Source organism: Astatotilapia calliptera, chromosome 6, assembly GCF_900246225.1.
Source record: "Astatotilapia calliptera chromosome 6, fAstCal1.2, whole genome shotgun sequence".
Lineage (NCBI taxonomy): Eukaryota > Metazoa > Chordata > Actinopteri > Cichliformes > Cichlidae > Astatotilapia > Astatotilapia calliptera.
In genome coordinates, this window is record NC_039307.1 from 22343508 (window position 1) to 22470747 (window position 127240).

General features: G+C 41.5%; 7 protein-coding genes and 10 long non-coding RNA genes across 17 annotated transcripts; 2 read left to right on the forward strand and 15 right to left on the reverse strand.

Moving 5' to 3' along the window:
- Window positions 1-4629: 4629 nt before the first annotated feature.
- cnga1a (cyclic nucleotide gated channel subunit alpha 1a) lies at window positions 4630-9603 on the reverse strand. The gene is made up of 10 exons (XM_026169424.1): window positions 9378-9603; window positions 8561-8662; window positions 8406-8468; window positions 8266-8319; window positions 8007-8168; window positions 7811-7915; window positions 7383-7489; window positions 6258-6868; window positions 5243-6156; window positions 4630-4642 (listed from the first exon to the last, which is right to left on the reverse strand). Exons 2-10 carry the CDS (start codon window positions 8638-8640, stop codon window positions 4630-4632), a joined length of 2109 nt encoding a protein of 702 aa, XP_026025209.1. The 5' UTR covers window positions 8641-8662; window positions 9378-9603.
- A 713-nt stretch (window positions 9604-10316) lies between these two features.
- Window positions 10317-12794, reverse strand: enam (enamelin). The gene is made up of 8 exons (XM_026169314.1): window positions 12738-12794; window positions 12471-12547; window positions 12341-12364; window positions 12105-12167; window positions 11948-11989; window positions 11789-11809; window positions 11602-11685; window positions 10317-11033 (listed from the first exon to the last, which is right to left on the reverse strand). Exons 2-8 carry the CDS (start codon window positions 12522-12524, stop codon window positions 10644-10646), a joined length of 678 nt encoding a protein of 225 aa, XP_026025099.1. The 5' UTR covers window positions 12525-12547; window positions 12738-12794; the 3' UTR covers window positions 10317-10643.
- Window positions 12795-20643: 7849 nt separating this feature from the next.
- Window positions 20644-22993, reverse strand: scpp7 (secretory calcium-binding phosphoprotein 7). The gene is made up of 9 exons (XM_026169315.1): window positions 22909-22993; window positions 22720-22784; window positions 22386-22430; window positions 22122-22169; window positions 21990-22031; window positions 21690-21749; window positions 21439-21606; window positions 21059-21134; window positions 20644-20925 (listed from the first exon to the last, which is right to left on the reverse strand). Exons 2-8 carry the CDS (start codon window positions 22771-22773, stop codon window positions 21102-21104), a joined length of 450 nt encoding a protein of 149 aa, XP_026025100.1. The 5' UTR covers window positions 22774-22784; window positions 22909-22993; the 3' UTR covers window positions 20644-20925; window positions 21059-21101.
- Window positions 22994-23728: 735 nt separating this feature from the next.
- LOC113023292 (uncharacterized) lies at window positions 23729-25890 on the reverse strand. Its single transcript, XM_026169316.1, has 7 exons — window positions 25559-25890; window positions 25032-25304; window positions 24881-24937; window positions 24522-24695; window positions 24403-24438; window positions 24256-24294; window positions 23729-24127 (listed from the first exon to the last, which is right to left on the reverse strand). The coding sequence occupies exons 1-7, from the start codon at window positions 25610-25612 to the stop codon at window positions 23831-23833; spliced, it is 930 nt and encodes a 309-aa protein (XP_026025101.1). The 5' UTR covers window positions 25613-25890; the 3' UTR covers window positions 23729-23830.
- Window positions 25891-27444: 1554 nt separating this feature from the next.
- Window positions 27445-28048, reverse strand: LOC113023446 (uncharacterized). The gene is made up of 3 exons (XR_003272576.1): window positions 27942-28048; window positions 27786-27827; window positions 27445-27713 (listed from the first exon to the last, which is right to left on the reverse strand). It is a non-coding gene; the product is annotated as an uncharacterized LOC113023446 (long non-coding RNA).
- Window positions 28049-44255: 16207 nt separating this feature from the next.
- Window positions 44256-45115, reverse strand: LOC113023358 (uncharacterized). Its single transcript, XR_003272555.1, has 4 exons — window positions 44937-45115; window positions 44752-44825; window positions 44551-44598; window positions 44256-44414 (listed from the first exon to the last, which is right to left on the reverse strand). It is a non-coding gene; the product is annotated as an uncharacterized LOC113023358 (long non-coding RNA).
- Window positions 45116-51261: 6146 nt separating this feature from the next.
- On the forward strand, window positions 51262-53804 carry LOC113023405 (uncharacterized). The gene is made up of 4 exons (XR_003272572.1): window positions 51262-51439; window positions 51551-51624; window positions 53462-53509; window positions 53646-53804. It is a non-coding gene; the product is annotated as an uncharacterized LOC113023405 (long non-coding RNA).
- A 2558-nt stretch (window positions 53805-56362) lies between these two features.
- LOC113023385 (uncharacterized) lies at window positions 56363-57213 on the reverse strand. Its single transcript, XR_003272565.1, has 4 exons — window positions 57005-57213; window positions 56820-56893; window positions 56644-56691; window positions 56363-56507 (listed from the first exon to the last, which is right to left on the reverse strand). It is a non-coding gene; the product is annotated as an uncharacterized LOC113023385 (long non-coding RNA).
- A 14491-nt stretch (window positions 57214-71704) lies between these two features.
- LOC113023293 (uncharacterized) lies at window positions 71705-72580 on the forward strand. Its single transcript, XR_003272535.1, has 4 exons — window positions 71705-71912; window positions 72024-72097; window positions 72252-72299; window positions 72436-72580. It is a non-coding gene; the product is annotated as an uncharacterized LOC113023293 (long non-coding RNA).
- A 4615-nt stretch (window positions 72581-77195) lies between these two features.
- On the reverse strand, window positions 77196-77917 carry LOC113023395 (uncharacterized). Its single transcript, XR_003272569.1, has 4 exons — window positions 77816-77917; window positions 77631-77704; window positions 77491-77538; window positions 77196-77354 (listed from the first exon to the last, which is right to left on the reverse strand). It is a non-coding gene; the product is annotated as an uncharacterized LOC113023395 (long non-coding RNA).
- A 1494-nt stretch (window positions 77918-79411) lies between these two features.
- LOC113023429 (piggyBac transposable element-derived protein 4-like) lies at window positions 79412-80366 on the reverse strand. The gene is made up of 2 exons (XM_026169425.1): window positions 80312-80366; window positions 79412-79797 (listed from the first exon to the last, which is right to left on the reverse strand). Exons 1-2 carry the CDS (start codon window positions 80364-80366, stop codon window positions 79412-79414), a joined length of 441 nt encoding a protein of 146 aa, XP_026025210.1.
- An 8105-nt stretch (window positions 80367-88471) lies between these two features.
- LOC113023357 (uncharacterized) lies at window positions 88472-89382 on the reverse strand. The gene is made up of 4 exons (XR_003272554.1): window positions 89193-89382; window positions 89009-89081; window positions 88798-88845; window positions 88472-88661 (listed from the first exon to the last, which is right to left on the reverse strand). It is a non-coding gene; the product is annotated as an uncharacterized LOC113023357 (long non-coding RNA).
- Window positions 89383-94533: 5151 nt separating this feature from the next.
- LOC113023409 (uncharacterized) lies at window positions 94534-95359 on the reverse strand. The gene is made up of 4 exons (XR_003272574.1): window positions 95255-95359; window positions 95071-95143; window positions 94860-94907; window positions 94534-94723 (listed from the first exon to the last, which is right to left on the reverse strand). It is a non-coding gene; the product is annotated as an uncharacterized LOC113023409 (long non-coding RNA).
- Window positions 95360-100594: 5235 nt separating this feature from the next.
- LOC113023397 (uncharacterized) lies at window positions 100595-101438 on the reverse strand. Its single transcript, XR_003272570.1, has 4 exons — window positions 101316-101438; window positions 101132-101204; window positions 100921-100968; window positions 100595-100784 (listed from the first exon to the last, which is right to left on the reverse strand). It is a non-coding gene; the product is annotated as an uncharacterized LOC113023397 (long non-coding RNA).
- Window positions 101439-114861: 13423 nt separating this feature from the next.
- On the reverse strand, window positions 114862-119273 carry LOC113023430 (uncharacterized). The gene is made up of 3 exons (XM_026169427.1): window positions 115970-119273; window positions 115285-115438; window positions 114862-114941 (listed from the first exon to the last, which is right to left on the reverse strand). The coding sequence occupies exons 1-3, from the start codon at window positions 119261-119263 to the stop codon at window positions 114862-114864; spliced, it is 3528 nt and encodes a 1175-aa protein (XP_026025212.1). The 5' UTR covers window positions 119264-119273.
- Window positions 119274-119298: 25 nt separating this feature from the next.
- LOC113024228 (uncharacterized) lies at window positions 119299-121684 on the reverse strand. The gene has a single exon (XM_026171109.1). The coding sequence runs from the start codon at window positions 121523-121525 to the stop codon at window positions 119312-119314; it is 2214 nt and encodes a 737-aa protein (XP_026026894.1). The 5' UTR covers window positions 121526-121684; the 3' UTR covers window positions 119299-119311.
- A 4031-nt stretch (window positions 121685-125715) lies between these two features.
- LOC113023449 (uncharacterized) lies at window positions 125716-126508 on the reverse strand. The gene is made up of 4 exons (XR_003272578.1): window positions 126465-126508; window positions 126267-126340; window positions 126087-126146; window positions 125716-125901 (listed from the first exon to the last, which is right to left on the reverse strand). It is a non-coding gene; the product is annotated as an uncharacterized LOC113023449 (long non-coding RNA).
- Between the last annotated feature and the right edge of the window lie 732 nt (window positions 126509-127240).

Below are 127240 nucleotides of genomic sequence, written 5' to 3' on the forward strand. Positions count from 1 at the left end.
TTGTAATGGTCAAGATGAAGGCCACAAGCCAAAACACGCTGTTCTGCTAATAAAGTTGTTTCCTAGTCTTTCAAGTGTTGCTGGAGTAATCACCTGACCAGATCCTTACAGAACAACACAAAAAAAACTGTCCCTTAACTTAACATTTTTGCTGTGTTCTGTAGATAAGCAAAAAAATATTTGCCTGGTTACCAGTTAAATTATCCGTTGTTCCTATGTGCAAGAAAACCCATCTGCTCAACAGTAACCCAAAACCCCCAGCCTCTCACCTTGCCATCCAGCACTTAGTATTTCTCAGCCTAGCCAATAATGTTCATTAGCTCTTCCAGATAAAAACAAAGACTTTCCTGTTATCTGCTTTTGCGTTCAACCTAAACCTTTCAAAATTTCATTTAGATCAAGACGATAAATATTAATAAATAATGTTACCACTGTCTTCATCAGTAGTTTTCTATCCAATTATGCTCATCTTCCCTCATTTTTAAACACAGGGATAAAATAAACACACTGTGCCATCTCTTCTTCTGACTGTCATTTAATTGGTGGTAATACCGCAGAAGCACTAGCTGGTAGTTGGGCCATACGCGTGTCTTTGTGCAGTTGAAAATAATCCGCTTGTAGTTGAAAAACAATCAGGCAAACATTTATTTCCACAGTCTTGAAATAATCCGTTTGAATGTTCCTGTACACTGCAAACACGGTAAGAAAACTGTTTGACTCCACAGCTAGTTAAAGCCCCGTTACTCCACACTGCCAGTCGCGAACGCTCCCCCCATGCACAGTTACCATGTATTAAAGGAACAGTACGTAAAAATGAAATAAGGAAAGAAAATACAATTTAACTGTAAATCTTATCCTAAACAAATTATAAAGTAAAAACTGAAATTCCCCATTATCTTACACTTATCCTTATCCAAAATTATTCAAATTATTAACAAATATACACTCTGTGCAATCTGAGTAAACTAACAGATGATTAGACCTTTATCTTATACAGTTGGAAGAAAAGAATAATCAATAAAAAAAGAATAAAGTTGAAACACATTAATTGGGTTTTGGTGCTTTTGACACATTATAGAATCCAAAAGTGAATCTGTATAACAATAGAGATAGGCTTGACTTCATAAACCTTTGAATGCATATCTGTTTATTCTGTCTTATTGAGAGACGATATTTAGAAAATGGACTTTTAATTAAACACTAAATTGCTACCATCTGAAGTACAGTGCAATGAACCTGCTGTCATCTCTTCATTAATCAGGACCAAGATGTTCTGCTCTCAGAATGCACCTTGTTAATTTTCCAAGCGCCAACAAATTACAGTCCTCTGTGTTACTCATTCATCCTTGTGAGTTATCTCAAATGAGTTGCTTTTCTTCTTGGTTTGGCTTTATCACTGATTTACATATGAGAGCTCACAAACTCTTTGCTAGTGCCATACGTTCAGCAGCACTGGGAGAACAGCACAAAGGATGATCAATAGTCACATGCCTGGCTGCTTTCACACTCTATTTGGGGACCCGAGTGTGTGGCATTTATTTTCGTTCTCTCAGATGTCTTACTTTGATCTAAAACGGTTCATTTATTTTCAGGTGAAGTGCAATAGTAATAAAGTGCTGATGAGTGAAAAAGAATTAGGTCCTTTTGATGTGAAACAAGAGATTTCTCTATGTTATTTTTGAAAAAAATCAGGGTTCACAAATGTCCCTTCACTCTTGAAGACAGCTATGTGATTTCATACAAAGTACCTTCATATGACTGAATGTTTTTGTTACATTTTAGATTTTTATTTCCAGCTCTTCCTGTTTCACTTGAGGAGAAAAACAGACTACTAGGAATATCAATTTAGTGACACCATAGGCTCCACTTTTTGCAGTAATCTTCACTGCAGTATTAATATTTGAACACAATGAAATGGAAAATAAGCTCAATTATTTACATAGTGTATGACTAACATGAAAATTTTCTTTAATTGTTAAATAATAACTGGCATTTATAATAAGAATTATAAAGAACACTGTTGAAACAACAGTATGTGAAACCAAAAAGGAGGCGACTCTCACCCTCCTTGACTTCAATTTGACTCCATTCTTTTAGACTTTATGTTCTCTTGCTTCATGTGCTGTTTGGTTAGATTTAAGAACCAACACTACTTGGTTAAGGCTATCCCACATACTTAAATTAACCACCGGTCCAATTCCTAGCAGCAGTGAATCCATACAAGAATTTCCATGTACCTATTCATAAAATACCTAAGGGTCTTTTATAATGAGCCGCTTATTGTTTACTTATATGACTGGCTGACACAGTAATCACTGTTTGCTATTGTTTTACTCGCTATGTGTATCTACATCACTCTGCATTCAATCATTGGTAAATTAATATTATATATATATGACTTTCTTCTACCTGTCTCTTGTCTTAACCCAGTATAACGGCCAAATATGTAATGTAACGTGCCAGTCCAATGTGTGTATGTATCGCTTTGCCTCTCCAAAGTGTGAAATGGACCTGCATGCAGAAGTTCCAGTAAGCTACAGTACCAAAAGAGGGAGATTTTTTATGTCGAAGAGACATTGCTAATACATTTACATGTAAATACATACCTATCTTAATCATTTGTAAGAGGACCCTGGAATGTACTTCATACCTTCCTTGGTCACTACTAACTTCTTGGATTTAAATATATTACCTCCTCCTGCTGGAAGTGCAACTTCTGCATGTATATTCATTTCAAGCTTTGGAAAGGCAAAGTGTGACATGTACACATTGAAGTGGCGTGTCTGATACACTCTTTGCCATGATATTGGGTTGTTTGTTCTGTTTCCCTCCCCACAAGAATCATTAAATAAAGAACTAAAAAAACTGAGCCATGTTGGCCATTATTAAACTATGATTCCTCTCTCTGCAAATAACATTTTCAATTATCATTCCTAGTGCTATTAGCAAAGTCATACACCATTTCAGGTCACTGAATGATAGTTTTAAATTAGCCTCAAATCATTTATATGAAAGAGATTTGACTTGAGGTTCCAGAATTTTTAAGTTTGTGACTCCATCAAAAAGGGCCAGTGCCTGGGCCTCTATTTATACACACTTATGTATGACAGCCTCTCAGTTTGAACTCATCAACCCATGCATGGGAACTAATGAGCTGAACTAGTGTGTCCAACTTGTGGGTTTGTCCAAAGCCAAATATGAAAAGCTTTCCTAATATTTGGATTAAAGGCTATATTGCATTTTTCAGATTGTTTTTTTTTTTGTTTGTTTGTTTGTTTGTTTTTTTAATGAAACAGTTCATAGATTTTTTTAATGCCTCTTAAAGTCAGTTTTCCCTTTTTGGTTGACCTACTTATGATTCATGTCGTCACTACTTGGAATTGTTAGACAGCTTGCCTATGGATTTTGCTTATTGCTTCCACTTGCACTTGTGCTACAACCAGCTGATTCCAGGTTATATGCTGGAGGAGGAAAATAGTGGCGTAGTCTGCACCCTGGATATGACAATTGCTTTTATTTTTATTGCACAACTGGACGAGAGCATGGTGGTTAAGTGGAAACTGCATCCATGACAGAAATAGCTGCATTATGCTGCAACTCCCCCCCCCAAAAAAAAAAATGTTAGCTTTGCAAGCATCTGCATAGAAAGCATGCCAACGCTAGCCAAAGTGATGTTAAAGCTGAGCCCAGCCCAGCAAGCAAGCAAGCAGACCCTGAACTTCAGCTTGTAAAGTTCAGGGTCTGGTTGTTGGACTGTTTCTACCTGTTCATGTTTCTAAAGTAATATGACATTGGTGATCACTTTAAAGTTTCTTTTTGGTGGTATTGATCTTTCGTTTGTGCTGTTGTCTTTTTTTTATTATCCCTAAATACTAAAGGAAAGATCATATGTGTGTCCACAGGATAGGGATTTGTGTTGGTGTATGAGAATGTAGCCTATGGGTTTTATATTGTTAAATGGTAAATATAAGACAATGTGTTTCATGTCAAGACAATCATTTACTAAATGTAACAAATTATTTTTGCCTGGAAGTAATTAAGTATGTAATTAAGTGTACTTTATTACAGAAAAATGTGTAATATGTTTTTTTGAGTAATGACCCCAACATCAATCACAGCAAAGAGGGGAAATACTTCCAACATTCACAAACATTTGACCACACAGCACACAAATAATTTGGATCAATGTAATACCTTTGACATATTGGCTTGTGATGATGGTGACTCTCAAGGCAGAGTCAATGAGAACCCAATGAGAATCAATAAGGAATTGAATCAGTGATGCAATCGGAATCGTTAAATTCTTATCAGTTACCATCCCCAGGCAAACAGATAATCATCAGTTGTTCTCTTGGGAAGAGCTGCTGAACAACTTGTTAAAGCAAATATCTCATCACCCATCAATGTGCCAAAAACACAAAACATTTAGGCATGTTGATATGGTCAAGATGACCAAAGATGAAGCTCAAAACGAGCTTTAGGATGGGGAAGAAAAAAAGAAAACACCTATGAGCCGCAGTTCTCTGGGTAAAAATATGTTGCCCCTGCTGCTTCAGGTTGATAGGAAGATAACAGTGACTAAAATAACCACTCATTACAGTGAAGGTATGCAGAGGAGCATCTGCTGTTTTAGCTCATCTGGCTAAAACAGCAGAAGACCGCAAAAAGGCGCAACTCATGTCTGCTAAGAACAGGAAACTGATGTTACAATTTACACAGCTCAACAAATTTTGACAATAGAAGATTGTAAAAATAATTCCTGATCTAATATGTCTCAATTTCTTATCCAACATTTAGATGGTAGGGTCAAAATTTGACACTTTGAGCCCCTTAGCACCAAACAAGTGTCTTTTAGTGCTACAGCCTACCCGAGTATTGCTGCTCATAGTGTGTTTGTCTGCCCAATGTTTAATTGAATGAGAATATAAAAATGGGAAAAGATTTTGTATAATATGTTAATTTTATTACACATATAGAATAGCAACACCTTTTAAGGACAACTTAGAGTAGGTATTTCAGTCCATCTATAGTGTTTCATATGTTGTCTTTTATATTATTACTGAATCATTAAAGTACAAAGTCCACTTCATTATGATAAGCATTCTATTGTAGCTACATAAAAAAAAGAGCTTGCTGCATTACATAAATTATTGTTTATTTTTTCTCTTCTTCCTTCTCTTCTTTGGTGTCTTCATCTTTTCTTTCTTCATCTCCTCCTTCATCTGTTTTTTCCTCTTCCTGCTTTTCTTCATCTTCTTTTGTCATCTCAATCTTTTCCTCTTCTTCCTTTTCCCCTTCTTCTACTTTTTCCCCTTCTTCCTTCTTCTCTTCTTCTACCTTTTCCTCTTCCCTTTTCTCCCCACCCCCCTCTTTCTCTTCCTTTTTATCTTCTCCTTCTTCCTCATCTTCTTCTACCTCCTCTCCAGTTAAGCGCTCAAGATCTATAATACGATGTTTTAGAGTTTTGTCTGCATTTTCGTTATTTCGTAAGATCTTCTTCAGCTTGACTTGCATCAGCTCCATGGTACCATACAATTTGTTTACCTTCTCCTCCAGCTCTTTTTGCTCAGGTTTGATATTAGCTGGATCCAAGTCTATAAGACCATCTTTCATCAGGATCTGCCGACCCTTATCCTCAAGCATGCCTTTGGCATCTGGATACTCTGACAATGATTCCATCAGGTCATCCTTGGAAAGGCAGAAGAGCTCTGAGTATCCAATGCTGCGAATGTTGGCGGTCCGCCTGTTACCCGCTTTGCTACCTTTAATATTAAGAATACTAATCTCACCAAAATAGCTGCCGCTTCCGAGTACAACAAATTGTGTCACACCATCATCGGCAACGACTGCCAGTTTTCCATCTTTGATAATATACATCTCACGACCAATGTCGCCTTTCTTACAGATGTAATCTCCAGGGCTGAACACCTGTGGCCGGAGTTTGAGCACCAGCTCAATCAGCAGGCCTGCCTCACAGTCTGCAAAAATCCGAACTTTCTTTAGCGTCTCCATGTGGACTTGGATGGCTATTTCTGCTTTTAGCTTGTCTGGGAGATATCTCAGCACTTCTCTTTCATCCTGTGCCTTGCCATTATTCCACAGATAGTCAAACCACTTGATGACTCGCAACTCTAGGTCCTTACTAACCTTTCGAACCTGCAAATGAAAAGAAAACAAGAGGATTAAAATAATATTTAAAGACTAGATTATTTTACTACGTCTTTTGATCTAGACTTTTTTGATCAATGTTTATTTACCTGCATGTACTGCTTAATGTTGTCAATGCGGGACTGGAACTGGGCTTGGGCTGCATTCATGTTGGAGATCATGGTGGCAATGTTTCCCACAATGGTGGCAAAGATGAGGACTCCAACTAAAAAGTCCACAACATGGAAGAGAAATTCTGAGTCCAAAGCTGGTGGTGGGGTTTCTCCAATAGTTGTCAGAGTCAGTGTGGACCAGTACAGGCTGAAAGCATACTTCCTCATGGGCTGTCCAAACTCAGGCTCCTCAGGATCATCCAGAGCAGGGTAAACCCAGTCATCAGCACCAAATCCAATAGATTTGGAAAAAGAGAAATACCAGCAGGCATTCCAGTGGATGATAATAAGGATGTACATGATAAGGTTTGCAATACGGAAGATGTTGGGGTAATTGGTTTTAGTCTCTGTTTTGGTAAAGAACTCCATCATGCGCCCAATCCTCAGAAGCTTGTTTATGCGGATCTCTGGGTAGTCGATGCCAAGGACGAAGTAGAAGATGTCAGTGGGCAGCATGGAGAGAACATCGAGACGAAACTGAAAGCTGCTGATGTATCGATCCAAAAGCAGCTTCTTATCTTTCACTAGTAGGCCTTGTTCAAGGTAACCTGCAGTTGAAAGACAGTGTTTACCATTTACAGGGACATTGTGTTTTTAAATACTATATGGAATTGAATGTTCCCTTCTACTGCAACAATCACCTTTTAATTGCACACAGGATCACCGTTCAAACTGTAATTATTAGCAGCTTTAAGATTTGTAGTTGGTGGTGTAAATAATGCTCTAGATATCTTATAGTAAAGCAGTTTCAACAAGTCTTTTTTTTTCTGTTGATCAGAGTACAAAAATTATATCCAGAAAGGGAATTCATGTTAGAAAGGGATGTTTTCTAACATGAATTCAGCAGTACAAATTTCCATTTTGAGTCTTGCTGGATGATAGTTGATTGCTGTGCTGCAGTAGAGAGACAGAACCACACCATCACTTACATATAACATGACCAGGAGAAACGATGACATCACTGGCCACTCATTTCATCTGTGTAAGTCTAATTAGTGCTTTGAGGAAAACTATATCACATTTTGAAAATATTTCTGCAGAATGGTAAGGTTAGTCTTTCACCTGTTCTGGCCCTGAAGAACATATCAGCCAGGTAGATAAGGTCTGAGGTGTAGTCCAGAATAACCCAGTAAATTATGTAGTCATGCTGCAACTCCTCAAAGCAAGCCCTGTTTGCAAGAGAAGACAACCACCAGCAGTGAGGGTGGTTTGTAAATTAACAATGTTGAATATCTCAGGACTATGTCCTGTTGTGCTACTGTCGCACCCCATTAACCCAGTAATCTGTACTAACAGAAAAAAAGACAATACAATGTTAAAAAACACAACTTCTCACTTTAAAAAAAAAAAAAAACTATTTCTGTGCATGAAACCAAACTGTAGCTAAAAGTAGTTTTAATGAAGTAGGATATTAAAAACAAACAACCAAATGAAATCATGTAAATATTTGACCTTTAGTGATGGAAGAATGACTGATTTATCAAGGTCACCTGGCTATGATCATGGTCCAATTATACATCACTGGTAGCGTAATGATAAACAGCCAGTTGTAATACAAATTTCCAGCAGGATTAATGACAAATATTTCTGCTGGCCTGTGGAGGAAAGAATGAAAGTGTAAAATAAATACTCAAAATCATACAACACATAAATTTATTTTGAAGTTTCTGTAAATTATGTACTTACTTATCTTTGTCCTTGCTCTTGTCTTTCTCTTTTTCTTTTTCTTTTTCTTTTTCTTTTTCTTTCTCCTTTTCTTTTTCTTTTTCTTTTTCTTTCTCTTTTTCTTTTTCTTTTTCTTTTTCTTTTTCTTTTTCTTCCTCCTCCTTCTTCTCCTTCTCCTTTTTTCTGTAATGTGCAATAATAAATTAGAGAATACTGAGCACCGGTTATCCTTAATAACATAGTAACATTTCCTAAAAGGTGAGGAGATAAAAATCAATACTCTTTCTTTTCCTTCTTTTCCTTCTTCTCCTTTTTCCTTTTTTTCTTTTTCTCTCTGAAAAAAACGATTAATGCAACATGTTTAACGTGATTACAGGAATCTAAGCCTTTACTTTTTTCATGACTCCAAATTGTACTTACTCTTCATTGTTGTTGTTATTGTTCGTGTTGCCTATATGAAGAGGCGTTGATTGAGGTGAACTTCTGAAACAAACACAGCACATTTTATTAACTGACAAATCTTTGCTTTTTTGTCATTATTATTCTTTGTGTATTTATATTTAAGTTTTGCTCACATGTCATCGTCACTGTCACTGGTAAAGTGAGGTGGAACATAAGGTGGCGAGGTGAGCAAGGCCTGGGTGGTAGTGGCCATTGCAGCAGAACTGTAGTATACTCTGCAGCAATAAAATATTTTTCAGGATGACAACTTCATTTAAGTAGTGTTGGGTTCTAAATTGGTTTACACATATTTTAAACTGAAACAGGACGTATTTTGGCAGTTGTTTGATCACCTAGCTTTAAAAGAAAAAAAACTGAAAAATATATCTGCTTTTTGATTTACCATAGGAACTTTTTGATTTGATTTGATGTTTTCTTTTTACAAACAAGAGCAACCCATGGAAGCAGAAATGTGTTGTGCTGTCAAAACTTGTTTACTGAGACAACAAATAAACATATAAATGATTAATGCCTGAATAAATAAATAACTAAATAAATACAATTCTTACATATGTAAAAAAAAATATTTATAAATATATAAAGTTTAATTCAGTTTTATTTATATAGCACCAAATCACAACAACAACAACAGTTGCCTCGAGGTCTAAATACATAAATAAATACACACACACACACACACACACACACACACACACACACACATATATATATATATATATATATATATATATGAATAAATCAATCCATTAAAAAAAAGATTTTACTGTCTTCATCTGCATCATGTGTCACTTATATCCAATGTTACTATTGCATTTGTAGTGTCAGTCTCAGCTGGTAAGCACATTGTTTTACAGGTCTAAATGAATTATTTAGCCATACACATAGATGATGCTACAAAAAGAACTTACAGTATCGTGTGACTAAACTTACCTTTTCCGATCCTTAATGTAATTTAAAGTCCATTTCCCTTTAGTTGTGTACTTTCCTGGAACTTAGACACTCACGGTATCCACAGATTTATTGTATCATCAATCACTGAATGCTATTTAATAATGTATAACAACATGTAACTAGGCAACTAACACCTGTAGGTACTGAGTCCATCTAACTGTGTCATAGAGTCTCAGTGACCCTGATGAGGATTTGGGGATTAGACTTGTCTGAGGAGAGTGGTGGCAAACTCAATCATCCTCCCTGCTTGTCCACTCCAGCGGGAGATGAGATACATTTAAGTGAAGTTTCGACAAGCCTCAGTTAACCTCCTACTCAGGATCCACAACACTGAAAACCATTATGTGTTGACATTGTTTTTAAAATTCAGCAACAAGCTATAATTTTCCTGATCATTTGCGGAACAGAGGATTTAGTCTGCTTGCACACACACACGCTTACACGCACTCTAACACACACACACACACTACTCCTGCTCAGTCAGCACTCTCCTCCATATCCTCCTTTAATCCTATTAGATCATGTCCAGTAAAACAGATTCCAGATCAGGCATAAAAGAACAATAATGTCTCGTGTGAAATCAAAGCAGAACCTCTATCGGTGAAAAACGTGTACAGGAGTATATGTAGAAATCCTGTGGTTCAGTGGCTCTCCCTGTTGGCTGATGTGGTGTTTGCAGTTTTATGACAGCAAATTTCACAGTTTGCATTTGAGCTGAAGCATCTTTGCAGGAGTTTAATGTCCTTTAATTTGTTTTGGTTTAGTGTTGAAATAAGTATAAATGGAGATGACAGTGTGTGATTTTGATGTGTTTATGTCACTGATGAAACTCAGGAGAACATTGACTAGAAGGAAACACTGTTGAGGTAACAGTGGCACACAACAAGATAAAGATCGTGTACACAAAATACTGATATGTTATTTTTTGGCACTTTAATGGTTTAATACTGTGGACAGTACAGCAAAACAATAAAACATAAGATAATCCTCAACCATTTATACAATGTGTTGATGACTAAGAATAAACTTTCAATTACAGAACTACAGAAAAAGAGAGAAACCACAAACAAAAAAACCCTTTTTAGATTAGGTCTGAAAACACATTTTGGTTATTCTCTTTACAAAGTGTTCAATTTTTTCCCAAATAATTTTTTTTGTCTCTTTTAACTACATCACCTGTATCTGTTTTCAGCTTTTGTTCTATTTGCTAACAGAGGAGTATTGTTGCTGGTGATGAGAGGCAGATTACAGTGCAGTGGGATCTGCTGGCCCTCCTGTCATGTTAGCCTCACCGACATCAGTGGCACGGGCGTCAACCTCAGCTGGGACATCAGCAGCAGCAAGTATATCGGCGGTGGCAGGGGCAGCTGGATCAACGGCCACCTCAGGGGCTGCTGGGGCACTGTCAACAGGAACTACATCAACAGGAGGTACATCCACAGCAGCAGCATCATCAACTGGAGCAACATCTATGGGGACGTCAACTACAGCTGGCTCTACCGCTGCAGGGTTTGCTGAAGGCTCTGCTTCAACCATGGCTGGGTCGGCCTCAGCTGCTTCCACCTCCTCGGCCTCCTCTACCTCATCAGAGTTCAGCAGGGCACGTCCTGCAGCTTTGGTGGCAGGGTTACCATCCTGTGCCAAAGAAATGGGAAAAAATCATGTCATATATATGTTGACAAAAAATGATGAATTTTTGAAGTTAGCTGCTTCATGTTCAGGGTTTATGCTTGTGACGCTGTCATATTTAAAGTTATTGTTTGAACTAATGCTCCAGCAAAATGTGTAACAGTCTATGTTTCTTTGCCTTGTTACACCCGTCAGAGTGTCGTCTGTCCTGAATGTGTCCTTTTCTTGTTCTAGCTCTGTTTTAACAGTGTTTGCACATAGCGTCTACCGCCGTTGTCAATTTAGCCTAAATTTATTTATTCAGGTCTCTGAGGAAAATTGAGAAAAGCCTCAATTTATTCTACAATGGAATGTGTTTGTTCTACATGCATTACAAGTTTTTCCCAGTTTGTTTTTAGCTCTACACTTAGGCTATTCTTAAACCAATCCATTGTGGACAGAGAAGTTGTTGTGAATAAACAAGATACGAGAAAATATTAGTAAATATTTCTCTAAACAGGGAAGAAAATGTACACATGAATTTCTCAATAACAATCAATATACAGTTCAGCATGAAACTATGATGCCTGAGCACCTCTGTCTCCTCCTCTGAAGCATCTCCAACAGGGACGGGAGCTGGAGGAGGGACATCAGCAGGTTGGGCTGGTGCTGCATCCACCTATATTAAATGTATATAGCCTATATTATTATTTGTAATAATAATATATATAACAGGAAATAAATGTGTATATGCAATGTCACAGTGCTGTGTGTATGCTCACAGTGGCCCCAGCTGAGACAGCCTAAAAGAACATAATTTTATGTCAGATTGCAAATAAGTAACGCACAAACTTCAGCAATCATGCCAAATATGCTTATTTTTAGTTTTCACAAAAATCCACCACTAAGCTCCTGTAAGAGGCTAACAAGAGTAAACTTACGGGAGAATTAGCAGAGGGAATGAAGGGATTTTGGACTATTCCCTGGAAAGAAACAACAATAATAGGAATTAAAACAGATTTATAATCATAAATGAGCATTCATGGAAGGTCTATCTGAAGTTCTTTTTTACTTCAAACATCAATGAACCCCCATTACCTGCTGCTGGTACAGCCTGTACATCTCCATCCACCTCAGGGCCTCATTAGCATGTGCTGCAATCTGCAAATAAATACCAGGCATCTTCAGACATGCGGTGCAATTAAGCCAATTATACCCTGTCTGTCAGACAACGATCATAGTGCCCAACTGATGGCATGACAAAAACATAGCATTACATGTCATAGCAGACGGATCCAACACTCAAAACAGAAAAGTTGAAAAGGCCATCTTACCTCACTGCTTTCGCTTGCTGGAAACTGCAATTTCAGAAATAGAAGTGAGCAAACAACAGTTAGATGTGGATAACTGTGTTTTAAAATGGTATCAGATGGCAGATTTAATAATACACAATATTAGACTTACAGGGGCAGCGAGAGTAGAGACCAAGAGGCACATGAAGAGAACAAGCTGCTTCATTTTGACAGGTTCAGTAGAAAAACCTGTATAATATAACATACAACCCAGACTTTTATCTCAATTTTTCTTAATTTTCTTTGGTGAATAGGGGGGGGCACTTTAAGAAAATCAAGAGAGAAATAGTTTAAAAAAAATTAGATTAAAAATATTTGTGAAAACAACAAGGTTGCCCCAAAAAATGAGAAATAGTTTCTGTTTGTAAAGTCACCTTACCTTGTTGTCCTGGAGAGAAACTGTGAAAAAGTACCTCAGTAGAAAGAAGTCTACTTCTTGTCCCTCATGGATGCAATTTATATACTGCTATATCACGTAGCAGCCAATCCCATCCAGTAGAACAGGCACACCTATGTGTTTGAAGAATTATCCTTACATGTCAAAGGTAAAAAAAAAGAGGTATCTAGGGTTGAGGCCCCTGTTGTTGTTAATTACATGCTATACAAATATGCTTAGCACATATGCCCACCTTTACTGCCCTAAAACCAAACTTTGAAAAAAAACAAAAAAAAAAAAAACAGAGAGAGACGCCATGAAGCAGACATAAGCATGTAATGATATGACAGAGAGTCCCTACTTAGTTTGACTTGAAAACAGTGAAAAGGAAACTTAAATTAACTTAAATATCTGCAATATCTTATTACTAAAAATAATGTAAGTACTGGTGATAGCTACAGAAACATGAAATACAGTGTTGATCCTCCTCGCTTGAACAGAGGTTATAAGAACATCTATTCAAGTATTGCACTTTTTCAGCTCTTTCTTTTAGCTTAGCATTTTAAAGGGTGGGGTATTTTAAAAAAAAGTTTTTTTGACTGACTACAGACATTATGTTTCATTATGCATACAGGAGATAATGTGTAGAAATGTATGTAAAGGCTGGTTAGCCTTTACATACATTTTTCTCATAATCTGTTTTAGTCTAAGAAAGAATTCTGACCCCATGTAAAATACCCTCTGCAATGGGGTATTTTACACTGTATGTATTACAACAATTGTGTGACTTAAGTTAAACAACTACATATTGTTTCTCAATTGAACACCACATTTCACACAAGTATTCCAAAGATTATTTTCATCTACTGAAACTTACAGTGGGTGTAAGTGCCAGTGGGAAGCACCACTTCTATAGTGTCTGAGTTTTAACTAAATGTGTTTCTTTAACTGGCGTGGCTGTTCATCACAGTGATTTTGAACATTATAGCTCACTTATGTTTATTTTTTCAGGTTCCAGATCAGATAATGAAGGAGTTGGTCTGTAATTTGCTGAACTCTATACTATTCTGACCTCAAATCCGCTGAGTTAATCAACTTTGTCAAAAGATAACAATCTCTCCATTAGTCATTTAAAAGTTAACAGTTGATATTGTGCCATGTAGTTAGATTATTCCTGTTTTCTCCTTTGAAGAAAAACTGCAGTTATAAAAATGTGGTTACAATGTGATCATCTGTTTCAACAGGAATATAGAACTTTTAACTCTCAAACTATGCTTTGTTTCAGAAGGCTACATTGTTGCTTTGACAAACAAATGCTTTAATTCTTTTTTGTTTCTTAGAACAACATCAAAAGCAACAGAACGAAATAAAGCTTTTTTTTTATTTTTAGGTTTTTACTTACTTTTAGTAAAAATCTAAAAGCGTGACTTGCATCAAAGCTCTACAAAGCCTCTACATAGCAGTGAACCTCATAACTGGGTGTGGCTCACTTAAGGTAAACCGTCATAAAGAACCTCGTTCAATTCACTGGAGTAAAGTGTTCTAAACATTTTTCAAGGACTAGCATGAAGCAGATCCTCTTCCAGCTTCATAAAAGTCTATAGAAATGCAACCCTTCAGCTCCCTTCAGTGAGCATTTTCCTGACAAGTGATTCAACCCTAGTTTCAAGTCTTAAGGTATACAAGCAGCAATGGTTGCTTTGCTTTGCCACTGCAACCTCATCTCACAGTCACTTGAATTTATAGTTAAGCCCTTGAAGCTGCTGCAGTATTCTCCTGAACGATAGTTGTCACCACTCAGACAATATCTTAAACATAAGTGCTGATAAAGGAGGAGAACTTAAAAAGGAAGCCAAGACTGTGCCTGTTGCAAAGTTTTTTCCACAAAATCGACAAAACAAGTTTTCAAAGTGTTCCAACATTTACGTCTGTATATCTGTGTGTCTTCTGAGTTTCTGTACACGATTGTACACTTGAGTTTTTAACCTATCTGTGGCAGCTCCAGCACAATGTGCCAGGTTACAAAAATCAAAAGTGCACGTTCGGCCACAAAGATTGTGTCATGCAATACATTTTGTGATGTTAAAATGGGTATGCAACACCTGTGACACAAGAAACATGGCGATCATAATGGGGCCATTAGATTCCGGTCACATTGGCCTAGAGACCAGTTGGTGACCCCCTGGCAACTACTAGTGTCCAGGGAAAAATGTGTATTCCCTAATTAGTTGGTCATCTGTTTATGCCTTTAGTTTCAGTACTTGGGGGGCCATCTGGGGGGGCATCACTGCAGCTTCCCAGTCTCATTATCAAACAACAAAGACACAGGCATTCTCACATTCCCTCACTCATACACTCTCTCTCTCTCTCTCTCTCTCTCTCTCTCTCTCTCTCTCTCTCTCTCTCACACACACACACGCACACACACACGCGCGCACACACTCACACTATAGGAAGATTGGTGATTCATGTATCTGTATATTTTTTGAGTGTTTCAGGTGCTGTATGTTTTTGTTTTGTTTTTTGTGTATTACAGGTACCAAAGCTGGCAATACATACAATGCAATACAATACTAGAGATTCTATGTAGCTGTTCTTGTTAAAGCAAAATGTGCTTGGTACCATCATGCATTCAGATTCTAATTGCAAAGCCAGCATAAAGAACAGCATTAAAAAAAACCTGTATTTTCAGAGGTCCAGTTGCAGGACAACAACAACAACAAACACGATGATCCTATAGAATATGGTGTATTGTTGTAGATTAAACTATGCACCAGTATATAAAGAATTTTAAAATGAGCTAAACCTCAAACATCTGCAGTGGTAAAACCCAACATGAACATTAAACTATCAGTAATGTGAATCCACATCATATATAACTGTAAAACACTAAAAAGGGGACTTTTTGGCTTGAATTACAGTTCCAGGAAAGAATCTTTTGAAGAAGAGACGGTAATAGCGTGAGAGGCCAATGTTTGCATTTCTGATGTGCCTCTGAAGAGGTAAGTGTTCAGTCATGTTGGGACAAGCTTTTGTCCCCAGGTGAGCCAAGATCAGGGAGATCGTTCTCTCTCCTGTAATGTTTTTTATTTTCTTATGACAATTACGTTTCACAGTGGGGAGATTTTGCCACCAACAGTGAAAATCCATGTCTTCTGTGTGATAAACTATAGTAGTGTCTTACATCACTTAGATGGTGTTTATAATGTATGTGCTATGTTGCAGAACTAAACAAGGATTTTTATACAAGCTGTGATCAAAACCTCTGGGAATTCCAAGTCTGCCAGAGATCAGACAAGTCTGCCAGAGATCAGTAATATCTTCCCCACTCGCTGTCTGAGGAGGGTGCACAGTATCCTGCGGGACCAACATCACCCTGCGCGCCACCTTTTCCATCTGCTGCCCTCAGGGAGAAGGTACAGGTCTATACAGGCCAGAACATCCAGACTGGCCAACAGCCTGTATCCACAGGCTGTGAGGCTCCTGAACTCTCTGCCCCCCTCTCACGGACAATAACCATATCCAACTTCTTAATAGCAATGAACTGGTCTGCATTGGTGCATCATATCTTTATTCTCTTCCCCCCCCTGCCCCCCCCCCCCTCTTTCTTAAATAGATAACTATCATATCTGATATCATATCTCACAGTACAATAATATTGAATGGGTTGCATTGTTGTATTTTGTCATGTTTCTCAGGTCTTTGTCTGAATTTCTACGAACATTATTGCTAAGGATTGTCTTATTGCATTGGAGTCACACTGGGTTAAATATGTACACTTGGGTTTTAAGGGGTATTTATTATTTTCTTCTTTTTTTTGGGTTGTATGGAAGCCCCAAACGCAATTTCATTGTTCTTGACAATGACAATAAATAAATAAATACTAAATACTAAATTGTGTTATAAAAGATCAAAATTCTGACTTTTAACCATGGCTGATCTCCTATTCGATAATCTTCACAGGCATGTGCAGAATTACTCTGGTGTAGGTGTTATACTTAAATTGCTCTTTGAACGCCGTGCTCTGCAGTTTAATTATGGAACTTAAAGGTAAGCAAAGAGCAAACATTATTTTCTGTTTCAAAGGGACCCGTGTGAAGATTCAAGTTTTCAGTCAAAGTGACCACAGTTTCCAAGCTCAAAGCCATTGCCAGAGGTGAGAAGCAAGACTGGGAGGCACATGCTGTTTTCTCAGCATTCATGCGGTTCTACACATTTTTGCCTACACTTATGTCCACAAGTACAAGAAAATGTAATGTGACTGAAGATCTAAAAATTATACCACCGATGCTGAAATCAGGTAAGGTTCTACATTTTTGTCGGTTAATTTTGAACAAATTTTAATTTTTTTTATTTATTTTTATATAAATTATACATATATAAGATTGCATATTTATATTTTTTTATAAACATAACTTAATTCATTAGAAAATATTATTTTTAGGCTGATAATGCTAGAGTATTTTCTGGTAAAATAGCTCATGTGATGCCAAGTAATATTAAGTCTTAAACATACCAAACATACCAAACTCAGCAAACTGAAATCAAGCAATAGTATTTATAGATGAATTTGGTTTATTCCATTCAGGAATACATCTAAACTCTAAAATAGACATATTTTTATGTCTTTAATCATTTATAATCATGCTTTTCTTATGACTTGTTGCATTTTTCTTCATTATTCATACATTCTGAGATTAGTTTTCAACACAAATTTCAATGTAAGAGTTCAGTTCAAATAATCAATTTCAAGTTTATTGTGTATGTTAGAAGTTTCTAGCAACACAGTTATAGAAATAGAGTTGCTGCTGATACCCAAACCTTTGGTATTTATTTAAGTGTACTGAAGAGATATGACTGTAAGTAAAAAAAAAAAATTCCAAGGTTTATAGAAGTCTTTGGGAAAGGAACCAAGTTTTGCTGTGTGGAGGCTGTTGTATGTGACAAGTGAGATATTTATTTTCTCACCTGACAGAAGACCTGAGGCACTAAGTAGGGCAAGGTCTTTATAGAGCAAGGTATGAAATGTACTTTTGAATGGCACCACAGTTAAAGTCAAACTGATACTTGATAATCCACCTAGCTTTGTAATAGTGTAATGTTAAATCACAAGTTAAATCCTAAAGGAAAAATAACATTATTTTTACTACATGTATATTTTAATAAAAAACAAAACAAAGCAGATCTACAAGTGTTTAAATAATGAGTAAAAGTATCAAAATTTGCTTCAAAAAGTAGACTTTATTTATTCAAAGAAAATGACATTTAAGGAAAAGTTAGAATGAAGTAATTAAAGTATGATGAAAATTCAGCATCACATTGCATCTGCAGTTCTAGAACAGGTTATTGTTAATGTGGGGAAATGACAAGGGGAATAAAAGAGTGCTTCAGGACTATGTCTTATTTTATGCAGATTATCCTATTACTCTTTAGTTTAATAATGTTGTGATTTCTTAATAAAGAAGTGTTATTTATAACATTTGTGGGTGGGGTTTTAACTCATGTTAGCACTTTCGGAAACAACATCACTGACAATTTCTTCCAATGCTGATTTCTGAACGTTCACATGTTTACACCTTTGCTGGCATCTGTAAAGACAAATGAGCAGTTTCATATCAGCATTGTTAAAATCATACACATTTCAAATAGTGTTCCCTTGTTTTTAAAGATGCTTTATAAGGACCAATCTGTTGATTGGTTACCTGGCTTGTCTGTATGGGCTGATCCTGCAGGTGCAATTTTGGGGGGTCCTGGGATGGAAGAGCATTAGCGTCAAATTGCGGAATCTGGAAAAAAAGAAAAGAAAAAAAAAACACCTACTTTACCAAAACATGGAGATACACAGTCAATACAATTAGCTTCTTCAAAACATAACGAGATTATATTATTTGCTACTGTATTTTCTCACGTTCATATTTTGCTGGGGAATGTTTTGTGGTGGATAGTCAAATGGGAGAACCTGTGGGGAAACAAATATAATGGTAAATAAACAAACATGTTTTTAAACATAAACAACAAAAATACGTTGGGGTAAATAGAATAACTAAAATCTTACTTCTGGCACTATGGGGCCTTTTGTCATTGGGGGGATGTTTGGGATTATCTGTAATAAAATTATATATTGTATTTAGTCCCATGATATATAGAAATATACAAACATAAATTCATATTTTCAAATTTTAAATTAATATCTAAGAGTTCAAAATTCTTACCCTTTGCTGAGCAAAGTCATATGCATAGAACTGGAATTGTAAAAACACAAGACACAAAAAAGTTCAAGAAAGCAGTTAAAACACTTCTATGAGCAGAAAGGTTTCCTGGGCCAAAAGTTTCCATAATCTGCAACAGGAAAGAGAAATGACTTACTACTTCAACACTCTGTCTGCCAGGTAGCTGAGGAATGGAGTACTTGATGAGACCAAAAGATGAAAAGGGCTGCAGAGAGAAAGAAGGCAAAAGTAAAATCAGGATCAACGAAAAGAAGTTAGGTGATTTCTATTTTATTTTATTTTTTTGTAGGTGGAAAAACTTCTCTCAAACTGATGTATGCATACCTGTGCTGGGTTTGAAACACCTGCACCTCCTGGAAATCTGTGGGGATAAATCTTGGAGAAAAAAAACATAAATGTTGTACTGTAATCATGATTCATAGCCACTGTTAGAGCCAAATGTAATAAATAATGGTGCTGATCTGAAAACGTGTATAAACCTGAGTAATAATAAGAGTCTGACATACCAGTTCCACACTGTAACCACCAGGTAGTCCAGTGTGTGGAAAACCAGCCGTAAAGGGATTGTTCATCTGAATACATGCAAATTGTGAAGACTTCAGTATACAGCAATATTTTGTGTAGGTGTTTGCAGTATTTTGAACCTGCATATAGAATATACACAGAAGATATAGAGAAGATAAACAGTATGCAGTATGCATAATTACCTGTAAAGTTGGCATCTGTTGCCTGGATCCAGTGTAATGAGGCAAGTACTGAAACTAAAGGCATAAACAGAAGTTAAACTTTAAGTATTGGACAGGTTTCAGCTCCATGAAATAAATGATTGGCTTTTACTTAACACTCACTGGTGCAGCACAGGCTGTGCTAGCCAAACAGAGGCACAAGAGAGCCAGCTTCATGTTTATCCTACAGACATAAAATAAATCATTCCAAGTTGTGAAACTTCCACCACAGTCACACTGGATGGTTGCTTCCTTCTGGAAAGGCATGTAGGAGCTAATGTTAAAATTTTGCTCAACTCACCGTCTGAAATTTTAAAAATCACCAGAAAAGGAGAAAATGATGAATGCTGATGTTGGAGATGATGCCAGCAGGTTGGACTGTGACTTCTGCAGAGTTACTTGGATATTTATACACTGCTTTCTCACCAAAGAGCCAGTCACAGGAGATAGGAGTGGTGTTGCCCAATGACTAGGTAGAGTTTAGGTGTCTAGTCTTCAGCTTTACTAAATGACCAGTGGTCATATCCACTTTCTGTGTAATAGCAGAGTCGTCTGTTTGATTATACCGTCTAGAGCAGAGCACACCTTCACTTTGCTTACTCCTCATTCTGCCATTAGTCTCACTACAATTGCATAAGGTGGCACAAATATCTGAAACTAAAAATTTATGTTAATACAGCATAGATAAATATAATACTATATCCTTTTTTGTTTGTTTGTTTGCTTGTTTTACTCTAAAAATAAATTTGTACTGAAGCAGCACATAGTAGTGAAATCAGAGAACAGCCTTTATTATTTATAATAAATATAATTGCCTGCTGTAGCTATTTGTGGATAGTCAAAAAAGCAAGTCAGTAATAATCTGCAAAATGCTGCATATAATTCATGGACTGAGTATCAGATATTTATTATTTGAAATATATCTTAAGCAAAGAACCAGAAACAATAGATGAATGAGCTGTTTCATTTATTATGAAGCACAGAAATGAAACATTTCATGTTGCATGTAGAGAGGAAACAATATACTGCTACATTTATTTTGATATTTTCTTTTGGTCATATTTAACTGCAAACCATCAATTTTTTTTTCATAAGAGGCATGTCATGCTTTTTGACTTTATTCTTCTTTTTCCAAACAAAGCACCGTTTCAAAAAATGCATAGCACCACAGAAAATAGCATTGCTGGCTGGCGATTTTTCACCACAGTAAGCAGATAGTCTTACACCTCTGGTCACCTACAGTGGGGACAAAAGCAAATGAAAGTTTGAGAGACTCAATCCCCTAGAAAAATAACATGTGATCCTTGCATATTTATTTATATGAACTACTACTGCTAAAACCTTTATATATGAATATGTGAATTGATACCTGAGTGTGCCAAGAGTGTTTTTTTCCTGCTGACTAAGTAGTTTTAGTCATCTTCATCTTCATCATCTTTGCCACGCTAAAATGACAGAGGACTTGGGTGAGCGAATCAGGACTGATGATAGTCTCCTACATGTGCATTTATGAGTCACGGTTTTTTCCACAACTCAGCAGAAATAGTTGGGAGGTTTGTCTGACGTGATCCTTTTTATTGGAATGAACCGGCTGCTCTCATAACAAATTTCAGTTCAATCCAACTCCACTTTATTGCCTGTCAAAGTCTATTGAAGCTATTACTGCACTAAACTGCATATTGCCAGCATCAAATCATGACAGAGGCTTATTGTTTGTTAAATACATTTAAATGCGATAGTCTTTCTTACTGGGGGAGGTGCAACGACGACAGGATTCAGAGGTTCCACAGGAATGGCAGGATCAGCAAGAGCAACAGGGGCAGCTGGGGCAGCTGGAGCAGCTGGAGCAGCTGGGGCAACTGGAGCAGCTGGGTCAGCTGCAGCTGGATTAGGCAGGTTGAAGCCAAAGGGGTAGAACTACAGAAAATAAAATAAATTGTGAATTCAATAAAATATCTGAAAAACCTTTGCCAGAGAAAATATGTTCTGCAGACACCTACCACCTCCTTGGTACCTATGCCATTCGGATTTGGAATCTCGTGCTTGATAAAGCCGTGGACCTTTCAATGAAAACAGACTTAGAAACTCATAATTGCACTGGAATCTGTAATACTTCTGATTTGTGGCTCTTCTTTGATTACATGTAGGCTCTAAAAACGTCAAAGTCTATAGAATTAACTCTTTTTATCAGATAGCATTTAGGTTTCTATTCCATTTCCATTCTTTGGATCAAAGTCTGCAAACTACACTCTCAATAGGTAAATATCTATATATATATATTTATGAACTGTGCTACTCACAGGTCCTCCAAGAGGGTGTCTTTGGGCATCAACAGGGAGCAACTGGAAGCATTAAAACAACATAGTAAAGAAATAATCACCAGATGCACAGAAAAGTTCTGAAAAGGTGCAAAACAATGATTGAACTCTTACAACTTCCAGATTGTCAAGTGGGACTCCAGCAGGGATAACCTGGGCCGCCTGAAATACAGTTTTAATCATATACACTTAACAGGGACACAATCTTATGAGAAAAGTCAGCCGGGTTGGAGAAAAGCAGTTCAGCTATGAAGACATCAGTGGTGAACAAATCATAACAGACCACCGTGCAGAGTTTGAAAATCTGGCTTTTACTGTGGTTAATGTGTGTGGGTGTCATGATATCCACCAGCTGATCCAAGCTGCTTCTTATTGTACCTGAGGTGGAGCGTAATGGATGTCAAACTCCTCAAATATCTGCAGCTGTAAAGAAGAGAATAAAATTCAGTGTAATGCAGGTCAGTGTAACATGTTCAGACAGTTATTGAATGTTGTTTTACTGATTAATGCTAAAGACAAAAACAGACACCATAAACGGATAACAATGACCGAAAAACTCCATCTGCTAAAAAAAACAAAGGTGAGTATTAAAGCTCTGTAGGTGATATTTCTCTAAAATACTGAAGATGAATGTTGTATGTTAATTGTTACATGTGAAAGAAAAAGAAAGGGAAAATAGATATTTTGGCAGAAATGTAAGTATTTTTCTTACAGGAGCAGAGATGGCCATCCCAAGGATGCAGGCAGCAAGCACGATAAATTTCATTTTGAAACTTGCTGTGACAGAAAGAGAATTTTGAGTTATTACATTTGGTAGTTTTTAGTGCACGTCTTTTAAAAAAGCATTCAAATTTAAAACGTCTTTTGCAGTTTCATGTGATATTAGCAGGATTTACATTACCTTTCTTTCCTGGCTGCACGTGAGCACTGGAGGATTGTTGAAGAGAGGTGTGATTAGAGGAGAGTGAGATCGCCTATTTATTTGCTGAGAGAAACAAAGGGCGAGCAAACTTTTGACAGGTATTGATGGTAAGCCAATCGTTTTTCTTTGTATGATCACAAACCTGGCAGCTGCATGTCTGGGAAATCTCTTAATAATTTTTTTGGCTTGAAAAGCACATATTTCACATTCCTCTGCAATGTGTCTTATCAGGTGCCTCCTTGCAACAGCTCAAACTCAAAAAGGGCAACAGGGTTATTCGGGAGTAGGAGTTGGAATTCAAAAGAGTGCTTCCTTACTTACTCCTGTGTGTTTTTCCTAATAGAAAATATGATGCTTTATACCTGATGATGTTTAGAGGATAAATGCTTTACCAACAGCAGTATTTCGAGGCCTGTTAAAACCTACAAATGATCATGTATACTTGTAAAACTGAATGTCTTTTTCAATGAATTGGGTAGAACTTTAAATTTACAACAGTTTTAGGGACATTCACTGCACATTGTATCTGAGCCTGCGTGGATACGTCAGAGGTGTGATGACAATCTATAATCTGGGATAAATATGCTTCAGGATGATGATTAGATAAATACTGTGCACACTCTCTTACATTATGGTTTTAAAATGTATTTAATTGAAGGTTATGAAAGACAGTAACATGGAAAGACAAAACAGTTCAGGCCCAGCCTTATTTGTTTTCCTTTTTTATTTGACATTTATTTTTATTTATTTATTTTTTTAAGTAAAATAATAATAAATGAAATTAAATAGCAACGGTTAGTAATATCCTTGAGAAGCTCCACTGAATAGTTGTTAGTACCCATCAATAATGCATTTTGTTTTCTCTGTATGTTGTGGGTTATCTCCACTGGTGACAACAGTCTCAGACAAGGGTTTCCCGCATGGGCTGAAGCTGGGGTTCAGCAGTTCTTTGGGCAGTGGCAGCATCCGACCCAGCTAAACCTGCAGAGAACCCGCTAGCATTTGGATGTGATCCAGAGCACGGCAGTGCCCTTATCGGTTGAGCTCCAGCAGCTGAGGTCCCCACAGCTGGCTGAACGCCTTGTTGTTCTGGGTGTGTGAGTCCTGCGGCCTGGCTCTCGGGCTGGACAGCTCCCGCAGGCTGGTTTGTAAGCACATTAGGCATGTACACCCCCAATTGGCCCATTGTAGCAGCCATCTGAAACAGTAAACAGAGATAAGATACTGTAAAGAGGCAAGGGAGGGGCAGTGTTAGTGGGATCACTGAGTTCACTAAACAGACTGTTTGAACAAGCTGGAAGAAGAAAAAAATCTTGGCTGTGTTACCTGAAGTTCCTCAGAGCTAAGACTGCCAAGAGGTGAGCTCTGGTAAGGAATTACAACATATGTCAAGTGAAATGTTCTCAGAAAGAAAATTGTGAAATTGCAAATAGCATTAATCATCTAAGTCTGCAGAGGGTGTTATATATTTACCATTGGTTGCTGTAGCATGTATACAATCTGGGGATTCTGTGGATGAGAATTCGGTTAGATAATTGTAACTCTTTTTTCTTTTTTTTGACTTATTCTGCATTATGTATATGCAGAGACACCTGTTGTTGCAGCTGCTGCTGTGGCTGCTGTATTCCCTGAGTTGCATCTATTGAAGGAGCAACTGCAACTCCTGCAGCATTTTCTGCAGGTAACACTGGACTGTTGGGAAGCTGATTTGCTGGAGTTTGTGGGAGAGCCGATTCCAGAATCATTGGGTAACCATATGGGCTGAACTGATGGAGAGAAGATAAAATAAAACAAAACAACACATATCAACAATTTCTGCACCGACACCACAAGTTACAACTCCAATATTAACTCCTTACTCCAAAAGCCAAAATACCAATGTCTTTATTTTCATAATACTGTGTCTTATGAAAGGGTTTCCTGTCTCCAGCAAGCGTGTCTCTTAGCTTACCAGCTGATTCCCATAGTGTGAGGAGAACAGCGGTAAGTATCCATAAGGTGGGAAAATCTGAAAAAAGCAGCAATACACATTTTTAAAGGGAGAAAATAATTTAAAATAAGAGTTAATATTCTGTTTTCTTAGCTCCCCCGCCTCCTCCTACTAGAGGCTGCTGTGGCAGTGTCAGCTGGTGGGGTCCATAGAAGAGTGGCTGCATGGGCATGCCCCCTTGTGGATACCAGGGGTACTGTTGCAGTGAAGGAATGGGCTGTGGATCAGGCTGCTGTAGACCTCCTGCCTGTGGCTGAACACTGGGAGAAATAGAGGCTGGCGTAGGAGATTCGGGTTTCTGGTTTGCGGCTACAACGTGCTGAGCACCCTGAGTTGCTGTTTCCCTTCCTTGTAACAGCAGGGGACGACGGACATTTGAATTGACCTGAAAAAGAAAGAAAGAAAGAAAGAAAGAAAGAAAGAAAGAAAGAAAGAAAGAAAGAAAGAAAGAAAGAAAGAAAGAAAGAAAGAAAGAAAGAAAGAAAGAAAGAAAGAAGATGGTAAAATTATCACTGAGTCACAGAGTTCATAGAATGTCAAATGTTAATTAAATGACAACCAGTATTAAATGAATAAACATAAAATTATATAATTATATCAAGTATTGTATTTTAAACCATATTCTATTAGTCTACTTACTGGTACTGCAGAGACTTCTATGGTAAAGCATAACAGCAGCGTTATGATAATCATTTCCAAAAAGAGAACAAAATCGATATGGTTTTTAATCAGTTCCACTGGATCAGTGGGTGCTTTAAGGACTATCTCCGTGGAGCACTCAGGAGTAAATTCATTGAAACTGTATGGAGGGGTCCTTCAACTTATGCACTTCTCACAAACTGGCTCAACCAATCACATGGCAGACTGAAGAAAGATAAATTCAACCTAATCGTCTGCTGAATGAAGCAGGGAGGTGGAAACCAAAGAAAATCTAATAAGTGTCCTAAACGGCATGTTTTTCTTCAATTATGATGGTGTAATGTCTCTTGAAATAATTAAACAAATGCATGAGAGTTGAGGCCTTGTGGTTTTCCTGCTACTACGGGCACCTACGGGTGTGGCTGATGTGGCTGATGTGTCAGTGTCTCGCTGTTGTAATTGCAGTATGGTCAAACCAAGAATGTGTGATGTGCAAAAAAAGAATCTTAAAAAGCAGACATGAAAAATAACTGAAGCTGCAACAGACATAAAAATGAACACTTGATAAGTTAATGTAAGACATAAAAAAATGACAAACTACACATTAATGACATATATGTTGATTCAAATATTAAAATTAATTTGCAGATGAGCTCAAATGCTTAACTTAGCACTAAATGTATTTGAAATGTGAGAGAAAATTGAAGAGCAAGTAATTATAATATGTATAAATTCTATCCAGCTTGACTTTTAGTTGTTCTGTTTAAAAGAAATTTCCTTTGTAGATCACCTTGAATCAACCTTCTTTAATCAAACACTCAATAACAAATAACAAAATAAAGGAAACACAGATAATACTTATGACCACACATTTTTTTCACATTTGATAAAGTAATATCTTTCCATCATTTTAAACTGACACAACATTTTGTTTGCAACATCATACGCTAAAACGGCATACATAAAAATTACTGACAAGTGGCAATTTGGGTACAGGATCCAAATAATAATAATAAATTGTTATTAGTAATAGCAGTATCTGTCTAACTATGTAGATAGATCGATAGATAGATCAATAGATAGATAGATTAAAAAGTGCAGTATCCCACAACAAGGTTCTCTTTTCAAATTATAATTTATTCTGAAAAAAAAATCATCAAAGCATCAAATACAGCTGGTTTACAAAATTAACCAAGTTTGCAAATTAGGCAGACATCCACAAAACAGGAGATTACATTTATAATGCACATTCATGCACACATCACATCAAAGAGAAAGTAAGAGACCATACTAGCTTTGTTAAAAGGGTGTATGCTAATGACAATCTTAATTACTTTTTTTTGTCAAATCAGCGGAGCAAGCAGTGCTGTGCAATCAGTGAAAATATTGCTGAAGAGGGTGTGTGAAGAAGAAATAAAGCAGTACTATGTGTTTAACTCATGAAGCACAGAGCCATGCATTAACAGCTCAGCAATCATCCCTCACTTAAGCTGTGTTGATCTAGGGTTGGTGTTGTGTGTACCCGCTGACTGGATATTACGCATGCATGTCGTCAGCATCCCTCCCACTAATGTCTGGAAGCCTAGTCTCTAACAAAACTCATCATTACCTTGCTGACTGAATGCCTCTCTAAATTTTAAATGTTTCAAATCACAGTGCAACATACAACCTCACTGGTTATATAAGTTTTGTTTTTTTTAAATTAAACAAAACATTCAAATAAGTAGGATCAACAAAACATATATAACATTGTAAAGGGAGGTTGAAGGATGCTGCAATACTGAAATGTGAAAATATGCAAACACGGTATGCAATATTTTTGAATGCCAATAAAATTTGGTTCATTTCTGGCTTCAAGGTAACAAAATGTAAAAAACAGACATCATTCTCACAGCATCAATTTCCCTATTATTATGCAGCTTTGTGCTGCTTATGCTGGAAAGTTCAAACCAAAGTAGTATAAGCTACTTTTTTTTTTCCAGATCCATGCTATTCAACTACTGTCTCCCCTCGGGGCTGTAGTGGTAGACATGATTGTGGTCCTGGAAGTCTGTGTTGTGGTTGATGTTGATGGCTGAATAGGTGGTTGCACACATAGAATCGGAAACAGAGTACAGATATTGAATGAAGGTCTAATCCAGCGGTGTTGGCCACTCTGCAAAAGCATTGAAAAAAATGTATATTACTGTGTTCTTTACAAACAATTATGGCATTATTTATGTCTTACCTCACTACTGTCAGACCCACTGCTGCATGAATGATGGCGCCTCTACAAAAACATAAATAATGTATTTGTTTTAAATATTAACAGAAAGGGTTTTGATAAGGGATAAAAATTGACAATAAATATCAAATAAAACTGTTTAGACATTTTTGTACTTACAGCAACAGAGCAATTGACCAAGTATAAAATCATGAGAAGAAAGACTTTCATCTTGCAGTTCAGAGTGTAATTCAGTTCCCTTGATAGTTAGAGCTCCCACACTAGAGTATGACAGTAAACAGCACAATAATGAATAAAATCAAGCTCCTGCAGTCTATCTCCAAGACAGTCCTTGGCTTTTAAATAGACTCTGTGCCCACACTGATCTCCCACGCTAAATGTTACTTCACCTCAGATGTGGTCAGTTCTCATGGCCGCCTCCTGAGGCAAAACCAAACTAGGTGTGAACACAATTTCATTAGCAGACTAGATTGTGTTTTCGCAACATTAAAGGCCCGCATCCTGTTTATCATGCTGAGAAGCTTTGAGTTTTTAATCCCATACACATACAGACACACACATACTGTAAGATTAAAATTTATATTCATATTTCCAATCTAAGTAAAATTCAGAGCATCACCATGTTAAAACATGTTCTAGTTATATGGATATATATGGAAGCAAATGTGTATATAACACAAATAAGCAGTTGCTGAATGCAGGGATGACTGATAAGTGGTTAGGCATTATATACTTGCAAAACTGTTGCCTAGAGCTGTATTTCCACCTGCAAAACAATACTTGCTCAATCTTTTCCAAATACTATAATCATCTTGTTGACATGTGGTGAACCTCGTTTTATTTCCTGTACTGTCATTAATGTTAGGTTGATTTTGATAATAGTGTTGGATGCTATAATGTTTAATTGCAGGCACATTCCATCTAAAGGTTCTGGTTTCCTTATCTGGTAAAGGATGTTCCCTCCGCTCCATTTAGGGGTTCGCCTATGCTTGTATATGGTGAACCATTAAAGTTAACCCATATACGGGTGTGGGGAGATGACCTGTGGATAACTAGGAAATGTGGTTAAACGGTTGTAAGCATATATTGTGTGGCAGGAAGTCACATATACAGAGACACAGACACACACACTTGCTCGCACATGCATGCACACACACACAGTGCCTTAGCTTTTATGGCACACTACATGGGTTTTACATTGTGTAACCAGTTTAAACCAGTTTGACCGTGTTTGTGTAACCCACGGTAGTCAATAAAAGAGCCTGCAAGGGGAGTCAGTTTGAAGTCGGCTGAACATCTTGCCGGACTTCCCTTGCTTGCAAGTGAGAACCGTACAGAGTGTCTTGCTTTTGTTTACAGTGACGAACCTCTTCAGCAGCAAGGTCTGACATTAGACCTAACAATTAAATTTTAAACCTTGCAAATGTCTGTGAGAGACTTTATTTTTGACAGTGATGTTAAAATATATGAGTGTTTCCTGGAGTTGGAAAACTAACTTGAAAGATCACTTAGGATGTGTTGCTTCATGTGTTACAATAAACTGTCATTACTCCAAAACAAAACAAGGTGCTAGCACTATCCTCCTGCTATATGTTTTCTTTTTTCTTTCTATATTTTTTCTTCTTGCAAAAAGCATTAGTCAGGCCATTTAGCCACATACCATTTATAATGCTGAAAGACTTAGATTTAGTTATCTTTTCAAATAAAGTGGTTTTCATTTCAAAGACCTACTTGTTACGAACACTGCAAATAGTAAGTTGATCTTCTTGTTTTTTAAATGTTTCTGATGGAAGAAAATATTACCAATATGCTGTGTGTCACATAACTAAAGGATGGACTTTCTCCTCCAATAAACTGCCATAGACCTTCTTTGGGAGACTGAGGAGTGTGATCCTTCCCTTGAAGCACACCCTAAAGTTCCCTTTCTTGAAGAGGGGAAACTTCACCCCAGTCTGCCAATCCAGAGGACTTACTTCAATGCAATATTAAAGAGGTGTGTCAAACTAGAAAGCCTCACAACATCCAGATCCTTGAGAAATTCATGAAAAAGCTCATCCACCAACCAAGTGTTTGACCTTCTAGAGTCAACAGACTGAAAGCAGAGGTGGTTTCTATTGAAATAATTAACAACTTCACAGTAAAGTGATGCTTTCTCTCTACTGATAATAGTCAGTGTAGCTCACTCAGCCATCTCTTTGTTTCACTCACTCCTTTTGGTAGAATCATCATGAGACTATATTTATTCAACTGCACTTTAGATCTCAATGTTTAAGTGAAAACATAGCCTATAATGGTTTTCATAATCCACAGTAAAAATAATAGTGAGGCATTAGGTATTTAGTTTTTTTATTTTTATACTTCTTTTATGTGCTTGCTTACAATAAAAAGACACTATTGTATTAAAAATATAAATTTAGTAATTGCAATATCCAGGCCAACTTACTGCTGCTACCGGTCAAACATTTTAGAACACCACAATTTTTCCAGCTATTTATTGCAATTCAAGTCATTCAAGTCAATGGATAGCTTGAAATGGTATAAAGGTAAGTGGTGAACTGTTAGAGGTTAAAAAAAGTTGAAGTTACCCAAAACTTAACAATAATGTACATTTCAGAATTATACAAAAAGGCCTTTTTCAGGGAACACAAAATGGGTTAACAATTTAAAGCTGTTCTGAGGCAATGGAGGTTGATCAAGCCTTGAAAGCTGTTGCTACTAATTCCTACAGGTGTTCCAACTTTTCTGGATTACTCACAACCCCCTCTGTCTGCATAAAAGTAGTGTTGGAACACACTAATGCACCATTCCCTTATGAGTATCAGTTGAATCGTATTGTACTGCAGAAAGTAGTGTGTTTGTACAAAAATGGCGAGAAAAAGTTAACTAACAATTTTAATAAAACTTAAAAATGTAGCTCTTTCCTACATGGAAATTACAACAGAAGTCAAGGTGTCAGTGAGTAGTTTCCTTTACAATCAAAAGGCACTCAGAAACTGATGTAAACTGGGGAAGAGGTCTGGCAGACACGAAGCCACAACTGAATCAGAGGACAAGTTTCTGAGAGTTAACAGCATGCGTGATAGGCAGCTCACAGGACAACAACTTCAAGCACAGCTTGCAGTAGTAGTTGTAGTAAGTAAGTCTCTGTTTCAACTGTGAAGAGAAGACTTCAAGCTGCAGGTTTGACAGTGGGGCTGCCACGATTAGTCACGATTACGTCGACTATCAAAATCGTCGACGACTGATTTAATAGTCGACGCGTCGTTTGAAGCTTTGTAAGATCCCAAAAGACGCAGGGAAAAGTAGTAGTATTTAAGAGTGTAATAACGGACTGAAACAGAAGATGGCAGCAATGCATGTACAAGGATGCCAGCTGCTGTTAAACCCCGAAGAAGAAGAAGACTGTGTCCCAGAATTCATAGCGCGGCCCTGCTCAGTTTTCAACAATGGCGGCAGCTAGTTAGTTTTAATATTACTCTTATTATTCTTTCTAGGTCACAAAATAAACGTTTAACATATTTTCAGGCGAGAATGTAGCTGTGTAAACCTCAAATATCTGCTCAGTTTATCAAGACACCACATATTTTCAAAAGCGTTCCGACGTTTTCGGAGACGTCTGTTACCCACTAGCTCAATAGCTAGCCGGGGGCAAGGCTCACTAGAGCCGGTGAGAACACCGGACTCCCGGCAAATCGTTTTCAAACCCACCGCTGCCTTTCCCTACTCAGGTTAAACATGATATATAAGTCACTTAGATAACTTAAAAATGTTATTGTTTGGCTTTTTTTTTTTGTATTTTATTTGTTCCTGAGTAAATCGGTTTGGCTGAGATTAAAGTTATAGTTTTTACACAGCTGAATAAACGTCAAGCAGCCAACTGATTAGAAGTGTGAGATGCTCGAGAATATACTCCGGTGTCCCGTTATATTTTAGATAGCAAGGAGCAGACGGCTGAGTTTATTAAACTTCACCGAAACAATCTGCAAATTTCATTAAAATTTAATTAACTACCATTTTGTCTTTATTTTTAGTTAGCACATACCTTAAACACTTAAAGCTGTAAGCTAATGATAGTTATATAAGAGCAGATGCGTGCTGGTGCAATAAGCTGTACGTTTTACATCCAATGGATGCATGATCTGATTAGTCGACTAATCATAAAAATAATTGGTGACTAGTCAACTATCAAAATAATCGTTTGTGGCAGCCCTATTTGACAGGACCAGTTGAAGCAAGAAAGCCATTGCTAAGACATCTGAATAAGACAAAGAAGCTTGCCTGGGCCATGAAACACCACCATTGGACTACTAAAGACTTGAAAAAGGTATTATGGACTGATGCATCAAAATTTGAAATCTTTGGTGCTGGATCCAGGGTCAGTGACTTGTGCAGAGTTAGAGGCACCCTGAACCAAAATGGCCAAGGCTGGACTGGGACAAAAAATCGGCCCGGGCATTTTGACTAGAGACCGGCCCACCAGGATAAAGATTGAAAATGTGACGTCATTCAGGGGTAAAACCGCAAAGGATTCTGGGAACTTGTGGCAAGAGGTACTAGCGCACGCAGGCTTTCAATTGAACTCAGTTACGCAGCGATAAAAAGAAACCCAAAAAATGTCAAGAAGCTGTTGTATTATTAACTGCAATAACCGGTCGCATGACAGCCACGGGAAGCTGACGGGTAAAGAGATCGGTTTTTTTATCGGATTACGTCGTTGAAGAGAAATTTTTTAAGCCATGTTTCCGAAGTAAGAGCCGACGGATGGTCTGGATATACCAAATATAACGTCTCAGAACACTCGAGCTCACATGTTAGTGTGAGAACAAACTTCTTTTGTGAAGTGCATGACAACATGTCACATGTTTTATGATGAAGGGAAAAAGGAAAACTGAATAAAATGGGTGTGTGGTTTAAATGAGTGAAAAGCACAGACCTGGGGATTAAACTCATAGCTAATAGGACATTAGGGTTATGTTGTGTGTTGTGCAGCTGATGGTTGGTTTGGAGTTAATCTAGCTGATGATTTTTCTTTTGTTGTGAAGTTGAGCCTGCCAATTAGTATGATGGTATGATGAACCATGCTAATGGTATGATTTACCCGCCTGAGATGAGGAGCTTGTGTCATGACTTAACAAGGCCTTTTTATTTTGATACTTTCACAGTGCACTGAAAGTTTTGTTCGATAATCTCTGTCGTTTGAGCAGATCTGCACGATTAGAACAGAAAGCGCTGTATGACACGTCGTCGAGGAAATTGTTACAAGTGAGTTTCTCCACATTAAAATGGGCTCTGGAGAAAGTCACTTAACTGGGACAATTAGAAAGTAAGTTCCTGTCCACGACTGTGAGAAGTTAACCCTCACCTGACAAAGGTGCAGATGAATCTATGTGTGTTTCCTTTTACAGGAGCAGAAAGATGACAGCAACATTCGAGGTTGCGTGATGATTTAACCTTTTAGGTGCCACTTTCTGTGTCTGTGCATCTACCAGGGGTGTTATTCACTACCTTGTGTTGCTCACAGAGGAAACTGTGAGAAAGTGTGTACACACCTGCGCAGCGCTAACATTTACATTTCTTTTCTACAGCATTACAGTTCTTCATGCGATTTATAACGGGACAACTGGTTAATGTTTTTCTACTACAGGATTTCTGGGTTTATGTGTGAAGAAAACCGTGTTTACAGGTCATGAGTGGTGATGCTGTTACACTGTGTTGATGGGGAAATGTGAAGGTTACTTTGATAATGTGAATAACAACAAATTTCCTGTGTTGAAAACTGGTGTTACTTCTTTCCACAGCTATGGATGGCTAACTTTATGGTCTTTTTATGGCACCTCTGGAGCCTGTCGACCTGCGTCTAACCACGGTCAATGTGTGTTGCTAATGTTTGTTTTTCTGAGAATGCATGTAGAAGATTCGGCAGAAGCGGACAAGTGACATGAGAAAAACAAATAAGAGATGCAGTGTTTATGGAATAGTTGAATATGGGCTCATTAGCTGGCCACTTTTAAGCCCATAGTAAGATATGAGTGGAGTGACTTTACTTAAGAGCAGTCACCGATTACATTAATGTTGACTGAGTACATGGGATTATCCATGTCTGAGGCGAATTATGGTAATAGTTGTAGTTTACTGATTTGAGAAAACCTGCACATGACACTTGTCTTGCTGATGTTGAATGCTTATTGTTCTTATGATACAATTGTTTACAAGTGTGAAGTTTGATTTCATTTCCAGATCTTCTTTTCCAGGCCATGATGGTGTGTATGCAGGCTCCTGGCAGAGCCAGGTGTTAAGCAAACTTAATATGCAAAACACGCTAACATCTTTTATTGCAGGGTTACGGAGCTACTCCAGCGGAGATGCCCTGATGTTGCCTGGGACATGATCTAGCTAACCTTTTTCTTTAAGACAGGAATCCAGGTTTGATGAGTTGACTCATGGGAGTGTCCATGCGTCAAGAGGGAGTGTCCAGGATTAACATTAAATAATGTTTTTTAACATTAAATAATGTTTTTCATTATTGTTGCAGTGATTTGTGTGATTAACAGTTTATTTACAGGTATTAAACCTATGCAAGTGGTGCATCCATGTTCAGATGAGGCTTTGATGGCCTATAAGTGAAGTTTACTGAACTAAAGAATGTGGTTTGATGATTGTTGACATGCTCTCCAAATAGAAGTTTTTCCTCCTAGCAAGGAAATACAGGTGCAGCAGTAATCTCCTGAGAAATCTTCAGAGGCCCAGTGAAGAAGCGAGAACCATTCCAGGCATAGTTGACAGCCCAGGCAGTGGTTGAGGTCAAAGGTCAAGCTGGTTGGGGCCCATCATGAGATCAGACTTTGGAGCCACAGCAAGGACCATGAAACTGCGTTGGAATGAGAGCTGTGCCAAGGGGGCCAACAGAGGCCAACAGAGGAGATTGTGGACAACAGACGGGCACCTGAAGGATGAGGGGAACGTGCCAAGCTCCATCGACAACACAGAGGGAGTCTAAGGATGGCATCATGATTCTGTGAAAAGCACAGGAACCAGAAGCTATGGTGGTGATGACAGCAGTTTCCTATGAACATCACCTAATGCTGTGTCACTATACTGTGCATACGATGACACTCTGAAGGCTGCTGGATCATAACAGCAGTAAGATAACTGAACCCAGCACCCTTTTTACAGAGGGGTTTTTCTGCAGAGCGTGGACAGTGGAGGAGTCATAAGTATCCCCCTCGCAGGACGAAGGCCTGAAGTGAGGTAATGGGGGTTGGTAGAGGCCATAAAACTTGAGTGCTGAGAGGTCTGCAGCTTTCACGATAAGCTGAGACCCATGTCGACAAACAACAAAACCAACTGGTATGTTTGAATGTTTATTCTACATACATTTGGACTCTGGTCCTATGGACAATGATGGAAACAACTGGAAGATACATTTATGACGCCGTGCAGAACTCAAACCACGCTGCAGAGAGACATGTGATTTGCACACCCGGAGGAAGCGCCACCAAGCTGAGATGTTTTTGAAAATGTTACTTTCTTATTCCAACTATTAAATTAACAATTCATTTGTTTGCTCGTAGGATGCAGGTTGCCATTGGATGAGATCAATGAGGAATGGGATAACTGCTAATACATTTGTTAAACTGTGTACTTTCACAGTAATTTAGGGTGATTTGACATATTGTGGCGTGTTGGGGGAGCGGCTAGTTCTCTCCCATCATGCCTTGGGACGTGTGCTGCTGTTTGGATGTTCTTGTTTTGTTGTTTATGTTTTCACTACTTTTAACTGTTATCCTGAATGTTGTGTTTGTACTGTGGTTCAAAGGCACTTACAGTTGTTGTTTTATAGAATGAATGAAACCATGGGTGAGTTCTGTTATGCTGTTGATGACCCTTGAAGCACAGTGTAGCATCAGTGTGTGTTGTAATAAAGAGCTCCCCCTACCAGCTTGGGGTTGAATAACAATCTCTCTCTGTGAGCTTCTTTGTAAAGTTTCCTCTGCATGCCACATTGGTGTCAGAAGTGGGATTCCAAGAGCATGGCCACTATGCTGAAAGAGGAAGAGGAGCTGAGGAAGATTGAGGAGCTTATTACTCACCTGGAAGCAGTGAATGGAGCACAATCGAAGAAGCGGGGAGATCCCCGGGCAGTAGCAAGCCAGCCAGGGGAAGACCTGTGGGGCTTACCAGATGGAGCCTCACACCCCCGCCCACTGGGGAGCTGTCGGAGCCGCCAAGGCATGCTGCAGGCTCCAAGACCACGAGCGACCAGCCAGCCTCCACTCATGGTGATGCCTGGGAGCAGCACACCCTCATTGTTGGCAGCCGAGGGGGACAACGCCAACTGTCTCCAGGACCAAGTGCAGCCGCCGCTGCCATCAGGGGCTCCTGTCCGGGGGAGCATGAAGCTGCCACGCTATAATGGGGAGGCACCTCCAGAGACCTACCTTATCCAGGTACAGCTGGCTGCTCAGCTAAACGGTTGGTCAACAGAGGAGACAGATGTCCAAGTTGCCCTCGCCTTGGAAGGCAGGGCCCTGCAGATCCTCACAGATCTTCAGCCAGAAGAGCGTTTAAGTTGGCCTGCTGTTGCCAGAGCAATGCAGAGCAGGTTTGGCCTCCGTACACATGCAGATGATGCCCGAGATAAACTTGCTAACCGCCCACGGAGACAAGAGGAGAGTCTGGGTGCCTATGCTGCTGAGCTACGTCTTTATGCACGTAGAGGGTACCCTGCTTTTGATGCTGCAGCACAAGAAGAGCTTGCTCTCCAGGCTTTTGTCCGGGGTCTCCAGCCAAAAAGACTACAAGAGCACATCCGTCTGCATGCACCAGAAACCCTGGCGGCAGCTCTAACTGAGGCCGAAAGAGTGGAGCATGTGCTCAGCCCAGGTGCACGCAGCCCTGGCATAAGTCACCAAGTGCGCCAAACGGACTACGAAAGGAGCGACCAGGCGGAGGAGGCCCGCCAAACCACCAACACACCACCCTGGCGATCTCGGCGAGGGAATAGGCGAGCAGCAGGCCAATCCAGGGGTAACTGCCATCGGTGCGGAGAACCAGGCCACATCGCACGCTACTGTCCAGCACCAAGCCCACAAAGCCTGGCACCCCAGCTGCCGTTAAACTAAGGCGGGGTGGCACAACGGAGGAACTGCCCCCTGCCACCACTCTGTCCTCCGAATCACACTTGCGGGTTGGCCGGCTCGGCCAGACACGGGGACTGTATCTGGACTGTGACCTTGCCGGCACCACCTGTAGAGCCCTGATAGACACTGGATCCACGCTCTCCTTAGTACAGGCTGGAGTCCTCCCTGGTTCTGATGGCCCAATACCGCAGGGTTGGCAGCCTACTCAGCTCCACATCACCACAGTCACGGGGGAGCGTGCCAAAGTTAAGGGGGAAAGATCCCTCCCGGTGACTGTTGCTAACTGCACCGTGGACCACCAGTTCTGGCTAGCCAGCATCCAGGACCAATGCATCATTGGCCTGGACCTGCTAGCCAAATGGGAGGCCACAGTGGACGTGTCCCGAGCAATCCTTTACCTGGGCACGGAGGCTGTGAAGCTCCACACCACAACGGAAGTCCCGCTGCCTGCCTCCACCTTTTCAGCCAGCGTCAGGAAGCCTGAGGACCTGTCGCCACTGGCGGGGGAAGGGGCCTCCCCTTCACCAGCAGTACCGCAACTGTCTGCAGAGACCAAGCAAGCTGTCGAGGACCTATACCAGAGGAGCTGCGAGGGTCTCCAGGCTGATCAGCGACGGCAGCTGCGAGAGATACTCGACTTGTTTGCCGACATCTTTGCAGCCAAGGATGAGGACTGCATGCAAACCAGCCTGGTACAACACGACATTGACACTGAGGCTGCACGGCCCATCCGCCTCCGCCCTCGTCGCCTTCCCCTTGCCAAGCGTGCCGCAGCAGAGCAGAAGATCAGGGAAATGGCAGAGGCGGGCATCATCGAACCCTCAAACAGCCCCTGGGCAGCCCCGGCTGTACTGGTTCGGAAAAAGGATGGTACCTGGCGGTTTTGTGTTGACTATCGTCTACTCAACAGCATCACACGCAAGGACTCCTACCCATTGCCCCGGATTGACGATGCCCTCGACGACATTGCTGGGTCCTGCTGGTTCAGTTCCCTCGATTTGCGCAGTGGCTACTGGCAGGTGGAGCTGACGCCAGAGGCCCGCCCAAAGACTGCTTTCTCCATTGGCCAGGGACTGTGGCAGTTTAAGGTGATGCCCTTCGGCCTCTGCAATGCCCCAGCCACATTCGAGCGCCTAATGGAGAGGGTTCTGGCTGACATCCCCCGCGACCGCTGTGTGGTCTACCTGGATGACCTCCTCGTCCACGCGACAGACTTCGAGAAAGCCTTGGCTAACCTGACTGCTGTTTTCCACGCTATCCGCCAGGCTGGCCTTCGCCTCCACCCCAAAAAGTGCCATCTCTTCCGAAAGGAGACGACCTTCTTGGGTCACGTTGTGAGCGGAGCAGGGGTTTCCACTGACCCTGCGAAGGTGGCCGCTGTGAAAGACTGGCCCATTCCGGGCAACATTGCTGAGTTGCGGAGTTTCCTTGGCCTGGCATCATACTACCGGCGTTTCGTCAAGGACTTTGCTACCATTGCAAGCCCCCTGCACTGGCTCACACAGAAGGGCCGGGAGTTCCATTGGAGTGAGGACAGTGCCGTGGCATTTGATCGGCTCCGATCTGCACTGGTTGAGGCACCGGTGCTAGCCTACCCAGACCTGCAGCTCCCTTTTGTCGTGGACACCGATGCCAGCAACACAGGGGTGGGGGCTGTACTGTCGCAGGAAGGCCCTGAGGGGGAGCGGGTCATCTCCTACTACAGCCATTCCCTCAGCAGACCGGAGAGGAACTATTGTGTCACCCGTCGAGAGCTGCTGGCCATCATCCTGGGTCTCCGCCATTTCAGACCCTACCTCTACGGGAAGAAGTTCCTCCTGTGCACAGACCATGCGTCCCTCACTTGGCTGCTCAGCTTTAAAGAACCAGAGGGACAGCTAGCCCGGTGGTTGGAGACATTGCAAGATTACCACTTTGAGGTCTGTCACCGGGCGGGACGTCTCCACAGCAATGCAGATGCCCTCTCCCGACGCCCTTGTGAGGAAAAACAGTGCAGGTACTGCCAACGCTTGGAGGACCGGGAGGGCATGACTTCAGTGATCGCGTCACCACAGGGCGGCCCTGAGAATGACTCTGTTCCAGGTGGGCATTGTAGCAGTCTTCAGGTCCAGTCCGCCGCGGGGGATACTGAGGGTCTGGAGGCCATGGATCCCCAACAGCTGCAACACAACCAGAACCAGGACCCTGCCCTTTCCCAGGTTCAGTGTTGGATTGGAGCCGGTCAGAGACCATCATGGCCAGAGGTATCTGCACTGGACCTCGAGACCAAGGCTCTCTACTCCCAATGGGCCAACCTCACAAACCGAAACGGCCTCCTCTATCGCCGCTGGCAGGCTCCCGGGGGTCACCGTGAGGTCTTCCAGCTCGTGGTACCTCAACAGTTGCGGTCCAGGGTGCTCCAGCTGGTTCATGGTGCAGCGGGGGCAGGACACTTTGGAGTTACCAAGACTCTGCGGCGACTCCGGTCTCGGTTCTACTGGCCCGGGTGTCGCCAGGACGTAGAGCTCCATGTCCATCGGTGTGATGCCTGCACGGCTCAGAAAGGGCCTTCCCAACGCTCTCATGCCCCCTTGCAGCAGTATCAGGTGGGGGCTCCCATGGAGCGGGTTGGTGTGGACATCCTGGGACCCTTCCCCACCACTGACCAGGGGAACCGCTATGTCCTGGTTGCCATGGACTACTTCACTGCTTGGCCTATGCAGTCCCTGACCAGAGTGCTGTTACCACTGCTGAGCGTCTGGTCAACGAGATGTTCTGCCGGTTCGGGGTACCAGAGGAACTGCACAGCGACCAGGGCCGGAATTTTGAGGCTGCGGTGTTCAAGGAGGTCTGTCAGCGGCTGGGTATCAGGAAGACCCGGACGACGCCACTGCACCCCCAAAGCGATGGGTTGGTGGAACGCTTCAACCGCACCCTGGCCACCCAGCTTGCTATCCTGACCTCCCACCAGCAGCGTGACTGGGATCAACACCTTCCCCTGGTCCTAATGGCCTACCGTTCTGCAGTCCAGGAGTCTACTAAGTGCACTCCAGCGGCCTTGATGTTCGGTCATGAGCTTCGTACCCCAGTGGACTTGGTGTTTGGATCTCCCCCCGGGCCGGAAGTGTGCGGGGACCCCGGGTTGGACTACCTCCACAACCTCCTCGCCGGCTCCGAGAGGTGCATCAGTTGACCAGGCAGGCTCTCCGAGATGCAGGTTCCTGGCAGAAGCGAGCTTATGATACCCGCTGCAAGGGGGAAGGACTTTCGCCCGGTCAGCATGTGTGGGTCTACAGCCCGGAGAGGAAGAAAGGGCTTTCTCCCAAACTGATGAGCCAGTGGGTTGGACCCTGCACTGTTCTTGAGAGGCTGTCCGACGTGGTCTACAGGGTGCGGCTGGTCAAACGGAACAGGGTGGTCGTACTCCATCGCGATCGCCTGGCACCCTATCAGCCCTTGAGTCCATCCAGGGAGACGTCAGGGTCCCAGCTTCAACTGCAGGCCCCCAACCTGGCCTCGGAGGCAGCTGGGGGACCCACGGAACGTCCTCAACGAAGCCGTCGCCTTCCCCAACACCTCAGAGACTTTGCTATGGACATGCCGGTTGCTGGGGACAGCTAACCACTCAGGTGGGGGCTGTGTGGCGTGTTGGGGGAGCGGCTAGTTCTCTCCCATCATGCCTTGGGACGTGTGCTGCTGTTTGGATGTTCTTGTTTTGTTGTTTATGTTTACACTACTTTTAACTGTTATCCTGAATGTTGTGTTTGTACTGTGGTTCAAAGGCACTTACAGTTGTTGTTTTATAGAATGAATGAAACCATGGGTGAGTTCTGTTATGCTGTTGATGACCCTCGAAGCACAGTGTAGCATCAGTGTGTGTTGTAATAAAGAGCTCCCCCTACCAGCTTGGGGTTGAATAACAATCTCTCTCTGTGAGCTTCTTTGTAAAGTTTCCTCTGCATGCCACAATATGCTGTGTATAAAAATGTTTGCATTGAAACTGTCAGACATGAAGTGATCATAACTGGGAGCTTTTCTAGCATAAAGGTCAAAAAGGGGGGGGATGTTAGGTTTTGTATTGTTGATTGTCATTTATGCTTAGAAATATTTAACCATATATGCTTAGAGGTGTATAATCAATTGTGTAGTGATAGGACTGTGATCTTTAGCAGGCTGCAAAGGCTTGGTGTGCATTCTAGAGTGGAATGCACACCCACATCCTAGGAGCATAAGAGAGGTCCTGTCTTCTCTTTGTTGATATAGCAAACACACGTATATCTCTTTAAGTATAAGAGCCTTTTGTTCAGATGGACCCGCTAGACTTCTGGCACCAGCTTTGGGGAGTCTTCACAGGGTCACATCTTGACCTCACACAAATCACATACACACACACACACATACACACACACACACATACACACACACACACAAAGGCAAGGTACTCTTTGTGTGTATGTAGACGTCATATGTTAATGAACCTATGCATATTCATGTAACCTCAATAAAAGAGCAGTGTTACGGGAGAACGGATGAGAGCAACTGGAGTCAAGCGAAGGAACGGCGTTTGTCCGGTTCTCTCCCGTGCACGAGAAACATGAAGAACGTTGCCTACTTCGTGTCTTGCTTGCTGTGTAATTATATTGTCCTCAACGTTCCAGCGAATAGGTTCAAGCTACAAACCTATCAGTTGTTGTATCTTGTTTACTGTATCACTGACAGATAATTTCAAAGTCAATTGAACGCTACATTATAGTAAGATATTGTGTAATGTGAAATACTGTAAGCAAATGAATAAACAGCCTAATTCTTGCTAAAACTTTGACTGTTTTGTTTGAATCCAACTGTTTTTTGCAGATGTACATAAAACATGTTGTTACTTTTGTTATTATTATTATTATTATTATTATTATTATTATTATTATTATCATCATCATCATCATTATTGCACTAAATACATTTTAAATAAAGGATACTTTGATATACATTCTACTTTAAGGTTGGAAATGTATTTTCTTCGACCTGAAATATCTTTTGAAATGTATTTTGGTTTGAAAAAAATATATTTTCAATTTCAAAAATATATTTTTTTGAGCATCACAAATGCAACATATATTTACCATATATTTGAAATATATTTTGGCCAGGAAAAATGTATTTTTTTACCGTATGGGCGGGATTGCGGTGTCGCTGTGCCTCGATCCGCACATGTCGTTGGCTGAAATCCCACAGCAAAAATTTTGACCTACAGCTCTACTATCACTTCCGACATAAATGAAGACAGAAAACTAAACAGCAGTGGCGTTTTTAGGCTTACTGAAGTTGGGCCAGCTGGTATTGTTGAAATCTCCCAATTCTTTTAATCTTTGGGCTGAAGGAAGGACAATACTCGGTGTATAAATGCTCAATCAACAATCATTTATTTCCATACAATCAACAATACAGAGCATTAGAACGTCCGGACGGGAGAGATGCTGCCAGAGGGTCAGGCACATGTCTCTCAAAGGGGTGGCGACATTCACAGACCTTTATAGCTTCTGGCAACCCCCCTTAGTCATAAAGCTACCTCTTCACATGTTTTTCTACTTCTTAGCGAGACTGGCTCCTGACCTTGCCTCCCTGTCTTTCTGCAAAGGTGGGGGTATAGAATGTGACTTATCTCTTCTAACCTAGACACAGAGTCTCCTCTCTCTTCATCCATCCATCCATCTTCATCCGCTTTATCCGGGGCCGGGTCGCGGGGGCAGTAGCCTAAGCAAAGAGGCCCAGACCTCCCTCTCCCCAGCCACCTCCTCCAGCTTATCCGGGGGAATACCAAGGCGTTCCCAGGCCAGCCGAGAGATATAATCTCTCCAGCGTGTCCTGGGTCTGCCCCGGGGCCTCCTCCCGGTGGGACATGCCTGGAACACCTCACCCAGGAGGCGCCCAGGGGGCATCCTTGTCAGATGCCCGAACCACCTCAGCTGGCTCCTTTCGATGTGGAGCAGCAGCTGCTCTACTCTGAGCCCCTCCCGGATGGCCGAACTTCTCACCCTATCTCTAAGGGAGAGGCCAGCCACCCTTCACGAGATCGCGGATACAAGCGGCAGAAATGAGCTTCCTCTCTCTTCATGATTCAGCAATAAAACATGTCAAGAACCCACAGTGTGAGACATTCTCAGCAGATCAAGGATACAGAGTAATGCACATTTAACTAATAAACTAATATCCATCCATCCATTCGCTTCTGCTTGTCCTTTTCAGGGTCGCGGGGGGCGCTGGAGCCTATCCCAGCTGTCATAGGGCGAGAGGCGGGGTACACCCTGGACAGGTCGCCAGTCTGTCGCAGGGCATAAACTAATATGTGAATATGTTATGTTAACTCAAGAATATAATGAGAACTAGACTACATACACAGCATACCATCTAAACTAAAGGATAATATATATTCTACAGCTGTTAACCTAATTCAACTAGATTGACTACTGGTCATAAAATAACATGTGTTTTTACTACTTGGTCTCAACAGTATATAATGATGTGCTGTGGGTGGCTAGCTACACAGCTATGGTTAGCCTAGCATAAACACAGTGAAGCTGGAGCATGAACGCTAACTTTTTTCTACTCAATAAAAATCAACGTGAGGGTTCCTGATGGTTAGGGACTAATGTAATTGCATGACAGGATGCTGTAAATGGGCCAAACTTCAGTGAGGAGAACAACTGCAATAAAAGGCTAGTCATTAAAAACACTGCTGCATGGGCTGGGCTGTAGTTACATCGTAACGTTTTAAAAACTGAGCTTTAAAATGAATAGTGATGAGAAAATCCGAGACAGGTCCACAGGGATCACTGACTTTTTTTAGGGGCTTCCTCAGATTAAACAAGATACAAGTGGCCACTTTCATGAGTAAATCATGTAAGCCTTATATGATTTACTCATGAAAGTGGCCACTTTCGCATTACTTTCATACATTGTTTTAGTAAGTATCCAAAACATACAAGTTTCATTATATAATGTTTCAAGGGATCTTATATCTGTTTTCACACATATATGCTTTTCATACCAGTTTCACACAAGACAGACAAACTTTATAAAATTTCTATATATCTTTTCCATATGGGTTAACAAACATAGGTATCTATAAATATGCGACATATTCTGTGATGATGCATACTGAATTATTTGGTTGATTTGTGAGAAACTGCATGAACAAGGAGATGTTGTTTATATTGACTAGAATAATCTGTTCTTTTTTTTTAAAACTCTTTTTAAGACCGAGTCACTCAGAAATAAGCGGGGATTTTCAATAATCGTGTAAATAAATAAAAAACTCCCAGTGCAATTTAACATAGGTTTTTATTCATTGATTGTTCGTTTTCAATTCATGCTTTCTCGCAGTAATAGCTGTTGGTTAAGGAGCAGCTTATCGTATAGCAGCAAGAAGCAAAGCAAGGAGCGTTGAATTCTGCAGAAGTGCTGGATTCTGTAGAAAAGGTAGTAGCAGGGTAAGACGATTTAGGGAAGGCCCAGTAATCTGCAAGAAAATCAGTAATATATATTATTACATGTGATAATGCATTCTCTGGTGAATAACTTCTTAGAGATATGTAAATATCAGAGAGTCAAGTGTGTCTAATGTTCAAACCTAGAAAGACAAACATGAGACTCACCCTCTCTCTAGATGAAGAACGTGCATCGCGCTCGTGTGCTGAGTCGTCCTGTTTAAAAAAACATGCAAATATATTGTTTGGATATGATAGGATAGGAGCACTGACACAGTCTCTGGTTACACAGTTACACACACAGTGCAAGATATATTCATATATTACAGATAACATCACTAGCACAGTCTTCAGGCATATTACACTTACAGGATTTGCCAGAGCAAGGCTCAGCAGGCATCCAAGCAGAAACACAACCTTGATCATGGTTTCAGTGATTTCACCTGTTAACAATATTTCAGATGAGATGTGGTCAAAACCATCTGCAATATCACCATTCAACCAACATTATACTGAAAACAGAGAAGCAATAAGAGATTGATGAGAAATGTTACCGTCAGGTCTTCACAACTTCAGCAGACTGTCTCAGAGATGTGGATGATTGTGGTAATGCTGTACTGACAGCAGAGCTTTTTATACACAGTTGCAAGAGATGATTTAATCTCATTTGCGTAACTGTTGGGAAACTCTAACTCTTAGAAAACATTCTCATCTTAACAAGGGTAAACACAATTAGGCAACAATCAGGGACACACCTGATTAATCCTTTTGCTGCAACACAGTGATGTGAGATTGACCAGGTATGAGTCACATACAAAACTAACTGTTGTTTGTATATGTTCCTTTAAGTATAATTGTCTACCCTTTAAAATGTAGGGGTAATGGTCACCAGGTTGTATCTATCTATATATCTATCTAATGAGATCTAATAACTGTCTGACGCCCTAAGAAAGAAGACTGTGGCCACTTATGAGTCTGGTAAGGGATTTAAAAAGATCTCAAAAGAATTTGACATCAGCCGTTCCACCATCTGGAAAAGTATTTACAAGTGGAGGACATTCAAAACAACTGTCACCATGCCCAGGTCTGGCCCTCCAAGCAAATTCACCCCCAGAGCAGACCGCAAGGTGCTCAAAGAAGTCATCAAAAAGCCTAAAATGTCATCACTGGAACTACAGGAGGCTCTGGCTGCTGTCGATGTGAAAGCGCATGACTCTACTATCAGAAAGACACTACACAAGTTTGACTTTCATGGGAGGTGTGCAAGGAGGAAACCTTTGCTCTCTAAGAGAAACATTAAGACCAGACTGAAGTTTGCCAGGACAAACGTAGACAAACGCCATGACTTCTGGAATAATGTTCTTTGGACAGATGAATCTAAAGTGGAATTATTTGGAACCAGAACAGTAGACATGTTTGGCATAAACCAAATACAGCCTTGCAAGAAAAGAGCTTCATACCAACTGTGAAGCATGGAGGTGGCAGTATCATAGTTTGGGGGTGCTTATCTGAGGCACCACCTGGCCAGCTCACCATCATAGAATCCATCATGAAGTCTGCTGTGTGTGAGGAGTGGGGCAAACTTTCTTCTGATCGATGTCAGAGACTGGTAAAAGGCCACAAAAGGTGTCTCACTGAAGTTATATCAGCCAAAGGTGGCAACACTAGTTATTAGGGGGGGTAGAATGTCCTAACTTTTTCCTCCATTAAAATACACAATTTTTGTTTTTTGTTTTTTTTGCTTTTTTGATGTGTAAATTATTATTATTATTATTATTATTATTATTATTATTATTATTATTATTATTATTATTATTATTATTATTATTTGGTTTTTATTTAATTGCAATTAAGTCACTTTTCCAGTAATACATGAAAACATGATTGGACAGTGATATGTGAACATTTCTTAATAAAGAGCTGATAATTTAATGCGGTGCCCTTATTTTCTCACATGACTGTTGTAAAAGTACCAGACATACACGATGATTGTGCTCACTATTATTGCGTTTTCTTGACAGTTGTGAACTCAAGGAAAACAGTCTGTTCCAGTCGAGCTCTTTCTCCCCGCTCAACTCTGGCTTCACTATATAGAGAAATAGAAAGAGACTCCATCATCAGTCAATCACCACCACCTGTGGCTCACCCTCCTCCCGGTACTGACTCCTTGAGTTCACTGCACCACTCCTCCCCTGCAGCTGCACAGGGACCACACCTCAGCCACAACTGTATTTCTTGTGTAACGATTTTAAAAGATCTTTTTTTTTTTTTGCTTGGATGAATCTGTCATTTCAGTACATCTTTATTGTCTTCATTATCTTTTTTTTTTCAACACTTATTGGTTCCACAATAATATGCAAATACAAGTAATACAATACTTGGGAATTTTCTACAGATTGTCAACGTGTATGAAAAGCATGATGGCTCTCACCACGGCTGGTATGAGGTGAGTACTTTCTTTATCCTCCACATTTAAATCACACATGAACATCACTTTCTGTAAAACATTTGGATTTTTTTTTCTCTCTACACATCACCACCAACCCCCATCCCCCAGCGATGTTAAAGACTCATTGCCTGCTATCACAAATGCTTGATTGAATTTCTTCAATCAAGCAAGGGGGTGGGGCTAGGAGGAGGAGTTGGCCGTCCGACTGCGGTCTGGAGTGTGGGGCCTCCCTGCTGCTGCGGAGTCGGGGCGGTCTGCTTCTCCCCACCGCAGGGAAAAGGGTAACACCACCTGGGTCTGGGTGCAGTTTCCCCCTCCAGGGGCAAGGGTACCTAGACCCGGTTCTTAGAGTATGCTTGGGGAGTGTGATTGTGTGTACAGCGTCTCTCTATGTCTGTTTCCACGTTGGTTGAGTATGGAGTAATTGCTTATGAGAGCATGAGGGTGGGAATGGATGTTTGTATCTGTGTGTGCCTGTATGTCTGTTTCTATATGTCAGGTTGGGTATCAGACACCACCTCTCTGGGGACATCTCAGGCCCTCCAAGGTTTGGAGGCCTATCTCCCCCCACCGCTTCCCCTGCCGGTGGCGGACGCCCTCAGACATCGGTGTGTTGGTGGTTCTTTGTGGCTGGGGATGGGCGTCCGGGGATGGGCGTCCGGGGATGGGCGTCCAGGTACACACCGGCTCACTCCTTGGTGGCTCCTTATCGGGGTCTGGAGCCTGGGGCTCGCTCGGGCCACTTCGGGGTTGGAGTGCCCTCGGCCTCTCGGCCTGGGGCTCGGTCACTCTGGCACAGCTGGCCGTCGGCGGAGCTCACAGGCACGTCACTGCAACCCCCCTGGCTTATGCTCCGCGGCTGCTGAGTGACCCCTCATCTGGGACTCTCCTCAGCTCTTTCTGGGACAGTGGCGCGGCTGCCCCTCTGTTGGTCTTCCTTGGTCTCTTGTGTTCTGGGGGTCTCTGGATGTCTGGCGTTTTGATCTCCTCCATACCTGCTTCATGCCCTGGTGGACGGGGCTGTGCCCCCCCACACCCTCTAGCAGATCATTACATGAAGGAACCTTTTAACAACAAGCGCGCTCATGCTCACAGGTGTACACACGGGGGATCACACACACAAACTACACCCTTTTTGGCTCCTACCTCAAAGCACACTGTGCGCTGTCAATCTTACGTGCTGCACATGTCATGATTCGTTGTGTGGCAGGCAGGAGAAGGACCCAAGATGCAGACTCACAGACACAGGGATAAACTTAAAGATCACAGTTTTAATGCTGGCTTAAAGGTGAAGCACAAAACAGTACTGAACTAAACTGGAAAAACTAAACATGAGATGTACCAGGAACCACGGGGAGAATAACACACAACATGAGGGAGAACGCGACGCCGAACAGAGGGAGACGCAGACAGAAATACACAGAGGGTTAACGAGGAAAGTGGGAACACACGGGGAACACAGCTGACACAGATAACCATAACGAGACAGGGCGGGGTGAACATAACACTGACGGGAGACGGGCAGAGTCAAACAGGAAGTACACAGAGGTTCAGACAGGAGGAGAGAGCACGGGGAGAACACAGACATAACAGGCTGAGGAAAACATGGAATAAAACACGAAAGGGGACAAGGGCTCATGAATACATAGAAGGGCACACAGGGGGTGAGAGTCACAAAGGGAAAGCACACAGGGAACAACATAACAGGGCAACTCCGGAAACAGAACCTAAACAGGGAACTGAATACAAAAATACAAGAGAACTAAGAATACTGGGCCAACCCGGCCCAGGACCATGACAGCACAATAATGTTTAATATTTAGTATTTACTGTCATATTCCCATATATCATTGTGATGTTGTTTATTCTATTACTCTCGTTTTCTTCTGCTTGTTTTCTTTTATCTTTCTCAGCAGGTGATCCAGGTGATCGATAGATGTATTTTTTTTCTGTTTATTCTGTTGGTTTTTGTTTTTTGCCTTTTTTCCCCGTCCCTCTTCTCAGCTGTTTTTCTTTCCCTCTTTCTTTCTCCCCTTTCTTTCCCCCAATCAAGTCTGTCCCGTATTCAGCAAGTGAAAATAAAATAAACAATAAAAGGTGAATCAAATAGACCATTACGGCAAGGCTGGGATGGTCAATTTGGTAAAGTAAATCCGTTGGGCATCTTTCTTCGCCTTTAGACAACAATTCTAATGGCAAAAGAGCCAAACGGGACAGGCAAAAAAAAAAACCTTAAAAAAAAAAAAAAAGAAAGAGACTCCATCATCAGTCAATCACCACCACCTGTGGCTCACCCTCGTCATGGTACTGACCCCTTGAGTTCACTGCACCACTCCTCCCCTGCAGCTGCACCAGGGACCACACCTCAGCCTAGAGCTGGGCGATAGAACGATAACGATATGTATTGCGAAATAACTTTTTCTCAATAGAAAAATTAAACTATTGCGTTTAATTTTAATTTATGTCCTCTTAAAAAAAAAAAAGAAGAACAGCCAATACAAATTAAGTAGTGCAGAGCCGAACCAATCACAGCCGCAGCGTCGCGTCACGTGACTTGTTACGTACAGCACAAGTGCCAAGCCGCACATGTGTATTTGTTTGAAGCAGTCAGCCGCCGTGCCGCCCAGGTAATGGAGGAAATGAGTGTGCCGACTAGAGAAAAATCAACCGAGAGCGTGACCAAAGGTTACCGAAGAGAAAACAGATGATGGTTCCAATGCCGGAGAGATTGTCGAACGGAAGAGCCATAGAAGTTCCGTAGTGTGAAGGTATTTCGACTATTTCAAGTCTGACAAAAAACAGAGTAGCGTGCACTGTAAATGTGCCGAAAGCAAGTCTGGAAATACAATAAACCGGTGCATGCTCAATCTCTGACTGGAAGCGCTAATTCGTCATTCGGCTTTTGTCAGACTAAAGTAACTGTTAAAACTGTTTGAAAAGCTCAGCTATACAACAAGGAGAGATTGAGAATTTCCTTTTAGTTCTCAGTTTATTTGATATTGACAAAAGTTAGTCAGTTTTGTCTGTTCTTCTGTAAAACAAACTAAGATTTATTTTTAGAATTAATATTTTGTTTCTAAGTGGAATTGACAATTTAGTAGTCTGTTTTGTTTGTTCTATTTTGAAACTTAAACGCTTTAGCGGCTGCTTTTTGTGTAGTTTGCAATATTTGCCTTTATTTATCTGAAAAAGTCTCATGTTTCTTTAGTACATCTACCCTGTTGAACTTATTATGGGAAATAAATATTTAAATCAAAAGAAGCTGCTGATTATTTCACATTTTACTTGTGAGCAACGGCATATTTAAATCTCACAAATATAGTTATTTGGCTTATATCGTGATATATATCGTTATCGCCTGAAATGAAAAAAACATTTCATGATTTGGAAAAATCTCATATCGCCCAGCTCTACCTCAGCTACAACTGTATTTCTTGTGCAACGATTGTAAAAGATCATTTTTTATTTGCTTGGCTGAATCTGTCATTTCAGTACATCTTTATTGTCTTCATTGTCTTTTTTTTTTTCAACACTTATTGGTTCCACAATAAGTGAAACCATGCTGAAGGTATTTCTGCTTGGATGCTTCCCATGCCTCACTCTAGTTCAACCTGTAAGTATTATTATAAGTGATTATATATGAAGATACTACTTGAATATGCAAATACAAGTAATACAATACTTAGAAATTTTCTACAGTTTGTCAATGTGTATGAAAAGTATGGTGGCTCTCACCACGGCTGATATGAGGTGAGTACTTTCTTTATCCTCCACATTTAAATCACACATGAACATCACTTTCTGTAAAATGTTTGGATTTTTTTTTCTCTCTACACATCACCACCAACCCCCATCCCCCAGCGATGTTAAAGACTCATTGCCTGCTATCACAAATGCTTGATTGAATTTCTTGGAGTCAAAAGTGGCACAACCAGTTATTAGGTTTAGGGTGTAATTACCTTTTCACACAGGACCACGTAGATTTGGATACATTTCTTCATTCTACTGTTTCCATGTCACGAAATACACCTTTTGAGATCTTTTTTTTTGTTTTAGCTCAGAATGTAGTAGCATAATTTTCAAACAATAAGTCAACTATACCATTACTTAAGGATAGCACATGACTTTAACAAAATAATAACATAAGAAATCAACAATATAAAATAACACAAAATGCTGGGTCACAGTTGTAATATACAACACCTGATTATTTTCTAGTTTCTTTACATTTTCTAAAAAGCCAGAAGATAGATATATAGATAGATAGGACCTGGTGATCATTACCCCTACATTTTAAAGGGTAAATATTTATACTTAAAGGAACATACACAAACAACAGTTAGTTTTGTATGTGACTCATACCTGGTCAATCTCACATCACTGTGTTGCAGCAAAAAGATTAATCAGGTGTGTCCCTGATTGTTGCCCAATTGTGTTTACCCTTGTTAAGATGAGAATGTTTTCTAAGAGTTAGAGTTTCCCAACAGTTACGCAAATGAGATTAAATCATCTCTTGCAACTGTGTATAAAAAGCTCTGCTGTCAGTACAACATTACCACAATCATCCACATCTCTGAGACAGTCTGCTGAAGTTGTGAAGGCCTGACGGTAACATTTCTCATCAATCTCTTATTGCTTCTCTGTTTTCAGTATAATGTTGGTTGAATGGTGATTTTGCAGATGGTTTTGACCACATCTCATCTGAAATATTGTTAACAGGTGAAATCACTGAAAACATGATCAAGGTTGTGTTTCTGCTTGGATGCCTGCTGAGCCTTGCTCTGGCAAATCCTGTAAGTGTAATATGACTAAAGACTGTGCTAGTGATGTTATCTGTAATATATGAATATATCTTGCACTGTGTGTGTGTAACTGTGTAACCAGAGACTGTGTCAGTGCTCCTATCTTGTCATATCCAAACAATACAGGGAGTGCAGAATTATTAGGCAAATGAGTATTTTGTCCACATTATCCTCTTCATGCATGTTGTCGTACTCCAAGCTGTATAGGCTCAAAGCCTACTACCAATTAAGCATATTAGGTGATGTGCATCTCTGTAATGAGAAGGGGTGTGGTCTAATGACATCAACACTCTATATCTGGTGTGCATAATTATTAGGCAACGTCCTTTCCTTTGGCAAAATGGGTCAAAAGAAGGACTTGACAGGCTTAGAAAAGTCAAAAATAGTGAGATATCTTGCAGAGGGATGCAGCAGCCTCAAAATTGCAAAGCCTCTGAAGCGTGATCATCGAACAATCAAGCGTTTCATTCAAAATAGTCAACAGGGTCGCAAGAAGCGTGTGGAAAAACCAAGGCGCAAAATAACTGCCCATGAACTGAGAAAAGTCAAGCGTGCAGCTGCCAAGATGCCACTTGCCATCAGTTTGGCCATATTTCAGAGCTGCAACATCACTGGAGTGCCCAAAAGCACAAGGTGTGCAATACTCAGAGACATGGCCTAGGTAAGAAAGGCTGAAAGACGACCACCACTGAACAAGACACACAAGCTGAAACGTCAAGACTGGGCCAAGAAATATCTCAAGACTGATTTTTCTAAGGTTTTATGGACTGATGAAATGAGAGTGAGTCTTGATGGGCCAGATGGATGGGCCCGTGGCTGGATTGGTAAAGGGCAGAGAGCTCCAGTCCAACTCAGACGCCAGCAAGGTGGAGGTGGAGTACTGGTTTGGGCTGGTATCATCAAAGATGAGCTTGTGGGGCCTTTTTGGGTTGAGGATGGAGTCAAGCTCAACTCCCAGTCCTACTGCCAGTTTCTGGAAGACACCTTCTTCAAGCAGTGGTACAGGAAGAAGTCTGCATCCTTCAAGAAAAACATGATTTTCATGCAGGACAATGCTCCATCACACGCGTCCAAGTACTCCACAGCGTGGCTGGCAAGAAAGGGTATAAAAGAAGAAAAACTAATGACATGGCCACCTTGTTCACCTGATCTGAACCCCATTGAGAACCTGTGGTCCATCATCAAATGTGAGATTTACAAGGAGGGAAAACAGTACACCTCTCTGAACAGTGTCTGGGAGGCTGTGGTTGCTGCTGCACGCAATGTTGATGGTGAACAGATCAAAACACTGACAGAATCCATGGGTGGCAGGCTTTTGAGTGTCCTTGCAAAGAAAGGTGGCTATATTGGTCGCTGATTTGTTTTTGTTTTGTTTTTGTATGTCAGAAATGTATATTTGTGAATGTGGAGATGTTATATTGGTTTCACTGGTAAAAATAAATAATTGAAATGGGTATATATTTGTTTTTTGTTAAGTTGCCTAATAATTATGCACAGTAATAGTCACTTGCACACACAGATATCCCCCTAAAATAGCTAAAACTAAAAACAAACTAAAAACTACTTCCAAAAACATTCAGCTTTGATATTAATGAGTTTTTTGGGTTCATTGAGAACATGGTTGTTGTTCAATAATAAAATTATTCCTCAAAAATACAACTTGCCTAATAATTCTGCACTCCCTTGCTCTGGCAAATCCTGTAAGTGTAATATGACTGTAGAATGATATATCTTGCACTGTGTGTGTGTAACTGTGTAACCAGAGACTGTGTCAGTGCTCCTATCTTGTCATATCCAAACAATACATTTGCATGTTTTTTTTAAACAGAATGACTCAGCACACGAGCGCGATGCACGTTCTTCATCTAGAGAGAGGGTGAGTCTCATGTTTGTCTTTCTAGGTTTGAACATTAGACACACTTGACTCTCTGATATTTACATATCTCTAAGAAGTTATTCACCAGAGAATGCATTATCACATGTAATAATATATATTACTGATTCTCTTGCAGATTACTGGGCCTTCCCTAAATCGTCTTACCCTGCTACTACCTTTTCTACAGAATCCAGCACTTCTGCAGAATTCAACGCTCCTTGCTTTGCTTCTTGCTGCTATACGATAAGCTGCTCCTTAACCAACAGCTATTACTGCCACAAAGGAGGAATTGAAAACGAACAAACAATGAATAAAAACCTATGTTAAATTGCACTGGGATTTTTTTATTTATTTACATACTTATTTCTGAGTGACTCTGTTTTAAAAAAAGTAAAAAAAAAAACAAAAAAAAAAACAAGAAAAGATTATTCTAGTCAATATAAACGACATCTCCTTGTTCATGCAGTTTCTCCCAAATCACACACTTTTGTCTGATCATTACCCAATAACACGAAGAAGACCGACCTGGAGCCAAGTGTCGTTCCACCCACTTGACCTCCGTCAGACTCTCAGCCAGGTTCCCCATAGCACTCCTTTTATTGTGGTTACATGAATATGCATAGGTTCATTAACATATGACGTTTCATACACACAAAGAGTACCGTGCGTTGTGTGTGTGTGCCAGGAGTCTAGTGGTCCATCTAAACAAAAGGCTCTTACACTCAAACAGATATACGTGTGTTTGCTATACCATATATCAGCAAGAGAAGATACGACCTCTCCTAGGAGGTGTGTGATCTATGCCAGAACACTCCGTAGAGGGGTGAACACCCCCCCCCCCCTCTTCATGCTACACAGAGTTGTTACAGACCTCCTAGGATGACACATTCTTTCAACAAATGATTATATACTTCTAAGCATATGAGTAAATATTTCTAAGCATAAATGATAATGAACAATACAAATCTAACAGTGCACCTTAAAGCTGATACAGTGGCCCCTCATTTATCGTGGGAGTTACGTTCTAAAAAATAACCTACGATAGCTGAAATCGCTGAAGTAGCCAACTGTATTCTCTCTTTTTTTTTTTTTTTACAATTGTTATAGATGTTTTAAGGCTGTAAAACCCTTCACTACACACTATACACTTTTCTCAGACAAGCATGAACATCTTTACGCTTTTCTCTCTTGTTTAAACACTCAAAGTTCAAATCTTTGTAGAAAAACAAGTCTAGTATTCCAGAATGAAATCAAGGCTAAAACACTGTTTTCAGGTCTAGAACATGGGAACAGAGCAGCTGCAAGATAATTCAACATTAATGCATCAATGGTAAAGAAGTAGAGGAAGCAAGAAGAATGAGTTGTGTAAAGTTTGACTTTTCGGACTGTTTTGTTTCGCTTAATGCGCCTTATAATCTGAAAAATATGGTAATTTCTACTTTCCGTTAGCATGTCCAGAAGTCCAACTTTTTGTGCGATTGTTAGCAGCCTCCTCTGTCTTTTGGGTGCTACCGCAGGTGCCTTTGACGGTGCAAAACATTTCGTCAACATTGTTGTGTTTGTTGGGGAGAAAACTTACAAACATGCAGTACAGCACTTCAGAGTCACACTGCTAGCGATCGAAGATTTTTGTAAATTTTTCAAGCTGAACGCATTCTGTACTGTACAGGAAACCCGGCACAAGATGACTGTGTGAATTTCTTCACGTGTAAAATTTTAAACATTGAAGAAAAAAATTGCCCATAATCATCTCACAGATGTAACATTATGTACAGCTACTTTCAGTAGGAAAAATGACAAAAGCTTTGTCCAAAAACTTGTGTGTCATGGCTGTGTGAAGGCAGGCAGGAAAGGTGGACCAAAAAGCAGGACTCACAGAGGCACAGGTGTACTCAAAACCCTCAGCTTTATTGTGGGAATGCAGACTGAACAAAGAACTAACTAGACTGGAATGCAAACAAACTAGCAGGCAGGCAAACAGAACACACAGGGTGGTATGAGGATGAACAGACGTTAACGATGCCACACTGACACAAAGACACACTGGGCTTAAACACACTGAAGGAGTCATCAAGGAATTAAAGACACAAGGGGAACAGCTGGGAGGGATAAGACCTAACAAGACAGGGGGAATAAAGCTAGAAACACTGACAAAGACAGGAACATGAACCTTCAAAGTAAAACAGGAAACAAGACACACTTTACAAGGACACGGACTCGACAAAGTAAGACAGACTAGACGCTGAATTAAACCGGCAATAATAACAAAATACAACCCGAACCTTAGTCATAATGCAAAAACATACCAGAATAACTGAAACACAGATTCATAATTCAAAAATAAACCAAAGCATAAGGAACTCAAAATGCTGGGTTGATCCGACCCAGGACCGTGACATTATGGGCCAAACTGTACAATAAAAAGGTGTTTGTGAAAAACCCAAAACAAATTTTGTGTCTGCCTGATTTTCACTGATGAACTTTATTTTGCAGCTACCAAACACAACAGTGAGCAGAAAGACTAAAGAAAAAGTCAAGATTCAGTTTAGAAAAGAGAAAAACTAAAGCAAAACAAGCAACATTATGTGCTTTAAGGTGCCAATTTGAGAGGTATACCAGGGAATCAGGTACTGGTTGAAGCCTTTCTTTTTCAGAAGAGCTACAGTATCCAGAGTTGTACATAGTGAAGAAGTAGCGTTCAGCTAGCTACACTGCACTGTTGGCACAACAACATTTTTAATCTTAGTTTAAGACAGAGTCACTCAAAAATAAGCACTGATTTTCAATAATCCTGTAAATAAATGACAAAAGAACCCCAGTGCAATTCAACATAGGTTTTTATTCATTGTTGGTTTGTGGCAGTAATAGCTGTTGGTTAAGGAGCAGCTTATCGTATAGCAGCAAGAAGCAAAGCAAGGAGCGTTGAATTCTGCAGAAGTGCTGGATTCTGTAGAAAAGGTAGTAGCAGGGTAAGACGATTTAGGGAAGGCCCAGTAATCTGCAAGAGAATCAGTAATATATATTATTACATGTGATAATGCATTCTCTGGTGAATAACTTCTTAGAGATATGTAAATATCAGAGAGTCAAGTGTGTCTAATGTTCAAACCTAGAAAGACAAACATGAGACTCACCCTCTCTCTAGATGAAGAACGTGCATCGCGCTCGTGTGCTGAGTCATTCTGTTTAAAAAAAACATGCAAATGTATTGTTTGGATATGACAAGATAGGAGCACTGACACAGTCTCTGGTTACACAGTTACACACACACAGTGCAAGATATATCATTCTACAGTCATATTACACTTACAGGATTTGCCAGAGCAAGGCTCAGCAGGCATCCAAGCAGAAACACAACCTTGATCATGGTTTCAGTGATTTCACCTGTTAACAATATTTCAGATGAGATGTGGTCAAAACCATCTGCAATATCACCATTCAACCAACATTATACTGAAAACAGAGAAGCAATAAGAGATTGATGAGAAATGTTACCGTCAGGTCTTCACAACTTCAGCAGACTGTCTCAGAGATGTGGATGATTGTGGTAATGCTGTACTGACAGCAGAGCTTTTTATACACAGTTGCAAGAGATGATTTAATCTCATTTGCGTAACTGTTGGGAAACTCTAACTCTTAGAAAACATTCTCATCTTAACAAGGGTAAACACAATTGGGCAACAATCAGGGACACACCTGATTAATCCTTTTGCTGCAACACAGTGATGTGAGATTGACCAGGTATGAGTCACATACAAAACTAACTGTTGTTTGTATATGTTCCTTTAAGTATAATTGTCTACCCTTTAAAATGTAGGGGTAATGGTCACCAGGTCCTATCTATCTATTAGGGATACTCGTATCCAGAGGTGTGGACTCGAGTCACATGACTTGGACTCGAGTCAGACTCGAGTCATTAATTTTATGACTTTAGACTTGACTTGAAAAAATGTTCTAAGACTTGTGACTTGACTTGGACTTTTACACCAATGACTTGGGACTTGAATTGGACTTGAACCGGTTTACTTGAAAAGACTTGATATTTTACCCCAAATATAAAATTTAACATGCATATTATATAGAGATTGAAAATGTGACGTCATTCACGGGTAGAACCGCAAAGGATTCTGGGAACTCGTGGCAAGCGGTACTAGCGCACGCAGGCTTTCAATTGAAATCAGTCACACAGCGATAAAAAGAAACACAAAAATGTCAAGAAGCTGTTGTATTATTAACTGCAATAGCCGGTCGCATGACAGCCACGGGAAGCCGACGGGTAAAGAGATCGGTTGTTATCGGATTACGTCGTTGAAGAGAAATTGTTCGAGCCATGTTTCCGAAGTAACAAAGACGCGACTGGATTGCAGCCATTCAAAGATCAAATATAACGTCCCAGAACACTCCAGCTCACAGGTTAGTCTGCTCCAAGCATTTACACAAAGGTCAGTCTGCTGTTGTAGTTAATGCGTCATTTTCATAACATAATTGGTGATATAGGTTACAAGCAAGTCTGGCGCTGAACAGAAATGGTCGCGCTATGCTCCTTTATTTATTGTGCATAAATAGTGAATTGTCCTGACACAATATTGCGTTTCGCTTCTGTTATTATGGTACATTGACAAAAACATATACTTTTATTCACAGAATAAAACAGTTGTTTTGTATCACTAATTGTCCAGTGCGATTACAGCATACAATATTATTGTCACTGCTACATTTCTGTAACGCGTACCAGAAATTATTTCTACTACTAATTAATTACCGTTAAGCTCAAAGGTTATATTAATAAACGGTTAACGATTGTGTATTTATGACGACGATTTGTGAGACTGGTAAACTTATGATACGTACGATGGTCTTTACTTTCTACACGGTGCATTTCAAGGTCCTGCACCCATCTGTCGGTAAACTGTACCTGGGCTTGTTGCAGTGACCGGAAGTTACTAAACTTCATGAGTGTATGCACTCACTCCAAGAAGCGTATAATTATAAATATGCATATAAATATGCTACGATGAGATAGCTGACTTCATCTAACTAGCAAATGTTGTCCAGGCTACGTTGGTGATGCAGTTTTTTTAATGTATATGATATTTTTGTCATGCGATTTTAAAGCCGGTGTTGTGCCAAAAAGTGATTGTCTGCCAAAAAGTGATTGTCTGCCAAAAAGTGATTTCCAGTGTTTCTGTGTATTTTTTATGTGTAATATCTTTACGTATGTTCGTAAATAGACTTCGGTGAACAGGGGATACAAAGGGGTTACATAAAGAATTAAAAAATTATCTGTTTTTTAAGTATCTTTACAACTTGTACTTACATTATAACCAATCCGGTCCTTTATCCCCACTTAAAATCTTTTTACAGAACTATTGTAATATTTGCTGCCATTTCTGCTGTGCTCTTGGCCAACTTACTCTTACAAAATACATTTTTAATGTTAATGAGATTTTTTTTACTGCATAAAGGTTATATAAAAGTCGCTGCCAAAAACTGATTGCGGCTTGTATCTTGCTACACGAATGTTGTTTGTGGCTCAAGATGACTTTATGTCATCCATAAGGGATGCATTTGACATATGTTTAACATATTATAGCCCAACAAGTTACTTATAGCACTTTAAATATGAGCAATCGCTTTTTGGCAAATACCGGAAATCAGTTTTTGGCAGACAATCACTTTTTGGCACAACACCGGTCCTACAACCGCATCCAAGAATAACATGCAGCTTATCTCAGAACTGTCGGTGAAAATTATTCTTGGAGCTAGGTTTAATTGAGCTGCATTTTAAAGAGGTGCAATTTCACAATTTGTGTATATTTTCTAAGTTCACTATTTTGTCATGTGTTGAGAAAAACACAGATTTAAAAATTACATGGTCTAATATTTACATTTAGCATAACTGCAACATACTTTTTTCTTTTTTTTTTTTTTAAAGACTCGAAAGGACTTGAAATTCAAAATTTCAGACTTGTGACTTGACTCGGACTTTTACACCAGTGACTTGAGACTCGACTCTGACTTGCCTGACATTACTTGAGACTTGACTTGAGACTTGAGGATAAAGACTTGAGACTTACTTGAGACTTGCAAAACAATGACTTGGTCCCACCTCTGCTCGTATCAATATTGAACCGTTCGATACAGTGCTTTCGGTTCGGTACGCATATGTATCGAACAATAAATTTTCCTTCTGACGATGCTGTCTGTGTTGAGCACTCAGTGGATCTGCGCTCGACAGTGCAGCCTAGGCGGAGTAGTCGAACGCAGACTCACTGAGCGCAGGGCAAGCTAGCCAGACAGAAGTTAAGCTCTCCTTGCAACATGGGAAACTGAACCTCCCCCACCCTCATTCAGATCTGGCGTTTGGAACTATTTTGGTTGTCATGTGACGTATGACCCTGAAGGTAAGCGCGTCATGGACTAAAGTAAAACAGTATGTTGGATGTGCCACGCAATGCTCAATTACATGGGTGGGAACTAGTGTGTTAGTGCAGTTAGCTCGTTAACGTGTTGGCTGTCTAGCCCATGCACGCGGCGATCGGCGGTAGCTCGTTAACGTCATTTCAACGAGATTAACGCTGACAGCACTAGTGGGAACACAACGAATATGACTGCACATTTACGCCGACATCATCCTAGTGCAAAGACAAGTGGAAGCAGACAAAAACAACAAGCATGCATGCTACAAACGTTATCCGAGTCATTTAGACAGCCGTTAGCACATGATTCTCCTTATGGGAACCTGATATGTTTAATATGCTGCTGAGAATATAGCCCAGAAGAAGCGTATAGTATAGCTTTTATTTTGGAAAGAGCCATTTCTCTGTAATAAACTCTCTTTTCCAAAGATGAGTGATTCCTCAATCAGATACAGGGCTCGCAATATCGATTTTTCGAGTCGGGCTACCAAAATCTATCTCTGCCCTGCCCGTCGGGTTATCGTAGAAAGGAAAAATATGTGTCAATGCTTTTGCATTCTTTCGGAAATGTAGCTGGGTAATTATGTCATTGGCATCGGTGAGCCACTGTCAATATGTGACATATTGAAATCGCGTTTGAATTTGCGCTTGTTTTTTGCTTTCACTTTGCAATCGCGCGAACTGTGTATAGAGAGCGACAGCACTGATCTGTGAGTGATGATAATTTGCGCACCAATTCCTCTGACATCGTCTTATTAATCGTTAGCTTACTATGCAAACATGACAAGTGAAATCTCCCGCAGCTTAAACATGTGAGAGGTTGATCACGCAGAGAATCGCTGAGCTTATGTGAGTGCGTGTGTAAAAGCAGCAGGATATATATTTTAGTTCTGCTGAGCCACATAAGACAGGTCAGGGTGAAGAAGTGACAGCCAAAGAAAAGCTTACCACAAAACGGAAAAGTTATGACAAATCAGACAAAACAGAAAGTGCAGCTATCAAAAATAAAAAACGCGCACAAGATAAGAAGTTGTAATGCGTGTACATAACATTTTCTGGAGGAGGACAGACATTTGTTTAGAACTCTTAAAGATGTCGAAGAAGCTCCTTTAAGCAATTGCTTTGGTGTTCCTCCACCTCCAAAGAAATGTCAGAAGGAGTCCGAACCACAAAAGAAGCGCGTATTCTCGGAAAAGTGGTTGCAGGAGGTGAGCTGGCTTCAAACAAATGATGAACGCACAGAGATGTGGTGCAGAATGTGCCGTGAAAATCCCACTCTAGCGGACAAAAACAGTGCTTTTATATGGACGCAAACGCGTGTTGCAACTTCTTATCTGGTGCGCGTCTTTTATTTTGACAGCAAATGCGCACATGCGGACCACTTATGCGCACTCGTGTAAATAACATAATGTTCTGCCGGGTGTGTTGTTGGTTTTCTCTCGATTTCTGAGTTGACAAGCGCCTTTGTTACTGGGACCAGTCATTTTAAGAAAGGCCCCCATTAGAACCCATGAGAAATGCAAGAAATGCATTATTGCTCAGTCTGCAATATCTTTCCCAGAACAAACACCAATTGCAAATAACATACTAAAAATAAACCTGAAAAATCTGTTTAGAACAGCGTAATATGTTGCAAAGAGTGAACTACCACTGGCACAATTTAGCAGTCTTTGCAAACTTCAAAAAGCAAATGGCCTAGATCTTGGTTCCACTTGTCTCTTACTCGTGACTTCAGTGGAAATTTAAAATTCAGGATCTGACACAGACTGATTCATGTCCTACACAGTTCTTACAAGTTCATAGAAATTTCTGTTCAATTAGAACCAAGTATTTGAGTTGATGATTGTAATTTTTATACAATGTTAAAATTTGTTTTTCAACAATTTTTTGATTAATGTTTTGTTTCCGTTACAATATTATACCTTAATGTATAATATTGTAAAGGAAACAAAACGGGAAACAAAACATCAATCAAAAAATTGCTCTCTTTTTTATTCAGGCTACTTAAACTTATTTTGGGCTACAAAAAACTGAAGAGTCCGTGCCCGAAGGGCTACCAGGGATTTTGAAATTTTGTGAGTCCTGATATTTATAATTTTAATAAATGACAAATTAAAAAGGCATGAACTTTTTTTTTGTATCGAAAAAATATCGAACCGTGACACCAAAGTATCGAACCGAACCGTGAATTTTGTGTATCGTTGCACCCCTACTATCTATATATCTATCTTCTGGCTTTTTAGAAAATGTAAAGAAACTAGAAAATAATCAGGTGTTGTATATTACAACTGTGACCCAGCATTTTGTGTTATTTTATATTGTTGATTTCTTATGTTATTATTTTGTTAAAGTCATGTGCTATCCTTAAGTAATGGTATAGTTGACTTATTGTTTGAAAATTATGCTACTACATTCTGAGCTAAAACAAAAAAAAAGATCTCAAAAGGTGTATTTTGTGACATAGAAACAGTAGAATGAAGAAAATGTATCCAAATCTATGTGGTCCTGTGTGAAAAGGTAATTACACCCTAAACCTAATAACTGGTTGTGCCACTTTTGACTCCAAGAAATTCAATCAAGCATTTGTGATAGCAGGCAATGAGTCTTTAACATCGCTGGGGGATGGCCCAATCTTCTTCGCAGAATCAACAGCTACAACAGCTGCATCCACTACAACTCCTTGAAATCTAAAAGGTAACCAAAAATTAAGCCAGCATTGCATTTTTGGCGACAGCACAATAAATGCAATGCTGGCTCGATTTTTGCTTTTTTTTGGTTTCCTTTCAGATTTCAGGGAGTTGTAGTGGGTGCAGCTGTTGTAGTGGTTTTAGCAGGCGCTTGTAGGAAGACAGAGAGAAGTTGCTTCAAGGAAATATTGTTGTTGGTGGTTGAGTGTAGAGAGAAAAAAAAATCCAAACATTTTACAGAAAGTGATGTTCATGTGTGATTTAAATGTGGAGGATAAAGAAAGTACTCACCTCATATCAGCCGTGGTGAGAGCCACCATACTTTTCATACACATTGACAATCTGTAGAAAATTCCTAAGTATTGTATTACTTGTATTTGCATATTCAAGTAGTATCTGCGTATATAATCACTTATAATAATACTTACAGGTTGAACTAGAGTGAGGCATAGGAAGCATCCAAGCAGAAATACCTTCAGCATGGTTCCACTTATTGTGGAACCAATAAGTGTTGAAAAAAAAAAGACAATGAAGACAATAAAGATGTACTGAAATGACAGATTCATCCAAGCAAATAAAAAAATGATCTTTTACAATTGTTACACAAGAAATGCAGTTGTGGCTGAGGTGTGGTCCCTGGTGCAGCTGCAGGGGAGGAGTGGTGGAATGAGCTCAAGGGGTCAGTACCGGGAGGCAGGTGAGCCACAGGTGGTGGTGATTGACTGATGATGGAGTCTCTGGCTGTGTCCCAATTAAGAGACCGCATGCTTGAAGTACGCATTTTGAGTACGATTACGTCACCGCCACGCAACGACGGCTGTCCCAATTCGAAGGGACAGAAGGGAGCGGCCGAAGAGTGAACTGTCAAAAGTAAGTACTGAATATGATGTCACTTATTTATGTGCGAATGTTTAATAATGAAGAACATTAAAACATTACTGTTGGCCACATGTCGGCAAAGTTATGTGACATTAGTGATGTTTGTACTTTCAGCGTTAACTTGGTTTTAAAGCCTCTACTTCAAAAAATATATATATAGTTGACCTTAATCTTACAGAGAATGTGATGATTTTATGCATAATTAAAGTCAGTCATATATCCACAAACACAACAAGCTGAAAGTCAGTGATGCTGCTCCGTTTGCAGTCCTGAATATCACGGCACAAGCAGGATTCACTGCACTGTTAATCTTAGCTATGTTATATTGCTGCCTCTGTTCGGTGGTGTCGAGCCAAACGGACTTTAACGTGTGTTTGAACGAGCTGACGGTTCACTCGTTAAGCTGAAAGAAAGATGCTTTAATCCCACTTTTAAAGACAGTAGAAGGCGAAAAATAAAAATAATCTTAATTCTAACCAATATGGTCCTGCCTTCGCTATTGTGGTTGATATGGCGGTAGGGACGGCCTTAGGGCGTCTGGGGAGTCCATAGGGACGTTTTCCCTGGAGGGCCTAACCCGGGGGATGTGGCCATGACCTGGTTAGGGGCTCTGGTGGCTCTTAGATGGTGTTTTCCTTGTGGCTGCGTACAGCGGAGATGGGGGAGGGTCTGTGCTGCCGGACGTTGGTTACTGGCCTGGTTGCCTGACTGCCCCTGGGTGGGTCCGGGACGAGCGTGGAGGCTTGGGGGTCTGGGGATGCTCCGCCCCCGGTCTGGGGTGCTGGCTGGGCCTTGGGAGCTTGGGTCCTGGTTGTTGTGTCGCCGGAGCTGTGGGCGGGTGGGTGCAGGGGGGCTCCTCTGGTGCATCGGCCCAACTAGGGGACTCTCTAACTCAAGCCTGTTCAAATGGCGGCCCGCGGGCCAAATGCGGCCCAGAAGCAACCTGCGAGTGGCCCTGCCTGTGGTCCTGGCAGAAACATAGAGAAAACGCAAAAAATGAATTCATTAATTAATTTTTAAAAAATTAAAAATTCCTACAGCGTAGTGTAGACTGTGAATGCAACACTCCTAGTAGCCTAGCAATATTTAACCCACAATGCACCGTGATGTAAACATATTAAACAATCATCGTAATATATGATGCGACAACAGCATGTCTTTCTCACTCCAAAAGCGCAAAATTGACAATGAAAACTGTCGGTTTAACCCTGCCTGGACTGACAAATACTTATTCATTTTACCGAGTTTAATAATCTTACAACCGGAGTTGTACTACCATGGTGAGGGTCCTGTACAGCCCAAGAGAGAGCTGCAGCATCTTCCCTTCGTGTTTGCTTCTTGGCGAAGAAGAAAAGGCCTTTCACAGATTCTGAAACAATGAAATACTGCATGCTGGCCGTGGTGGATGCGGTGAAAAGTGAGTGTGACATCTGCTATTAAAAACGTACCCCTGTAGGACAGTTCAAATATTTGTAGAATTGAAGTTCTGGCGTCAGACGAGTTTGAAATGCTGTTAGATGACCTGAAGAAAACTGATGTAATGTCTATAGCAGGAGATCACAGACAGAACTGATAATGCACAGTTATGCGTATATGTCCGTTTTTTGGATGGGAAATTGCTCGGTTTACTACCGTTAGAGGGACTCACAGCTGGCGAAATTATGTTTGAGAAGATTTAAGCTCTTTTTGAGGAAAATGGTCTGGATATGAAGCGTGTCTGTATACTTGTGACGGATGGGGCTCCATCCATGGCAGGAAAAGTGAGTGGTCAGTGAAATATTTTTTTTAATTTGAAAGGGAATTATCAAAATGTTTTTTGTTATTATTATTTCAAATGTGCAAAAAATAGTTTAGTTATAGCTCCCTTTTTTTAAATGAACCTTTTGGTGTGCATTTGTGAGAGGTCACCACCAGATTTATAGGGGAAAAGGAATAAAAAAAATACTTGTTTTTCAGTACAGTTGTGTGGATTTGAAATTGATCATGATCTGCTGCTTACTGGCTTCAAAAAAAATATCTGGCCCAGATAAATTCCTCGGTTTGAAAATCTGGCCCAACTAACTTCGTAGTTGAATAGGCATGCTCTAACTGGTGGAGAGGCTGTTTTATCTTTGTAGGTGGTCTCCTCTCTACAGGAGCTCACTCTGCAGGTGGGGGAGAGATATAGGAGAGGTAGAGAATGAACTCAACCTGGGTGTCTATTGTCTTGTGTAGTTTGGGAGATGATTGGATGATGGGGTGGGTGCAGTTTTCTCTGGGGTGGAGTCGGGTGGGCTGCCCCGGACTCTGTGGGGCTGGGCGGTGCTGCTGCTGTGGGCCCCGGTCTGGATGGGCCTGGGCCCCCTTGCCCTGGTGGGTTCCAGAGTGTGGGGGTGCCTACTGGGGTCAGCGGGGAAGCTGGCCCCAGGGAGGGGCCGCTTGCCCCTCCCTTTCTTCCCTCCCCATCCTCAGCTGCCTCCCTATTCCCGCTCTACCACACCCACCCACACACGCAGGGCTTGGGGTGCAGGTATGTCACCAGGGTGCAGGGGAGGCACTCCCCTCTGTCCCCTTCTGGCCGCCTGTGCCTCAATTTTATTCTGCAACCTAGACATCCACATTACTCACACTCTCACATAACACATACATATAGGGCCTTGGGGGTGGGCACGTTTTACAGCATCCAGAGGATGGTCGGTGTATTCCAACCCACCTCTGGCGCTGGTGCCCTACCCTCAATTTTAAAATCATGAAGACACTGAGGGCTTTCGGGAGGAGCCGTGCTGCTCTCTGATAGGAAGCAGGAACCATGCTCTCCTGTGTTTTAAATGCACTTTAGAACAGCACACAGCAACACTACATATGAGCAGGCGGAGGGAGGTTTGGGGTCTTCACTCACCCCGGTTCTGTTAGCCGTCAGGGCTGGGGGGCTGGGAGGAGGTGCTGGCCGTCAGATTGGGGTCTGGGATGCGGGGCCTCCCTGCTACTGCAGATAAGGAGGTGGTCCACTTGCCCCCACCCCAGAGAGAAGGGTTACATCTCCTGGGTCTAGATGCGGCTTGCCCCTCTGGCGGCAGGGGTACCTGGACCTGGGATATAGAGTATGTTTGGGGAGTGTGACTGTCTGTGCAGTGTCTATTTGTGTCTGTATACACGTTGGGTGAGTGCCGAGTATTTGGTTGTGTATATGGGGGTAGGAATGCATGTTTGTGTCCGCGTGCGCCTGTTTGTCTGTGTCTATATGTCAGGTTGGGTCTTAGACTCAACCTCTCTGGGTACATCTCAGACCCTCTAAAGTACAGAGGCCTATCTCTCCTCACCACACTCCCTGCCGGTGGCTGATGCCCTCAGACATTGGTATGTTGGTGGTTCTTGTCGACTGGGGCTAGGCGCTCATGTATGTACCGGCTCACTCCTGGTGACCGATTGACCGGTCCTGGCGCCTGTGGCCCGGCTGGGCCCCTTCCGGGGGGTTGGGATGCCCTCAGGCCTCTGGGCCTGAAGCTCGGTCCTCTCTGGCACAGCTGGCTGCCGGCAGAGCCCGCGGGCACGCCACTGCAATCCCCTCTGGCCTCTGCTCCGTAGCTGCTGGGTGACCCCTTGTTTGGGGCTCTACTCAGCTCTTCCCAGGAGGGTGGCACGGTTCCCCCCCTTTGGTGGGCCTCCTCGGGTCCTCATACTCTGGGGCCTCTAGATGTCTGGGGCCTGGATCTCCTCCATGCCTGCTTCATGCCCTGGGGGACGGGGCATGAAGCAGGCTCCCCACACTTCCTAGCAGATCGTTACATGGAGAAACCTTTGGAATACAAGCATGCTGATCCACACAGGTGTACACATGGGTGTTCACAGACGCGGACTACACCTTTCTTGGCTGCTGCCTCAAAGCACATTGTACGTTGTCTATCTTGCGTGCTGCACAATAGCGTTTAATATTTAGTATCTACTGCTGGCTAGTTTATTGTGATGGTGCTGTATTTATTATGTTGCTCTTTTTTGTTTGTTTTCTCCTCTGTTTTTTTTTTCTCCATAATGAATGAATGAAACAGCTTTTATTTGTCACATGCAGGTTGCCCCGCAGCGAGATGGAAACCCCCCCTGACCTTACACACATAACACAGACATCACACGGGGTTACAAGTCGGAGATCGGTAGCGTTACAGAAAAACACTGAAATGTACACAACAACGGGAAGGTACAAGAGGAAAAAAAGAGACCTCCACTCATGCTGTGCTTCCATGGTAGGACAGCACGAGAACAGGAAACAAAAAAACCTCCTCTGCACAAAAAGCACATAAATGTCCATAGCACAACATTATGGAAGACATGACAAGCCACAGGGATGGGTAGGGGATGAGGAGTAACCCCAGGCAACACAGCAGCCATCCTACGACGGCGCCGTCATCTATTTGACAGCACGGGCCGCGACCCGCCTCGTGTTCCCAGGGGGCAACAAGCATCGAAGGCGTTGGAAAGGGAGGGGGGATGAGTGAGTGCTTATCAGTGTAAGTGTATGTGTGTGCGTGTCCATAGTTTAGCTGAGACAGTGTCCTTCGGCCTATCAGGTTAAGTAAACAGTCCTCCAGGCAATCCAGGTGTCCTTGCATGGGACGGGAAGAATAGCCGTAACACAGTCGTTATCAGGGAGTGATTGTTCGGCTCCAGCCTTGGGCCTGCAGCTGGTGCCGTTATGGGGGTCCTCAATCTCGATGTTGATTTTGTAAATTTCCATGCGAGCAGCCCAGGAGAATTTTCAGGCTGCCCTAACACTCCGACACTGGCCTCTCGATCTCCCGTTGGAGAGCCGCGAGCCTCCCCATGATGGTATCAAACTTCTGTTCCATGGTGTTGTCATTCTTTTGATTCTGAGACCTCACAGCTGCAGTGATCCGTTCCGCGATGTCTTCCAACTGTCGCTCAAGGGTCCCATTTTGAGCAGGCCTCTCTTTGATGTATCCCCCCACACGCTCAATGTTGTTGCTTTGAGCCTTCACAGCCGATGCAAGCGTCTCCAAGGTGTTGACCATATTACGTTCGTTGTGAGAGGTCGCGCCTCGTCCCATCGCTTCGATTCCAGCGGGCAGCCTTGGGGGGGTTTGAACAGCCGGTTCCGCTCTTTTATTTCTCCGATAAGCCAGGGCTAAGCCAACTCCAATCAGCAAGAACCCTGTTATCACGGTTCCGAATAGATAGATATCTTCAGCGTCCTCGATCGACAGTCCTGCCAGGCACATGACCCTCCAGTTCTGCCACCCGTCCATCGTGTATCCGGCAGGGAAAGTCCCTCTAGGGCACTCAGGCTCTCCCGAGCCCAGACTTCTCGTTGAGAAAAGGGTGTCAATAGCATTCAGAGACCAGTTGAATCCTGCAGCTTATCACACATTTGATTTCCATGTGTGACAACTGCAAGTGTCCAGAGTGAGGACAGACTGAGGGACACACTGCTGCACATCATCTCAGACAAATCATCTCAGACAAACTCAGCAGTGTGTGAGGAAGAGGAGGAGGAAAAGCCAGCAGCTGACGACAGATGGAGAGAATAGACAGACTGTTCCCTGTTTGTGAAGGACTGCTAGGAAAGTTTAAAATAACTAATTGTGTGTCCTGAATCAGTCTTATTAGGTAATGTTCAAATAATTTTATCATTCCAGTGTTTTCAGTGTGGGAGAAAGTCCTCAGGGCCTTCAGGTTACACACTATGAAAGCCAGCAACAAGTTTAATGTTCAGAAACCTAAAGTATGTATCAGCAGCAGAATGGAGCTAAAAATGAATGTTTGTTTCAGTTCTATGAAGCTTTGAGTATTTTGGATTAGTAGTACTGCTGTGTTTGTTGTGTCGTATTGCTGTAATTGTTTATATGCTTTATATATTCTGAGGTAAGTTGATCTATAGTGTTACATCATATTCTATAAGGATGTTATGTGTTTGTATACTTTCTGCCCAGTTTGACCCATTTAGCAGAAGTCAGCCTGTTTAAGGCTCTGATATCTATTCTGTATGACTTAAAGCAGTTATAACATGGTCTGATTTTCTCACCCACCCAATAAAGGAATATTTAATATCTCAGTCTACTCTTCATTCTATCAGAAACAGTTTTCACAGCTCGTACATTTTGCTTTTAGGAAGAAAGAAAGTGTACTTTATAGATCCCCGTGGGGAAAATCCTCTCTGCATTTTAACCCATTCACTCAGTGACACAGTGGGCAGCCATTGGGCGCCCGGGGAGCAGTGTGTAGGGACGGTACCTTGCTCAGGGGTACCTCAGGGTAGCTGTTCAGGGGAATCGAACCCCCGACCTTCCGATCATGGGGCCACCACTCTACCTACTGGGCTATCCCTGCCCCACATGTATGTAAGCGGTGAGCCAAATTTAGTAATGCCAATATATTAAACGAACAATATTTGTCTCTTATATATGATACATCTATATATACACTGTCATAGATACTTGTCTTTGAGTGAAGATTTAAGGTGATAGGATATTTAAATAAATGCAACTTAAATCTTTGACCCACAGTTCAAGCTCACTGCTGTAATATATTCTGTAATATATATATATCTCATAATAATCTGACAATACATATAATATTGGCCATATTATATTTACATTACCGCAGTGAGATGATTTTAGTCTCATGACCAACATTAGCTAATTGTTATTTATTAACTAATCTTGAAATGACTGTTCAGTAAAATGAAGCCCAACAATCATGTTTTACAGTTCCGTGGTCTCAGCCTCAGATACTCAACTAATCTCTGACTAAGTGATGTCAGCACAAAAACTGAATGACCAACAAAATATCTTTTCTCCTTCATTTATGTCAAACAATGCTGTATGTAATGTTTCTCGCGGTTAGTATCATGGTTGCTAGGCAACCTGAAAAGCGCGACAAAGGCTAGACAGTCCCATTTCACAAGCCTCTCACTTCCGCACTTCTCGTACTTATAGTACGCGTAGTGCGTGTACTTCAAGCGTGCAGACACTGAATTGGGACACAGCCTCTTTCTATTTCTCTATATAGTGAAGCCAGATTCGAGCCGGGAGAGAGAGAGCTCGACTGGAACAGACTGTTTTCCTTGAGTTCACAACTGTCAAGAAAACGCAATAATAGTGAGCACAATCCTCGTGTGTGTCTGGTACTTTTACAACAGTCATGTGAGAAAATAAGGGCACCGCATTAAATTATCAGCTCTTAATTAAGAAATGTTCACATATCACTGTCCAATTATGTTTTCATGTATTACTGGAAACAAAAAACAAAAAAAGGAACAAAAATTGTGTATTTTAATGGAGGAAAAAGTTAGGACATTCTACCCCCCCTAATAACTAGTGTTGCCACCTTTGGCTGATATAACTTCAGTGAGACACCTTTTGTGGCCTTTTACCAGTCTCTGACATCGATCAGAAGAAAGTTTGCCCCACTCCTCACACACAGCAGACTTCATGATGGATTCTATGATGGTGAGCTGGCCAGGTGGTGCCTCAGATAAGCACCCCCAAACTATGATACTGCCACCTCCATGCTTCACAGTTGGTATGAAGTTCTTTTCTTGCAAGGCTGTATTTGGTTTATGCCAAACATGTCTACTGTTCTGGTTCCAAATAATTCCACTTTAGATTCATCTGTCCAAAGAACATTATTCCAGAAGTCATGGCGTTTGTCTACGTTTGTCCTGGCAAACTTCAGTCTGGTCTTAATGTTTCTCTTAGAGAGCAAAGGTTTCCTCCTTGCACACCTCCCATGAAAGTCAAACTTGTGTAGTGTCTTTCTGATAGTAGAGTCATGCGCTTTCACATCGACAGCAGCCAGAGCCTCCTGTAGTTCCAGTGATGACATTTTAGGCTTTTTGATGACTTCTTTGAGCACCTTGCGGTCTGCTCTGGGGGTGAATTTGCTTGGAGGGCCAGACCTGGGCATGGTGACAGTTGTTTTGAATGTCCTCCACTTGTAAATACTTTTCCAGATGGTGGAACGGCTGATGTCAAATTCTTTTGAGATCTTTTTAAATCCCTTACCAGACTCATAAGTGGCCACAGTCTTCTTTCTTAGGGCGTCAGACAGTTATTAGATCTCATTAGATAGATATATAGATAGATACAACCTGGTGACCATTACCCCTACATTTTAAAGGGTAGACAATTATACTTAAAGGAACATATACAAACAACAGTTAGTTTTGTATGTGACTCATACCTGGTCAATCTCACATCACTGTGTTGCAGCAAAAGGATTAATCAGGTGTGTCCCTGATTGTTGCCCAATTGTGTTTACCCTTGTTAAGATGAGAATGTTTTCTAAGAGTTAGAGTTTCCCAACAGTTACGCAAATGAGATTAAATCATCTCTTGCAACTGTGTATAAAAAGCTCTGCTGTCAGTACAGCATTACCACAATCATCCACATCTCTGAGACAGTCTGCTGAAGTTGTGAAGACCTGACGGTAACATTTCTCATCAATCTCTTATTGCTTCTCTGTTTTCAGTATAATGTTGGTTGAATGGTGATATTGCAGATGGTTTTGACCACATCTCATCTGAAATATTGTTAACAGGTGAAATCACTGAAACCATGATCAAGGTTGTGTTTCTGCTTGGATGCCTGCTGAGCCTTGCTCTGGCAAATCCTGTAAGTGTAATATGCCTGAAGACTGTGCTAGTGATGTTATCTGTAATATATGAATATATCTTGCACTGTGTGTGTAACTGTGTAACCAGAGACTGTGTCAGTGCTCCTATCCTATCATATCCAAACAATACATTTGCATGTTTTTTTTAAACAGAATGACTCAGCACACGAGCGCGATGCACGTTCTTCATCTAGAGAGAGGGTGAGTCTCATGTTTGTCTTTCTAGGTTTGAACATTAGACACACTTGACTCTCTGATATTTACATATCTCTAAGAAGTTATTCACCAGAGAATGCATTATCACATGTAATAATATATATTACTGATTCTCTTGCAGATTACTGGGCCTTCCCTAAATCGTCTTACCCTGCTACTACCTTTTCTACAGAATCCAGCACTTCTGCAGAATTCAACGCTCCTTGCTTTGCTTCTTGCTGCTATACGATAAGCTGCTCCTTAACCAACAGCTATTACTGCCACAAACCAACAATGAATAAAAACCTATGTTGAATTGCACTGGGGTTCTTTTGTCATTTATTTACAGGATTATTGAAAATCAGTGCTTATTTTTGAGTGACTCTGTCTTAAACTAAGATTAAAAATGTTGTTGTGCCAACAGTGCAGTGTAGCTAGCTGAACGCTACTTCTTCACTATGTACAACTCTGGATACTGTAGCTCTTCTGAAAAAGAAAGGCTTCAACCAGTACCTGATTCCCTGGTATACCTCTCAAATTGGCACCTTAAAGCACATAATGTTGCTTGTTTTGCTTTAGTTTTTCTCTTTTCTAAACTGAATCTTGACTTTTTCTTTAGTCTTTCTGCTCACTGTTGTGTTTGGTAGCTGCAAAATAAAGTTCATCAGTGAAAATCAGGCAGACACAAAATTTGTTTTGGGTTTTTCACAAACACCTTTTTATTGTACAGTTTGGCCCATAATGTCACGGTCCTGGGTCGGATCAACCCAGCATTTTGAGTTCCTTATGCTTTGGTTTATTTTTGAATTATGAATCTGTGTTTCAGTTATTCTGGTATGTTTTTGCATTATGACTAAGGTTCGGGTTGTATTTTGTTATTATTGCCGGTTTAATTCAGCGTCTAGTCTGTCTTACTTTGTCGAGTCCGTGTCCTTGTAAAGTGTGTCTTGTTTCCTGTTTTACTTTGAAGGTTCATGTTCCTGTCTTTGTCAGTGTTTCTAGCTTTATTCCCCCTGTCTTGTTAGGTCTTATCCCTCCCAGCTGTTCCCCTTGTGTCTTTAATTCCTTGATGACTCCTTCAGTGTGTTTAAGCCCAGTGTGTCTTTGTGTCAGTGTGGCATCGTTAACGTCTGTTCATCCTCATACCACCCTGTGTGTTCTGTTTGCCTGCCTGCTAGTTTGTTTGCATTCCAGTCTAGTTAGTTCTTTGTTCAGTCTGCATTCCCACAATAAAGCTGAGGGTTTTGAGTACACCTGTGCCTCTGTGAGTCCTGCTTTTTGGTCCACCTTTCCTGCCTGCCTTCACACAGCCATGACACACAAGTTTTTGGACAAAGCTTTTGTCATTTTTCCTACTGAAAGTAGCTGTACATAATGTTACATCTGTGAGATGATTATGGGCAATTTTTTTCTTCAATGTTTAAAATTTTACACGTGAAGAAATTCACAAAGTCATCACTAGTTGACGTTAAACGACTGTTGTCTCAACAGAGCCCCGGGTTTTCTCAGTCTGGCTAGAGTGTTATAGAGAAACCTATGGTTGTTCTTATTTCCATCAATCAGTGATGAATAGTAAGATGTTCTCTAGTATTATTATATAGCCTTTTTTTATACAGATGCAAACTGGCTTTCCAGGCTAAACGATGATCTTCTAAATTAGTAAGGTGCAATTTCTTCTGCAGCATACGAGTTACAGCGGTCCCTTGCTATAATGTGGTTCACCTTTCACGGCCTCGCTGTTTCGCAAATGTTTTTTGGTAGAATTTTGCATAGTTTGTTTTAGTTTTTGTTTGCACAGCGCATTGTGTTCTGCGTCCAATCTTGTGCCGGGTTTCCTGTACAGTACAGAATGCGTTCAGCTTGTCAAATTTACAAAAATCTTCGATCGCTAGCAGTGTGACTCTGAAGTGCTGTACTGCATGTTTGTAAGTTTTCTCCCCAACAAACACAACAATGTTGACGAAATGTTTTGCACCGTCAAAGGCACCTGCGGTAGCACCCAAAAGGCAGAGGAGGATGCTAACAATCGCACAAAAAGTTGGACTTCTGGACATGCTAACGGAAAGTAGAAATTACCATATTTTTCAGATTATAAGGCGCATTAAGCGAAACAAAACAGTCCGAAAAGTCAAACTTTACACAACTCATTCTTCTTGCTTCCTCTACTTCTGTACCATTGATGCATTAATGTTGAATTCTCTTGCAGCTGCTCTGTTCCCATGTTCTAGACCTGAAAACAGTTTTTTAGCCTTGATTTCATTCTGGAATACTAGACTTGTTTTTCTACAAAGATTTGAACTTTGAGTGTTTAAACAAGAGAGAAAAGCGTAAAGATGTTCATGCTTGTCTGAGAAAAGTGTATAGTGTGTAGTGAAGGGTTTTACAGCCTTAAAACATCTATAATAATTGTAAAAAAAAAAAAAAGAGAGAATACAGTTGGCTACTTCAGCGATTTCAGCTATCGTAGGTTATTTTTTAGAACGTAACTCCCACGATAAATGAGGGACCACTGTATCAGCTTTAAGGTGCACTGTTAGATTTGTATTGTTCATTATCATTTATGCTTAGAAATATTTACTCATATGCTTAGAAGTATATAATCATTTGTTGAAAGAATGTGTCATCCTAGGAGGTCTGTAACAACTGTGTAGCATGAAGAGGGGGGTGTGTTCATTCCTCTACAGTGTTCTGTAGGGGTGCAACGATACACAAAATTCACGGTTCGGTTCGGTTCGATACTTTGGTGTCACGGTTCGATATTTTTTCGATACAAAAAAAACGTTCATGCCTTTTTAATTTGTCATTTATTAAAATTATAAATATATATTTTAACTCAAAAGTACAGTTCTTACATTTAACCCTAACCCTTGTGTGTTTTTTATTTTGACAGCGAATGCGCACCTGCGGACCACTTATGTGCACCCCTGGTTATTTAGCTCGTCATATTGCAGCCACAGAAATTCTTTTGTCCATGAAACCATAAAGCTGCACTTTCTTTTTGCCTTATAGTCTGATTTGTCATAACTTTTCCGTTTTGTGGTAAGCTTTTCTTTGGCTGTCACTTCTTCACCCTGACCTGTCTTATTTGGCTCAGCAGAACTAAAATATATATCCTGCTGCTTTTACACACGCACTCACATAAGCTCAGCGATTCTCTGCACGATCAACCTCTCACATGTTTAAGCTTGCTGCGGGAGATTTCACTTGTCATGTTTGCATAGTAAGCTAACGATTAATAAGACGATGTCAGAGGAATTGGTGCACAAATTATCATCACTCACAGATCAGTGCTGTCGCTCTCTATACACAGTTCGCACGATTGCAAAGTGAAAGCAAAAAAACAAGCGCAAATTCAAACGCGATTTCAATATGTCACATATTGACAGTGGCTCACCGATGCCAATGACATAATTACCCAGCTACATTTCTGAAAGAATGCAAAAGCACTGACATATATTTTTCCTTCCTACAATAGCCCGACGGGCAGGGAAGAGATAGATTTTGCTAGCCTGACTGAAAAAATCGCTAGCCCCGGGACGTCGGGCTAGCGATATTGCAAGCCCTGTATCTGATTGAGGAATCACTCATCTTTGGAAAAGAGAGTTTATTACAGAGAAATGGCTCTTTCCAAAATAAAAACTATACTATCCGCTTCTTCTGGGCTATATTCTCAGCAGCATAAGGAGAATCATGTGCTAACAGCTGTCTAAATGACTCGGCTAAATTTAGTAGCATGCTTGTTGTTTTTGTCTTTGCACTAGGATGATGTCGGCGTAAATGTGCAGTCATATTCGTTGTGTTCCCACTAGTGCTTTCAGGTTAATCTTGTTGAAATGACCTTAACGCCACAACACGGCAAATCTCCGTTAACGAGCTACCGCCGATCGCCGCGTGCATGGGGCTAGACGGCCAACACTTAACAAGCTAACTGCGCTAACACACTAGTTCCCACCCATGTAATTGAGCATTGCATACCACATCCAACATACTGTTTTACTTTAGTCCATGACTCGCTTACCTTCAGGGTCATACGTCACATGAAAACCAAAATAATTCCAAACGCCAGATCTGAATGAGGGTGGGGGAGGTTCAATTTGCCATGTTGCAAGGAGAGCTTAACTTCTGTCTTGCTAGCTTGCCCTGCGCTCTTCCTTCTGACGATGCTGTCTGTGTTGAGCGCTCAGTGGATCTGCGCTCGACAGTGCAGCCTAGGCGGAGTAGTCGAACGCAGATTCACTGAGCGCTCAACACAGACAGCATCGTCAGAAGGAAAGTTGATAAAATAAATTACAAATGTTGTATTGTTCGATACATATGCGTACCGAACCGAAAGCACTGTATCGAACGGTTCAATATCGATACGAATACCTTTGCACCCCTAGTGTTCTGGCATAGATCACACACCTCCTAGGAGAGGTCGTATCTTCTCTTGCTGATATATGGTATAGCAAACACACGTATATCTGTTTGAGTGTAAGAGCCTTTTGTTTAGATGGACCACTAGACTCCTGGCACACACACACAACGCACGGTACTCTTTGTGTGTATGAAACGTCATATGTTAATGAACCTATGCATATTCATGTAACCACAATAAAAGGAGTGCTATGGGGAACCTGGCTGAGAGTCTGACGGAGGTCAAGTGGGTGGAACGACACTTGGCTCCAGGTCGGTCTTCTTCGTGTTATTGGGTAATGATCAGACAAAATGATTTGGGAGAAACTGCATGAACAAGGAGATGTCGTTTATATTGACTAGAATAATCTGTTCTTGTTTTTTTTTTTTTTTACTTTTTTTAAAACAGAGTCACTCAGAAATAAGCGGGGATTTTCAATAATCGTGTAAATAAATAAAAAAATCCCAGTGCAATTTAACATAGGTTTTTATTCATTGTTTGTTCGTTTTCAATTCCTCCTTTGTGGCAGTAATAGCTGTTGGTTAAGGAGCAGCTTATCGTATAGCAGCAAGAAGCAAAGCAAGGAGCGTTGAATTCTGCAGAAGTGCTGGATTCTGTAGAAAAGGTAGGAGCAGGGTAAGACGATTTAGGGAAGGCCCAGTAATCTGCAAGAGAATCAGTAATATATATTATTACATGTGATAATGCATTCTCTGGTGAATAACTTCTTAGAGATATATAAATATCAGAGAGTCAAGTGTGTCTAATGTTCAAACCTAGAAAGACAAACATGAGACTCACCCCCTCCCTAGATGAAGAACGTGCATCGCGCTCGTGTGCTGAGTCATTCTGTTTAAAAACAAACAGTTTTATACAGTCTCTGGTTACACAGTTACACGCACAGTGCAAGATATATCATTCTACAGTCATGTTACACTTACAGGATTTGCCAGAGCAAGGCTCAGCAGGCATCCAAGCAGAAACACAACCTTGATCATGGTTTCAGTGATTTCACCTGTTAACAATATTTCAGATGAGATGTGGTGAAAACCATCTGCAAAATCACCATTCAACCAACATTATACTGAAAACAGAGAAGCAATAAGAGATTGATGAGAAATGTTACCGTCAGGTCTTCACAACTTCAGCAGACTGTCTCAGAGATGTGGATGATTGTGGTAATGCTGTACTGACAGCAGAGCTTTTTATACACAGTTGCAAGAGATGATTTAATCTCATTTGCGTAACTGTTGGGAAACTGTAATTCTTAGAAAAACGTCTCATCTTAACAAGGGTAAACACAATTAGGCAACAATCAGGGACACACCTGATTAATCTTTTTGCTGCAACACAGTGATGTGAGATTGACCAGGTATGAGTCACATACAAAACTAACTGTTGTTTGTATATGTTCCTTTAACCCTTGTGTGCCCGCCTGTTCTCGGGGCATGGGTCGTGGTGACCCCCCGAGGGGTGTGTGTGTGTGTGTGTGTGTGTTGTTATTAGGATGGTATTGATGATGATGATGATGATGATGATGATGATGATGATAGGGTGGGGGTCGCTAGGACCCCCTCGGGGCATATGTGTGTTATGGTGATTAGGGTGGGGGTCGCTAGGACCCCCCCGGGGCATATATGTGTTATGATGATGATGATGATGATGATGATAGGGTGGGGGTCGCTAGGACCCCCTCGGGGCAGATGATGATGATGATAGGGTGGGGGTCGCTAGGACCCCCTCGGGGCATATATGTGTTATGATGATGATGATGATGATGATGATGATAGGGTGGGGGTCGCTAGGACCCCCTCGGGGCATATATGTGTTATGATGATGATGATGATGATGATGATGATGATAGGGTGGGGGTCGCTAGGACCCCCTCGGGGCATATGTGTGTTATGGTGATGATGATGATAGGGTGGGGGGGGGGGGGGCGCTAGGACCACCGTGGGGCGCTTGTGTTATCACGGCGTCGGTGGCGTCTGGGGAGCGGCGGTGCGGAAGAAGCGGTGCAGTTGGGACAGTACGTGACGGCGCAGTTTGTACACACGTGCACTCGGCACTCGCGGCACAGGATCTTGGTCTTGACGTCTTTGCTCCTGGGACACACGCGGCACCTTCGCCTCTTGACCGGAGAGGAGTCGCGTGGCGTAGCGTTAGAGGCTGCCTCGGCGGTAGCGCCTCGGGCCGCGACTCTGCCGCCTCCTCCTCCTCGCGCTAAAGCCCTGGCTTCGAGCATGGGGCGCGCGAGCGCTTTGCCCAGTCGCTCGAGGAAGAGCCGTCGTCTGTTGAGCTTGCCCGGCATCCAGTCGGGGTGAATTTCCCTCCACAGCACGAACGCGTTGTAGGCCGCCACGTCGACCATGTTGTGGAAAAGGGCCACGGGCCACCTGCGGGTCTTTCTCCTGCAGCTGTACGTGCTCACGACCTTGTCCAGGTTGTCGACGCCTCCCTTGGTGCGGTTGTAATGCAGCACCAAGGGCGGTTTTGCGCCGCTTCTGTCGCTGCTTCTGTTGCCGCCGCCGCTGCTGCTGCTGCTGATGATGCTGTTGCTGTCGCCGATGCGGCGGCTAGGCCGGGGCTCGGGGCCGGAGCGATGGTGGTAACGAGGAGCTGTGGTGAGGAGCAGCACGTTCTTGTTCTTCTTGGCCACGTAGGAGAGGATGATCGTGTCGGGCCCTCGTCCTCCTCCTCGTCCTCGTCCTCCTCCTCCTCCTCATCCCGCGGAGCCGCCGAGTACTACGGATTCGACGGAGCCCACGGCCCTGCCCTTGACGCAGCGCAGCTCTCTGGGGATCTCGGGTCTGTTCGATCGCAGAGTGCCCAGCACGGTGTGGCCTCTCTCGCGATAGAGCCTGTCGGCGAGCTCGCGCGAGGTGAAAAAGTTGTCGCACGTGACGTTGCGTCCCGGAGTCAGTCCCTCGGTGAGGTCCACGACCACTCGAGTGGCCAGGTGCTTTTCGGGAGGGCCGCGCTTGTCGGGCTTGCCGGTGTAGACTTGCATCTTCCACGCGTAGCTGGAACGCGCGTCGCACGCCACCCATATCTTGATCCCGTACCTGGCCGGCTTGCTGGGCATGTACTGTCTGAACGGACACCGTCCTGATGGAGAGAGAGAGAGAGAGAGAGAGGAGAGAGAGAGAGAGAGAGATGGAGATGGGGAGAGAGAGAGATGGAGATGGAGAGAGAGAGAGAGAGATGGGGATGGAGAGAGAGAGAGAGATGGAGATGGAGAGAGAGAGAGAGAGAGAGAGAGAGAGAGAGAGAGAGAGATGGAGAGAGAGAGATGGAGAGAGAGAGAGAGATGGAGAGAGAGAGAGAGAGAGAGATGGAGAGAGAGAGAGAGATGGAGATGGATGGATGGAGAGAGAGAGAGAGATGTGAGAAAGTGTGGGGGAGATTGGGGCAGAAACACAAGGAGAAGAGACGTGAGTTTGACAGAGAACGCGCTTGCTTGCTTGCAAGCGTGGAAGACATAAAGAGTCATGCGAAAGCACAAACGCGGAACCCAACACGAATATACAACGAAGCGAACTAGCCTGTTTTCGCCATTCCCGCTCCTATTCCTCCTCTCTTATCCCAGTCACACACACACACACACACACCACGTACGTACCTCTGAACGGCACCAGTCTCTCGTCGACGGTGACCTCCGGTCCCGGGCGGTACATGGCGGGCAACCTCGCGCACCACTCATCCCACACGGCTCTGATGGGGGCCAGTTTGTCGTAGCTATCGCCGCCGTTGCCGTCGCCTCGCCCGGCTCGTCTGGTCTCCCTGTCGTCGAAGCGCAGCGCGCTCGAGTAGGCTCGAAAAGTCTTGAGCGGCATCGTGGCTCTGAACACGGACCTGCCGCTCTCGGCGTGCCACAGGCTCTCGCAGGCCTCTCGAGGACATCTTCTTTTTCTTCTTCTTCTTCATCATCATCGGCGAGGACGTCTTCATCTTCTTCTTCTTCTTCTAATTCTTCTTCTAATTCTTCTTCTTCTTCTTCATAGTCTTTGTCTTCTTCTTCATCGTCATTGTTATAATCATCGGCGAGGACATCTTCTTCTTTTTCTTCTTCTTCTTCATCATCATCAAATCAAATCAAATCAAATCACTTTTATTGTCACATCACATGTGCAGGCACACTGGCACAGCACATGCGAGTGAAATTCTTGTGTGCAAGCCCCACAAGCAACAGAGATGTGCAAACACAACAACACAAACGAGCAAAATACAAGAATGGCCAACCTGAAACTAATAAATATATGTACAATATATAATAGTGTATGCATTTCTGGATGTGTATACTAAATATTTTCCTACGTGTGTGTGTGTGTGTGTGTGTGTGTGTGTGTGTGTGTGTGTGTGTGTGTGTATACACATTTTTACAAATTAAATAGTAAAAAAATAAATAAATAAATAATAATAATAATAATAATAATAATAATAATAATAAAATATATAAAATATACAGAGTTGAATATGTGCAAAACAAGTGGCATTTATATACAGTGTGGAGTGCATAATGTTGAAGTTCCAGTAGTGAAGCTGAGGTGTCTATGACGTGTTCAGCAGTCTGATGGCCTGGTGGAAAAAGCTGTCTCTCAGTCTGCTGGTACGGGACCGGATGCTGCAGAACCTCCTTCCTGATGGAAGTAGTCTGAACAGTTTATGGCTGGGGTGACTGGAGTCCTTGATCCTCCCCGCTTTCCTCAGGCAGCGCTTCCTGTAGATGTCTTGGAGGGAGGGAAGCTCACCTCCAATTATCCGTTCAGAGCACCGCACTACTCGCTGGAGAGCTTTGCAGTTGTAGGCGGTGCTGTTGCCATACCAGGTGGTGATGCATCCAGTGAGGATGCTCTCAATGGCACAGTGATAGAAGGTCCTGAGGATGCGGGGGCTCATGCCGAATCTTTTCAGTCTCCTGAGAAAGAAGAGGCGCTGCTGCGCCTTCTTCACTGTTTTGTTTGTGTGTACTGACCACGTAAGATCCTCAGCCAGATGTACTCCAAGGAACCGGAAGCTGCTCACTCTCTCCACAGCAGCGCCGTTGATGGTGATGGGGGTGTGTACTTCTCTGCACCTCCGGAAGTCCACTATCAACTCCTTTGTCTTTGCGACGTTGAGGGTGAGATGGTTGTCTTGACACCAGTGGGTCAGGGCGCTGACCTCCTCCCTGTAAGCCGTCTCATCACCGTTGGTGATAAGACCCACCACTGTAGTGTCGTCCGCAAACTTCACAATGATGTTGGAGCTGTTAGTGGCTGTGCAGTCGTAGGTGTAGAGTGAGTACAGGAGAGGGCTCAGTACACACCCCTGTGGAGCACCAGTGTTCAGTGTGATGGGGGATGAGGTGATGCTGCCCAGTCTGACCACCTGGCGTCTGTCAGACAGGAAGCTAAGGATCCAGCTGCAGAGGGAGCTGCTCAGTCCTAGATCCTGCAGTTTCCTGTCCAGCTTCGAGGGAACGATGGTATTGAATGCTGAGCTGTAATCTACAAACAGCATCCTCACATACGTGTCTCTCTTCTCCAGGTGTGACAGGGCAGTGTGTAGTGTCAGGGCTATGGCATCATCAGTGGACCTGTTGTGGCGGTATGCAAACTGTAGAGGGTCCAGTGAGTCGGGTAGTGCAGAGCAGATGAAGTCCCTGACCAGCTTCTCGAAGCATTTGCTTACGATGGGGGTCAGGGCTACAGGTCGCCAGTCGTTCAATGAGGAGATGGTGGAGGATTTGGGTACAGGGACGATGGTGGCCATTTTGAAGCAGGCTGGGACTACAGACAGAGAGAGGGAAAGGTTGAAGATGTGCGTGAACACTCCAGCCAGCTGAGCCGCGCATGACCTGAGGACGCGGCCGGGAATCCCGTCCGGACCAGTAGCTTTGCGTGCGTTCACCTTCCTGAAGCACTTCCGCACATCCTCCTCAGACACAGTGTGCGCACTGACGTCATCCGCGGTGCGCACACTGTCCGGTCTCATGGTGTTCGCTGTGTCGAATCTAGCGTAGAATACGTTTAGATCCTCACATAGAGAGGCCGTGGTCTGCGGTGTGCTGGTTTTCCCTCTAAAGTCTGTGATCGTGTTTAGTCCCTGCCACATACTCCGAGGGTTGTCAAACTGTTGCTCCACCCTGTCCCTGTACTCACGTTTGGCTGCTTTGATCGTCTTCCGGAGTTGGTAATGTGCGTGTTTGTAGTCCGATGTGTTCGCGGAGGCAAAGGCGGTGTTCCGTGCCGCCAGTGCCGCGCGAACATCTCCGTTAATCCAGGGTTTTTGATTTGGGAAGGATTTGACTGTTCTGGATGGGACGACATCTTCCACGCATTTCCTGATAAATCCACAGACTGAGTCTGTGTATTCATCAATGTCTCTGGCGGCCACGTGAAACATTTCCCAGTCCGCGTGATCAAAACATCGGCGCATCATCATCGGCGAGGACGTCTTCGTCTTCTTCTTCTTCTTCTTCTTCTTCTTCATAGTCTTTGTCTTCTTCGTCATCGTCGTAGTCGTAATCGTCGGCTACATCCGCGTCGCGAGTTTCACCGACAGCGCCGCGGCCGCGATCGCGCCCAGGATCATGAACGCCACCTGCAGCGCGGCCGGCGTCGTCCTCTTGCCAAATCTCCCGAGTCCCCTGCCCCGGGTCGGCGCCTGCTTCTTCTTCCTCTCCCTCTCGGCGGTTCGACTCGCCTTGCGAGCCGCCGTCCTGGCAGAGTTGCGACGCCATTTCGTAACCGCGATCCTCTTCCCCGAAATACCTATCCACCCCATCGTTTTCGTCCTCCTGATCCTCCCAGTAGCGCTCCTCCTCGTCGTCTGCGAGCGTTCGGCCCGTCGGGTCGTCGTTGTCGTCCCCCTCGGCCTCTTGCTCCTCTTCCTCCTCACTCTCGTCCTCCTCCAAGTTCTCCTGTAGCTGCTGCTGCTGCTGCTGCTGCTGCTGCTGCTGCTGCCGCCGCCGCCGCTGCTCTTGGTCTTCCTCGACCCCTAGCCCTCGATAGCGAAACGTGGAGCCGACCATGCAGCGTACGCCAAATGCGCTGGCGATGGCGATGGCGATGGTGATGGTGAGCGGGAGGAGGAGGAGGAGGACACCGCCGGCGATTTCGATCCGCCTGTACCGACCTTACTGCTCTTTGGCTCCCACAGTCTAGTGCGTGACATTGTCTTCTTCGTCTTCTTCTTCTTTCTCGTTGGCACCTTGTCACCGTTGTTGTCGTCGTTGTAGTACGGCACGCGCCCGGACATCGCCTCTGTAACCCGTAACCCCGACGCGCTTAGTACCCGCCATCCGCGCTCTTATCATCTCTCCGCGCGACGCGCTGTGCTTTCGCCGGAGTGTTTCTCGGCCACCTTTTACAAGACTTTATCGTCTGTGCTTGCACGTGAGCTCTCTGTCAGACTCATGTCTCTCTCTCTCTCTCTCTCCCTCCCTCCCTCGGCGGGGGATCCGCATCCCCCGGCCCCGCCCGACCTCCTCCATCCCTCCCTCCCTCCGCGGGGGATCCGCATCCCCCGGCCCCGCCCTCCCTTCCCATCCCGTCCCATCCCCTGGGGGGGGGGGGGATCTCGCGACCCCGACCTCCTCCCTCCATCCCTCCCTCCCTCTGTGGGGGACCCGCATCCCCCGACCTTGCCGCTCTCCCCCTGGCGGGTGCATCAGGGTTAAGAAGATTTCAGCTCTTTTTGAGGAAAATGGTCTGGATATGAAGCATGTCTGTGTACTTGTGACCAATGGCGTGTCCAGCGGGGTGGCCTGGGGGGGCACAGGCCACCCCCCAAACCAGACTGGCCACCCCAGGTGCCACCCCAAAGGCAAAACAATAAAATTCAATCAAATATCAAATGTCCGATTATGTTTTCACGGTGACGCTCAGATATCCGAGTGTAAGTGAATGCAGCATCGCTTCTGCGCTATGCGCATCACGTTAGCAAAGGTAGGAGACCCAAGCGCGAAAGATGGCACTGCAGGAAACAATTTTTCGGTGAAAGAAAATGAGGACAGAATAAATGTCCCGGTAAGTAATATCAAGTTTGTTGAGTTTAGTAAACTTCGGTGAAATTAGAATACCAAGGAAAAAAATAACACTTAAAGAATTATTGCAGCTGTGGAATATTTCAGACAGTATGCTACTGAGGGCAGCTAACATAAGAGTTATGAGTTATAAGATATAATCTAAGTCGTAACATTGCTGTATGGAGCTGCAGATTTGGTTGCAGGTTAACATAGCTGGACTGGCCATCGGGCATACCGGGCATATCCCCAGTGACTTATTTTTTATTTTTTTTGTAACGGCATGAACAATGAGACGTGGTGGACTGGCCAGATGCAGGTCGATGTGTAGAAATAACTCCGTTGTTTGGTGGTGGCTATGACGGAGCTTCCACAGAGGCAACAGGTGGATGAGGGAAGGGGAGGCAGGAGGAGAGACCCGAAGCAGCCAGCAGTCCGAGTGTCAGGTGAACTGAACTTCAGGTAAGAAGTTATGACCTGCAGTCTATCTGGGTCAGATATAAACCAAGTTTAGGTGGAGTTTATTTTCATGTTGCTGACTTTTTACTGTCAGTTGCAATAACTCATACTGCGTTCTAGCCAGTTTGACGGAGTTTTTATACAGCTGGGTGGGTGCTATGATGTTACTGATAGTGAACTTTATTTTATTCATAAGGTTAGTAGAGTTGCCAACGGCTCCTTAAAAAAATGGAATGGTCCCTCATTCAGAGAAAATATTACACGTTTCGTATTGAGCTGAGAAGAGACGCAGTTTGTCCCGGACTTTAGCTAGAATGGAAAAAAGACACAAAGCTGGATTTATTCTGTCTTTATGCTGCAGAGCTGCCTCTTCTCTCATTCTCTCCCCCTCCCTCTCCTGTTGCTACTTCAATCATGAAACTGATCAATGATCAGCTGATCGGCTTTTCTCTCTTGTTTATCGCCCACTTTGTGCCAGAAAGAGGAAACCAGCAGATATTGCGCTAAACAACAGCAGCACGTTTAAGCTTGATCAGCTGTTGTTAGAATGTATTTAATATTAATTTCTAGTATCAGCTGATGTTTGCTGGAGCCACAGCTGTAAAGCTGCTGGTCATGATGTCTGTTTAGATATGTGGTGAGAGGGAAACATGAAGATGAAACCAGGAGATGTCCTTACTGAACCATCAGAGCTGAACAGGTGATGGAGAAACAGGTTTACCTTTTAGGTGACATGAATGAGTTGAAGGGAAGTTATGAACTGTTTCTGAGAGACAAATAACACCAGGATCCTTTTTTATGTAGCTGACAGCTGGTAACTGTGCAGGAGCGGGTCTAGCAAAGTTTTGCCAGGGGGCCAGGTAGGGCATTAACAGGGAGAGGTGGGGCACAAAGAAATACTTTTCTTTCTTATTCTCATTTAAAATACCTAGTTTAGTTTAGTTTATTAAATAATTATCTAAATCTTACAACCAAAGTTTTTATCTGACGTAAAATGTATAGAAATCATACATATACCAACAAGACTGTACATCACTGTCACAACAGGGTTTGTTTTCAGTCAAAGTCTTTATGGCTTTACTACCTGGTGGGTCGGTCTGTAGTAAAAATGCCCAATTTTTTTGTCCCAGTCCAGCCCTGCAGGTTAATACTGGCAGTGTCACCATGCCAGCTGACTGTATTTTATCATCAGCCAGTGTTGTTCTTTATCAATATTACCAAAGTTTACGATAAGGCAGCATAGAAAGTATTTACTTGCTTTCAGGTTTCATTCAAATGTTAGTCTTTTCAGTTGTTTCCCCACTTTTTTCCTGTTTCAAAATCAAACACCAGTTTGTGAGAAGATTATCTTCTTTTTTTAACAGGCAGATAAAGTTTTGCATTGGCATTGGCTAATTTGTCAATTGTTTGTTACAAATGTTCGTATTTTAATTTTCAAAAATGTTTTTGCCCAAAACATATGTGCACTATATGTCAGTAAAAATACTATGCAAATATTGCTGTCCTTGAATGCTGAGTAAACACTGACAAAGCACTGATTGTATCTCTTGTACTTTATCAACGCAGTATCTAAAAACTTTGCACCGTAGTGGTTAAAATCTCATTCTAATAAGAGTTAAAAGTGCATTTGGTTATTAGGTTTATAGGATTATTGAATTATGGTTAAGGGTTGGTAGAATTTTTTTTTTAAACATTATCTGCCAATTAAATCTGCCACCCTTCTCCAAATCTGTGCCCCTACCTGGCCCCCCCAACAAAAATTTTCTAGACACGCCACTGCTTGTGACGGATGGGGCTCCATCCGTGGCAGGAAAAGTGAGTGATCAGCAAAACATTTATTTTAATTTGAAAGGGAATTATCAAAATGTGTTTTTTTTTTTATTATTATTTCAAATGTGCAAAAAATTAATTTAGTTGTAGCTCCCTTTTTTTTAATGGACCTTTTGGTGTGCATTTGTGAGAGGTCACCAGATTTACAGAGGAAAAAGGAATTTTAAAAAAAGTACTTGTTTTTAAATACAGTTGTGTGGGTTTGAAATTGATCATGATCTGCTGCTTACTGGCTGCAAAAAAATATCTGGCCCAGATAAATTCCTCGGTTTGAAAATCTGGCCCAACTAACATCTTAGTTGAATAGCCATGCAATAGGGCCTTCACACTGTCAGTGCTCAGGCCCTAAAAAAAGGATGTCAGACTGGGTGTTGTCTGCTAACTGCTTAAGCCGCTAAATCTCCTGATTTGTAATAATAGACTTGACTTGACTTTTGACTTTCTGATCACTGTTGCGTTTAGTAGCTGCCAAATAAAGTTCATCAGTGAAAATCAGTTAGACTCAAAATGTGTTGGGGGATTTTTGTTTGTTTTTCACAAACACCATTGTATTGTATGGTTAGGCACAAGTTTTTGTACACAGATTCTGCCATTTTTTCTCTGTGCACAATCACAGGGAATTTTAAATCAAACAATTGAGATACTATTGCAGAATTGCAGACGTTCACCTTTAATGTGGGTGGGTCTTTACAAAAATATGACATCAACTGTTTAAGTATTACAAACATTTTTATCTTTAGTGCCCAATTTTGAGCAGCTCAGTACTAATTGGATAACCTGACATCATTTTATATACAAACATCTTTTTTTTTATGCTTTGACTGAAATACTTAAGTCTATACACCATGAACATCACAAATACTGTGTCTCCTCCCTTCAGATGTTCTTCTTGGCATTTACTACAGAGCCTTCGGTTGCTGCTTCTCTTTGGTTCTCTTTATCTTCAGTTTTGTCTTTAATAGCTGCTGTATTGCTTTGGTAAGTGGACTGATTCTTATATAGTGCATTTCTACTCTCCCTGCTTTATACAACATGCCACATTCACCCATATTAACTTTCCTAGCTAACATTCACACACGTTCATACTCCAATGGATGCATCAGAGTAACTTGGGGTTACTAACTTGAGACAAGTATTGTGCATGCAGACTGGGGAAGCCAGGGATTCAACCACTAACCTTCCTAATCAGTAGATGATCTGTGCTACCTCCTAAGCTCCAGCCGCCCCTTTTTCAATGTGTTTTTGCACCGTGGCGCATTAATCAGCTGAGCAAGAGTAGAGAGTAAGACATTTTGCATTGAAAATGGTCTGCTTTCTGAAAATAAGTCAGAATTTCAAAAGATTTTTGTTTTTCTGTTAAGCCACAACACTGACCTATGAATCGTGCAAGCTTTTTTAAACTCTCTATAAGACCAAGTCATTCAAAAATAAGTGGAGATTTTCAATAATCTGTGTGAATAAATTATGAAAAACAATGATGCCGTTCAACATGGGTTTTTATTCATTGTTGGTTCATTTTCAATTCATTCTTTGTAACAGTAATAGCTGTTGGTGAAGGAGCAGCTTATCGTATAGCGGCAAGAATCGCTGCAAGGAGCGCTGGATTCTGCAGAAGTGTTGGATTCTGTAGAAGAGCTGTTATCAGGGTAAGATAACTTGTGTTAGTCCCAGTAGTCTGCAAGAAAATAAGTAATAAATATTATTACATGGGATAATGCATTCTCTGTTGAATGGCTTTCTTTGGATATGATAATATTGGAGAGTCCAGTGTGTCTAATGTTCAAACATAGAAAGACAAACATGACACTCACCCCCTCCCTAGATGAAGAACGTGCATCACGCTCGTGTGCTGAGTCAATCTGTTTAAAAAAAACAAAAAATACATGCAAATGTGTTGTTTGGATATAACAGTACAGGAACACTGATACAGTCTCTGGTGACACGATTCCACACACAGTACAAGATATAGTTATACATTATATATTAAAACATTAATTTAGTCTTCAGTCATATTACACTTACAGGATTTGCCAGAGCAAGGCTCAGCAGGCATCCAAGCAGAAACACAACCTTGATCATGGTTTCAGTGATTCACCTGTTAACAATAATTTTGATGAGATGTGGTCAAAACCATCAGCCAAATCACCATTCCACCAACATTACATTGAAAACACAGAAGCAATAAAGGATTGATGAGAAATGTTACCGTCAGGTCTTCACAACTTCAGCAGACTGTCTCAGAGATGTGGATGATTGTGGTAATGCTGTACTGACAGTGGAGCTTTTTATACACAGTTGCAAGAGATGATTTAATCTCATTTGCGTAACTGTTGGGAAATTATAATTCTTAGTAAACATCCTCATCTTAATATAAGAGGAAACACAATTAGGCAATATTTAAGGACACACCTGATTAAACCCTTTTGCTACAGCACAATTAAATAGCAACAAGCTGCTGACTTTTATCCTGTCAACCAATCAAAAGATTATATGGCAACATGTGATATTTGGTTGTTTAGAAACCCCTGAAAACGTTGGAGGTGACGACAGTCGGAGAGAGAGAGAGAGAGAGAGAGAGAGAGAGAGAGAGAACAATAGCGAGCGGTTTCCAATAAACCAGGACCTGCTCTTGATGTTCTTTAATTGATTTTTGTCTTCTTATCTATTAAATAAAGTTAATGTACCTTTGTTCTATAACAGCAAGTCATTAAGAAAAAACTGGGTGTTGTTTGTCAACTGCTTAAGCTGCGAAATCTCCTGATTTGTAATAATAGCGAGGTATTTCCATCTGTTTACCAGTTTGTAGACACTATAGGGTGGACACCTACAGTGGTAATATGCATTACTTTCTAGTTATATGAAGAAGTGTTTCTCAAACTTTTGGAGCCATGGCCAATATTTCACATTAGAAAAATCACACAGCACACAACCAAACAAAATGTTGCAAAAAGCATATTGATAATTTTCCCTTGAGAATCCGTGGTGGAAATGATTCAGTGTGTCCCCAGCAGAGATGGGCAGTAACGCGTTACTGTAATCTGATTACTTTTTTCAAGTAACGAGTAAAGTAAGGGATTACTATTGCAACAACGGTAATTAGATTACCGTTACTTTCCCGTAGGAACGCTGCGTTACTGCGTTACTAAAACCGTGATTTTTTGCGAGAATGTCTCACGACAGTGACGTAAGCCAGTGCGCCTTTAGTGACAACAGCTGTGTGCAGATCAACAATGGACCATATATCGATTGTGGGAGAGAGTATGAGCATGCAGCGTTTAAAACGTGGAAGTACTGACCTTACTTTGAGTTTGATTCCATAAAAAGTGACAAAAACATTAGCGTCCGTTGTGCGTGGGAAGAAAACTTCTTTTTACAGCGAAAAAAACCCCTAAACTTCCAAGCAAGCACCGAGTGCGCAACGATGTAATGGGAAATTCACAGAGAAACTCGCGGATTCTTCAACTGACCGCAGCACACCTGCACCAGGGTAAACCTCTGCCTATGCCACTCCTGCTTTACAGGTGAAAATAGAGCAAAAGGACCGCTGAGTCTTTGACTTTATTTATTTTCTGCTGTGTTTTACTTGCATCTATTTGAAAGACTGAGTGTAAACACAAAAAATATTTTATTTTATGTGCTGGAATGTGCAGAAAATAGGTTTAAATGTTAAACTAATTTATTCAAGTCAGAGAATGTTGCATATAATTAAATTTTTGCTTGATGCATAAAGTTTAAAGATTAAAACTAATAAAACAAGTAAAAAAAAAGAGACTTTTCCATTTGATTACATTTTGTATGATGGATAATGCAGAAAAAGTAGAATTGGGCTGAAAGATCTATCGCTTTATCGCCTCTTCAGGTTGTAAATCGTGTTTTTAAAAAGGAACTAAGTAACTAAGTAATTAATTACTTTTGAAAATAAGTAATCAGTAAAGTAACGGGATTACTTTTTTGGGGAAGTAATCAGTAATTAGTTACTGATTACTTTTTTCAAGTAACTTGACCAACACTGGTCCCCAGTATACCTTTTTTGCCTCGTTCTGACCACTAGTCATGTTATGGCCTTCATCTTGGTCAGAATTTTCTCCAGAACCCAGATCAGATTGACTACTCTTTCTTTTCAAATATTCATCTATTGCTATTACGCCCTGCGTGGTCTCACAGCATGACTATTATGTAATTTCTTCTTCCTGTCCTTCTGTTTTACTGGGAGTTGGCAACCTATTTAATTACTGCCCTCTAGTGGAAGAGAAAGTAATTGTTCTGCCTGTTACTCATGCCCATTGCTTAGAGTACTAATCAGGTGGAACCAGATGATCTTCCAGGGCACACCTAATCATTTCTCCAGTGGCTGGCAAACACTGATATTGTCACGGAAAACGGGGTGAGCCGTGTGGAGGCATAAATGAGGACCCAAGAGCAGGCATTCGCTGAGATGCGAACGAGGTTTATTGCAACATAAAACACAAGGAGAAAATGGCAAAACGGAACTAAAGATAAACTACACTGGGAGAAACTAAACTACAAAACAGCAGAGCAGAACATGGAGGAAGGTGGGCGAAGGCACATGAAGGTTGACAGCAGGGCAAACACACAGTAGATACACAGACGGACCAGCAAACAGCACACAAGTAGACACAACTTAAATACACACTGAAGAACACAGGGCGATTACACACATGTGGGAAACACAGCTGGACCTGATGAGCGTGATGAGACGAGGGGGAAGCAAAACTAAATACAATGACGTAAGACATGGACCTTCAAAGTAAAACAGGAAACAGTTCAGAAAGACGACGGCGTGACACTGAACTAAAGCTACACTAAACACGAAGGCACAAAACACAAACCCTAAGAACAAACCCTAAACCAGAATAAACTGAAACATAGAATTATAATATTCAAAACACGATAACTAAACAATCAGAACATAAATAATATCACAGATAAATACCAAAATACAACAAACTGAAAATGCTGGGTCAAATGACCCAGGACCGTGACAGATATAAAGATTAATGTTTACATTGAAGTATTGGACAAATCTGTTGACCTGTATTATTTCATCCAGAACATCCCGAACACCACTACAACAACCTCCTTCTCTCTGAGACAGTCTGCTGCAGCCTTACAACTTAAGGTAATTAAATCTTTACTCTCAGCATTTCTTGTGTAAGGATTGTGAAAGATAATTGTTTTGTTTTTTAATTGATGTATTTGTCATTTTGCTATCTTATTGTCTTTAATGTCTTTGTTTGTTTGTTTTTTATCAACAGGTATAATAACTGAAACCATGCTGAAGGCATTTCTGTTTGGATGCTTCCTGCACTGAACATTCAGAATCTCACTACAACAACCTCCTTCTCTCTGAGACTGTCACAGTCCTGAGTTGGTGACCCAGTGTTCTGTATCTCTTTAATTTGTGTTTCTTGATTATTTGTTATTCATGGTTTTCACTGTTAGTGTTTTGGTTTCTGTCCTAGTATTTCTAGCTCCCTAGTTCAGTAGTATTTCTTGAGTTCTAGTTCTTAGGTTTTGGTATTTGGCTTCCCTGTGTCCTGTGTTGTCTACTCGGTGCCCTCCCATCCCACGTTTCACGTTCCTATGTTCTCTGTCTCCCCGGTCTCTTTGTTAAGTTTACTATCTTGTGTTCAGTCGCTATGTTTCCTGTTTTACTTTGAAGGTCCGTGTCTTATGTCATTGTATTCAGTTTTCCTTCCTCCCTGTCTCGTCATGTTCATTAGGTTGAGCCATGTCTCCCTCCTGTGTTACCTCTGCATGACGTCCCTGTATTGCCTCAGCGTTCTCTCCATCAGCTTTCCTGTGTTTCCTGGTTCCTCATCCCCTGGTTCTGGTCAATCCTCAGGTTATATGTTTATGGTTAGTTTTCCCTAGTTTAGGTTTTGTTAGTTTTCTCTGTTCCACCTGTTTGCAGTATTGATCATCCATAAATAAAGGCTCGCTTTCTGTTCAAAACATTCTCCCGCATCCATGTCTGCATTTGGGTCCCCATTCTTCTAAAATCCCACACATCTGCCTCTGCAGCTGTGACAGAGACAGTCTGCTGCAGCTGTACAAATAACATTTTTACTCTCAGTATTTTTTGTGCACGGATTGTGAAGGATAATTTTTATTTGCTTGGATGAATCTGTCGTTTTAGTTCATCTTATTGTATCTTAACTTTTTCTCAACTTATCTATTCATCTTATTGAACATCACTTTCTGTAAAATGTTCTGTAAAATGGATATTTTTCTCTCTAGAGATGACCAACAAACAACATCTCCCTGCAGCAGCTTCTCTCTGCCTTCCTACAAGCACTTGCTACAACTACTACAACAGCTGCATCCATTATAACTCCCTGAAATCATAAAGGAAACTAAAAAATCAAAGAGTGGTTTTAAGCCAGCATTGCATTTATGACGCCAGGACAATGTTGCTTGTTTTGCTTTACTTTTTCTCTTTTCTAAATTGAATCTTGACTTTTGACTTTCTGATCACTGTTGTGTTTAGTAGCTGCCAAATAAAGTTCATCAGTGAAAATCAGTTAAACTCAAAATGTATTTTTTTTGTTTGTTTGTTTGTTTTTCACAAACACCATTGTATTGTATGGTTAGGCACAAGTTTTTGTACACAGATTCTGCCATTTTTTCTCTGTACACAATCACAGGGAATTTTAAATCAAACAATTGAGATACTATTGCAGAATTGCAGACGTTCACCTTTAATGTGGGTGGGTCTTTACAAAAATATGACATCAACTGTTTAAGTATTACAAACATTTTTATCTTTAGTGCCCAATTTTGAGCAGCTCAGTACTAATTGGATAACCTGACATCATTTTATATACAAACATCATTTTTTTAATGCTTTGACTGAAATACTTAAGTCTATACACCATGAACATCACAAATACTGTGTCTCCTCCCTTCAGATGTTCTTCTTGGCATTTACTACAGAGCCTTCGGTTGCTGCTTCTCTTTGGTTCTCTTTGGTTCTCTTTATCTTCAGTTTTGTCTTTAATAGCTGCTGTATTGCTTTGGTAAGTGGACTGATTCTTATATAGTGCATTTCTACTCTCCCTGCTTTATACAACATGCCACATTCACCCATATTAACTTTCCTAGCTAACATTCACACACGTTCATACTCCAATGGATGCATCAGAGTAACTTGCGGTTACTAACTTGAGACAAGTATTGTGCATGCAGACTGGGGAAGCCAGGGATTCAACCACTAACCTTCCTAATCAGTAGATGATCTGTGCTACCTCCTAAGCTCCAGCCACCCCTTTTTCAATGTGTTTTTGCACCGTGGCGCATTAATCAGCTGAGCAAGAGTAGAGAGTAAGACATTTTGCATTGAAAATGGTCTGCTTTCTGAAAATAAGTCAGAATTTCAAAAGATTTTTGTTTTTCTGTTAAGCCACAACACTGACCTATGAATCGTGCAAGCTTTTTTAAACTCTCTATAAGACCAAGTCATTCAAAAATAAGTGGAGATTTTCAATAATCTGTGTGAATAAATTATGAAAAACAATGATGCCGTTCAACATGGGTTTTTATTCATTGTTGGTTCATTTTCAATTCATTCTTTGTAACAGTAATAGCTGTTGGTGAAGGAGCAGCTTATCGTATAGCGGCAAGAATCGCTGCAAGGAGCGCTGGATTCTGCAGAAGTGTTGGATTCTGTAGAAGAGCTGTTATCAGGGTAAGATAACTTGTGTTAGTCCCAGTAGTCTGCAAGAAAATAAGTAATAAATATTATTACATGGGATAATGCATTCTCTGTTGAATGGCTTTCTTTGGATATGATAATATTGGAGAGTCCAGTGTGTCTAATGTTCAAACATAGAAAGACAAACATGACACTCACCCCCTCCCTAGATGAAGAACGTGCATCACGCTCGTGTGCTGAGTCAATCTGTTTAAAAAAAACAAAAAATACATGCAAATGTGTTGTTTGGATATAACAGTACAGGAACACTGATACAGTCTCTGGTGACACGATTCCACACACAGTACAAGATATAGTTATACATTTTATATTAAAACATTAATTTAGTCTTCAGTCATATTACACTTACAGGATTTGCCAGAGCAAGGCTCAGCAGGCATCCAAGCAGAAACACAACCTTGATCATGGTTTCAGTGATTCACCTGTTAACAATAATTTTGATGAGATGTGGTCAAAACCATCAGCCAAATCACCATTCCACCAACATTACATTGAAAACACAGAAGCAATAAAGGATTGATGAGAAATGTTACCGTCAGGTCTTCACAACTTCAGCAGACTGTCTCAGAGATGTGGATGATTGTGGTAATGCTGTACTGACAGTGGAGCTTTTTATACACAGTTGCAAGAGATGATTTAATCTCATTTGCATAACTGTTGGGAAATTATAATTCTTAGTAAACATCCTCATCTTAATATAAGAGGAAACACAATTAGGCAATATTTAAGGACACACCTGATTAAACCCTTTTGATACAGCACAATTAAATAGCAACAAGCTGCTGACTTTTATCCTGTCAACCAATCAAAAGATTATATGGCAACATGTGATATTTGGTTGTTTAGAAACCCCTGAAAACGTTGGAGGTGACGACAGTCGGAGAGAGAGAGAGAGAGAGTGAGATAGAGAGAGAGAGAGAGAGAGAGAGAGAACAATAGCGAGCGGTTTCCATAAACCAGGACCTGCTCTTGATGTTCTTTAATTGATTTTTGTCTTCTTATCTATTAAATAAAGTTAATGTACCTTTGTTCTATAACAGCAAGTCATTAAGAAAAAACTGGGTGTTGTTTGTCAACTGCTTAAGCTGCGAAATCTCCTGATTTGTAATAATAGCGAGGTATTTCCATCTGTTTACCAGTTTGTAGACACTATAGGGTGGACACCTACAGTGGTAATATGCATTACTTTCTAGTTATATGAAGAAGTGTTTCTCAAACTTTTGGAGCCATGGCCAATATTTCACATTAGAAAAATCACACAGCACACAACCAAACAAAATGTTGCAAAAAGCATATTGATAATTTTCCCTTGAGAATCCGTGGTGGAAATGATTCAGTGTGTCCCCAGCAGAGATGGGCAGTAACGTGTTACTGTAATCTGATTACTTTTTTCAAGTAACGAGTAAAGTAAGGGATTACTATTGCAAAAACGGTAATTAGATTACCGTTACTTTCCCGTAGGAACGCTGCGTTACTGCGTTACTAAAACCGTGATTTTTTGCGAGAATGTCTCATGACAGTGACGTAAGCCAGTGCGCCTTTAGTGACAACAGCTGTGTGCAGATCAACAATGGATCATATATCGATTGTGGGAGAGAGTATGAGCATGCAGCGTTTAAAACGTGGAAGTACTGACCTTACTTTGAGTTTGATTCCATAAAAAGTGACAAAAACATTAGCGTCCGTTGTGCGTGGGAAGAAAACTTCTTTTTACAGCGAAAAAACCCCCTAAACTTCCAAGCAAGCACCGAGTGCGCAACGATGTAATGGGAAATTCACAGAGACACTCGCGGATTCTTCAACTGACCGCAGCACACCTGCACCAGGGTAAACCTCCGCCTATGCCACTCCTGCTTTACAGGTGAAAATAGAGCAAAAGGACCGCTGAGTCTTTGACTTTATTTATTTTCTGCTGTGTTTTACTTGCATCTATTTGAAAGACTGAGTGTAAACACAAAAAATATTTTATTTTATGTGCTGGAATGTGCAGAAAATAGGTTTAAATGTTAAACTAATTTATTCAAGTCAGAGAATGTTGCATATAATTAAATTTTTGCTTGATGCATAAAGTTTAAAGATTAAAACTAATAAAACAAGTAAAAAAAAAGAGACTTTTCCATTTGATTACATTTTGTATGATGGATAATGCAGAAAAAGTAGAATTGGGCTGAAAGATCTATCGCTTTATCGCCTCTTCAGGTTGTAAATCGTGTTTTTAAAAAGGAACTAAGTAACTAAGTAATTAATTACTTTTGAAAATAAGTAATCAGTAAAGTAACGGGATTACTTTTTTGGGGAAGTAATCAGTAATTAGTTACTGATTACTTTTTTCAAGTAACTTGACCAACACTGGTCCCCAGTATACCTTTTTTGCCTCGTTCTGACCACTAGTCATGTTATGGCCTTCATCTTGGTCAGAATTTTCTCCAGAACCCAGATCAGATTGACTACTTTTTCTTTTCAAATATTCATCTATTGCTATTACGCCCTGCGTGGTCTCACAGCATGACTATTATGTAATTTCTTCTTCCTGTCCTTCTGTTTTACTGGGAGTTGGCAACCTATTTAATTACTGCCCTCTAGTGGAAGAGAAAGTAATTGTTCTGCCTGTTACTCATGCCCATTGCTTAGAGTACTAATCAGGTGGAACCAGATGATCTTCCAGGGCACACCTAATCATTTCTCCAGTGGCTGGCAAACACTGATATTGTCACGGAAAACGGGGTGAGCCGTGTGGAGGCATAAATGAGGACCCAAGAGCAGGCATTCGCTGAGATGCGAACGAGGTTTATTGCAACATAAAACACAAGGAGAAAATGGCAAAACGGAACTAAAGATAAACTACACTGGGAGAAACTAAACTACAAAACAGCAGAGCAGAACATGGAGGAAGGTGGGCGAAGGCACATGAAGGTTGACAGCAGGGCAAACACACAGTAGATACACAGACGGACCAGCAAACAGCACACAAGTAGACACAACTTAAATACACACTGAAGAACACAGGGCGATTACACACATGTGGGAAACACAGCTGGACCTGATGAGCGTGATGAGACGAGGGGGAAGCAAAACTAAATACAATGACGTAAGACATGGACCTTCAAAGTAAAACAGGAAACAGTTCAGAAAGACGACGGCGTGACACTGAACTAAAGCTACACTAAACACGAAGGCACAAAACACAAACCCTAAGAACAAACCCTAAACCAGAATAAACTGAAACATAGAATTATAATATTCAAAACACGATAACTAAACAATCAGAACATAAATAATATCACAGATAAATACCAAAATACAACAAACTGAAAATGCTGGGTCAAATGACCCAGGACCGTGACAGATATAAAGATTAATGTTTACATTGAAGTATTGGACAAATCTGTTGACCTGTATTATTTCATCCAGAACATCCCGAACACCACTACAACAACCTCCTTCTCTCTGAGACAGTCTGCTGCAGCCTTACAACTTAAGGTAATTAAATCTTTACTCTCAGCATTTCTTGTGTAAGGATTGTGAAAGATAATTGTTTTGTTTTTTAATTGATGTATTTGTCATTTTGCTATCTTATTGTCTTTAATGTCTTTGTTTGTTTGTTTTTTATCAACAGGTATAATAACTGAAACCATGCTGAAGGCATTTCTGTTTGGATGCTTCCTGCACTGAACATTCAGAATCTCACTACAACAACCTCCTTCTCTCTGAGACTGTCACAGTCCTGAGTTGGTGACCCAGTGTTCTGTATCTCTTTAATTTGTGTTTCTTGATTATTTGTTATTCATGGTTTTCACTGTTAGTGTTTTGGTTTCTGTCCTAGTATTTCTAGCTCCCTAGTTCAGTAGTATTTCTTGAGTTCTAGTTCTTAGGTTTTGGTATTTGGCTTCCCTGTGTCCTGTGTTGTCTACTCGGTGCCCTCCCATCCCACGTTTCACGTTCCTATGTTCTCTGTCTCCCCGGTCTCTTTGTTAAGTTTACTATCTTGTGTTCAGTCGCTATGTTTCCTGTTTTACTTTGAAGGTCCGTGTCTTATGTCATTGTATTCAGTTTTCCTTCCTCCCTGTCTCGTCATGTTCATTAGGTTGAGCCATGTCTCCCTCCTGTGTTACCTCTGCATGACGTCCCTGTATTGCCTCAGCGTTCTCTCCATCAGCTTTCCTGTGTTTCCTGGTTCCTCATCCCCTGGTTCTGGTCAATCCTCAGGTTATATGTTTATGGTTAGTTTTCCCTAGTTTAGGTTTTGTTAGTTTTCTCTGTTCCACCTGTTTGCAGTATTGATCATCCATAAATAAAGGCTCGCTTTCTGTTCAAAACATTCTCCCGCATCCATGTCTGCATTTGGGTCCCCATTCTTCTAAAATCCCACACATCTGCCTCTGCAGCTGTGACAGAGACAGTCTGCTGCAGCTGTACAAATAACATTTTTACTCTCAGTATTTTTTGTGCACGGATTGTGAAGGATAATTTTTATTTGCTTGGATGAATCTGTCGTTTTAGTTCATCTTATTGTATCTTAACTTTTTCTCAACTTATCTATTCATCTTATTGAACATCACTTTCTGTAAAATGTTCTGTAAAATGGATATTTTTCTCTCTAGAGATGACCAACAAACAACATCTCCCTGCAGCAGCTTCTCTCTGCCTTCCTACAAGCACTTGCTACAACTACTACAACAGCTGCATCCATTATAACTCCCTGAAATCATAAAGGAAACTAAAAAATCAAAGAGTGGTTTTAAGCCAGCATTGCATTTATGACGCCAGGACAATGTTGCTTGTTTTGCTTTACTTTTTCTCTTTTCTAAATTGAATCTTGACTTTTGACTTTCTGATCACTGTTGTGTTTAGTAGCTGCCAAATAAAGTTCATCAGTGAAAATCAGTTAAACTCAAAATGTATTTTTTTTGTTTGTTTGTTTTTCACAAACACCATTGTATTGTATGGTTAGGCACAAGTTTTTGTACACAGATTCTGCCATTTTTTCTCTGTACACAATCACAGGGAATTTTAAATCAAACAATTGAGATACTATTGCAGAATTGCAGACGTTCACCTTTAATGTGGGTGGGTCTTTACAAAAATATGACATCAACTGTTTAAGTATTACAAACATTTTTATCTTTAGTGCCCAATTTTGAGCAGCTCAGTACTAATTGGATAACCTGACATCATTTTATATACAAACATCATTTTTTTAATGCTTTGACTGAAATACTTAAGTCTATACACCATGAACATCACAAATACTGTGTCTCCTCCCTTCAGATGTTCTTCTTGGCATTTACTACAGAGCCTTCGGTTGCTGCTTCTCTTTGGTTCTCTTTATCTTCAGTTTTGTCTTTAATAGCTGCTGTATTGCTTTGGTAAGTGGACTGATTCTTATATAGTGCATTTCTACTCTCCCTGCTTTATACAACATGCCACATTCACCCATATTAACTTTCCTAGCTAACATTCACACACGTTCATACTCCAATGGATGCATCAGAGTAACTTGCGGTTACTAACTTGAGACAAGTATTGTGCATGCAGACTGGGGAAGCCAGGGATTCAACCACTAACCTTCCTAATCAGTAGATGATCTGTGCTACCTCCTAAGCTCCAGCCACCCCTTTTTCAATGTATTTTTGCACCGTGGCGCATTAATCAGCTGAGCAAGAGTAGAGAGTAAGACATTTTGCATTGAAAATGGTCTGCTTTCTGAAAATAAGTCAGAATTTCAAAAGATTTTTGTTTTTCTGTTAAGCCACAACACTGACCTATGAATCGTGCAAGCTTTTTTAAACTCTCTATAAGACCAAGTCATTCAAAAATAAGTGGAGATTTTCAATAATCTGTGTGAATAAATTATGAAAAACAATGATGCCGTTCAACATGGGTTTTTATTCATTGTTGGTTCATTTTCAATTCATTCTTTGTAACAGTAATAGCTGTTGGTGAAGGAGCAGCTTATCGTATAGCGGCAAGAATCGCTGCAAGGAGCGCTGGATTCTGCAGAAGTGTTGGATTCTGTAGAAGAGCTGTTATCAGGGTAAGATAACGTGTGTTAGTCCCAGTAGTCTGCAAGAAAATAAGTAATAAATATTATTACATGGGATAATGCATTCTCTGTTGAATGGCTTTCTTTGGATATGATAATATTGGAGAGTCCAGTGTGTCTAATGTTCAAACATAGAAAGACAAACATGACACTCACCCCCTCCCTAGATGAAGAACGTGCATCACGCTCGTGTGCTGAGTCAATCTGTTTAAAAAAAACAAAAAATACATGCAAATGTGTTGTTTGGATATAACAGTACAGGAACACTGATACAGTCTCTGGTGACACGATTCCACACACAGTACAAGATATAGTTATACATTTTATATTAAAACATTAATTTAGTCTTCAGTCATATTACACTTACAGGATTTGCCAGAGCAAGGCTCAGCAGGCATCCAAGCAGAAACACAACCTTGATCATGGTTTCAGTGATTCACCTGTTAACAATAATTTTGATGAGATGTGGTCAAAACCATCAGCCAAATCACCATTCCACCAACATTACATTGAAAACACAGAAGCAATAAAGGATTGATGAGAAATGTTACCGTCAGGTCTTCACAACTTCAGCAGACTGTCTCAGAGATGTGGATGATTGTGGTAATGCTGTACTGACAGTGGAGCTTTTTATACACAGTTGCAAGAGATGATTTAATCTCATTTGCGTAACTGTTGGGAAATTATAATGCTTAGTAAACATCCTCATCTTAATATAAGAGGAAACACAATTAGGCAATAATCAGGGACACACCTGAATTACACCTAATTCTTAGTAGGTATGATTTCTGTCAGAAATTATATGCCATGGTTGGTTTTGTCTAACATTCAATTGTGAAACTGTGGTGTACATTGTCCTTACTTGATATCAATTTTGGTCTGAGATACTTAAAACTAAAGGGTTAAGTACCAGTCTTCCAGTCAGCATTCAGTGATATTTTCTTTTGTCCTAGAGGTCTTGAATGTGAAGAAATGTTGTATTTTATAGAATAATACTGGGGATTTGTGGTCTGTTGTGTATGCAAGAGCTAATCTTGTTTCTGAACCACAGTGATATGAGATTTGCATGGTATGTATTCACATACAAAACTAAAATGTTTTTGTGAATGTTCCTTACGTACAATTACGTACAATTGTCTACACATAAAAATATATGAAGAATGGTCACTATGTCCTCTCTATCTTTATATCTATATAATAAATCTTTGTGTATTACCACTGCAGTTTCAATTAAAATAATTTTTAAAAATGCAAGTGAGCATGACCATTTCTATTTATCTTCTAACATCCAGGGATCCTCATGATGTGTTTCACAGTGTCTAACAAGCTTTGTAAAGTATCTTGATGCATGCTCAATCATCCTGGTAAGGAAGTTGAAAAACTGAATCTGTCCATCTTGATGTGGCGTTTAGAGTAGGAGAGCGCAGTGTTTAGAGAAAATGCTTCTCAGCTGTTCCGATGCTCGTAACACCTAAGCAATCACTAAGGACTTTCACTTGAAAAAAAGTAGTTGTCCTACTCTCCTGTCTTGCCTTGGGCATTCTTTAATCAAATTACTGGAGTTTGAGGACATGAACTGATAACTTTCTCCTTCAGGATTTTATGGTAGAGAGAAAAGAAGTCACTACCACTGTCACAGTTTTACCACTGTCACTGTTTTAGTTTTGCACCAAAGGGACTGGCCTAATGCCTCAAACCTCTCAAAAAGGTCAACTTTTGTCTCATCAGTCCAAAGAAGACTTTACCAAAAGTTAGACGCAATAAGTCCGATACAACTTTATGAAGCTCACTTCTGTGTGATGGCAGCGACACTGCGGTGGGTTGTTGAAGATATCCTGAACTTTTGTCTTTGTAACTGCTGCTGATTTTAGCTGTTAACTGATGTTAGCCAGCATTAGTGAAACTTTCTCTGAAGTTGATGTAACAGTGTTGGACTCAGCCTCTTGACAAATAAGCTCTCATACAATGTGAGAATGTGATGAAACTGTTTATCACCGGGAAAGTGTGATATATGTAGTGTGATAGGGCACTCAAACCTAATCCTAGCAAAATTTTAGCTTATGACCTGGCTGGTTTTGTTGTTTAGGACCCACCTTTCCTGTTCTTTAATTAATAATAATAATGGACTGCATTTATATAGCCCTTTTCGAGACCCTCAAAGCACTTTACAATTCCACTATTCATTCACACAGTGATGGAGGCAAGCTACAGTTGTAGCCACAGCTGCTCTGGGGCAGACTGACAGAAGCGAGGCTGCCATATCACGCTATCAGCCCCTCTGGCCATCACCAGTAGGTGAAGTGTCTTGCCCAAGGACACAACAGCCAAGACAGACAGAGCTGGGGATCGAACCGGCAACCATCCGGTTACAAGATGAGCTTCCCCACCCCCTGAAACACGGTCACCCAAATTGAATACCTTTTAAGTTTTATGTGGACCATCTATCAAATAAACTCAAACCTATAACAGCGACTCATTTCCCAACAATCCCTGATGCTACACTGGGTGTTGTCTGTAAACTGCCTAAGCTGGTAAAGCTCCTGATTTGTAATCATAGCGAGGATTTCCATCTGTTTACCAGTTTGCAAACACTACAGGGTGGAGACCTACATTACGGTGGTAATGTGCAATGTTTTCTGGTTATATTCAGATTAATGTTAACATTTCAGTATTGGACAAATCTATTAAACTGTGTTATTTCTGAAACTTGTGATGAAATGAGTCCAACATAATTATATCAGCTTGAACTGTGAAATAAATGCCAGAACATTTTTTTTTAATTTTGAGTGTTTGTTGAACCCTTCTGATGAAATGTTTTCAAAAAGATATTCAATTTAAATTTTCACATACAGGTATTTAAATTTGTATCATATTTGCTACATCTGGCAACAAAAAGTCACAAAAGTAAAAAAAAAAAAAGATCAAATATGTTACACTTGGCTTTACAGGGCTAGTCATCAGCCACACCTTGAAATGTGGAGGAGGATGTATTCTTAACAAAGCTGATCCAGTAACTGTATATAAGAAAAGCTGAACATCCAGAACACCACTACAACAACCTCCTTGAGACAATCTGCTGCGGCCTTACAACTTAAGGTGATTAAATCTTTACTCTTAGCATTTCTTGAGTAAGGATTGTGAAAGACATTTTTTTTTTTTTTTGCTTGAGTGAATTTGTCATTTTAGCATATCTTATTGTCTTTAATCTTTTTTCAACAGGTACATTAACTGAAACAATACTGAAAGTACTTCTGCTTGGATGCTTCCTGTGCGGGACTCTGGTTAAACCTGCAAGTATTATCATAAGTGATATATTAGCAGATATTATTTTAATATGCAAATACAAGTAATACCACACTTTGGATGATGGTGAGGGCACACGGACACTATGAGGCGAGTGCTTTCTTTCGCCCCCACATTCAAATCACAGATGAACTGTAAAAGCTTTGGGGGGTTTTTTCTCTCTACAGATCACCAACAACAACAATATCTCCCTGCAGCAGCTTCTCTCTGCCCTCCTACAAGCACTTGCTACAGCTACTATAACAGCTGCACCCACTATAACTCCCTGAAATCGTAAAGGAAACTAAATTTCAATGAGTGGTTTTAAGCCAGCATTGCTTTTATGAAGCCAGCACAATGTTGCTTGTTTTGCATTAGATTTCCTCTTTTCCAAATTGAATCTTGATTTTTTTTATTAAATCTTTCTGCTCACTATTGTGTTAAGTCACTGCCAAATAAAGTTCATCACTGAAAATCTGACTCAAATTTTTTGTATTTAATTTTTACATACACCTTTCTATTTTTAAGCCCACAAGTTTTTGTACACATATTTTTTCATTTTTTCTCTGTACACAATCACAGTGAATTTTCAAACAAACCATCAAGATAATGTTGAATTGCAGACTTTCAGCTTTAGTTCAAGTGTCTTTAGAAAAATACTGCATTGACTGTGTAAGAACTACAAATACCGATACCTTTTATCTGTAGACCCAGCAGCTCAAAAATAGCTGGATGAATTGACATCATTTTATATACAAACATTATTTTTTATACTTTGATGGAAATAACACAAACCATAAGCATCAAAAATACTGGTTCTCTTCAGATTTTTTTTTAGGCCTTTAGGAAAAGTCTTCAGGTTCTGCTTCTTTGTGGGTCTCTTTTTCTTCAGTTTTGTCTCCAGTATCTGCTGTGTGGGTTTGTGTTGGGTGACTGACTTGGCCATTGCACCTCAATAAATGGACAAACCAGTGCTGTGTCTACTCATTACCAACGAATGTGCAAAGAATTAATGATTACATTGTATCTGTAGGCACTTTGTTACTAGCAGTCTAGCACAGATACAGTTAATTTGTTACTATTTCTTTAGTTGAATCTACGAACAACCACAAAAAAGAACATAGTTTGACAGGCAGAAATTTGTATTTTTGCACAAATGAGTTGATTCCCAGAGAACGGTTACAAAAAAACACACACAAAAAAAATAAAACCTCCGGGTAATGGCGTTTACTGGGTAGACGTGCTTTAGGTCCGCTCCACTACACGGCTCAGCATTTACCTAACGAACCTACTTTTTTTTGAGATTTTGCTTCCCAGTTTTGGATGCCTTTTGCTTTTGTCGGTTACCGAAGATTTAAAGAATGTCTAAGTCAAGGGGCAAACAAGACCGAGAAACCTCGACACTTGCGGCGCCTGTAACTGCAGCCGAGATTAGCTTAATGCTCGAGGAGCATAGAGCTGCATTGCTAGCGGACTTCAAGTCATCCTTTCAGGACTTGTCCTCTAAGTTAGACACTGTGCAGTCTGCAGTGCAGGACCACGGTCAACGCATTGATTCTTTGGAATCGACATACACTGAATTTGACCAACGTCTGGACCAATTAGAGTCCGAATGCTCTATGCTTCGCAAAGACAACAACTGGCTAAAATCCAAGGTGGCAGACTTGGAAGGTCGCAGCAGGAGGCAGAATATACGACTTGTAGGACTACCTGAGGACATTGAAGGCCCACGCCCGACAGCCTTCTTTTCTCAACTCCTCGTCGATGTTTTTGGAACGCAGATGCTTCCCTCGCTGCCCGAGCTGGACAGGGCGCACCGGAGTCCAGTTCCGAAATCGACGAAACCACGGCCGGTCATTCTGCGATTTCACCGGTACCAAATAAAAGATCTTATAATCCGGGAAGCTCGTAAGAAAGGCGAGCTCAGCTACAACGGCCACAGGATCCGGCTATATGAAGACTACAGCCCGGAGGTGGTGAAGAACCGAGCTGAGTATAAAGACGCGATGTCTGAACTTTATAAGCGGGGATTTAAACCTGCGCTCCTCTTCCCGGCTAAACTGCGCATCGTTCTGCCCGCAGGGGAGAAACAGTGGTTTACGTCTGCTTCGGAAGCCGATAAGTTCGTGCAGGGCTTGAGGAACGAGGCTGAAGCTCAAAGGCCACAGTGACTGACAGCTGCGAGTAAAGTGACTTGAATCCTTGTTGACTTGCAGGCAATCGGACGATTGCAGAGAAGGCAGGCAAGCACTACATGTTTCTGTTACTTCAGGGTATACTAGTTGTCACCATTCTAACACTTGGTTCTTATGTTTCTTTTGTAATATTTTGAATTAATGTTCACTGATCCCTAGAAGGTTCGACTTATATTGGGATATACACTTAGTACTTCAAAGTTAAGGTTATATGGAGTTTCTATGTAGCAGGAGTTTGGGCTAGGAGGTTGAAGCTGTTGGGAATATACTGCGGTCACCTTAGTTCAGAAAGGGGACCTAGTGGGTGGTTGGGGCGGGGTGGGGGGAACTATGGCCTCGAGTTATTGTTCCTGTTTTTGTTTGCTTTGGTTGTATGTGGGTTTGTGTTGTGTTTTTGGTTTTTTTGTTGTTGTTGTTTTTTTTTTTTGTTTTTTTTTCTCTTGTCCCCTCCCATGTACGGTCAACTTGTTATTGTCACCAGATTTCAGTAAAACATATATATGGCTAGTTATAGCACTAACAATAGTACTATTAGATTCTTGTCTTGGAATGTGAAAGGCTTGAACGGTCCGGTAAAGAGATCTCGGGTTCTCAGCCACGTAAAACATCTCAGTGCAGATGTAGCTTTTCTCCAGGAGACTCATTTGCGAGCCAAAGATCATAAAAGACTTAAACCTCCATGGATAGGTCATATGTTTCATTCAAACTTTGATATTCGAGCCAGAGGAGTGGCAATTTTAATTAGGAATGAAATACATTTTTCTCTCACTAAATTGATTGCTGACAAAAATGGGCGATATCTAATTGTTGTAGGGACCCTCATGAATAACCCAGTTGTTTTAGTGAACATCTATGCCCCAAACTTTGACAACACTCTGTTTGCTAATAATCTTCTGAGGATGATTCCTGACTTAGATACACACCTCCTGATCTTTGGAGGTGATTTAAACTGTGTTATTGACCCAGCTATTGAGAAATCTGTCACTGGCTCTAAAGCATCATCTGCTATGTCCAGGGCTTTCTCACACTTTATGACCCAAAATGGATACATTGATCCTTGGAGGTTTTTTAATCCCCAAGCCAGAGAATATTCCTTTTTTTCAAATGTTCATCACACATATTCTCGGATCGATAATTTTTTTATAAATGGCTCCATGGCTTCTAAAGTTTGCAACTCTGAATATCTTCCGATTGTTATATCTGATCATGCTCCATTAATCCTGGATATGGCTTTGTCTCCTGGCTATAGACCTCAGCACCCATGGAGGTTGAACTCTCTTCTTTTGTCTGATTCAGCTTTCTGTGACTATATCTTATCTGCAATTGATAACTTCTTAACTACGAATGAGTCTGAGGACATCTCAAACTCTCTACTATGGGAAACTCTTAAAGCATACCTCAGGGGCCAAATAATTTCCTATTTATCTCACCTATCTAAATCTAAGAAAGCTAAGCAAAATGAACTTTCTGCCAAAATTCAAGCTCTAGATCGGCAACACGCTCAAACTCCCTCACCTGAAATATATAAGCAGCGTCTTAACCTGCAATCGGAGTTCAGTCTCCTGTCGACCCATGATGCAGAGCAATTGTTATTACGGTCCCGTGGCAACTATTATGAACATGGTGATAAAGCCTCTCGTCTGTTAGCCCACCAGCTACGTCACCAATCGGCATCTCGCCAAATATTGCAAATTAGAAATGAATCGGGAACTTTGACTTCTGATCCAACGGAAATCAACTCAATTTTGAAGTCATTTTATAGTTCTCTGTATACATCAGAGTTCCCCTCTAATTCTATAGATATGAACCAGTTTCTTAACAAATTGGATACCCCTACAATTACAACCTCAACAGCAGCAGAAATAGATGCACCACTCACTTTGGATGAGGTTATATCATCAATCACATCCTTACAGTCTGGAAAGTCCCCTGGTCCTGATGGGTTCCCAGCCGAATTTTATAAAAAATTCCACTTAAAACTGGCCCCTCTGCTGCTGTCGGTTTTTGAGGAGTCTCTGAAATGCGGCTCTCTCCCTCAGACACTAAGACAGGCTTCTGTCTCATTACTGCATAAAGAAGGAAAGGATCCTACCTGTTGTGGCTCTTATCGACCAATAAGCCTTCTTAATGTAGACTTTAAAATCTTATCCAAACTGCTAGCAACCCGTTTGGAAAGAGTTCTCCCTTCTATTATATCAGACGAACAGACAGGCTTTATTAAAGGAAGACATTCCTTTTTTAATATATGGTCCCTTCTTAATATAATATATTCCAGAAATCATAGTACCGTCCCTGAGGTGGTGATTTCATTGGATGCTGAAAAAGCATTTGATCGAGTGGAATGGGAGTATCTTTTTGCAGTCTTGAGGAAATTTGGTTTTGGTGACAGTTTTATATCTTGGATTCATCTTTTATATACTACGCCACTGCCATCTGTTTGTACTAATAATGTGAATTCTGAGTATTTTACTCTATCACGTGGTACACGTCAAGGCTGCCCACTCTCACCTTTACTTTTTACTTTAGCAATAAAGCCTCTTTCTGTGACTCTCAGAACCTCGCCTCTGTTTCAAGGGGTTATTCGTGGTGGTACGGAATATAGGGTTGCTCTGTATGCAGATGACTTATTACTATATGTTACAAATCCAACAATTTATTTACCCTCTATAATGGAAATACTTGTGAGTTTTGGCTCTTTCTCTGGGTACAAGATTAATATACAAAAAAGTGAATGTTTTCCTATAAACCCAGTTGCAAAGGAGCTTAGACAGACAGATTTTAATTTCCATTTAGCTTTCTCAGGTTTTAGATATCTAGGAGTGCATATTACCAGTTCATTTAAAGCTTTGCGAACAGCTAATCTTAACCCTTTGCTGACCTATGTCAGGTTGGCTTTTCAAAGGTGGGCAAATCTTCCTGTGTCACTTCTTGGCAGGATTAATATTATAAAAATGAATATTCTACCTAAATTCCTCTACCTTTTTCAGTGTATCCCATTGTTTCTACCTAAGTCCTTTTTCAAATCTGTGAATCGAATGATTTCATCATTTATATGGGCAAATAAGACCCCCAGGATTAGTATGACCTCACTACAACAGGGTAAGCTCAGTGGGGGTCTTGCTTTGCCCAACTTGATGTTTTATTATTGGGCAGCCAACATTCAGAAGTATACCTATTGGCTGAATGATCCTCAAGCTACTTGGTGTTGCCTTGAGGCTCAATCATGTTTCTCTTCCTCACTCCCAGCACTATTATTTTCATCCCTTCCGGTTTCCCTGTTACGATTCACAGACAACCCTGTTCTAATTGGCTCTCTAAGAGACACTCGGACTGGCGGCTGCCTCGGGTCTCTCCTCCTGCCTCCCCTTCCCTCATCCACGTGCTGGCCTCTGTGGAAGCTCCGCCATAGCCACCACCAAACAACTGAGTTATTTTTACACATCGACCTGCATCTGGCCAATCCACCACCTCTTATTGTTCATGCCATTACAAAAAAAAATAAAAAATAAGTCACCGGGCATATCCCCGGTATGCCCGATGGCCAGTCCAGCTATGTTAACCTGCAACCAAATCTGCAGCTCCATACAGCAATGTTACGACTTAGATTATATCTTATAACGCATAACTCTTATGTTAGCTGCCCTCAGTAGCATACTGTCTGAAATATTCGACGGCTGCAATAATTCTTTAAGTGTTATTTTTTCCTTGGTATTCTAATTTCACCGAAGTTTACTAAACTCAACAAACTTAATATTACTTACCGGGACATTTATTCTGTCCTCATTTTCTTTCACCGAAAAATTGTTTCCTGCAGTGCCGTCTTTCGTGCTTGGCTCTCCTACCTTTGCTAACGTGATGCACGTAGCGCAGAAGCCGATGCTGCATTCACTTACACTCGGATATCTCAGCTTCACCGTGAAAACATAATCGGACATTTGATATTTGATTGAATTTTATTGTTTTGCCTTTGGGGTGGCACCTGGGGTGGCCAGTCTGGTTGGGGGGGTGGCCTGTGCCCCCCCAGGCCACCCCGCTGGACACGCCACTGCTCACACACACAAACTACACCCTTTTTGGCTCCTACCTCAAAGCACACTGTGCGCTGTCGATTTTACGTGCTGCACAATAATGTTTAATATTTAGTATTTACTGTTATATTCCCATATATCATTGTGATGTTGTTTATTATATTGCTCTTTTTTTTTCTTCCGCTTTTTTTCTTTTTTCTTTCTCAACAGGTGATCCAGGTGATTGCTATATGTATTTTTTTGTCTGCTTATTTTGTTGGTTTTTGTTTTTTGCCCTTTATCCCCGTCCCTCTTCCCCGCTGTTTTTCTTTCCCTCTTTCTTTCTCCCCTTTCTTTTCCCCAGTCAAGTCTGTCCCATATTTAGCAAGTGAAAATAAAATAAACAATAAAAGGTGAATCAAATAGACCAGTAGTTCCCAAACATTTTTTGCTGGGCCCCCCTTTGTTTTACAAGAAAAATGATCGCGCCCCCCCGCGTGCACGAACACACGCAGTTACTGTCCCTCCATTTACAAAGGCAGAGGCGTCACGATGTGATTATTTTACGTGTAGTTGTTTTTTTTCCCTGTATAATAATATTCAACATTGCTATCAATACATTTTTCAAAAAATGCCTCTCTGTGCAAAATAGGTTTAAAAACATAAACAGCTGTGGGATGCTGTTTGTCCGTGATTTGAACCGAGGGAACGAATCGTGGCAGGATCAGCCTGATATTATTTGGATCCCACTGTAACTTTATTGTATAAAGTATAGTAGGGGAGACCGGGGATAGTTGTAACATTTTTGACATTTCTGTCTGTAAATTGGAGCTCTTTTAAGGTAGTGGATTCAAAATGTAATGCAAAGTATTTACATGTCTCTGCTATTAAATAGTGCAGCTATTTTCTCTGCAGCACAATTACCCATTGCATGGTATGGTCTCAAACACAAAGAGTGAAATGTTACAATTAACCCCATAGTCTGGGTTAGTTGTAACATATCCTGGGGTGAAATGTAACACAATGAAATAAGGGTACTGACAAAATATTAACATGTAATCTTTGTTTATTCAACACATGAATGCACTTAGAGCCATTTATGTAGCTGTGTGTGTGTGTGACAGAATGCCGAAATCTAACTTTTGAACATATTCCAACCCCCCAAAAAAGACAAATTATGGAATTTTCTGCAACTGAATATTTCATTACCTTTGGTTGGTCTTCCTGGAGTTTGGCCTCATTGGCTCAGTGGGCATTATAACCTACAACTCTTGCACCAATTTTGAACATAACAATTGAAGGATATAAAAAAAACAACAACAGCAATAGAATAATATTAAACACAAAGTGAACCCGTCTTCCTTCATTAAATAGGTTCTTTTAGATGTTAAGGAGGAATTGACTTAACCAGGCTGGCGGAGAATGAAGACAACCGGACACCTGCTGCAGATGGGGGAATCAGTGAACTTTTATTGAGACAGAGACAACCTCTCAAACAGCTCACATCAGGAGATTCCTCATATTTTCTGTGAGGATGGGTATATATTCTCTAAAACCTAAGGAGGGGGTTGTGAGGAAAGTGCTGCATTAGCAGAAAAACAACTCCAAAAAAGGAAAGCGGCCTTGAGTGTTCTAGTCTCTTCGCTTGCAGATATCTTTCGCCTGCAGGATGAGGCGATCGCTTCTTATCGCTCTCAAGGCCAAAGTCGTGAGCACACAGTTGCACAGTAACTTTAAAGCTGTGAGCACATTTTTATTACACAGTTGCACAGTAACTTTAAAGCTGAACAATATTTAAAGCTGAATAATGTTTGATCAGATTATATTTTCTTCAAATCCCCCTTTTGACCCATCTTAAATGGGTCAACACACAAAAATAAGTAACATTCAAAGGAACACAGAGACGTGTCGAAGCCTGGCTCGAAAAACTCCTCGGGTCTTATCATTTGTATTTATCTGTCATTGCAGATGAGGAGAAAAGAGTCCAGGCACCACCCTGCCCAGGGGTCGGCTGCAAGCAGTCTCGGTTCCCGATGAAAGCAGTAACAGCTGTCCTGCACACACGGATACAACGAGTTAGTGCAACCAGGGTAGTGACACAAAATTAACAGTTCCTGTAACTCAGCAACCAAAAAGCATAAGTAATGATAAAAATGTGGAGAGTACAGAGTATACTATAATAATGAGAGATATAAACGTGAAAATGTGAAAGAATAAATCAACTGTAAAATAAACTCAGAACGGTAACTGCTAAGGACATTCAAAAGTGAATATGGTAAAATGTGAGGAATGGGTGTGGAATAAAACAATTCATATCCATTTGTGGGAGTACATATTCGCTCAGGCTTAAGTCCGGAGACCCTGAGAACATCGCTTAACCCTCACAACCCGACCAGACACAGTTCAACCAGATATATCCTTCAATAGGAATTGGGTGAGGGAAACAATTAATAACAAACCTAATACAAAACACCACAGAGAAACAACCATTCTAGAAGCATTTAAACAAGAGAAAGACGATAATGTTCGTCACCCTCACGATCAGAGTTTTCATCATCCGTTGGCGAGGAGGTGGGAAGTTGACTAGCCAATAAAGGCATCTGCCGGGCGAGATCCTTATCCTCAGGAGTGAAAGCTGTAACAATCAGTCTCTGGAAGAGGGATCGAATGCATGGAATACAACAGCAACCGCAGGTGACTAGGATAGCAACAAAAACTGAGATGGAAACTAGGATGGAAGCTACAAGGGCCTTATATTTGCCAAACATGTTAAGCCAAGAGTCCCACATGGCAGTATCAACGCCCGAGTGTTCCTTCATTTTAACAGTAAGAGCTGTGAGACCAGTAATAGCTTTAGTGAGGGAACCATCAGGAGCTGTGTTATTGGGGATATAGGTACAGCACTCCTGACCAAAAAGGCTGCAGACTCCGCCTTTTTCTGCGAGGAGAAAATCCGTTGCGACCCTGTTTTGGAAAGCCATTAGGGAAGTGGCAGATAACTGTGCATGCACAGCTTCAAAACCATCTCGAGTGTAATTAGCCAACAGTTGCACATTAAAGTGAATGTAGTTAATTCTGTCTACATTCGCATTTATTTCAACCATCCAAAGTATCGAGGCCCATCCTGCTTTAACCTGGTCTCGCAGTTTATATTCATCGGGGACCCCACGGGGTATACCTACAGCATCAATATAGGTTGGATTATGAGCTGAACCTGGGATTAGAGAACGTTTAGAGCGGCGTTCAGAGGAGGATGGGAGGCTAACTTCGTGTACTTCTATAGAGAGATCCACTGGAGTGACTAAAACAGGTAAAATAAGAGTTATGAGAGCGCAAAGACCTGACGCATCCCGAGGGAAACCATCATATAACTTGTTATTGCCACACCACCACCACAAATCAGCCCTAGCCGTAGGTCGGAAGTTTGGTTTCATAACAGTCATCTCAGTGCACCAAGAAGAGTTCAAGCTACCTAGTTTTACTGCATTGCCAGACAGGTTAATACAAGTGAAATTGTTCACAGCTACATCTGAAGAAAAGAAAGGTGGTTTATTAGAGACTGAGCGTTGAGTTTTAGGAAAGTGATTTTCCAGATATGAGCAATGACCTCGTTTTGTATTGTTCATAAGATGCAGGAGGCATGCACTATTGACTGGCGCCGGTACAACTCGTAAAGTGGGGCGGGCTCCCATACATACTATGCAGTCGGAAGCCGTCGTGTCAGCAGCTTGTTCAGCTAGTAGTAACCAGTTGTTTGTTGCTCCAGAAATACCGGTTAGAATTTGGAAGAGGTCATCTTTAGACATTTTATTTGTGTCTACAATGCGTATTCGGCCATTTCTCCCCCCGTTTGTATATGTCACCGGAGGGCCATTAAAGGTGGGATTATCATCTTTAACTACAGAGCTTGGAACTGCAGCAACGCTAGGGCATATTTCCATTTGCCAATACAGGGCGGTGCGATCAGTCCAAGGGGCAATTATAAATTGTTGACAGGAGGTCAAGGCCAGATCCTTTAGGGTAAAAATTAAGCCTGAAAGATCCGGTTTTTTTGCTATTCTGAGCATATTTTGGTTTCTCCAGTGCAAAGCCTGACCCCTAGAGTACTTTGACCAATCCAGGTCCGTTTCTGACACTAAACTGGACCACTTCCACTGATGCCAACCTCCCAGGGTTATATACCACACTGAGGAGGAGAGATGTACTGCCAGGTTAAAAAGATCCCCCCCTTGGTCTTTGGTGACGGGAGTGACTGGGAAGCTAGCGAAATCTATTTCAACTACCCAACTTTTATTGTTGGGGACACAAAGAGTAATCATTCTAGTCGTGCTTGGGGTACAGGAGGTAACCGTGTCTCGTTTCTTTCTAACTGGATCGGGCGTGGGCAAAACTGGAGAGGAAGTGGTGGGCAAGACCCTAGGGGCTACATTTGTCAGATTGGAACTTTCAGAAAGGGGCGAAGCTTTTGAACTTGAAGGTGTCAGAAGTGTCGGGGGCCCTTCACAGATCAGGATTATGCCAATGGGAATGAGACCCAGGGCCAGGAAGGAAACAAAGACGCAACATCTTTGCCTGCCTGTCATTTCAGGGGGAAAGGGCCAAGACATGTTTACTTAGCTTGGATGTCGTCCAATAGAGGATGATGGGGCAGAGAAAGGTGGTCCAGTTCCCCCCACCTCGCCAAGGGCGTGTTCTAGGAGTTAAAGAGCAACAAAAAGTATCAGTGACACAACTTTAAATGAGCTTTCAGCGGTTAAAACTATTGCAATGTAAAATGTAAATCTTAAAAACTCAAGCCAATATAAAAGCAAAGTCATAAAAGATGTTAAAAATAAAAAAATAAAAATGTTTAGTTCAGTGTGAAGAACACCCCCTTTTGTAACCAGCCGGCTTGTAGGTTGAGCTTTGGCTCCCTCAAGTGGTTGGTGATGCTGTTGCAGCCCCTTCTGACAGGTCCTTCTGCACCTCTCTCAAGGTTCTTCCTGGTTCGGTGGCAGCAGCGCACTGTGTGTAATGAAACCAGGTGTCACCTTTACCTTCGAGCCTGACAGCGTGGGAGGTCCGCTCTGTTATGCGGTAAGGGCCTGTCCAGCGAGGCTCAGCCCACTTTCTCTTTGTGACTTTCAGGAGGACGTAGTCCATTCCAGGTGTAGCCGCCTCTTTCAGCTCTTGCTGGTTTCTTTCAGCGACCTGTGAGGAATACTGGGCAACAAAACTGCGGAGCATGTTATAATATGTCCTCGGATCGAGGTCTGAATCAGCTTCATCCGACATTAACAGGCGAGAGGAGGGGCCAGGAAAAGGCCTGCCATGCTCCAACTCAAATGGAGTGTAACCAGAGGTTTGATTTACTGAGCATCTTATGGACATTAATGCAAGAGGCAATGCTTTAACCCAATCTAATTTGGTCTGTGCACAGATTTTAGCCAATTTAGTTTTTAGAGTTTGATTCATCCTTTCCACTTTCCCCTGGGACTGGGGGTGGTAAACTGAGCCAAACTTATGTTTCAAACCTAATGCGGCTTCAACCCTCTGCAGATCGTGGTTCCTGAAATGTGAACCATTGTCCGACCTTATGACCTCGGGAAACCCATGCTGTGGTATATAATGATTAATCAGACACTTCACCACAGTTCTACTGTTTTCACTTGCTGTCGGCCAGGCTTCTGGCCAACCTGAAAATGCATCCACAGCCACCAGCAGGTACCTGTAACTACCTACTCTGTCCACCATGTCTGTGTAATCAATGATTATTTCTTTCCCTGGGCAAAGTGGGATGGGGAAGTACCCTGCTATTGGCTTGAAGGCGGGCTTGATTCCAAATTGGTTGCACTCCTTACAGGTTTTAACCATGTATTTTGTCATGTCTTTTAAATAAGGGTGCCACCAGACGGCTAAATTTCTCATCATTTGTGCAGGTCCCACATGCCCCACTCCATGTGCCTCTTCCATTGCTGTCTGTCTGACCCCTGGCGGTAGAATGGGCCTTCCATCTGGGCCACGCCAGACGTCTGTGTTTGTGGCCCCTCTTGTTACCCATAATGATTTTTCCTGGGGGCTGGCTTTGTCCTGTAACTCTCTGATTGTGGCTAGGCCTAGTTGTATGGGTGGTCTTTCTGGAGGGGGTGTGGCTTCTGGGTCCATTACCATGATCAGGGAGGGTAAGTAACCAGCTGTCTGCTTAGCTACTAAGTCGGCCTGTTTGTTACCTAATGCCACTAAATCCAATCCGGCACTGTGTCCTTTGCATTTTACCACTGCCACCTTAACAGGTAACAACAGTGCTTCCGCTAATTCCCTCATTTCCATCTCATGTTTAATAGGCTTTCCGCTGGCTGTCAAAAAACCAGCTCTTAGCCACTGCTTGAGCTCCACATGCACTGCTCCCACAGCATAAGCTGAATCACTGTATATATTCACTTTCTGTCCCTTTCCCATCCTTAAGGCTTCAATCACCGCTCTCAGTTCAGCTCTCTGTGCAGACTGTTGTCCTGTCAACTGCTCTGCCTTCACTGTTTTCCATCTCATGTCTGTCTGTTCCACTATTGCCCATGCAGCCTTCAACATTCCACTTTCAGTTCTGAAACAACATCCATCTGTGAACCAATCTTTTTCTGCATCCATTAGAGGTTCTGCCTGCAAATCTGGCCTGATTTTCTCCTGTACCTGCACAACCTCTTCACACATATGTGGTTCCCCCGATCCCATGTGATCAGCCATGTTTATGCCTTCATGTGAGTAGGTGATGTGTGGTGCTTCCAAAATGGTACTGAGGCGTCTCTGCCTGAGTGACGTGAGTGTGAAGGCCTGTGAAGAGACGTAGGCCACCACACTGTGTGATGTCAAAATTTTTAGTGGGTGGTTCATCACTATGTGTGCTGTTTTCTGAATGATTTTTGCAAGTCCAGAAACGTGTTGTGTGCACGGTGGGTGGCGTTTTTCAGTGTTGTCAAGCATTACGCTTACATATGTCAACACTTTTCTCTCTCCCCCTTTTTTCTGGAACAGGATACCATTAATATGGGTTCCAGTTCCAGAAACATCAAGATGAAAAGGCAAAGCATAATCTGGCACAGCAAGGTCAGAGGCGACAGAAAGCTGTTGTTTTAACTTTATAAACGCCTGTTCTGTTTCTGTAGTCCATGAGAGGGGAGCAGAGAGGTTTCTCATGCCTTGTTCATTTACCAAAGCGCGCAAAGGGGAAGTAAGGCCAACATAGTCTGGGACATAGGTCCTGCTGTAACCAGTCAGGCCCAAAAATGACAACATGTCTTTTACAGTTAGAGGTTTTGGATGGTGCAAAATGGAGTTCCTGTGTTCTGGGGACAAGGAAATACCGGACTGTGAGACCATGCGGCCTAGAAAAGAAACCTGTTTTCTTGCAATCTGTAGTTTGGTTTTGCTCACTTTAAAACCTGTGTTGGCCAGGTGTTGAAGTACCACTCTGGTGGCCTCCAAACAGATGTCAGCCGTGGGGGCAGACAGCAAAATGTCATCCACATATTGTATTAACATACAGTCAGATGGTAGTGGGCAGGTTTGTAAAAGTTCTTTCAAACACTGATTAAACAGTCCTGGGGAGAGGGCAAATCCCTGTGGTAAGCGAGTGTAACGCCATTGTCGGCCTCTAAATGTAAATGAGAAAATGTCACGCAGTGACTCACGAAGTGGGAGGCAGAAAAAGGCATTAGCCAAGTCAATGCAGGTGAACCAGGCATGAGATGGTGGGAGGTTGGTCAAGGCAACATAAGGATTAGGCACAGGCAAAGTAGGAGTGCCAAGTAAGGCATTAATCCTTCTCAAATCATGTGCCATTCTGAACTTCCCCGTGCCTTTTTTCTCAACGGGTAGGATGGGCGTGTTCCACTTAGAGCAGGAGGGCTCCAGGACACCGGCAGTGACCAAACCAGAAATTGTTTCTGCAATCCCAGCCTCAGCCTCCGGTTTGTGTGGGTACTGAGGCTGCCACAAAGGGGTAGCAGATGACAGTTGAAAAGAGACTGGCTCCACATCAACTAAACCTACATCTGTGGGTCCAAGGGACCACAAACAATCTGGAAGAGAGTCGAGTAAAGGCGCAGCATCACAGTGGTCTGTGTGTTCTCTGCCATGTGACCCGCTGACCACTCTATGTTGCAGTGTTGAGGAATTAAAGCAATCATTTAAAATTTGGTATGTGTTGGTAGATGGAGAAAACAAAACCTGTGGGAGTTTTGTAGGTGTCCAGTCAGTGGCCGCAAGGGAACGTTTAACCATTCCACCCAGCTCCTTAGCCTGGTGTCCAGGATGTAAGGCCAGTGACACATGGGGAGCTGCCTCATCAGACATCATGTACCACTGTAATTGATCTGTTGTAAAAGTAACCGCTGCTGCCACTCCCTCCGGTGCCGCAAAAATGCATGACATGTTCAAAGACCAAGCCCGCCCCTCACACTGCTCTTGGAACATGTGCTGGTACCAGGTGGTGTCATGCCTGTCATAAAACAGTGTAACATGAGGTGGGTCAGGGGGAGGGACATAAGGATGCAGGAGTGAGAGCCACGGCCGCCATTGCTGAAAAGCAGTCCAAACTCCTGGTTCAGCAGGTGTTTCAACTTCCAATAATGCCCAGTAGATGTCAGCAGAGTCCGCTAAACAGGAGGAGGGTTGCAGCAGAAACTGACCACCTCCCTCTGGCCCATTAGAACAGGGAAGCACAACACCAGTAGGGAGAGTCACAGTTAGGCCTTGTGAAGAGCAGAGTATTGTGGCTCCTAATTTAATCAACAAGTCTCTTCCCAGTAAATTCACAGGCGCCTGTTTTGAACAAACATAGCTGTGTAACAAAGTCTGATCTCCAACCGTTGTGGGGAGAGGCACGGTGTAAGGCAGAGTTTTAGGTTCCCCAGATATGCCCACCACTGTAATCACTGTGTCAGTAAGTCTTTCACGAGCAACATCCTTAATGGTGGAGTACGTAGCTCCAGTGTCCACTAAAAAGCTGCTTCTTCTTTTATCTACAGTTATGGACAGCATAGGGTCCGCCGTTGTCCCTTCACCGTCCTGGGCAGTCTGTGGGGTGTCCTATAGCTGGGGACCACCCTCGTAGTACTCCCACCCCATCACAGGCATCTGTGGGGCCGGGGGCACTTCAACTAAAGCACCACGAGGTCCACCTCTGTGGCCAGGATGCTGATAGGGCCCACCACGGGCTCCCCTGCCTCTTCCAGCAGCCGGGTTCAAAGGGCACGCTTTAGCCCAGTGTCCAGGTTGTCCACACCGGAAACAAACATACATCTGGCCTCCCCTACCACCTCCCATCTGACCTCTTCCCCTGAAACCACCTCTGTTTCCTCCAAATGGGGAACCTCTCTGCCCATAAGGGGCCGGTGAGTGATAAGCACCATACTGGGGGGGCTGTGGATCAGCTGGCCACGGGTTCGGATACAAATCAGGGGCAACTGGACCAGGAGGGGGAGCCGCAGCGGCCACAAGCTGCTTTTTAGGCTTGTCACCTTTTCCACCCAGGTCGTTTTTCGCTTTCTGCAGCTGAACCTTCAACAGTTGCAACTGTAAATCTTCGACGCTCTCCGCTTTATCATCAGACTTAATCTGCACTTTGTTAAGATTAAAAATCAAATGTTTCTTCCAGATTGCAAAGTCACAGTCCTGCAAATCAGGATTATCCTCCATTTTCTGGCTTACTGACTCCGGAATGCCCCTCAGCACCGCCCTTCTAAACCACATGCTCTGTGAACAAGTCCTACTGGGGTGATGACCTGTATGGTTCACCCAGTCTTCAACAGCCTGATTTAGATAATGGGTGGGATTTTGCTTTTCCTCCCATTTAAATTTCTGTAAGGTGCCTTGATTTTTGGGTGGGAATTGTTTGCGCAGGGCCGGTCCAATAAACCTCAAGGCCTGCATTAGTGGCACCTCGTTCTCATGCGTGGTAGTACCCGCATTTTGTTCCAGATCCGCTGCCTGAGATCGGGATGTGCACCTAGTTATAATAGCTCTAAAATCTCCCAGTGCGAGGTCCTGTCCAGCTGTGTATTTATCCAAACCAGCTAACCAGGCATTCCCTCCCTCCATTATGTCAGGGAGTTTGTCCACTAGGGCCTGGACATCTCCGAATGAATAAGGTTGATACACTGGTCTACGTTGCGCTTTAGTCTGGACCAGGGGAAACATGCCTGGAGGCTGAGGCACAGGGCCCTTAGATCTAGTCTGATATCCTAAACTGTGAGGGGTAGAGGGGGGTGTATTGTTAAGGTCACTGAGTTCATCATCAGTATCCTCAGTTTTTCCCCCGCCTGGTGGGGTAGCAGTGTCAGCAAAAACGTGGGCTAAACTCATCTGTGTTTCCGGATCCTGACGGCCCACCAAAGACATGTTAACTGTGACATTTGGTGAAGTGCCAGGCTCAGTTTTTGCAGTAGCGGTCAGATCTCCTTTAACAGCGACGGGAGTGCTGGCAAATGGGTTGGACCGGGAAAGAGGGGCTGACGCAACACGATTATTCACCTGGACCACTGACCTACGTTCATTTAAGCAGCTGCGTAATGCTGCTTCTAGATCAGTTAATTGTTGTTCAGTGGGTTCCTGTCTGTTCATTCGAACCGCAAATGGTGCGCTCGCAAATGGGTCAGTTAGGCCCTCAGATCCGGTTCCAGAACAATGGGAGATGGAAGAGGGGGCTCTACTACTAGCTGAGGGTGTCGCCGACAGAGAGGAGCTTCCTGGGCAAAAATGCTTGGTATCTATGGGAGTTGGAGCTACGGGCGGTTCTTCTCCAATAGTCATTATTCCACCAGAGATATTAAGTACCGGATATATGCCTGCCGAGGGAGGAGTCTGGACTGAGGCAGAATAGGGAGGTGGCTGAGACCTATTTTTCTTCATGTGTGGTTTTGCAGTTTCCCATAAACACACCCAGTGATTAAATTTAGCTTTGCGGCCTGCGTGCTTATCTGCTTCCTTTCTGTGTCTCACCCCGCTTATCACACCTGCACCTGCTGCTGCTGAGTTGGCTTCTTCCTCTTTCTCTTTTGCCTGCATAGCCTTATTCTGCCAAATTATTCCCCAATTACCACTACTCCCCTCATTCTTTCCCTTTTCTTTCATTAACCTTTCAGCTGTTTTCCTCAATGACTCTTTCTGCTTTTTTGCTTCTTTAGGCTGGTGTGTGGAGTTGATGACTGTCTCAACACATGTTAATTGTTCTCCCAATGTGCTAAGAATAACACCGGGACCCCAACCATCATCATTAGTTTGTCGATCTAATTCTCCATCCATTTTACTGTCAATGGAGGAGTGTTCTTTTATTGATTTTAAAGGAGAATTTGGGCCAGCTGGGTTTCTGCCTCTGTTAGGCACTAATCAGCTGGGGCGCTGCTTTAAAGGTGAGTCAGCACTGAAATATCCCTTCAGGTGTTACCAAGCTTCTACCAAACCGGAGTCTGGCGGGTAACCTTGCCTAGAGCTTCCTGATAGGGGTGCTAGTTGGTTGTCACCTTGTTCACACGTCTCATTCACACTTCATACATTACCTGCAGTCACTCATTACCCTCCTTATGTATGTAATAAATGTGTAAAAAAAATTCTATGTGTGGTGTATTATTTTAACCAAAAGAGGAACCTAGTTCCTTTAATTGTGTAATCTGTGAACACGGAGAACCAAACTGTCCTGCCCAGTGTTCCACAGCAAGCATTCAGCGTGTATTTATGTGTGTCCAATATCAAACAGAACATCAAAACATTTAAAACACTAAAATCATCGGGGTTTTAAGAAGAGATCCGTTTTCTCCTATTGATCAAAGGGACCTCTCCTTTTGGACTCCAACCAGTACTTCTCTTTTTTAAGTTTTAGAGGATCTTTTCTAATAAAGTCCTCTGGGCCTTCCTAACCCTTCTGTAGTTTAGAGAATATTACTAAAAAATATTCTCAAGGCCTTTAACCTTTTAATTTGTTTAGAAAGGCGTTACTAATAAACCCTTTCAAGGTCCCAGACCTGCTGAGGTATTTATCCGACACCGGAGAGCGACCCGTCGGCCGCAACCGTGGTCAGACCTCAGTTCACTCTTATCTTTATTCACTTATTCACTTATTTCTTATTCACTTATCTCTTATTCACTTGTCTGATTCTCAGCAAGCCTTAAGTAAGCCAGACAATTTTGGTTATGAATTACTAGGAGTTTGGACACTAAGTATTTTTATAATGTTCAATATAGCAGAAATAAAAGGTCTGCTTACCTTGTTTTTGTGTGCACACAGCTTTTGTCCAAACTCCGTTCACTCAGACCACGGCTGATGTCCTCCCCCCCGTTCCAGTTTGGCCTGGAGCGGATCCTGTTCGTGACGCCAATTGAAGGATATAAAAAAAACAACAACAGCAATAGAATAATATTAAACACAAAGTGAACCCGTCTTCCTTCATTAAATAGGTTCTTTTAGATGTTAAGGAGGAATTGACTTAACCAGGCTGGCGGAGAATGAAGACAACCGGACACCTGCTGCAGATGGGGGAATCAGTGAACTTTTATTGAGACAGAGACAACCTCTCAAACAGCTCACATCAGGAGATTCCTCATATTTTCTGTGAGGATGGGTATATATTCTCTAAAACCTAAGGAGGGGGTTGTGAGGAAAGTGCTGCATTAGCAGAAAAACAACTCCAAAAAAGGAAAGCGGCCTTGAGTGTTCTAGTCTCTTCGCTTGCAGATATCTTTCGCCTGCAGGATGAGGCGATCGCTTCTTATCGCTCTCAAGGCCAAAGTCGTGAGCACACAGTTGCACAGTAACTTTAAAGCTGTGAGCACATTTTTATTACACAGTTGCACAGTAACTTTAAAGCTGAACAATATTTAAAGCTGAATAATGTTTGATCAGATTATATTTTCTTCACAATGAAGCTGAAAAAATGTAGTTGTTCACCAGCATCGCAATTCCATTACTTTTTATCATGGTTTACCTTGGTGTGGTTTGCAAAGTGCTTCAGAAAGATGAGGGAATCTGTTTCTTGCGCCCATCCTGACTTATTTCCACTACCAGTACTTCCTACTGGTCCATCTCTGACACAGAGGTCTGCATAATGTATGTGTGGGAACACAAACAGTGGAGGAATTGTGTTGCCAACGGCATTAACCGCATATACAAAAGCGACCAGTGAACCTCTCTCTGCTGATGTCGTTGCCCCAACTTGTTTAAAATGGGTTAAAGTAATAGTGTGGTAAGTTGTAACATCTGCATTATTGTTACAACTAACCCAGACTGTTGCTGTTACAACTGACCCAGACTCCTGTAGCCATGAACTAGCTAACATTACAGCCAACGGCTAAAACATTAGCACTAAAGACCTACACAGAATATATCCCCATAGACATACAAATAACATAATTTAAGTTTGATGAGTTTAACTGCAAAGCAGATAATGCTATTAGAAATTGAAATAAAGTAGAAAAACTTACTTTTTGGCATACAAATTACTTTTTTCGTGTTAAATTGTCTGTGTTTGACGAAATGTGCTGATTTTTCACATGTGATAGCAGAACTGAATTGGGCATGCACAGGATGAGTCACATCATTTGAAACTTAGCCCTGATTGGAGAAATTGAAAGTGTTACAACTGACCCACGTTACAACTATCCCCGGTCTCCCCTATAGTATGTATATCTCCAAAATGTCAGGAGCAGAGATGGGCAGTAACGCGTTACTTGTAACGCGTTACTGTAATCTGATTACTTTTTTCAAGTAACGAGTAAAGTAAGGGATTACTATTGCAAAAACGGTAATTAGATTACCGTTACTTCCCGTAGGAACGCAGCGTTCCTACGGGACGTAATGCACAACTGACCGCGGCACACCTGCACCAGGGTAAACCTCCGCCTACCCCTAGTCCTGCTTTACAGGTGAAAATAGAGCAACAAGACCGCTGAGTCTTTGACTTTATTTTTTTTCTGCTGCGTTTTACTTGCATCTATTTGAAAGACTGAGTGTAAACACAAAAAATATTTTATTTTATGTGCTGGAATGTGTAGAAAATAGGTTTAAATGTTAAACTAATTTATTCAAGTCAGAGAATGTTGCATATAATTAAATTTTTGCTTGATGCATAGAGTTAAAAGATTAAAACTGATAAAACAAGTTAAAAAAAAGAGACTTTTCCATTTGATTACATTTTGTATGATGGATTATGCAGAAAAAGTAGAATTGGGCTGAAAGATCTATCGCTTTATCACCTATTCAGGTTGTAAATCGTGTTTTTTAAAAGTAACTAAGTAACTAAGTAATTAATTACTTTTGAAAATAAGTAATCAGTAAAGTAACGGGATTACTTTTTTGGGGAAGTAATCAGTAATTAGTTACTGATTACTTTTTTCAAGTAACTTGACCAACACTGGTCAGGAGTAGTTAGTCATTACAAGAAGTGTTTGTGAACTAAAAATCACGAATGTGGGATCCTGTTTGTCCGTGATTTAAACAGCCCAGTGCGTGCTCCCGACGAAGGGAAAAGCAATTCTGCAGGGAGACCTACTTCGGCACTTGTGCAGGTGAAGCCAAAGGGAAGATATGCTATAACATATTTTCTAGTCTTTGGTTTAGAATGAAGTTGGTTTGGAAACATATTCAGCTATGCTTCATCTCCTGTTTGCGTTTCTGTAGGCGCCCGTGCTAGCAGTGTCCAAGCGTTTTGCCCCCTAGGGGGCGGGCCCCACACTTTGGGAAGGTCTGAAATAGACCATTACGGCAAGGCTGGGATGGTCCATTTGGTAAAGTAAATCCGTTGGGCATCTTTCTTTGCCTTTAGACAATAATTCTGATGGCAAAAGAGCCAAACGGGACAAGCAAAAAAAAAAAAAACAACAAAAAAAAAACGCATTAGTGTGGATGTAGCCTTAGCCATCTCCTTTCGATGTGGATGGTAGCTACTTTTGGAGTGAGTAAATTTCCACCACGCCACATGTAGGTGATTTAAAATGTTATCTGAATCTGAAATCTTAATCTTAAACTCTTTCCAGTATATAAACGGTCTTAAATAACGAGGCATACTAACAGGCTATCACTTTTATGTCCTAACTTGCCCCTTGACCCGCCGTTGCTAAACTGTTTGACTATGAATTTTCCTACTGAAAAAAACCCACCAGGAATATTACTTTCAAGTTAATGCTACCAACCTCGGCAGCAGCTTCTAAATATTAGGGAAGCACAGTCTACCCAATTTTAGAAAACTTAAGAAAGTTTATTATGTAATATCGTTGATGTACCATAATTTAAACTCTATTTTAGATCAACAGTGTTCATTAGTAAACACCTAAATAGCTGCTCACATCACATGTGATGTGAACTCTTTATTGAAAGGGGAATATAATGGTTAGCTGAGGGACTTACATTTCTTACAAACAGAAAAACACACATTTTCTATTCATAAATTTTATTTGGTAGACACTGCTATCTTTTCTCATTAAAATATCACAAATTGACAGTTGCACTGCATGCTAACTTTCATTCAATAGTTAAATGCCAGTTTTTAACCAGTTACAGCCGGACGAGGGGTGGGTGCAGCTGTTGTAGTGGTTGGAGCTCTAGTAGTGGTTGTTGCTAGGCTGGCAAGTAGTAATTGTATGAGTAGCTGCAGCTGTTGATTGTTTAACTGTGGCAGTTGATTGGCTTCCTGAAAAACCACAAATAAAAATATTTATTATCAAATGCAGAGAAACGTTACATCTGTAAAACTAAAAACTTAGATATTTAGGAGGCAATAATCCACAATGTAATTCAAATCACAGTACTCTGACTTGTGCATCAAAAATCATTTGCCATTTTGTAATGGAAAAAAAAAATAAGAAAAGCACTCACCCCTGACCCAGAGTAAGATTCAGAGCTTGAGCGCACAAGTCTTTTGCGCGCCATACCCATCTGTAGACAATGATCAAGTTCAATACTGCCTTCATTTTATTGTATTACAGTATTATTAATGGTATCTGAATGCATAAGTGCAAATAAATACGTAAAAATATGTGATAATGTCAGACTTACAGGTTGAGTCAAAGTGAGGCTCAGGAGGCATCCAAGCACAAATGCTACCTTCAGCATGGTTTCAGTGATCGTACCTGTTGAAATAAAAATGGTAATAAAGATTTAATCAAATCAAATAAGTTAATTAAACAATTACAATTCCACAGTTAATCCTATCCTGGCAAAGAAAAATTTGACAACAAAGACTCATGTAATTACGTCTAGTCCACTGCTTGCAGCAGTCAGTCTCAGAGTGAAGGAAGTTGTTGTAGTGATATTCGGAAAGTTGAGCTCTTCTTATATACAGCTACCAGAGCACCTTTGTTAAGAAATGTCCCAAGGTGTAACTAATGATTAGAGCCAGAAACCACATAATAATCTTGTCAGCACCCAGACAGGGTAAACAAAAAGAAAAAAAAACAAAACACTATGCCATATGAATTATAACTGGATCAGATTATTAGGAACCAAACTGTCAGTCAGTAATTAAACAACACACCCTGAAATTGTTCAAGTTTGTGCTCAAATATTGCACTGAAAATGAAGAAAAGCACAGAGTAATCTACTGCCAAACTGTATTCAGAGGTTAGAGCGGTACAGTATGGACTCAAGCATGTTTAAAAAGGTATGCTGTGAATTAAAATCTTCTCTTCTTGTTCAGTATGTAAATGAAAAAAAAAAACAATTGCGATAGTAAACAATCAGAAAACTTTAATCCCTAAGGAAATTATGAAATTAAACTGAAATATGATAGTTATTGCTTAAGAGACAATACTTTTTGTCTTTATTTGTTGAGAACATGATGTGAAAATGTGAAAAGGTGTAATATATTAAAGGTCATTCATTATGACTGGTACTTTTTACTAAGTTATTCTTGTTGTTGTTTTTTAAATATCATCATTAAAATTATCATGTGAATATGTTGCACTTATTTTATATTCACCTGCATCAGAATAATGCATTTTCTTAGACTGAAATATGAACATAATGGAAAG

What these genes read in the sequence shown, in the direction of transcription:
- cnga1a (XM_026169424.1), bottom strand. Translation starts at nt 8,640, where the DNA reads ATGGCCACTACCACCCAGGCCTTGCTCACCTCGCCACCTTATGTTCCA. An exon ending in AAGAGCAAGGACAAAGATAA is followed by an intron (nt 7,916 to 8,006) that starts GTAAGTACATAA and finishes TTTCCTCCACAG; the next exon opens with GCCAGCAGAAATATTTGTCA. An exon ending in GTTCTTCAGGGCCAGAACAG is followed by an intron (nt 6,869 to 7,382) that starts GTGAAAGACTAA and finishes TTTCAACTGCAG; the next exon opens with GTTACCTTGAACAAGGCCTA.
- enam (XM_026169314.1), bottom strand. Translation starts at nt 12,524, where the DNA reads ATGAAGCAGCTTGTTCTCTTCATGTGCCTCTTGGTCTCTACTCTCGCT. An exon ending in CAGCAAGCGAAAGCAGTGAG is followed by an intron (nt 12,168 to 12,340) that starts GTAAGATGGCCT and finishes ATTTATTTGCAG; the next exon opens with ATTGCAGCACATGCTAATGA. An exon ending in TTCCCTCTGCTAATTCTCCC is followed by an intron (nt 11,810 to 11,947) that starts GTAAGTTTACTC and finishes ATGTTCTTTTAG; the next exon opens with GCTGTCTCAGCTGGGGCCAC.
- scpp7 (XM_026169315.1), bottom strand. Translation starts at nt 22,773, where the DNA reads ATGAAATTTATCGTGCTTGCTGCCTGCATCCTTGGGATGGCCATCTCT. An exon ending in CACTTGACAATCTGGAAGTT is followed by an intron (nt 22,032 to 22,121) that starts GTAAGAGTTCAA and finishes TAATGCTTCCAG; the next exon opens with TTGCTCCCTGTTGATGCCCA. An exon ending in GACACCCTCTTGGAGGACCT is followed by an intron (nt 21,750 to 21,989) that starts GTGAGTAGCACA and finishes TTTCATTGAAAG; the next exon opens with GTCCACGGCTTTATCAAGCA.
- LOC113023292 (XM_026169316.1), bottom strand. Translation starts at nt 25,612, where the DNA reads ATGATTATCATAACGCTGCTGTTATGCTTTACCATAGAAGTCTCTGCA. An exon ending in CACACTATGGGAATCAGCTG is followed by an intron (nt 24,696 to 24,880) that starts GTAAGCTAAGAG and finishes TCTCTCCATCAG; the next exon opens with TTCAGCCCATATGGTTACCC. An exon ending in TTAGCTCTGAGGAACTTCAG is followed by an intron (nt 24,128 to 24,255) that starts GTAACACAGCCA and finishes TTACTGTTTCAG; the next exon opens with ATGGCTGCTACAATGGGCCA.
- LOC113023429 (XM_026169425.1), bottom strand. Translation starts at nt 80,366, where the DNA reads ATGTACCGCCCGGGACCGGAGGTCACCGTCGACGAGAGACTGGTGCCG. An exon ending in GAGACTGGTGCCGTTCAGAG is followed by an intron (nt 79,798 to 80,311) that starts GTACGTACGTGG and finishes TCTCTCCATCAG; the next exon opens with GACGGTGTCCGTTCAGACAG.
- LOC113023430 (XM_026169427.1), bottom strand. Translation starts at nt 119,263, where the DNA reads ATGCTGTCCATAACTGTAGATAAAAGAAGAAGCAGCTTTTTAGTGGAC. An exon ending in ACACAGACATGGTGGACAGA is followed by an intron (nt 115,439 to 115,969) that starts GTAGGTAGTTAC and finishes TATTCCTCACAG; the next exon opens with GTCGCTGAAAGAAACCAGCA. An exon ending in CCACGCTGTCAGGCTCGAAG is followed by an intron (nt 114,942 to 115,284) that starts GTAAAGGTGACA and finishes TTTAACTCCTAG; the next exon opens with AACACGCCCTTGGCGAGGTG.
- LOC113024228 (XM_026171109.1), bottom strand. Translation starts at nt 121,525, where the DNA reads ATGGATGGAGAATTAGATCGACAAACTAATGATGATGGTTGGGGTCCC.